The 144,179-nt window shown below is 39.1% G+C and overlaps 2 protein-coding genes across 2 annotated transcripts; both read right to left on the reverse strand.

Moving 5' to 3' along the window:
• Window positions 1-43,093: 43,093 nt before the first annotated feature.
• LOC126470393 (uncharacterized) lies at window positions 43,094-118,382 on the reverse strand. Its single transcript, XM_050098236.1, has 5 exons — window positions 118,364-118,382; window positions 91,780-91,865; window positions 64,150-64,357; window positions 58,488-58,610; window positions 43,094-43,186 (listed from the first exon to the last, which is right to left on the reverse strand). The coding sequence occupies exons 1-5, from the start codon at window positions 118,380-118,382 to the stop codon at window positions 43,161-43,163; spliced, it is 462 nt and encodes a 153-aa protein (XP_049954193.1). The 3' UTR covers window positions 43,094-43,160.
• Window positions 118,383-121,322: 2,940 nt separating this feature from the next.
• Window positions 121,323-122,511, reverse strand: LOC126470964 (tigger transposable element-derived protein 6-like). Its single transcript, XM_050099014.1, has 3 exons — window positions 122,482-122,511; window positions 121,850-122,101; window positions 121,323-121,808 (listed from the first exon to the last, which is right to left on the reverse strand). Exons 1-3 carry the CDS (start codon window positions 122,509-122,511, stop codon window positions 121,323-121,325), a joined length of 768 nt encoding a protein of 255 aa, XP_049954971.1.
• Between the last annotated feature and the right edge of the window lie 21,668 nt (window positions 122,512-144,179).

Here is a 144,179-nt window from a genome sequence, read left to right on the forward strand (position 1 = left end):
ATGAACGGAAATGTCCCAGCTTCCCAATTCACAATATAGTCCTTAAGTGTGCTGTGCGGAATTTTGAGACCGTCGTTTCCGCGTTAATAGTGTGTCTCCTATCAGAATTCTGTGCCGATAAACGTAGAACAACTAATCCAAACGACAGATATCTCGCCAGACAGGCAAACAGATAATTTACGTGTGGGAGTAAAGCACTTTCATGTCCATATTTCTAGTTGCTTTTTTCTGCCCTTTCTACTTTGTTTATGTAACACCTACGGCGTAATACTGTTTGTGATCCGGTTGTACTTGTAAGACCTAATCCAGACACTATCTAATCAAGAAACGGAAAACGGTGCCTATTGTTCGAACAAATTATTCCAACCATAAATGAATTACATTCTCTAGAAGCACACCATTGTTAAACAAATTCAGCAACACCGTCTCTCTAACACCTTTCAAAGACATGACGAATTAGATGTCGTACACAGTGGCTCCAACACCGAATGTCAGACACAGTAGCTAGAGGTCATCCAAAAACAGCAAAAGACAGATTGGTCACAGTACATCCAGTCTCCTTCGTCAGTTTTTGGTGGGAGTAGGGAGGCTGTGTTAGAATCTGTTTTAACTATCGTGGGCACGATGGACACCGCGATGCCCTCTGTACTTGGAGACTTGGGCAGTTGTTGCTATTGAAAAGACGTGAATGCGTATGGCTGAGCTACATCTGCATTGAAAAGAAAGTGGCAGGTACTGTACACTCATTCCTCAGCTATTCATGTTGTTGTTGTGGTCTTCAGTACTGAGACTGGTTTGATGCAGCTCTCCATGCTACTCTATCCTGTGCAAGCTTCTTCATCTCCCAGTACCTACTGCAACCTACATCCTTCTGAATCTGCTTAGTGTATTCAACTCTTGGTCTCCCTCTACGACTTTTACCCTCCACGCTGCCCTCCAATACTAAATTGGTGATCCCTTGATGCCTCAGAACATGTCCTACCAACCGATCCCTTCTTCCAGTCATATTCGGCCACAAACTCCTGTTCTCCCCAATTCTATTCAATACCTCCTCATTGGTTATGTGATCTGCCCATATAATCTTCAGCATTCTTCTGTAGCACCACATTTTGAAATCTTCTGTTCTCTTCTTGTCCAAACTATTTATGGTCCATGTTTCACCTCCATACGTGGCCACACTCCAAAAAAATACTTTCAGAAACGACTTCCTGACACTTAAATCTATACTCGATGTTAACAAATTTCTCTTCTTCAGAAACGCTTTCCTTGCCACTGCCAGTCTACATTTTATATCCTCTCTACTGCTACCATCATCAGTTATTTTGCTCCCCAAATAGCAAAACTCCTTTACTACTTTATGTGTCTCATTTCCTAATCTAATTCCTTCAGCATCACCCGATTTAATTCGACTACATTCCATTATCCTCGTTTTGCTTTTGCTGATGTTCGTCTTATATCTTCCTTTCAAGACACTGTCCATTCCGTTCAACTGCTCTTCCAAGTAACTGCCATCTCGTTTCTGTACAAATTGTAAATAGCCTTTCGCTCCCTGTATTTTACTCCTGTCATCTTCAGAATTTGAAAGAGAGTATTCCAGTCAACATTATCAAAAGCTTTCTCAAAGTCTACAAATGATAGAAACGTAGGTTTGCCTTTCCTGAATCTATCTTCTGAGATATGTCTTAGGGCCAGTATTGCCTCACGTGTTCCAATACTTCTACGGAATCCGAACTCATCTTCCTCGAAGTCGGTTTCTACCAGTTTTTCCATTCGTCTGTAAAGAATTCGCGTTAGTATTTTGCAGCCGTGACTTATTAAACTGATAGTTCGGTAATTTTCACGTCTGTCAGCACATGCTTTCTTTGAGATCGGAATTATTATATTCTTCTTGAAGTCTGAGGGTATTTCGCCTGTCTCATACATTTTGCTCACCAGATGGTAGAGTTTTGTCAGGACTGACTCTCCCAAGGATGTCAATAGTTCTAATGGAATGTTGTCTACTCCCGGGGACTTGTTTCGACTCAGGTCTTTCAGTGCTCTGTCAAACTCTTCACGCAGTATCATTTCTCCCATTTCATCTTCATCTACATCCTCTTCCATTTCCATAATATTGCCCTCAAGTACCTAGCCCTTGTATAGACCCTCTATATACTCCTTCCATCTTTCTCCTTTCCCTTCTTTGCTTAGAAATAGGTTTCCATCTGAGCTGTTGAAATTCATACAAGTGGTTCTCTTTCTCCAAAGGTATCTTCAATTTTCGTGTAGGCAGTATCTATCTTACCCCTAGTGAGATAAGCCTCTAAATCCGTACATTTGTCATCTAGCTATGCCTGCTTAGCCATTTTGCACTTCCTGTCGATCTCATTTTTGAGACGTTTGTATTCCTCTTTGCCTGCTCCATTTACTACATTTTATTATAATCCTCCTTTCATCAATTAAATTCAGTATTTCTTCTGTCACCCAAGGATTTCTACTAGCCCTCGTCTTTTTACCTACTTGATCCTCTGCTGCCTTCACTACTTTCCTCAAAGCTACCCATTCTTCTTCTACTGTATTTCTTTCCCCCATTATTGTCCATTGTTCCCCTATGCTCTCCCTGAAACTCGGTACAAACTCTGGTTTAGTCAGTTTTTCCAGGTCCCATCTCCTTAAATTCCCACCTTTTTGCAGTTTCTTTAGTTTTAATCTACAGTTCATAACCAATAGATTGTGGCCAGAGTCCACATTTGCCCTTGGAAATGTCTTACAATTTAAAACCTGGTTCCTAAATCTCTGTCTTACCATTATATAATCTATCTGAAACCTGTCAGTATCTCCAGGCTTCTTCCATGTGTACAAACTTCTTTTATGATTCTTGAACCAAGTGTTAGCTATGATTAAGTTATGCTCTGTGCAAAATTCTACCAGGCGGCTTCCTCTTTCATTTCTTACCCCCAATCCGTATTCACCTACTATGTTTTCTTCTCTTCCTTTTCCTACTGTCGAATTCCAGTCACCCATGACTATTAAATTTTCGTCTCCCTTCACTATCTGAATAATTTCTTTTATCTCATCATACATTTCTTCAATTTCTTCGTCATCTGCAGAGCTAGTTGGCATATAAGCTTGTACTACTGTAGTAGGCGTGGGCTTCGTGTCTAGCTTGGCCACAATAATGCGTTCACTATGCTGTTTGTAGTAGCTTACCCGCACTCCTATTTTTTTATTCATTACTAAACCTACTCCTGCATACCCCTATTTGATTTTGTATTTATAGCCCTGTATTCACCTGACCAAAAATCTTGTTACTGCTGCCACAGGACTTCACTAATTCCCACTATATCTAACTTTAGCCTATCCATTTCCCTTTTTAAATTTTCTAACCTACCTGCCCGATTAAGGGATCTGACATTCCACACTCCGATCCGTAGAACGTCAGTTTTCTTTCTCCTGATAACGACGTCCTCGAGTAGTTCCCGCCCGGAGATACGAATGGGGGACTAGTTTATCTCCGGAATGTTTTACCCAAGAGAATGCCATCATCATTTAACTATCAGTAAAGCTGCATGCCCTTGGGAAAAATTACGACTTGTGTTTCCCCTTGCCTTCAGCCGTTCGCAGTATCAGCACAATAAGGCCGTTTTGGTTAGTGTTACAAGGCCAGATCAGTCCATCATCCAGACTGTTGCCCCTGCAACTACTGAAAAGGCTGCTGCCCCTATCTGTATCGCTGAGGCACACAAGCCTCCCCACCAGCTGCAAGGTCCATGGTTCATGGGGGAGTATTCATAAACAACACAAATTTTACGAATATACATGAGATGAAGAGAGAAACGTTCTGAAGATTACAAACAGTCTACACGACTTCATATAAATTCAGCAACAGACGTATGTCAATTAACCTTCAATGATTGTCATTCAGAAAGGCAAGTAAGGCAAACAAATTTTATAATAACATACTCTGAAAGCAGGTGTTGACAGATGTGAAAATTACCGAACTATCAGTTTAATAAGTCACAGCTGCAAAATACTAACACGAATTCTTTACAGACGAATGGAAAAACTAGTAGAAGCCAACCTCGGGGAAGATCAGTTTGGCTTCCGTAGAAACACTGGAACACGTGAGGCAATACTGACCTTACGACTTATCTTAGAAGAAAGATTAAGGAAAGGCAAACCTACGTTTCTAGCATTTGTAGACTTAGAGAAAGCTTTTGACAATGTTGACTGGAATACTCTCTTTCAAATTCTAAAGGTGGCAGGGGTAAAATACAGGGAGCGAAAGGCTGTTTACAATTTGTACAGAAACCAGATAGCAGTTATAAGAGTCGAGGGACATGAAAGGGATGCAGTGGTTGGGAAGGGAGTAAGACAGGGTTGTAGCCTCTCCCCGATGTTGTTCAATCTGTATATTGAGCAAGCAGTAAAGGAAACAAAAGAAAAATTCGGAGTAGGTATTAAAATTCATGGAGAACAAATAAAAACTTTGAGGTTCGCCGATGACATTGTAATTCTGTCAGAGACAGCAAAGGACTTGGAAGAGCAGTTGAATGGAATGGACAGTGTCTTGAAAGGAGGATATAAGATGAACATCAACAAAAGCAAAACAAGGATAATGGAATGTAGTCTAATTAAGTCGGGTGATGCTGAGGGAATTAGATTAGGAAATGAGGCACTTAAAGTAGTAAAGGAGTTTTGCTATTTGGGGAGCAAAATAACTGATGATGGTCGAAGTAGAGAGGATATAAAATGTAGGCTGGCAATGGCAAGGAAAGCATTTCTGAAGAAGAGAAATTTGTTAACATCCAGTATTGATTTAAGTGTCAGGAAGTCATTTCTGAAAGTATTCGTATGGAGTGTAGCCATGTATGGAAGTGAAACATGGACAATAAATAGTTTGGACAAAAAGAGAATAGAAGCTTTCGAAATGTGGTGCTACAGAAGAATGCAGAAGATTAGATGGGTAGATCACATAACTAATGAGGAAGTATTGAATAGGATTGGGGAGAAGAGAAGTTTGTGGCACAACTTGACCAGAAGAAGGGATCGGTTGGTAGGACATCTTCTGAGGCATCAAGGGATCACCAATTTAGTATTCGAGGGCAGCGTGGAGGGTAAAAATCGTAGAGGGAGACCAAGAGATGAATACACTAAGCAGATTCAGAAGGATGTAGGTTGCAGTAGGTACTGGGAGATGAAAAAGCTTGCACAGGATAGAGTAGCATGGAGAGCTGCATCAAACCAGTCTCAGGACTGAAGACCACAACAACAACAACATACTCTGAACACATAATGTACCGAAAAATGGAATCACGTGCGGTACAATTCCTTTGCAAACCACCTCATATAACGGAATCACCACCCAACCGGCATAAAAAAACGCCAATAAATAATAATGTGTAGACAGCTAATGCTCACCTGCTTGAACCCAAAAAAAGAATCCACCACAGTGACTTTAAGCATAAGATACGTTCCCCTTCTCACTTCAACAAATTCTTTTGAGGTTATAACTTGCACCTAAAATTTCCGATAAAAATTTTGCCTACTTGTGGTCTCCAATAAAGCTGAAGTGTCAGTCCATATATTCTGAAGTACATGTCGATTAGGAAATTTTTCATCATCAGGATGCAACAGACTCCTTTCTTGAACTAAACTTATCAGCTTTTCACAGTCCACGTTCCATGTGTGATAACATCGGCTGATTTGACCGAAAATAGCAAACTAAACCGAACTTGTCCAAAGTCTGTATGTTCGGGTGATGAGATCGGATGGTTTTAAAACATCAGCCGTCCTCGGTCGATGTCAGAATCTCCCGATATCGGTGCCATAGCGATCGCAGCCTTACAAAACTTCGCTTCTTTTTTTTTTTTTTAGTCGGTGTGAAAAACAGAATTTATTGCGACAGTTGTATAAAATCTGGGGAGCTCTCATGGCTTCTTGCCTATGACACAGCGTACTTAAGGTCTACAGTGCTAATGTCGGTATGAAAGTAACGCTTCACACCCTATCTTCTAAAAAGCCAACTTCTTAACAAGGGGTTCCATTGGCTGAACTTCTGTTGTCACTTTTGTGCTGGGAGGGAAAGTTCCAGGTGACTCGAATTGCTAGCAGATGGTGCTTTCCCTGTATGCGGTGTAAATCTGTGATACAGTGGCTGATGCGTATCACCTGCTGTGCGCAGTCTCGGACTGTGACGTTTCTCAGGTCTGAGACAATGTAGTGATCTTGGTGTGTGCACATATAGTGATTTTTCTGCAAGCAGAATGTCGCGCAGCAGAGCCTCTGATCTGCAGCCGCAGTGCACCGCGGCCAACGGCCGTGTCGTTAATTAACAAATATATGATGTCATTTAATTAACAACCCATAACGATCTAATATAGAGGAGAAGAAGGAAGTTCATTTTCCGAATTATGAGTATACATCAGTTCACATATTAAATAATTGGAGTTTTTCAACATACAGAGAGCCTCACATGGGTCCTTCGCTGCAAGTAGCCATCGACCACTGTCACTTCCGAGGCCATATAGACAAAGTCTCTAAAATTATATCTCCAATTGTTCATGAGCAGCATAGGCGGCATATGTTGCGTACTTATGTGAAGCCTGCAAGGGGGATTATGGAAGAGTGTGATGTGAATAAATAAATGCAAAGCTGTTTTTCAAAAAATAGTTTTTATTGATAATTTAACTTAAAAGCACGTGTACATTTTCTAAAGCACACATACAACTACTCTCGCTGTTGTCACCATACATTTTGTGAGGTAACGGGCGAGTTGTGGCGCCCTGGAAATATTCTAAGTTCAGAGTTGGCAGCCACTGCTTGGGCCGCAGGGCAAGACGCGGCTCGTTAGCAACCGCGGTATACCGCACAACGGCCGGACCACGTGGTCCATCGGCCGCGTGGCTGGGAATTCCATAGTGACGCTGTGTCGGTGAAGGAGACGCGCTGGGAGTGCCAAAAATGGCGGACTTTGTAGAATCATCAAGGCAGACATCTCACAGTTCGTATAGAAGTTAATAGTAGCCAGATGAATCTTGGCACCTCAAAAAGAAACTTGTACATTACTATTATTCGCACGACGATTCTGATGGTGTAATCAGATTTTCAATATCTTTATTAGTTTAAAGTTTAGTATCTGACAGGTAAATTATACAAGTAACACCCAGCAGCGAATTTCCAAAATATAAACGCTTCATCCGATTTTTTTGATCGCCGTGTCTTTAGAAAACCATTATTGTAAACCTAAATTGATATGAATTACAGGCATGTAACTTGAATAGTACCTGACTTATTGGAGGTCAAAGTGGCCGATTACTATCGATCGCGGCCATAAGTACTCCACACATACACGAAAAAACGATAGAAGCATGCTTTTAAATATATTCATTCGTCTATGTCTTTGTTTATATCCGATATTTACTATTCATGAATAAATTGGTTAAATATTTACTGTGTGTTAGGAAGCACAGAGACATTAGGCTCCTGGCCTCCCTTTTGCTTCTTTTCGTTTGATATATGTTTATTTAATTGTTTATGTATTTAATAATGTGTGTTACAGCGTGTTTATGGTCTAGCCGTAGGAATATTTATTTAATTTCATGTTATTTAAATGTAAATCCCGTATTTCGAATGTGTTTCAATACGCTTGTGAGTGTGCATTTGCTTGGAGACATGGAGGGAGCGCTCTAGCCAATCACAGCGCTCGTTACTAAGGGAGGCAACTACCGAAGTGAATGGAGGGAGTACGGGACAGGACACAGAGTGCTGGACGTGACGGAGCGGCGGACGCACAGTCGCGGGAGAGACTTGGAGTGTGGAGCGGTTTGCTCGTGGTCGCGAGAGATAGAGATGCTTCCGAGTGCCGACTTGTGCAATAGTGAGATTTCCGTGGCTTCTACAGTGAAGACGCAGTGTGCGTTTAGAAGTGAATATCTCGCGAGCTATGTTGTTGTTTATAACTAATTACGTGCAGTAAGAATCTATTGTTTACCTGTTATTCAACTTATATTTTATTTAATTGCTGACCATTGTCACCAATAAGTTTTTTTTACAGAAATATACCACATTCTCAAAAGTACTTCCACTGTGGTACTCATCATTTAAAGTCGTTAAGGTAGTACCTGCAGATTTTATGTTATTGGAATCTTTCATTTATAGATTTATATGTTACATTCATAATTCGCAATTCCCGAGTGATAAGAACCTTCGACCATTCGATTCATGTGTGTATTCATATTGTATACTGTAGACTCAGCAGTATTTGGCCTGTAATGAGGCAACTACGAATTCCAGCCCCTAGACAACGAAACCAGCCAAAACTTTTAGTATTTCAACTCTGAGTCGGAGGGTGCGTAGTTATTTGAAAGCCCGCAATTTGCTTGAGTCTCCAAATTGCTGGACTCCCATATTCCTCGAGATTATGTTTTGATGTGCCTTTAACGTAAACTATGCTGTCATTATAACCCTAGGTTTGGAGTGATGTCACCATATTCTTATTTTATGCTCCACCAGCATCGCACAGCTGGCAAGTCGGCCAAGTGATGATTCAACGAATCTTAGCACACTGTACTGTACTAAATGGGTTAGGCGAGCCAACGTTTGTGGAATAATTCGTTATTACAGGGTATCCATACACAATAAAAGTTCCAGTTTCAAAACGCTGTAGAAACAGAACCACTACTCAGAATGGCATCCAGTCATATTACCAACGCCGGGAAAAACTTCCTTGAAAAAAAAAGACGAAAGTCTTACCAATAGACGATGCTTTAAGGGTCTTTCTTTTTTTAGTTGTGCTGACGAGCTGCTACTATTTGTAATGACTGGACTTCGGGAATGTGAGGCACTGCGACGATTTTCTCTTTATTTTCGCTTTATCAGAATCTTGGGCTCGTTGGTCCTTGGGTCCTGCTGAGGTGTTTGTGCTAATTTGTTTCATTGTTGGGGAATTTATCCAGTATTGCGCAGTCTACTCGTACACCGTGCAAATGGGCAGGTGCAACAAAGTTGGTGTTTTCCAGCTGATGTGTTGTGGCATAGAGGAGGTCGATCTCATCTAGGAGTTTCCTTGTTGAGATGACAATGTTTTCTGTGATAGTAGATATGTTGAGTTCATGAAGGAGGTCTCCAGTCCTCACCCACCTCCGAGTCCTCCAGATCAGACGGAGGCAACGTATTTGGACTCTCTGAAAAGGTCTTAGGTTAAAATTGCAGATCGTTCCCCACACTGAGCAGCTGTAGAATAGTGCTGGGAGGATCGTCGTTCGATATAGCCTCATTGTAGTAGTAAAGCTGAGGTAACGGCCCACCAGTAGTGGGTCGAGTTGATGAAGAAGGTGTAACAATTCGATTCTCGCTGTCTGGTTCTCTGCTTTGAATAATAGCTTGCTGTCAAGCACCAGTCCCGGGCATTTGACTTGAGTGTCAAGGCATAAAACCAGTTCGCCACGGAGGTTGGGATGACACTGTGTGAACATTGTGGCTCTTGTCTTCTCTGCATCTAGCCAGATGTGATTGCCTGCTGCCCAATGTTTGGCGATGGCAAGTTGGCGTTGTAGTCTTCTGATGGTCTCAGTGAACTGACGGCTGTTGGTGAGCAGTGCGAATCATCTGCAAACTTGGCCAGCGACTCTTGAGGGAGCAGTGGTATGTCGTTGATGTGGATTACAAAAAGCGTTGGTGATAGAACAGATCCTTGAGGTATGGCAGCTCTAAGAAGTTTCACAGTGCAGTAGCTTTTGCCATGCTGCGGTGGTGAGTGAGGAAACTGTCGATACTCCAAAGAAAGTATTTAGGGATGCTGTGGAGATATGTAAGCATCATAATGTAAATGGGGTTGGTTACTAGTGACAGATGAATCACAGTGTGATTTCTACGTTTTTAGTAGCACTTTACATCATCTGTACTGTATAATGCACGTGACTGTACAAGTTCGGCACTGAACAGTTGTTGCACTGTAATGTAGGTAACCCCATCCACCATGGCACAGTCTTACCATATCAGATGGGAAAAAGGGGTAGAACGTGTAGACAACCTCCCAGATGGTGTGACCTGGGCAACGCTGTAACATGGGACAGCGGCAAAAGGTCTACACAACTACGGCAGCCAGCCCATCCCACACAAAGGCAAATGGAGCATGCAAGGAATTTTACATTAAGAAACTGAATGTATGTCATTTCAACATAAAAGGCTACACAAGGACTATGAGAGAAATCCTTGAAAAAATCTTAACGAAAGAACGAGTGACTGTCGCACTTCTAAAAGAGACCCACCTCACAGATGAAACTGTCATCCGACTCAAAATATCAGGTTTCACTAATGTGAGCTACATTGGCCACGACAAGCATGGTATGGCCACCCTAGCGAAGAATAATATCTTAAGGAATGTAGACACAATAATGGCACCAGTAGAACACGTGATAGGTATAAAACTGGGAGAACTGACACTGTGTAGAGTCTATAAATCTTCATCACATAAATGGTCCATGGGTGTCTTGCCCAAGGTATGGGACTAAATGACTGGGCAGACAACCAGGACCTACACCTCCTGTTCGACCCTAAGAACAAAGCGACCTTCAAACCAAAGGTTTGGTGCACAAAATTCACAACTGACCTGACCTTCGTCACACGTGGCGCAACAGGCATACCCGAGCAAGAAAAGAGGGGGCTTGTTGAGGCTTTTCCGCGGAGCCACCACAACCCAGTAATAGTAGAGATCGGACTGTCAATCCCAGTTATAATACGCCCTCCAATCTCACGCTGGAACCTCAGGAAAGCTGACTGGAATAAATACCGGTCCTATGTCGACAAGACGATAATTATGATACCGCCGAAACCTGAGAACTACAAAATATATCACAAACCTGGTACACAAAGCAGCCTTAAATGCTATTCCACGAGGGTCAAGGAAGGAATAAACCCCCTGCTGGACGAATGAGTGTGAAACACTAATAGAGGAATTTGAGAAGAGTGGGGACACCGAGACTGCGAAACAACTGATAAACGCTATGAATAAGGAACAAAGGAGCAGATGGAAAGAGGCAATGGAAAATCTAAATATCACCCATTCCAGCAGAAAAAGCTGGGGGGCTATTGAAGAAACTAGGCGGTGCTACAGTACCTCAGAGACCGTCTCTTGGCACAAGTGCTTCTGAGATTTCAGCTGTCCTGAAACACACCTCCAGAACCCAACTAAGGGATTGCGAAAAGGTGAGGTTTCCAGAAACCTGAACAATTTATTAGTCAATAATCCAACAAACATGGACATTGTGAAAGAAGTGGAGACAGAAGAGATTACCCAGACTCTGAATCTAATGAAGAAAGGAAAATCAGCCGGAACTGACGAGATCCTATCAGATTTATTGAAGGAACTGGGAACTCTAGGAAGAAGGTGGCTCTCCAAACTCTGCACAGAATGTATCAGTACGGATCCTCTCCCCAAGATGTGGAATGAAGAAAAAGTCATCGCTGTGCAGAAACCCGGAAAGACTGGATATAGCCCAAAGAACTACAGACCAATACTCCTGCTATATAAGTCTTATAAATTATTCTAGAGAATATTACTGACTAGATTATCTTTGTACATTGATACCACCCTTCCAGCATACCAAGCCGGTTTTCGAGCAAGCAGAAACTGTTGCCGTCAAGTGCTGTCCCTTATAATCTACATAGAGAAAGGCTTCCAAAACAAGTTGAAAACTGGATTGGTTCTCATAGATCTTACATCAGCTTACGATACAGTGTGGATCGAAGGGCTGTTGTTAAAGCTAACTAGAATCACAAAATGTAAACAGACCTACACACTACTCAAGAACATGTTAACAGGCAAGGAAATCAGTCTCACTTCATGGCACGAACAACAAGAGGTGTTTCTGAATAATGGTCTGCCACAGGGCTCGGCACTAACACCCGTTCTCTTCAACCTGTATATAGATGACATGCCAGAAACCAAATTGCTTAAATTTATACACGCTGACGACCTGGTCATGGCATATCAAAGTAAAAATTTCAACAATCTCGTCGAAACAATGAATGCAGACCTGGAAGTCCTAATCACATATTACTCCAAGTGGCACCTACACCCAAACCCCAACAAAACATCCAGCATAATAATGCACCTTAACACAGAGAAACTCAGAAAATTACAGCCTTCTATGAGTGGACAGCAGATCAGACACGAGAATAAGCCTAAATACTTGGGTGTGAAACTAGATCACACTCTAACATACAACGCACAACTAGAAGACACAAAACAGTAACTGAAATCCCGAAACGCTATCATTTCGAAACTGGCTGGAACGACATGGGGATGTGGGACGAGCACTTTGAGGACATCAGCACTAGCTCTTGTCAACAGCGTAGCTGAATACTGCTCACCAGTCTGGATGAGAAGTGCACACGTAGCTAAAGTGGACGTCCAGCTGACGGAGACAATGTGAATAATCTCGGGAACACTCAGGGCCACCTCCTGTGCCTGGCTCCCTATCGTAGCCAACATAGAGCCCCCTGAAATTAGGCAATCACAGCTAGCCCTAAGAACCTACCAAAAAATCCTAGACAACCCGGACCTCTCTATCCACAAAGATCTAACAGCTACAAACAGGCTTAAATCCAGGAGAGCTTTCTGGAAATTCGGCGAAGAGCTTCGAGGCTTTAACTCAAAAACAACCTGGAAGGAATTATGGACTGAAATTTGGTGGACGCCCCAACAAGAAGATTGACGGACTCAACCTCCCAAGTAAACTAAGGACAACTTTGCACCGCCTAAGAAGAGGTGTCGGCAGATGCAAGCCACTAATGAAGAAATGGGTCCTGTCAGACAGCCTTGAATGTGAGTGTGGTGAAATCCAGACAATCGAACATTTACTCGTGTGTGAAGTGTATGGATATGAAGCCGACCGATGTGACCGAGCGGTTCTAGGCGCTTCAGTCTGGGACCGGGCGATCACTAAGGTCGCAGGTTCGAATCCTGCCCCGGGCATGGATGTGTGATGTCCCTAGGTTGGTTAGGTTTAAGTAGTTCTAAGTTCTAGGGGACTGATGACCTCAGATGTTAAGTCTCATAGTGCTCAGAGCCGTTTGAATCATTTTTATGGATATGAAGGTGATTTGAAAGACATACATAGACTCAGCGATTCGGATTTAAAGTGGCTCGAGAGAATTTGAAATGTTGTATAGTATTATAAGTGCACCGGTAAAGAGTATTGTTACCACAATTGTATAAGTATAATGTAATTAATGTAAGGATGATTGTCTTTGTATATACCGAACGAGTAAATGAAATGGGAGAAATCTGTTCTGAGTTGTCATGAAGCCTAAAATCCACGCGAAAAGCAAAATTACATTGGTTTTCAATTGCCTTTGAGCCAAAAACTGTATAAAAACGAAGAGGAAACCGGGTTTTAACATCGGATTTGGGGTAGGGGACCAAACAGTGAGGTCATTGGTGGAGGATGAGAAAGGAAGTCGACCATGCCTTTTCAAAGGCACCATCCTGGTATTTGCCTGAAGTGATTTAGTGAAAGCACGGAAAACACTCTGTCCTGGGGCTGATACCACATAAAAAGCAAACTGACATTAGTTTCTAGTTGTCATGAGACTGGCTAAAAACATGTTCCACATTTTTCTGTCACAACTTGATATCGAGAAACAACATGTTCTGCAACAGACTGGAGTGTCTTGGGGGTTCCGTTCAGAATGTGATGCTCAATATATACCTTCAGTTCAGCTACATTCATAACTGGAGCTCTGAACACAACATCTTTCAGCTAACTCCACAGCCAGATGTCACATGGATTAAGATCAGGTGATCTGGATGGCCACACTGTAGGGAAATGACAACTGATAACTCTAGTATTCCCGAAATGCCTCTGCAACAGTAGCTTCACTGGCTGTGTAATGTGCGGGGAGCGCCATCTCACATAAAAATGATCACACCCACACATGCCCCCTATTGAAGTGTCGGAATGACATTGGTACTCAAAAGACTCTCACAGCTTTTACCAATGACCGTACAGGTAACAAGACCCACAGGACTCATCTCCTCGAAACAATGCGGCCCTACGACAAATGTTGCCGTCAACCTGCACGACACTGTCACCTTTGCAGAATAAACTGGTACTGGTTGACGTGCGTGCGGATTTTCTGTTGCCCATATTCTGCAATTCTGAGTATGGACGCAATCTTGGAGATGGAAATGGACTTTGTACGTCCACAAAATATGGCCGTTCATTGTCCGCTTCCATGTGAGCAAGAAATGCCGGAGTGAACTTTTGTCTTGCTGGTAGGCCAGCAGGAAACAACTCATGAACATGGATGATTTTTGTATGGATAGCAATGCAGGATGTTTCGTAGGCTTTTATGCACGAGACATGTCCAGCGTTCGGGCAATTCCCCGTGCACTGCATGTTCGTACACCACCGCTTGACCCCTCCCGCAGTGCTGTTCCACAATTTCGACAGATGTCAGATCAACTGCTTTCCTCCCTCTGCAACGTTCCACTTCAAAAGAACCTCTCTTTTCGAATTTCATAATCGTTTTCTCCATACCTTTACCAGACATCACACAAATGCCTTTCTCCATACCCTTGAATGTCCAGAACTTTTGCAGGGGTGCTGGTGCACGGTTACCGTTCTTGTAAAAGAGCTTCATCAGCCAGAAGCGTGTGATCCTTCATGGAGACGGTCATGTTGGGCGTCTTGAACACAAACTGACGGGCAGTTGTGTGCCGCATATCTTTTAGTGTGCATATATTGACTCTTACGTTGCCATCCACTGGTGAAATTTTCGCTAGTTTTTTTTTTTTTTTTTCTTCCACGATGTTTCTCCATGTGTCAACAACATGCTGTTCGTTCAGAATGGTTCAAATGGCTCTGAGCACTATGGGACTTAACTTCTGAGGTCATCAGTCCCCTAGAACTTAGAACTAATTAAACCGAACTAACCTAAGGACATCACACACATCCATGCCCGAGGCAGGATTCGAACCTGCGACCGTAGCGGTCCCGCGGTTCCAGACTGTAGCGCCTAGAACCGTGCTCAGCCACACCGGCCGGCCATGCTGTTCGTGTTTGACGTCACTCTGAGCAGTTGTTCCCTTTCTACAGCGTTTTCAGATTGGAATTTTAATTGTGAACACCGTATATTTAACCAGTGTTGGAGAATGCAGGGAATGGAACATCTTTAAGCATAAAATGTCCACAACCATAGTAAAACCTCTGTATACACAAAACTATACTTGCACTCAAAGACTTCGTTATGAGATATGATGAATGTGGTGCAATACCTCTACATCTGTACCACACATTAACAACTCCAGTGAGAGGTGAGTAGTTTATGAGGCGATCATGTAGCAGTAACGCATATGCTTCTGTGCCTGAAGGGAAGTTTTGTGATGATTCAAATTCAATACGTACGCCTGCAGTTTCACATTTCATTATCTCCTTTTGCTTTGATCAATCAATCACAACTATGGGTGACAACTCCTTAAACATCTTAGGAACGAGCGTTTAACTAAATCCATCACCTTCATACTAAAAGGAGCGAAACATTGCATTCATATTATAAAGTAGACCACCCTTGTTCTTGCTCCAGTCAGACTGTAAATTATCATATGGAAAATACTCTAAATTTAGGTACACTTCAGCGTGAGTAAGTTAACCGTTGTCAAGTTAAATCGAATACTTTTTCAGATTCCCTCTCCTGTCTGTTTGCAGAACTAGAATAATAAATCGAGGCGTTTCTAGTTGAACAAATGACTTAATCGTCCATGTTTGTCTCGATGTCTCTGAGAGGACTGAATACTCATAAAGTTACCTTTAACAGAAAGTTAATGGCAGATGGCCATTTGCATTCAACATACTCAAAAGTTTCAGATACTCTTAGTCTGCTACTGATAAAAGGACTACTTTCCAGAACAATTTGTCGAACACAATTTTACCCTACTCTTCTGGCCCTCCTTGAACGTATGAATTATTATCTGTAGCACATCGGACTAGAATCAGCTCCAGCTCAACATTCATAATAATACTTTTGCTTCTTCAAAGAAGACCATTAACGTTTCAAGTGGGATGCAGGCGCGAAAGCAACCTTCTATCGATTAATCTATGAACTATCCACACTTTCTAATGCATTCAGGTCCAAAGTTAACGCCAAGATGTATGTTTTGAGGGTTGATGTGATTCGAACATTTCTTTAGCTGTAGAGCGCAATACAATGAAGTACATGTCTCATTTCTTGAAACCGAAAGGCAAATGCGTGACATGTAATCTGCGATGTTGCTGATGGTGCACACCTTCCATCTTTCTCCATGGTCACAAATAATCCTTCCAAATACAGGAAACTGTTGCTTGGAAGTGTTAAGTCATCTTGAGTTTGAATAAGAATTCTATTGTTGTTGTTAAAGGTCGTCATAGCTAATAATTTGTGAGGCAAATACTCCTGCTGAATGCTTTGACCGTCATGCTGAACTGGAGTTGTTGTATCGAGCTCTGTCATTTGGAGGTTTCACCCCTTCCATTTAAGAGACTCATATTCCTCTCGTGCTTCTGTGTTCCCCTTCTACCACTGAATAGTGGTGTTCTGATGATTGTGTGTGTCATATTTAGATTTAATATTCATGATGATGCTTCACATGAAGATGTATTATAGTTTCATCACCATTAAAATCGATTAGATTCATGTTCTGGTGTATAATATTCACCTGAAAATGGTCTATGCCTCAAGTGTCACTGGAGGTATGATAAGTTACTGGGGGCTTCCACAATTTTGTAGCCTAGTTCCACTGTATGAAAAAATCTATAGATAGTGTGAATTAATATTTCAATAAGGTATGAATTCTCTGTCACATTACACTCAACCAGTATTGTGCCAACAGGATGAGCATCCACTTGTTGTTTCAACTCATAAACTTTGTCAGTATTCCCCTCCAACACCTGTCTTCTCAAAAAACCTAGCAGCGACCCAACTAAATTTTCATATGTAAAGTCTATTCTCTTGTGTGTCGCTTTTATCTTTGCTTTAAACATTTTAATCGTTGCGTGTAACTTCAAGCCTTGTACAAAACATTTCTTATACACATTCAAATCATCACTGTCATATTAGCCACGATGTATTACCACACCATGGCGCTCAGGGCCACAGCACAAAGTGTAAGTGTCCTGGTGTTCACTGGATAATTCTTTACCAAGGCAATCGTCCGTAGTATTGTCTGGTGTCACTTTGCCATCGACTTAGGTTTTACCACACCTAGCCTGAGCGCTGTTTTCTGAAATGTTATATAGAACTTCTTTTTTACTTTTTTATGTGTACTACAGGGTGTAAAAACTATTATTAGCTCCAGTCTCCGGTTTATTTTCGGTATAAGAACCCGGTCCTGTTTTAACTACCGAAAAATAAAAAGAACCTTACAACTGACGCGCTGTTGTCAACTTCTGATATAATGCTCAGTTGTGGATGTTACTCCAGCAAGATTGTTTGTAGTAAAATACAACGCATGCCAATTGGAACATATTACCAATTTCTGTCTGACATCAGCAGCCATTAGTTTTAATAAAACGCATCTAGCATGTAACGCCATTCCCAGTTTTATCAGAAAACTGTTCAATAGAATTACTGGTAGCTCAGCATGTTACATTTAGCAACACATGAAAATTGAAATTATTAAAGAAATTAGACGTTTATATTTAAGAAAAGATTATTTAAATAAGAAAACCTATGTAACTCAGCTTGAATTTTTGAAGTAACTGGCCCATTTTATTTTTGACGCCGCATGTGTGCATATTACATATCTCATTGATTGTCTCAAGGATAATGTTACAAGCTTTTATGTCAAGAAACTGGAAAGATTAGGTGTGAAGGTTGACTCTGTTTTAGAAGCTGTCCCTATGTGTGATATTAGATGGTTGAGAACCAAACTAGCATCGTTTTTAACTGCGAAGAAATGCGCTTTTTAAATAAACGGCTATCTCACAATATTGACTCCCAATTTAATCATAACACGGCCTCTTCGTTGGTGGCCCATACTATCGTCGCCCTGGGGCAGGCTAAATCTGATAACCCCACAAAAAAAGTAAAGCCATTGCACTAGAACTTAGCACGGAAAAACATCAAAATAAGAAATAGTACAATTCCTGCAAGAAGTATGTCCATGAGTGAGACCAATCCATTCTGTGTAACATTAATAGGAAGCTTCAGGGAAACCAAGCCCTCGTTGTGCGAGCGGACGAAGGCCGCATATCAATAGTTTTATATGAGGCCGACTACGTACCGAAAGCACAGGACTCCATTAACAGAACTATTTTTTATAACATACTTATTTAACCCCACAGCTAAGTTCATTGCTGATAAAGATCACTCTTAAAAAACAGATGCTTTATTTGCACTGTTTAAAAAAAAAAAAAAAACGCTTTGATGCTGATGAGTCCGAGAACGCCCACTTTCAGAGGTGTGGTGAAGCTCCATAAGCCACATACTCCTTTAAGGCCAGCTATCAACGCTATTAATGCCCCAGATTACTTATTGGCCAAGGAATTTCGAAGTTTTCTCAGTAATCATTATTTTTGCTTTGATGACCATTCCATTAAGATTAGAGAGGAGCTAATTACACACCTCGAACGTGTGACTCAAACCAGTGACAGGAATTTATCAAGTCTGGTCATCGTAAGCATGTATACGAATATACCCGGTAAAGAGGTGATTCCTATTATTGAATCCAACTTACAGCTGCACTCTCGTCTACATTCACAAAAAAGTAATGAATTCCTTAGTTCACATGATTACTTTGCCTTGAAAGATACCATGTATGGACTAACTGATGGGTTAGCCATGGGATCCTCCATTGCCAGGATAATAGCTAAAATTTACGTCAATCACATTGAACATCAGTTTTTTTCCACCCACCCACAGCACTTTCAGATAGTAGTATGTTCCAAACATACGTCGATGACATCATACTTTTGTATAACGGGACCGAAGCCCAGCAGCAACTTTATCAACATGATTTTTAAAAAAAATGCACACCAGGAGACAGTATACGACAGAAGACCACTCTGGCTCTACAGTCACATTTTTTTATTTGCAAACTACGTTATAGGACAGTAAAGTTCACTTTAATGTATTCAGGAAACCAACCACAACTAGTTCTATTATTCACTGACATGGAGACGGTCATGTTGGGGGGGGGGGCAGTTAAAAATGTCACCAGAAAGTTAAAAAACACAGTTGGCGATTCTTAAAACACAGAGAAGACACTGAATGCACATGCACAGATTAAAAGTGGGCCACAGTATTAAAAACACTCTGAAACAACACACTTAAAACCCACTTGGAACACACATGACGAAGAATAAAACTGCCAGGTGGGACCTGCTGAAGGAAAGGTCAGAGAAGATGGAAAAGGAGGGGAGAGCAAGGGGCAACAGGGGAAGCGGCAGGATGAAGAGAGTAGGGGCATCAGCAGGTACACTAAGAGACAGGAGACACGTGGGGCAGGACATGAAGAGGGAAGACAAGAGACACTGAAAGAGGCACAAGAGAGGGAAGGGGACTAGGAGGGGGAAGCCGCTCAGGAGGAGGGAGGGTCAGGAGAGGGAGCCCTGAGGAGGAGGCAGGAAGTTGGGATTTGAGTTGGTAGGAAGGGTAGGTGTCAGGGCGAAGCTCATCGTCCGGGAGGGGTAGATGGTGGAAGTTGCGTTGGGAAAGGAGATGGAGGGTGTGAGGATGGAGAGAGGGTAGGACACAACGGTAAAGACACGGCAACTGGTTGGGGGTGGAGAGGAAGGGAGACACCAGGGGGTGAGGGGGATCAAGGCGGCGGACAATATATAGTGTGCGGATGTGTCCAAGGAAAAGGAGAAGGTTGGGGAAGGGGATGAGGTCATAGAGGATACGCGTGGGGGACGGAAGGCGGATGCGAAAGGCGAGGCAGAGCGCATGGCGTTCGTGGATTTGGAGGGCTTTATAGAACTGGGGAGGGGCGGAAATCCAAGCTACAATGGCATAACAGAGGATGGGGCGAATCAAGGATTTGTAGGTGTGAAGGATGGTGGAAGGATGCAGACCCCACTTCCGGACGGACAGGAGTTTCAGGAGGCGGAGGCGGTTGTGAGCTTTATTTTGGATGGTAAGGAGATGGGGAGTCCAGGTGAGGTGGCAGTCGACTGTGAGGCCAAGGTATTTGAGGGTAGGAGTGAGGTGGATAGGATGGCCATAAATGGTGAGGTAGAAATCATGGAGGCAGAAGAAGTGGGTGGTGCGGCCTATGATGATCACCTGGATCTTGGAGGGATTGATATGGAGGAACCACTAGCTGCACCAAGTGGTGAATTGGTCAAGGTGGGTTTGGAGGGTACGTTGGGACTGTTGAAGGGTAGGATAAAGGGCTAGGAAGGCAGAGTCATCAGCAAACTGGAGAAGTTGAACAGGTGGGGGAGGTTTGGGCATATCAGCAGTGTACACGAGATAGAGGAGAGGGGAAAGGACAGAACCTTGGGGCATGCCGGCAGAGGGATAGAAAGTACGGAAGTTGGAATTGTGGATAGTCACATAGGAGGGACGATGGGACAGGAAGGAAGCAACAAGACGGACAAAGTTGATGGGGAGAGCGTAGGTCTGGAGTTTGAAGAGGAGCCCGGGATGCCATACACGGTCATAGGCGTTCTGGAGATCAAGGGAAACAAAAATAGCAGAGCAACTGGAGTTAAGTTGGAGGGAAAGAAGATTGGTAAGGTTAAGGAGCTGGTTGTTGGCAGAGAAGGAAGGCCGGAAGCCACATTGCGTAAGGGGAAGGAGGTGGTGCTGGTTAAGGTCGCGGTGAATATGGTGAGATGGCATGGCCTCGAAGACCTTACTGAACACGGAGGTGAGGCAGATGGGACGATAGGAAGAGGTATCAGAGGGGGTTTGTTAGGTTTAGGGAACAGCAGGACATGGGAAGTCTTCCACAGGTCGGGGTAAAATCCAGTGAAGAGGAGGACATTGTACAGGGTAGCAAGGACAAACAAGAAGGATGGGGGGGATTTCTTGAGGTGGAGGTAGGTGACACCATCATGACCAGGGGCGGTGTTGCGTTTGGAGCGGAGGACGAGTGTGAGGTCTTGTGCGGTGATGGGAGTGTTGATGTCTGAGGGGGGTAAACGATCCAAGTACTGGAAGCTAGGGGTGAGTGGGGGGACAGAGGTGTCAGTGCGGTCAAGGATGGTGAGGAAGAGGGAGTAATCAAAATGTGGATCGTCAGGAATGGAGAAGATCTCGGATAGGTGGGAAGCAAAATGGTTAGCCTTACTGAGGTTGTCAGGAAAGGGACGATCGTCATGGAGGATGGGGTAACGCAGGCTGGGATGACTACCAGTAAGGTGGTGGAAGGCTGACCAGTACTTGAAGGAGTTGACAGGGAGGGTGGAGTTGAGGCGTGTGCATGTCTGGCGCCAGTCCCGGCGTTTCTTTCCTGTTAGGAGGTTCCAGATGTGTCGCTGTAATTACTGGTGGCGGGTGAGAGTATCCCGGTCACGGGTGCAGAAGAAGGAGCGGTAGAGCCCTTGGGATTCAGGCAGAAGAAGGACGGCCTGTGGAGAAAGCGTAGGATGGTGAGGGTGAGTGAGGGTGAGTGAGTTTGGTGGGGACATCAGCCTCCACAGCATCAGTGATAGTCTTCTGAAGGAAGGAAGAGGCATGGGTGATGTCAGCAGGGTGGTGAAAGGTGAGGGGGTGGCTTTCGACCTGTCAGGCAATGGATTCCCGGTAGGCATCCCAATTGGCACAGCAGTAGTCATAAACAGACTTTGGAGGGGCAGCTGGACAGGTGGCTGCATGGGTGGGACGGGGGGAGGAGATGGTGAGAAGGACAGGGAGATGGTCACTACCAATGGGATCGAGGACATCAATGGCGATGCGGCCAAGGAGGTCAGGGGAAGCGAGGGTAACATCAGGGGTGGAGTTACTTTCAGGACGGATGTGCTGTGGATGAGGAACAAGGACACCATGGAGGATGGCAAAGAACTGATGCCACCGCCAAAGGGTGGCAGGGTCATGGCTGTGGATGTTGAGGTCAGTGGCGATCACATAGGTGGAGAAGGTACAGTCAACATGGGAAACGAAGTCAAAGGGGAGAGAACCTGCGGGGCAGATATAGATAGTGGCACAGGTGATGGTGAGGGAGGGAAAAAAGAGGCTGAGGAGAAGGTGTTCGGTGGGGTCATTGAGGAGGGGTGTGGCCGGACAGGGAGGTGCTTGAGGTGGGCTATAGCGACCCCACCTCGGGCTAGGGGGAGGGGATTGTCAGTGTGGTGGAGGAGATAGGGGGAGGTGCAGACAACATGGTGAGGTTGGGGGAAGGTTTCATTAAGGATGAAGTAGTCAACCTGGTGCTGGGAGAGGGTATGCATGAAGAGTTATTTGTTTGCAGGGAGGGAGCGAATGTTGAGGTAGAGAAGAAGATACTGTTGACGTGCCAGGAGGTTGGAGGTGGGAATGATGCGGGAAGGGGAGAGAGGGCCTTAAACGAGGGTTTCGAAGCGGGTGAAGGTAAAGTGAGCCTGGTTATGGGAGTAGGTGGCGTAGGTGTTTAAGTGGAAAAAAGAGCGGGCGGCAAGGGAAATCTGCTGGAGTATGTGGGGGTGCTGGAAGGGGTGGATGTTCTGCAGGACGATGGTGAGGAACTGGATGATGTCTTCTGCTGTAGGGGGAGGGCGGAGGGAATTGTTAGGGTGGATGGGTGGGTCAATGGGGCAAACGGGAACAGTAAGTTCAGGGTTGGTGGTAGGGGATTTGGCTTTGCATTTGGAGGAATAGGTGGGGTGAGGTTCATTGCAAGTGTTGCAGGAAGGGGGGGAGGCGAGGTTGGGACACTGTTTAAGGAAGTGGGAGGCTTTACAATTGGGGCAGGTGGGGGGTTCTTGCAGTTTTGTGTGAGGTGGTTGTTGTACAGGAGACAGCGCTGTCAGTGGTAGGATTGAGGAGGGGAATGGGACGGGTCAACAGGCTGGCAGCGATTGAAAATCAGGGCTCCTTGCATGAGGAGGTTGTCGATGGAGGAGGCGGACTCTGTAAATATACGCATGAGGAACGTATGGCCAGAGGAGTTGTAAATACGGTGGGCCGAGCGGACTTCCAGGGCGGTGTGGGCATTCAGTTCCGCCACCACCTCAGCCTCCGTGACCACAGGGCTGAGTTTTGTGATGACTGCGGTGAGGGTCGATGGACGACAAGGGGGTTAGACTGACGAGGAGAGGAGGATGTAAGGAATGGTGTGAGGGATGCATGGAGCCCAAATGTGCTGTGGGGAAGGCAATGGAGGAGATCAGTATGGAAAGAGGGAGAGGGAGACTTGATGAGAACAGAGTGTCTGTGAGAGATAAGTTGGGTGATGGGTGCATTGGGGATGCACTTCCGGATTTCAAGGGTGAGGGTGTGGGCATCCAGGAATTAGGGATCAGGGTTGGCTAGGACCAAGGTATACAGGGAGGGGGCTGGAGAGGAGTGAGGTGGGGTGGTGTCCATGGCGGGGTCAGCGGGAGGTGGGGTGGGCAGGGGCTTTTCGGATGAGGGAGTAGAGGAGAGGTCACCACTGGGCCGTGAGGAAGATTTTTTTGTAGGTGTTGCCTGGGAGGAGGGATGAGGGACTGGATGGATGGGGAGGTGGTGGGAGGCAGGGCCCTCCTGTGAGGCAGTAGCACCGGGTGAGAGGGTAGGGCGCTCTGTGGCGGCGACTGTGGCGTGGCAGGCAGTGACTCAGGCAGGGGAAGCAGGGGTAGTTGCACGGGGGAGGGGGGGAAGTCGTCTGGGTGGGCGAAAGGAGTGGGAGGGGGGTGGAAGCAGAGCAGGAGCAGGAGCAGCGGCAGGGGCTGGGGAAGGAGTGACATACAGGTGGGGATACAGTGATGGGGAGGTGATAGATGGGGAGGAGACCGTGAGTAGGGGAGATGGATGAGACGGGTTAATCCCAGAGTAAGCACTCCATGATGTTACAGTGGCGCAGGTGAAGGGGATGTGTAGATGATGGTGGTAGTTGGGGTTGTCCATGATTGCAGGCAGTGCCCATGAGCGACAGGAGTGGCCGAAGTACAAAAGGAACCAAAATGGGGGGCGGCGACGAGCACTGGGCGGCGGCGAGCACAGGGAGATGGTGGCGGCGGCGGCGGTAGCAGTAGTAGCAGCGAGCACCGAGAGGCGGCGACCAGGCGTCGTCGTCGTCGTCGGCTGCGGCAGCGAGCACCGAGAAGTGGCGACCAGGCGGCGGTGGCGGCGGCGGCGAGGACCAGACGGCAGGCAGCAGTGACGGAGTGCAGACGGGCAACAACACGACAGGCACGGTTGGGGCTCTTCCACGTCGAAGATACGCCCTGAGTGTAGCCCAGGCAGTGTGAGTCCTCGAATAGGAAGTGAGGGAATCCAACCCTCGAATGTGGCGTGTTGCTCTATGTCGCCATATATATCTCCACCAAATTAAGAACTTGCCTGCCACTCGTGAAAAGGGAAAACTTTTCATTGAGTTTTAAGGTTGATGCATAAACTTTATGTCGCCAGCTTCAGTTAGTCTTACTACAGTTCTGTACTGTCCCGGTTCAATATGTTCCTTTGCTTTTCAAGTGATTTTCAATGTAACGGTTTTTTCTATTTTGAATGTGAATCACTAATTCAGATTATGAACTGCCGAGCTAGTTGACCCCACGTTGTTTTCCCCATCAACACATGGCAGAAGTTTTGGCCCTCTGGTTAACCATTTTGCCTCTCGGTTATAAAATCGCGTCCCGTACTCGTCCACCGCAGTGCTCGGGGTCACAGCACAAAGTGTAAGTGTCCTGGTGTTCGTTGCATATTTCTTTATACAGGCAATCGTCCATAATATTGTCTGGTGTCAATTCGCCATTGACTTAGGTTTTACCACACCTAGCCCGACGGCTGTTTTCTAAAATGTTTATCGAACTTCTTTTTTACTTTTTTATGTGTGCTACTGCGTCTAAAAGCTATTATTAGTTCCCGTCTCTTGTTTGTTTTCCGTATAAGACCTGATGATGGGCATGTAAGAGCCCGAAAACGGTCGTGTTTTAACTACTGAAAAATAGAAAAAGTCTTATAACTGCAATAGTGCTTTTAACCTCTCCTATAATGCCTAGTTGCGACTGTCCCTCCAGCAGGAATGTCTGCTATGAGAATGCGTTTATAGCACCCCACTAAGATTTGTAAACAGCTTGCACATGACGTCAGGCATTCTTTTGACATGGGATACACATGTAACCAAAAAGTTTACAGTCTTTCCTTATGTTAAGCCACACAAACCTGTCCATCACTAGTCGAGTGTCGAGGTGTGCTAAATCATGGAGCTGGTCAAAATGACACGAGGTATGAAGGGGTGCTTCTGATTTTATGGGGTCGCCTCCATCATAGGGTGAGATTCAATCCTTAGGTTCTTCGACAGGTATTTGTTGTCTGCTAGGGAGGTGAGTATTATTATATCACTTATTATGTACGCATGTTCCCCTAAGTGGTTTAATAAAGTGTAATTTTAGTGCCATAATTGATTCACTTGATGCGAAGCTGTTGTCCACAGTGACAAACCACAAAGTAGATTGGTCTGGCTAGAAAGGCTGCGGTTTGAGGTGTGTCCTGTGGCCAGAAGATTGGAAGGGCAATGTTCGTAGCAGTAGACCAGCCGAGCAAGTATTGTCCATACAGGTATAACACGATGCATGGGAGGCATGCATCTGGCTTCATGGCTTGCAGAGTGATTTTGTTTGCACACAGTGTTGTTGTCTCTTCAATATTGATAAATCATCAATCCAACTGGTTTGCTGTGGCTTGGGCATAACCCGATTTGCAAACTGAACAGGGTCCTGTGCAGATCAAGAATTACGTAGTGTGTTATCTTCCATTATTTGGCAGTGTTACACATTAACCCTTTGAGTACTGCAGACGTAATATGCTGCGGCGCTCCACCTTGCCGCGGGGCCTGCGGACGTTGTTTGCCGCTGAAGTGGGCTTTCCCGTTGGTCCTGCAGACGGCATTCACCGCGCGGCCCGGCCGGTACTTGAGTCCTAATGACAGTTTATACCGCAGCCGGTTCCACTGCTTGTGGACGTCAATAGCCGCTCAAGGCTGCATGCCGGCACGTCGCAAGTTCTTTTATCACGTGCACTCCCTGGGATGGATGTACCCTATTTATTGTTCTGTGCCGCTGTCCCTGCTATCTGGGAAACACTCTGCTACGGATTTCGCAGCTGTTGTTCGACATTAGTTGTAGGTGGTTCATGTGATCTGCATTCTGCTTCTGTGGTGTCGTTTAGCTATCTGCCGTTTCATCAGGATTTTTAGAGTGCTGTCACTTTTGAGCTCCACAGACAAATGGCACATCGGCGTCGTTGCAGTGACGAAGAGATACTGGAGACACTGACAAGGAGTGACAGCGAGTGTGGCATCTTCAATTAATGTAGTGACGATGAAGATTCATCGGAAGAATCTCGTAGCAATACACCTCCACGTACTTTACCTAGTAGAGCTCGCCAGGACAGTTCTTCTTCAGATTCTGAAAGTGAAGACGAATCGATCCGTAAAAGGCCACGCCATAGTGAGAATGAGAAATTTGGTTGGCAAAAGCGTGATTTCAGTACAGCACTTCATGCATTTGATGACTGATCTTCAGGACATAATTGTTAACTAGCGCCTGATTCAAGTGTTCTGTCCTTTTTCATGCTATTTCTGTCAGAAGATCTGTTGAAATTTATAGCATTTGAAACGAACTGGGTTTTCACTTTCACCATGGAAAATACGTCGGAATCAGTTATTCTCGACTATACACCTGGAAAGATACAGGTTTTGAGGAAATTTATAGCTTCGTTGCTATTTGGCTTCTCATGGCTCGTGTTAAAAAGTTGAGAATAAAGGAATATTGGTCCAGAGATATACTTCTGAGTACTCCAATTTTTGACGAAGTTATGTCCCGTGACCATTTTATGTTACTTTTGAGACTGTTGCATTTTAGTGACAACTCGGCCAATCGTGTAGGTGACAGTTTGTTTGAAATTAGGGAAATAATTGACGCTGTTCGTGTGGCGTTCCGCAGTGCATTTAATCCACACAGAAAACTCTGTGTCGATGAAAATCTATTATTGTTCAAAGGTCGCTTATCTTTTAAGCAATACATTCCTTCGAAAGGAAGTAGATTTGGAATCAAAACATTCTTTTTGTGCGACTATAAAACTGGATATGTCTTGGATTTCGTTGTATACACAGGCACAACAACAGCAATTGTTGTCAATAATTTGCGGAAATCTGGTGATATTGTGGCAACACTAATGAGGTCATACCTTGAACGTGGACATACCCTGTATGTCGACAATTGGTATACAAGTCCAGCCTTGTTCCTCTGGCTTCACAACCAGAGAACAGCTGCATGTGGCGCTGCACGTAGGAACAGGCGCAACTTTCCAAAGCTACAAAAGAAACTGGAACAAGGAGAAGCTGAGTTTATGTCAACTGACGCAATGCATGCCATCAAGTGGTGCGACGAGAGAGAAGTGTTCATGCTGACTACCTGCAACACTACAGAAATGCGTGACACGGGAAAGAGAAACAGGACGACTGGCGAAAAAGTAATGATGCTGCAATGTGTTGTTAATTACAATGCAAAAATTGGAGCAGTAGACCACTCCGATATGCTAGTAAGCTCTGTTGTACCTGTGCGTAAATCTGTTAAATGCTACAAGAGGTTTTTTTTTAAATGTTGTGGACCTTTGTGTTTTGAATGCTCGCGCTCTTCACAGATCGGTGACAGGGAGCAAAATATCATTAGGAGATTTTCATTTATGTCTGGTACGAGAACTTGTGGAAAAATTTGCTACAGAACGGAGAAGAGATAGGAAAGGAAGACATTCTGATGGCGAGAATCCTCTTCGCTTTACTGGGAGGCCCTTTCCACGTGTCATTCCAAGTGACCAGACCAAGAAACGCGGACTATGGCTTAGATGTGCAGTCTGTTCGAAACAGAATTTGCATCGAGAAACGAAATATGAAAGCAAAACATGTAATGTACCTTTGAGCATTGAGCCATGTTTTGAAACATATCACACAAAGAAAAACTTTTAGCCAAATTGCTACAGCTGTAACATGAAATGAAGCCCTTATTTCTGAAAAAAAAAAAACTCAAAAATTTAAAAAAATAAAAATAATTACAAAAATTAAATAAAAAAATTATTTTCAACTTCGCCATTGCCGGTCCAAAGCCCGGATGAGAAAGAAGAATGGGAAATATAACAGTGGGAAAAAAAATTATCACCGAATTATCTGAGCTTGAAGGGCCTCTCCAGATGAATTACTTTGCTGACAAACACGTTATGTACGAACATTTGAGACATCCAGTCTGTGCTGACAAACACAGACTGGATGCTTCAAATGTTCCTACAGAAGGTGCAAAAATAAAAACTTAGTATAAATTTATGGATTCTTCCATAACTTCTTTCCCATGTCCGGCCATCCTGATTTAGGTTTTCGGTGATTTACCTAAATCGCTCCAGCAAATGCCGGGATGGTTCCTTTGAAAGGGCACGGCCGACTTCCTTCCCAGTCCTTCCCTAATCCAATGAGACCGATGACCTAGCTGTTTGGTGTCTTCCCCCAAACAACCCATAACTTCTTGGTAGAAGTGAAACCTTAAACTTAGTGCAAATATCATTAATTAAACAAAAAGTTGTAGCATTATTATTGCTACAAAATTGTAGCCTGGGTTACAGTAAAAGATATTTATTAAAGCAGTGACTAGTTTCGGTCGAATCTCATTTTCAAACCACCATGTAAAACAAAGACTGTGACAACCACATTATAGCTCTTAATAAAACCATAGAAGATGGTCAGCTATAGATATTCCATGATTTTATTAACAGCTATAATGTGTTTGTCACATTCATTTTTGACATGGTTGTCTGAAAATGGGCTTCGCCCAAAACTAGTCGCCGCTTCAAGAAATATCTTTTACCGCAACCTAGGCTATAATTTTCTAGTAATATTCAGTAACGTATTGCTGTCCTATTGTTATAGGACACTGGACTTGTGAAAAAATTCTAGGCCTACACTTGGAAAGGGCGTCTCGGCACACGTTGGTCAGTTGCGCACACTCGCCCGTTTCTGAATCATAGAAGTTCATTAGAAATTAAAGGTGACATTTAATTAGGTAGTTTAAAAACTTGAGTAATTCCTTATCTAATTCTTAAACAAAAGTTATAAATCATTGTTTATTTTTACTGTACAATAGGAAATGCTTCCCATATAAAAAGAATTCAGAAATGTTGAATTTTTGATTCTGAAGTTTCCTTAGGGATAATTTATTGCGTTAATGCTCTCAAAATATAGTGATTAGCTTCAAAAGTATGTTTCGGCATCCAGACGCTTTCCTCGAAGGTTGTTTGCGGGCGAATTATTGCGCTAGTACAGAAGAACGTCAACGTTTGGTCATTACAGGTTCTACAGCGTTTATATTAAGTTGAGTACAAAAATCTGATAATTAAGTATCAGTATGCCAAATAAAACACAGATGTATACTGAGACCTTATGAGGATTCTCAAGAACTAATTGCAAATGAAAGAAAGCCTTTGATGAGGAGTTACATGTTAGCAGCGTAAGCAGTTTCAGTGTACATTAGGCCTGTCGAACAATTCATCTCCATATTCAAAGCTTATATAAGTATCCAGATATCCTGCGTTTATTTGTAACGTCGCCAATCACACTAACTGCGAGACTGTCACGACTGCCGTGGTTCCAGCAATACTCAGGACAGGGCGAGGACGGCTGAGCGGAAAGCTCAGGCACACACAATAGTCCGCAGAAGTGGCTGGCAGCTCAGGTATACGGATTCGGCGGCCCCAAGGGCACGCTTGACACGGCCAGTCACACGCGCCGGTGTAGCACTCAAAGGGTTGAAGTAGCTCTTTCCAGGACCATCTTGCTTTCGCTTTTCTGCATGTTGAATATTATTCATAATAGCTGATGTTGTGGCCTGAGAAATGTTGTCCACAAGTGGAAGTTATGTGGCACAATGTGGGCATGCCGGCAACACTGTTGTTGTGCAGTGGTCTGGAAGGTTAAATTTTGCATGAGATCATGATCATTGAGTCGTCAACGTAGATCACAGGTCGTAGGAGATAATCACCCTCAATCCATATACTGTGAATAACAATTTTATTGGCAGTACGAATATACACTGGAAAAGCAATCAAACGTGATTAAACCATGAGACTGACTGCTGCTCAAAGAGTTTCTTGGGTGGGACCTAGGTCGACAGCCAGCGATGTTACTTCACACATTCGTCAGGAGAAACGCTAGATAGAAATGATCACAGAGATGTGAATCGAAGAATGGGTAGCTTCACAAACTGTAGAACACGTGGTTCTTACAGGTAAAGTGTCGGTACAATTCTTCAGGTTGTTTCAAATCACCATACAAGTCAACGTAGTAGATGGAATTTCATTTTCTTTAACATATGCAACCCAGTGAGTGCCATGTCCTCCAGCAACGTCTAAATTAACAGTCCCACGCTCCTTATATTTCCACATCATCTCTGTCACTGTGTTGGTCTTAAACACCCCACACAGTCTTGGGATTTTGAGTTTCCTGAAGAATTTTAGCAGATCTGTATTGGGAAGCAGTGTATCCAGTGGTATAGTTATGAGGCTATTTTTTAATATACAGTCCAAGTCCTTTCCCATGTGGTTTTAAATATAGTCCCTTACCTACAGCCGAAGCCTGAACTGCCCTGTTATGCCTTTTAGCTTCTTGTAGTTGCTTCTGTGCGTTTTGTGCATTCTTCACTGTTTGAGCTATGGCGGCAGCTCTCCCAGCCAAAGAACCTAATGCTGATAGCCCTGTGGTGCTTTGTCTCGACTTCTTCCCCCTTTCTGCTTCAAGACACCTTTAGCTCCTACCACCATTGAATGAGTGTTTTTATTTCAATGCCCTACAAGTTCCTTCTTCACTATATGATGAGCCACACTCACAATTTGCTGGAAATTTATTCCAGCGCCTAATTTAAGTTTGGCATGCATTGTTTTATCAACTACAGACATAGCAATACGTTGGTTTATACCTATGTTCTTTCTTCCACGTATTTGCCTGGCTTTATCAACTAATATTTGATTTCTAATGTCACTATCTTCATTTATAGCATACCAGTTGGCAATATCATGCTACTTGCTGGTGTTGTCAAGTATATTAATTCCCTTATCACCAAGAACTAGATATGTTTCCAGCCTCCTTCAAGGTCCACAGTAGATGTACCCTGGTAAAATTCAATTCAAATGGTAAATTCTCAAGAATACCAAGAATACCTCTGATGTGCTCTGTAACACCCATGTCACAGTACTGTATGGTCTGAGCTTTGTGTCCATTTATACATATCAAATCGTGGATGTTCACCAAACTGTTGTGCTTTGATGGGAAACCAGGCCACTTAATTAAAGCCTTGTTCCCTCAACATCACTTAACATGCTCTATGAGAGAAGCGGGTGGTTCAGAGCTTCACGGTAATTCTTCTCTATTGAAACTTCTGCCAATTTCTTCACCTTCACTATCCTTTAAGGTTTAAGTTCTCAGGTTAGTCTGTTGTGCTTTGAACATTGTGAATATCTCTATTGACCAGTTTGGTATGTAAGAATTCTGAAATGAAGTTTAGTATTTCAAAATATGTACCAGATCACCCATATAGAGTTTTTGCTTGCATGCATATGCCAACTTCATATGACTGTAGAAGCCCATTATCAAGTACATCAATAGACATCGTTTTAGTTATACTGTCTAACTCAATTATACTGCTCAATTATTTGTGGGTGAATGTCTAAGCATGTGTATGACCCCTGAAGCTTAAATCTCATCCATATGCAGTTTTTCATAGTCCTGTTAAAACATTTCACAATATTCATTTTCATCTGGGGGAATGTTTATTTGTGGTTTATTCCATATTGTTTCATTACTGACTTGAAATATTTGTTGTAAAATACACATCCATTATCAATTTGTCCCAGTCTGTGGTAACTGTTCAAAATCCTGCTCAACCTTCTTCCCTACCCTTGTCCTCAAAAAGACAGGGCCCAGGGGAATTTCGAATATCTACCAACAACAATTAAAATATATTTGAAACCTTTATTCCATCGTGAATATTGATTCATACCAATGAGATCAGCTTGCCATAACTCATCTAAACCCCGTATTATGATGTGTCTGTGGGCAAATGTAACAGTAATTCTATGTTCTCCTGTGTTTCACAAAAGTGTTAAATATTAACCAGAGCGAGAGACTGCACTAACATAGCACATGTAAAATGTCATGTGATTGTTCAAGCAACGTCAGTACTGTATTGAGCACTTCAGCATATCAGGAAACCTGAAACCTGTTTCAACACAAGTATCCTTTACCCCACCTACTCATGTAAATTTTTCAAAATAAATCTGCACCTGACCCCAGTAGCCAAAGCTTCATCAGTAAATGCCTGTATCAATCTATTAAATAACAAAAATGTTGACTTCAGCAACAATGGTTTAATATGTGAATACAATATGACCTCCATAGTATTTGAATGAGGAATTATGGAAGAAACTTCATCTTACAATAGATTAAATATGACATGTATTCAAATTTGTCTGAACTCTCAACTTGTCTTTTAATATTTTGAAATAATCAGAATATTTTTTTTTCTTTTTTTAATCAGAATGGATCCTTTCCACACGGTCTTTCATTTTCACTGGCCTCATAGCATCATTGCAGAAAGTTTTTTTGGCATGTAAGCACACAGGAATAGTTTCATTAGCAAACAGTGGCACAAAACCATATTTCAAATACTCCTATGAATGTTTTCTGCATTTCTTCTTAGCATTGGTAGCTGTCCTTGTAGGAGTTAAAATCAAATTTTAATATGAAAAACAAAATATGTTTGCTGCACAACAAAACAGCAGCAGTAAGAGGCACAATTTACTCCTGCATGAGCTATAAAGAATTGGCTGTTCTTTCTCAGAGTGCAGTGTTGTCACCTTTTGCTGATAACAGATATTTAGAATTGAAAGGGATTATAATCATATCATTTATTTGGTACCACGAATTGGAAAAAGATAATGAAAAAGTACTTGTAATTAATAATTTTATATATATTTTGGTATTTTATTGAAATATTCTGTTTTGATCCTAGACAATTTAATTGGTCCTCTTTTGTATTAACTGACCCCCTTTCAACTCTCATGTATTAACCAATTCCAAGACAGTTCTAATCATCCCCTAGGAGTCAGAATTGACCACTTTGGGACCCCTGGATTACATTGAGTTTTTCTTCTGCATTGATAAATTCACACATGGTTGTCTTCCTTTTGGAAGCTCTGGTGCTGCCCACGCTAAAAAGCATTTAAAATGAGTTAACAGACATCCTGTAGTGTTCAAAATAGTTGTCTGTATTTGCCTTCACTTTACTATGTAAGGGTAGAAAATGTCCCTTTGCTGAGATCTCGCCTTAATGTCAGATGAATCCAACATTCTTTTCTTGTACCATCATGGGCAACAACTATGGAGAACTATCACTGCACATAATGCAAGTATTACATATTTATTTAGTGAAATTCCACTCATAGCTGGTACTCACTGTGCACTGTAATTGTTGCTGCAGCTTTCACTCATTTACAATTGGATTTTCTTGGGCTTCATGCTGCACAAGAAGTATTCCCATGTGGTCAGCACTATTATTGCCATGTATGCTGTGTGAAAAGGAGGCCAGTCACTGAAGAAAAACATGCTCGTGCTTGTATGGGATCCAATTTTTAATTAGTGGCTTATGTAATCAATCTCAGTAATAATGTTTTTCCCTTTTTCCTACATCTTCATGATGAATATGCTGTGGACACTCCTATCTTCCAGGAATACAACAGTCATATTCACAGTGCTGCACATAGAAGATCAATTCATGAGGAGCTAAAAGTCTAACTCACCTAATCTTAATTCCATAAGAAATGTGTTTTTGGTTTGATGTCACATGTGCTGGACTGCTGTTGAAATTGCTTGTCAATATTTTATAAAGTTTTAGTCTTCAGTTACTTATTTTAAATTTTATTTGTGTTAATATTTGCTGTAAAAGTAACTTATTAGTTGATTTTCATTAATCTTAGTCTTTCTTCCTGTGTTATTGACTTGAGTGGTCTGTTATTCATGAGTGTGCTAATGTCGTTCGTCCAAACCTCATGCCTCAGTAGTGTGTTTACATTTTGCGGTGAGCAGTTGCTGCAGTAGTGGTTATAAAGCTAATTACTGACATAGTTATTTGTGCTCTGTCATGCAGTTATTAGAGTTAACTGTTTTCAGCAGTGTTTTGTGCTGTTTGTGGCAAAATAACGATTTAATAAACTTCTGGAAACCTTTGCTCACTGTGCGTTTTAGAGTTTGCTGTGCATTGAAGTCATTTAGTAAATTTCAAGCTTTAGTTTTCAGCTGACATTTGTTATTGTTCCTAGTGAAACATTTCAGAAAAATTTTCATCCAGTATTTTAACTTAGTTGAGTGTTATAGTGGCCGGTTGAACTTTTGACTTTATCTAACAATTTTGTGAAGTTTTGCTGGTATTGGTATTAGCTGTGGTGTAGTTGTATTAATACAAGTAGTTGCTTTCTTAGTAGACAGAGAATTTTGAGACTGCTATTGTTAATTCTATATATAGTTCTACTGGTGTAACTGAACTTAGGTAACATAGGCGTATAGTTTTTTTTTTTTTTTTTCAGTAACAGTAAAATTTTACCATGAGTGAGAAGTGTGGGCTCGGTCATAGGTTTGTGAGTAGTGGGTTACAGTGTCAGATGTGTTCAAAATATTTTCATTGGGGAAGACAGTAGGCATTCTAGCGAGTTCCTGTCCTGGGAATGCAGAATCCGTAGTAGACGTAAAATGGTAGATCAGCAGGAGCATAAGATGTGTGCCCTTCAGGTGCAGATACAACACCCAAAGGAGGAACTAGATAGGCTGAGGAGGGTGAAAGGTGGTGGGGAATGGGAACTGGCAGTTGGGAAGAAGGCAGCTAGAAGGAGGAAGTATTCAGACAGTTATACTTTGTGTACATGCAATAGATTTGACCAACCGTCAGAGTTGATTGGAGGGGAGCCTCTAGTAGCTGTAGATGTAGGGAACATGTAGCAGTTCTCAGCAGTTAGGAGGCCTACGTCAGCTGCAAAGTCCAACAGAAAGAAGAAGGTCCTGCTGCTAGGTAGTTTGCACAGTAGTGGTGTGCCCCAGCAGTTGCAGGAAGTGTTGCAGAGTGAGTACCAGGTCAAAAAAAAATGGCTCTGAGCACTATGGGACTTAACTGCTGAGGTCATCAGTCCTCTAGAACTTAGAACTACTTAAACCTAACTAACCTGAGGACATCACACACATCCATACCTAAGGCAGGATTCGAACCTGCGACCATAGTGGTCGCGCGGTTCCAGACTGTAGTGCCTAGAACCGCTCAGTCACACTGGCATGCAGTACCAGGTCAACAGCATTGGGAAGCCTAGTGCAGTTTTGGCTCAGGTGAGTGACAGCATAGGGGGAGTTATGTAGGAATTTTACAAAGGAGGATCAGATAGTGATAGTGGGTGGAGCAGGGAACAGTCTTGATAGGGTTGGGGAATATGATGTAGGTGGCACTAATGTGCATTTTGTGTAGCTGTTTCAATATCATAATCGGCATGTCAACATGAGGCTGGAGAGGGCGCTGATTGTAGGGGGAATGGGCCACATTTCAGTGGTGCCAGTTGGGTCTATCAGTAGGTCGGATTTCACTGGGCATGGCCTGCACCTCAATTCATAGGGTAAAGGGGAGCTGGCAAAGCTTATTGGTGACAGTGCAGTGGATGGTGGTGGGATCTCACATGGAAAAATTCCTGTAGTAGTTGGTGTTAGAACTGCACCATCTTCAGCTCGAAGTCGGTTGATAGGTATACCTTAAAGGAAGTCCCTCTAACAAAGGGCTCACCTTCAGAGAACTTCATGTTTCCCAGTAGAGAAGGAATTATCATATTTCATCAAAATATAAGAGGTATTAAGGATAAAGTTAGTGAACTGCTTACAGATGTTGACTCTGAAATTATTGGTATATTGGAGCACAACTTAAATAATTTGACAATACGGAGGCTTTCTTTAACAGGATACAGATTAGCTGGCTGTTTTTCAACGAGTTCCTTGTGGGGTGGGGGAGTGGCTATGTATGTAAAAAACAGTATTCCGTTTGAGTCCACAGACGTATCACAGCACTGCACTGAAAAGATATTTGAATGTTGTGCTGGGACAGTTGAATTCAGTGAAACTGAACTTCTAGTTGTTGTTGTTTATAGGTCCCCTAACTCGACTTCAGAGCATTTTTGCTCAAGTTAGAGGGGGTTCTTGATTCACTTTGTAGGAGGTACCATAAAATTAGTTATATGTGATGACTTCAATATAAATTTTCTGCGTGGTGGTGCAGGAAAAAGGATGTTAGTAAATCTCCTAAATTCATTTGATCTGATACAGAGTGTGTTTTTCCCAACTAATGTGCAGGGGAACAGTAGGATAGCCATAGACAATATTTCTATTCATTCTTCATTACTAGATGGGCATTCTGTTAGTAAAAGGGTGAATGGTCTTTGAGACCAAGATGCACAAATTTTAACACTAAAAGGCTTTTGTACTCAAACAAATGTCACATATAATTACAAACTATGTAGGAAAGGTAATCCAATAGCAATAGAGAGTTTTTAAGCCTTGTCAAGGAACAAGAGTGGCAGGATGTTTATACTGCCGATAACATACATGATAAATATAATGCTTTACTTCACACATTTCTGATGTTCTTTGAGAGTTCCTTTCCATTAGAATGTTCTAAATGGGATACTAGCAGTAATAGGCAGCCCAGGTGGCTGACTAGTGGGATAAGGATATCATGTAGAACAAAGTGGGAATTAAATCAAAATGTTAGAAGTAGTCACAATCAAGCTACCGTATCCCATTATAAACAGTATTGTAAGGTGCTTAAAAATGTTATTGCGAAGGCAAAGAGTATGTGGTATGCAAATAGAATAGCTTACTCACACGATAAAATCAAATGGTTCAAATGGCCCTGAGCACTATGGAACTTAACTTCTTAGGTCATCAGTCCCCAAGAACTTAGAACTACTTAAAACTAACAAACCTAAGGACATCACACACACCCATGCCCGAGGCAGGATTCGAACCTGCAACCGTAGCGCTCGCGCGGCCCCAGACTGTAGCGCCTAGAACCGCTCAGCCATTCCTGCCGGCGATAAAATTAAAACCATATCATCAGTTGTGAAGAAGTGTCTGGTCAGCAGCAAAAGTTCAATGAAATAAAGTCAGTTCGTAGTAAAAATATTTCTATTACTGATAAATCAGATATATGTACAGTATTTAACAACCATTTTCTGAGCATTGCTGGTAAATGAGGGTGTACACGGAGACAAGGAAAAAAAAAATTCCGGATTTTTCCCAGATATCTAGTTTAAAATATGTGATTTTTCCCAGGCAAAAATACTCCTTATTTATATAAATGATATCAAGTATTACGGGTAACTCTAAAATATTTCTGTTTGCTGATGACACTAGCTTGGTCGTAAGGAATGTTGTGTGCAGAATTGACTTGGTTTCAAATAGTGCAGTTCATGGCCCTAAGTTCATGGCTTGTAGAAAATAAACTAATGCCAAATCACAGTAAGACTCAGTTTTTACAGTTTTTAACATACAGTTCAACAAAACCTGATGTTTTAATTTCACAGAATGGGCATATGATCAGTGAAACTGAACAGTTCACATTTGTTGGTGTTCAGATAGATAGTAAACTGCCATGGAAAGCCCAGGTTCAGGACCTTGTTCAGAGACTTACTGCTGACATTTTTACCATTCAAACAGTATCAGAAGTGAGTGACCATTTGACATGAAAATTAGTCTACTTTGCTTATTTTCATTCGCTTATGTCATATGGTATTATATTTTGGGGTAACTCTTCCCATTCTAAAAGGATATTTCTGGGTCAGAAATGGGTGGTTCGGGCATAAGTGGTGTAAGTTTGAAATGCCCCCTTAGAAAAATTTGCAAATGACAGTGCTGGTAAACCTCTTATGTTATTTGATTTTGAAACAGCTAAGCAGAACTGAACGTACTCAGACATTTCTCTCTTTACTTATTCTGATCAACACTAAACTGACACACAATATTTTTAGCGCAACGCAGTCTGACTTTTAATAATGCCTACAAAAGAATGGCCATGACTAACAATAACCTATACCATTCATGAATCATTCACCTCACAATAATCTTCGTTACTCAAACTACTGCAATACAGCGAGCGCCAATACTGCCGGCTAAATAAAAGATTCTAGCTACTGAAGGCACTAACTACTGATAGGCATAGTTAGCAAATGAATGATTTTGATAGAGAACAAACAATGTATTTACCTTAATAATATTCGGAAGTCATCATATATATATATATATATATATATATATATATATATATATATATATATATATATATATATATATATATATATATATATATATCAGTTCATGATATACAGTATTACAAATTTACTCTTTCTGATGGACACACGTCCACATTGTCCACTCTCAAAATTATGCCATATCTCTCCCCACATCCACCACTGCTGGCAGCTCACCTCCAACTGCACAACACTACGCGCTGTTCACATCCAACTGCCCAACACTACAATAGCAAATATTCCAACAATGCAAAACAGCCACAGACTTCACACAGCACAGTCAGTGATTTTCACATAGAGCACCACATGGTGTTACCAACATAAAAACCTAAACAGCCTACTTACAAGTTTACAAACCACTTGTCAACCTCTGTTCACTAATCTGGGTATTTTGACATTGGTCTCTCAATATATATATTCCTTGCTGTCATTTCGTGTTAACGGTATTAGCTTATTACCAAGAATAAGCAGCTTCACTCAGTTAATACTCAGCAAAAATCAAACCTGCATTTGGATCGCACTTCCTTAACTCTTGTGCATAAAGGTATGCACACGCTTTCAAATTGAAACTGAAGAGTTTCCTCATGGGTCACTCCTTCTATTCTGTACAGGAGTCCCTTGAAAAATAAAGCTGATTCTTGTTGTATTGTTGATTGCATTTACTTAAACTTATGGCTTGACATTTTTCAGATTCATAAACATTTTATTTTTATCTGTTATTACTTTTATGTTGTAATTTAGTGTACTGACACATTCCATGACCTTGATGATTTGCTCCTCAATTTGGTCATATGGAACTTCTGACGTGTAAATAAATAAGTAAATTAAAATGTTAGGGCTTTTTGGAACAGCAGGTGAAATGTATGAGGTCTGTTAGAAAAGTATCTGATCTTTGGACGAGGGGGAAAAACTGGCTTATCTGGAGCACTGGACACCTAATCACCCTCAAAATAGTTCTTTGAGACACCACGCATTTCTCCCAGTGCTTCCGCCATTGTTAGAAGCATTCCAAAAAAGCCTCTTTCAGAATGGGGTTTAGCTTATCTGTCATTGCTGTCTCAATGTCCTCTATTTTCTCAAATCTGCTTCCTTTCAATGACCTCTCAAGTTTGGGGAACAGTCAGAAGTCATAGGGGGCCATATCAGGAGAGTAAGGAGCCTGTTGAAGCACAGGAATCTGGTTTTTCACAAAAACATTGGAATCAAGGAATACGCTGGAGCATTGTGATCAAAGCATCAGCTTCCTGTTGATCACATGTCCAATCTTTTGCACTACACAGCATCACATAGGCAATGGTGGACATCCCTGTACCAATATTTTGCAATTATATGATCCTATGCTGTGTACTTGTGGTGTACAACACTTCAGGAGTCAAAGAAAGCAGTCGGCATCACTTTGACATTGGTGATGAGGAATGCTTCCACTGTGATGACATTAATTTGGTTTCTGGGTCGTATCCATACACCTGGGACTCGTCATTAGTGATTATGTTGTTCACGAAGTTGAAGTCACTATTTGTGGAGTGCAGCATGTCCTGTGACACACCAACACAAAGTTCCTTTTGCTCCACCGTCAACAGCTTCGACACAAATTTTGCCAACTCTCTCTTCATGGCCAAATCTTCAGTCACCATGGAATGTGGTGAAAAAGTGCTCATTCCCACCTATTCCACAGTTTCTCTGACAGTCATATGATATTTTTGCATCACTGAAGCATTCAATTGGGCAATGATGGTCATTTTGGCATGTTGATGGATGGCCGGAGTGTGGCTTGCTCTCCACTAATGTGTAACTGTCCTTAAATCATTGTACCAATCCTTAATCTTTGTGATTCCCATAGCACTGACACCAAAAGCCATCTGAATCTTCCGAATGGTTTCCACCGGGCTATCACCCAGTTACTGGCAAAATTTGATGCAGTGGTGCTGCTCCAGTTGTTCCATCATTTCCCTTGCAATGAGAAAGCAATGTGAGCACTACAAACTATTTCACTCAGCTGCTGCTTGGCAGCAACTGACGCTATAGATAGGCAGGAAAAGATTCATGCAAGCACACAAAGGTTCAAAGTTGGCTCATGCAAGTGCACTAGATTCAAATCCATCAGTTGTTTGAGGGAAAAAAGGGTGTTTTTCTAACTGACCTTGTAGGAGGCATCATTCTAGTAACTTGGTAGCTATATGGGAAGTAATTTTTGATTGGCATCTTCAGGTTTTTATGATGTACCTGACAAAACTTGTGGACCCTCTTTCTCACTAAACTGAAGATACTGTCAAGGTTAGAGGTGGTATTACTCAACATTAGTGTGCTGTCTATTGGTGTGAATAATTTGTTGTCTGGCGTTCTTAATCTCACTTGTCTTTTCAAATTTCACACCAGTATACATGGTGATTCCATAAATGATGTTACAGATTTCAGGAATGATGCAGAAGGGTAAATGTATCAATCTTTAGTAAAGGACCCTGGTCTTGAAACAACTGAGTCGAAAAATATAGGCAAAATTTATTCTGATAATTCTGACAGCAAACCTCTCAAATGTTGGCTCTTTGCTTTCCATATTTTGAGAGGTGGTAATATGGACTGAAATAGAAAAAAATGGCCAGTAAACATGGACCCCAAAGTGCAGACCTTAAGAGATATGAGCAGCTGTTCATCTTTGCTGCTGTGAAACACATCTCTTCTACTCAACAAGTGCTCTTAGCTCGTGAGGTATACATTTTAGAACCCACGTTTACTGTACATTTTTTTCTTGCTTCGGTCTATACTACCTCTTCCAAAAAGATGGAAAGCAAAGAGCATGCAGGAGAAGAAGTCCACTGTCAGAGGTATCAGACAGATTTCGCTTCTAACTTTCAACTGTCTTTTCCGACCAGTGTACCATATGTCAAACTGATACATTTACCCTCCTCCATCATCCATGAATGTTTATAACATCATCACAAGGGACTCTATATTTTCCATGGAGTACCTCTTTCCATCTTACAGAATAGGATTTTCAGTGTCAGCTTTTACATTAATATAAGAAATTCTGTTGTTTTGCAGAACAGAAAAATAGAGAATAAGAGTAGGCTAAAAGTGATACCAAAATATAATGTAAAATATGAATTTTTTAATTTTTATTGTCTTGATAATTACATTTCTAAATTTCACAAAGTATAAAACAAAATATCATTAATGAAATTACAAAACTAGAAACTAATATCAGAAAAATGAATTTGCAAATTCGTGATCACAGCATGACACACAGAAAAAATAATCACGTTATTAGTACAAAACTGTTGGCAGCAACAGCCCTTACATCAAGGAGCATTGTTTTACAATTTTCTGTCAAATGAATTTTAACCAATCAAAAGAGCAAATTGTAAAAAAGTAGCAAATATGGTGGTTTGCAGAGCGAATCAATCAATCAATGTCCTTATAAGGTGAAAATAACACTAATTTCAATTTCAGTCATCATATTAACACGGGGCTCTGTTCAACCACATATAATATTTTTACTGCATGCACATAATGTGTATGTCTGCATACTGGTACGTCTCACTTACTCAATAATATATTAAAAAGTGTAAATAATAAGCAAATAACATATTGTCTTTGAAAGCTAAATAAAATTTTTGAACAAAAAACTATAATACTAGGTCAAAGCTACTCTTTCATCACAATTTTTTTCCAACTATTTTGGTCATTTGTGTTTCTTGTGGAAAGACGTCCCAAAAGTGAAACTGAATGTATTAAATAATTTATTTTGATAGTGCTTTCAATGAAAAAAGGTCACCATGTATTTTTTCACTGAGCCATATCTCTACCTCATGTCATGTCCAGGCAATTTTTAGTTTTTGTCACCAAAAAACATGTGTGAAGTGCCCCAACATGCCTGAAAACATCACCCCTCCATCTCACACTTCGTCCACTTCTGGCCAGATGTGTTGGTTTTCTTGTAGGTTACTTCATGATGCTCCACAGCAACAACAGAGTCACTTCACTTCAGCATTGTTACTGGCATGTGTGTGTAGGCCATTCATGAAGAGTGGCACATTCTGAGTCATCAAACTTTTCATGTATAAGGTAAGTTGAATGTAATTGTTAATATCATTGATTATTTCAATGTCAGTGTTCATACAGTGTCTTTACGTTACATCGCAATGTCCTTCACACATTTGCGCATGTCTGAAAGAGCATACACTTCTTTCATTATAACAGCTGTTGTAACTGTTACAAAATATCATATGTTACAGTGTACAAGGAAAAAATGGACATTTCTGCTATAAAGAAAGTTCATACTGAATCCCTTTTCTCAATGAAAAGTATTCCTGCATTACATAAGCCCATTTATGATTCTATAATTATGTGATAACCTCTCACATTCAATGAGAACAGAACTACATGTCCATGTTACTTTTGTGTAGACTGTGATGGAATTTACTGGCATTTTTCAGTTGTGTCATTGTTCTTTACAAGGTGCGATATGTCTTTGGTTAACATATTTCCACTGATTACATTAAGAACATCACTTTCACAAAACTTTATCAACAACATAAATCATACTCCTCATGGCTGCCTTTTCATCCTAGGCATACACATAATTATATCTCAAGTATCTTATAACTAAGGAAAATCACAGTTTTTACTTCAGGTACATTTTGTTCATTCAGGTCATCTAGTTGAAAGTGATAAATTTAAAAATGAAGATACTTCATCGGTAAGTTGCCATTTACTTAATTCTTGCTTCCCAAATTTGAATCTGAAACAAAGGAAAGTTTCTATGTAGAATTTTGAAACTGTAGAGGTAACATGTAGCAAAACTGGTTAAACAATAAGGTATCTCTAGTACTGCTGTATACTGAATATGACAACTATAATGCCAAAGTAAAGGTTGAGAGAACATCCAACATCAGATATCCCTGAAGGATGCTTAACAAATATTGAAATAAATCAACATCAAATACAGAAAGAGCATGAATAGAAATGCATAATGAACTGAAAAAAATTGAATTATGGAGTCTGTCACACAAGAAAGAACAACAATTCAAAGTAGATATACATTTTCTATTATGGACTAGTTTAGACCCTGTGAGAGCATCCAAAAAAGTTTGACAAGGTTCTGTTGAACAATCTACTTGAAAGACAGATCACTGAGAGACCTACTCCATAAACTTCAGGAAGAGACTTTGCAAGACTTGGAAAAGACTGTGGCATTTCCTCCCACATATGAAGGTATTTTGATAAGTCTCATGAAAAACAGAGAAAAAATGTGTGTTTCATAAACAACTCTCCTTACTTTTTGACATAGTCTTCTTTGAGGGATATATACTTGGATCAGTGATCTCCCGCTTTTTCATTCCAATGGAAATTTAGGTTCTGTCAAACTTTGTGAAATACTCATTGACTGCAACCATCAAATCCTTATTTGAAGAGTATTTCTTCCCAGCAAGCCAAAGTTTCAAATCAGGGAACAGGAAAAAGCACTTGGGGCTCTGGTAATAGCATGGATGACCAACTAATTCAGAGCCCAATTCATGCACTTTTGCCACTGTTATTGCTGATGTGTGGAATGGTAAATTATCCTGGTAAAAGAGCACTATTTTGTGTGACAACCTTGACCTTTCTTCTAAGCAAGGCAAGTCTCAAATGATCCAACAATGAAGCATAATAGAGTCTAGTTATGGTATAATAAGGTCTAGTTATGGTTCTGCCCCTTTCCAAGTAATCTATGAGGATTATTCTTTGGGAATATCAAAAAACAGTGGCCATCATTTACCTACTGACAAAATATTCCTTTCCTTCCTCAGTCCACTTTCACCAGCCTTTGCCCATTATTCTGACTGCCATTTTGACTCTGATGTGTAATGATGGCTACAGTTTTCATCAACAGTCACAAATTGGTGCAGAAAGTCTTGCAGATATTGATTAAACATTGCCAGACAATGTGCTGGAATGTTTTGCCAATGCACTCTTGGGTGAATGTGAGCAATTACAGCACCTACCTTGCACGTAGCTTCTTTGTAGCCAATTCTCCTTGCAGGATATTATGCACTCCTCAGCTGTCTACAGTCTGAGTAATCTCAGGAATTTTTATTTGGTTGTCTTGCATTACCATGTCTAGGATTTTGTCTATGGTTCCCTATGTGGTGACCTCAATTGGAAGACAGAGCACACTTCATCTATTGTGCTTGTCTGACCTTGTTTCAATGCATTAATCCAAAGGTAAATAGTCTTCAATGATGTTGCAGAGTCCAGATGGACTTCATCTAATTCTGTTTTGATTTCTGTGGCTGTTCAGCTCTTGAAATGATGAATGTATAATAACAGTACAAAACTCGGTTTCCTTTACTGTGAGTCGCAGTCGGCACACTGACCAATTCAGATGTCAATCCTTGGAATTGTAGCCACTACGTAGCTCCATACTATTAATGATAGACTTGATCGTATTATTAATGTTCAACTTTATTGGGAAACCATGAGCCAGACATTAACATAGATCATCAAAGACAAAAACAAACACAAAGCAAAGAGTAAATGATTATGTGCACACTACAGTCTTTGCTGCTGCCCCTGTGCTGTGCACACGCAACTATTCATCTGCGTGCTCCCACACGGCCCCCTCCCTTGAAGAGGGGAGCTCCAGGAATGTGTGGAAATTTGTACTGGACCCTTCGCCTGGCTCTTGCGCGAATTTCCAGCTGTACTTCCTCTATCGTCGTGTCCTCTCGTGGCTTCATCCGGCTTGCTGTCCTACCATCTGTTGCACCCTCCAGGCGCCCCTCATCTTGCTGTAGGCCCACCTCCTCTTCTTGTCTTACATCTTCTAGCAGTAAGTGAGCCAGCTTCACCCAGTCTATTGACACAGTAACACTCTTATCACGAACTAGGATAGTCATGGCCTGGTCCATATGGTGTAGTACTTTATAAGGTCCCATATATGGTGGCTGCAATGGAGTTCTGACTGCGTCGGTTAGCAACATTACATGCGAGCAGTTGCTCAATTCTTGATGTATGAACGATGGCCTAATGCCATGCTGTCATTGGTTGTGGCCTAAGCTGAGCCCATTGAGCCCTTACTTTCATTAACAAGTATGGTAGTGGTTTGTGATCTGTAAACAATGTAAATGGTCTGGCTTCCACATGAGGCCAGGAATACCTTATGGCTTTGTAAGCAGCCAGCAGCTCTCTATCATATGCACTCCAATTCTGCTGTGGGTCTGTGAGTTTCTTGGAGAAGAATCCTAAAGGCTGCCAGTGACCAGCAGTCCACTGATGCAATGCTGCCCCAATCGCCACCTGACTTGCATCAAAAACAATAGCTAGCTTTGCATTTTTCTCTGGGTGAGCTAGTAAAACCGCTTGCTTTAGGCTTTCCTTGATCCTCTTGAATGCGCGCTGCTTGCTTGATGTCCATTGTAGCTTCTGATTTTTCCTGGTTTTTGTGCCCGCCAAAGCCTCCATGAGTGGTGCTTGTAAAGCCACAGCTCCTGCCAGATGTCTGTGGTAAAAATTTAAAACACCTAGGAACTGTTGCAAATCTAATAGGCAAGGCATCTGCTGTATAACCTCGACCCTCTCCTCCAAAGGACGGATGCCAGCTGCTGAGACTGTGTGACCTAGGTCACCACTACACCATAAGTACATAGCATCTTGAAAACTGTCCGGAGGTGCTCTTCGTGGAGGGCTGCTGTCGCTGAGAACACCAGTATACCGTCTAAATAGGTGACAGCAACATCTAGCCCTTGCAGCACCTCATCGATGAAATGTTGCATGTCTGTGCAGCGTTTTTTAAACCAAATGGCATGCATAAAAACTCGAAAAGACCAAAAGGTTTAGTGACTGCTGTCTTTGGTATGTCACTGTCAGCCACCAGTATTTGGTGGTATGCTTTTTTACAGTTGACTACACTGAAAGATTCAGCTCCAGCCAATTTATTTGTAAAGTCACAAATGTTGGGAACCAGATACCGATCAGGTATCATATGAGCATTCAACAACCTATAATCACCACAAGGTCTCCAACTTCCATCTTTCTTCTGCGCTAAATGTAAAGGCAAGGCCCATCACTATCAGATCTTTGTATCATTCCCATTTCCAACATCTCTTCGAACTCAGCTTTTGTGTCTGCAAAACTGTCTGGGGCCAACCTTCTTGGTCTGGGGGAGACCGGAGGCCCAGGCACGGTGTTTGTGGTGAACTGTATGATGGGCCACCATGGATATCGGCTGCGCTGACAGTTCTCTAAGTCAGCATACTTCTGTCACTCCAACTGAACCGTGTACCTTCTCTGTTATTATTCCTATATGACCCTGCACCACCTCTAAGCTGCAATAATTGAATGTCCACCACAATACTGAATGCATATAGAAAATCTGCTCCTAATATGCACTCTGCCACATCTGCAATGACAAAAGTTGAATGACAACTAATACTGGGTCCTAAATTCATTTCTTTGACACAACTGTCATACGTCATTATGGGCTGTTTATTTGCAGCCTTGAGGCAAAACGATGTGCTGTCACTGAGGGAAGTACATTTCCCCTTTGGCCACGTGCTGACATCACACCCCGTGTCTATCAAATAATAACACGAAGCCGTCACATCCCGAACATAAAGTCGCCGAGATACCATTAATAAGGAAACATCTCTACTTATAGTCTCCATGTTATTTACGCGGCAAGCGTGACTGCACAGTAGAATGCACTTTGAGGTTCGCTCCCCAAATCGTCGATGATACCAACACTACTACTCCTTCCCGGCCTCTCCACTGTCCTTATGTGTTGACAGGACCTCCGAACCGGTAGCTCTCAACGCCTCCATCTGCCTATGCAGCCCGTCTAGCTGCTCCTTGAGTTTTGGAAGTTGTGTGCCAGTAACAGCGCGCCACTGCTTATTAATCACTGCCGCTTCGTATTCTTTCATCATCGCCTCCACCTTTGCTATACTGAGAGAATTTGTTGGTACACCCAACACATGAACCCTGTCAGAGAGTTGGAGTAGTGCTACGATATCGTATCCATCATTCACTGCCACAGCTGCTATTACTGCAGACGAGAGCTGTGCTGCCCAAACAGAATGAAGTGTAGTGTTAAAAAATTCATTTTCCATCACGATTCCAGGCAAATGCCTCCAATATTCAGAAGGAATTTTGTCACCTCTACGTTCACCTCACAACATCTGGCAGATTCTTTGATCTAGCAGTTTAGTAAGCCAGTTTATTAAAAAGCCCTTCTATGTTGTATATTGCTTCGTTTCTGGTGGCTGCTCAATTATATCTTCAACCAATATCACTGCCCTGGCATCCAGACTGTTTGCCACTATCATGAACTTTTTCCGGTCATCAGTTACCCGATTAGGCATGAATGCCAGTTCTAACGGGGAGAACCAAAGTTTCAGTTTAACGCCAGGAACGGCAGCGGACGTACTTTCATGCATTCTCCCAGCAAATCTTCCTCTTGTATATGTGTTCCAGCCGCATATTTAGTTCTAGTAATCACTGTCCTGCTCCACTGAATCCATTCCGTGGTGTCGAACATCGTTCCATAATTCCCGAACCTGACCACGCAGCGTACCCTGCCGGTGTACTGATCATGCTGTAGAGCTTCTGCTGTTTGGTGTATGTTGTAGTGTACCTTCGTTGTCATTCTCCTCTGCCTCTTGCCGTATGTGTTCTTTGACTTTGGGGTCACCACTTTGTAGTCACTATGTAGCTCCATTCTATTAATGATAGACTTGTTCGTATTCTTAATGTTCAACTTTATTGTGAAGCCATGAGCCAGACATTAACATAGAACATCTAAGACAAAAACAAACACAAAGCAAAGAGTAAATGATTATGTGCACACTAGAGTCTTTGCTGTTGCCCCTGTACTGTGCACACGCAACTATTTGTCTGCATGCTCCCACAGAATAATCAAGCTTACCAGCCCTAGAAGCATAATGCATATGTCTCATTCTTTCATAAAATTTTCCAGACTTGTACATCTTTCAAAATGACCATGGGGGTTAATTTTGAGAAAATTTCAGATTGATATGGAGGCATTCCTAGAGTTATTCTTCCAGACTGAGTTGCAGTTGTTTGGAGATACTTAGATCCATTCTAGTGACAGTCTTCTTGTTGGGGCTCATGAGCTGCTACTTGTTACTGTATGTGAACATTGTTAATGATTTGACCGATGTGGGCTAGTTAATTCATCATGCTCTGCCACTCCCCAGATGCTGTAGATGCATTTAAGCACATCCTCCGGGTTTTCCTTAAATGCTTTAGATGTTTTAAGCATCCTATTTTCTCCTTTGTCAACTGCAGGTGAGAGGTGAGTTAAAGCACACTGAGCCACAGGTAACTGTATGCTCTAATCATGTAGACATGCAGAGCTGAATTCATGCACTGTTCTTGCAGAAATTTTGAGAATTCCAGCTGCATAGTTTGAGTGAGCATCTATGTTTGCTGTCATGCAGTCTCTCATTGTACATTTTGACTTTGCTTTGCCTGTTTTTGTCGGTATTAATATTGGTTCTATGAGAAAAATATGATACCCTCATTTTCTTAAATGGAAATAATGATAAAACCAATTAAATTAATTTCACTAACAAATGAATATAATGCATTATTGCATCCAATTTTCTATTAAATATGGAACAGACAAGAGCATGGACTTCTCTGACACAAAATTAGCAAATGATTACGGTGTTGACAAATTTGACACATTCTGTAAGAGAGCCCCAAGTGACTGTGTAAATACATAATTCATCATGAAAGAGTTCCCATTACTATAGAAAACATGAGGGCAGAAACAATTAACAATGAAACTGCAAATAATGGCTACAATTCTAATATAGTCAATAAGATATACAGAAAGGAAATTAGTATAAAATTTCTTACCAAAAATGATGAAAAAACATTGGCCAAAGTAAAAAGAGAGAAGAAAGAAAAATTTATAATACTGCCATATATGGAAAACATTTCTCAAAAAGTAAGTAACATATTCCATAATACTAATGATAAAATTAGCATTTTCACAGAGAGTAAGCTAGTAATGAACATAGTACGCACAACAGATAAAGATAAAAAATATGACCAATCACAAATACATAAAAATAAATTCTGTGACTGTGACATGCTCTACATATGATGAACAGGACCAAAATTCACTAGAAGGTGCAATGAATATATCAAAAATTAAAACATGGTTTTGCCTTTTAATACGTATCTTAAAAAAAATTGATACTCTACAGCAGATGCAAGAACTAATCTGTCCAATGTTCATTGAGCCAAGAAAAGAAAATACATGAACAACTTAGAGGAAACTGAAATCTATATTATGAATGATAACCAGAACTTTGATATAAAAATATATATTGAGAACTTTCACAGATCTGTTATCAGGACAGATAAATCAGAACAAAAGACATTTCTATAATTTACAATATGAAATGATTAACATGGAAGATAAAAATTAAATAACAAACCATACAATCATAGTTACTCACTGAGAACCCCAGAAGCTAAGATGCCTGAGTCAGAGCCTGGCAGACTGCCCAGCCAGGGGAAAATGCTGACCAGGTTGAGGGGAATGTGGAAGCAGTTCAGACGTGCAGGACAGCTTAGAGCCTAAGTCAATAAACAAAGCACAGTAACATCACACCACAAGAAATATGCAGCCATATGGTGACCAAGTGGTGTGTTGCAAGAAGGCCTAGATACAACAAAACAGTAACTATTCAGACCGTGACGTAGCAGAAAAGAGTGTCTGAAAGACGAAATTATGAAAGCCTGAAGCCACCAGGAAGGATGTTCAAATGGGAACATTAGTACACATGATGTCATTGCTAGCCCCACCACAGTAGAGTGCACAGGATGTGCCAGCATAAATACCATGCCTTTCTCAATCAATGAGCTCAGTTCCAGTTATCCTGTGGAGGTGGAAGTGTATGTCAGTGGATTGAGGGCACTAAATGGCTGTAATGTAATGGCTATTATACAAGCCAACCCCTATGCAGCAGTACTGTCAGGCAGATGTGGGCATGACAGTGCTGATGGGGTTCACACACCAATGGCCCAGCTGAGCTGCCAGTACTCTGGGAAGATGATTTTGAATTTATGAACGATAAATGTGTCACTGTGAATAATGTTTTATTGGTGCCCTTGAGCATAAGCAGATCTTCTTCTCTGCACCCTGCTTGGCACAATCCTGAAGACTATAGGGGTCTTGGACCAGACCTTTACATCTGATGCTAGCAAGTGGCTACCCCTAGAAGAGGCATCTATGCCTGGTGCCACAACCACATATCAATAGCAGCAGCAGCCCATATTGTTTGTGCAGCTCTGCTATAATGTCAATGGCCGTGTATTGCAGTTCACTACATTGCAGTGTGGTGAATGACTGATATTTGTAGGCCTTCATCTTGTATTTTGTATTCATCATTTTGACCCATGAGGACCTCAATAGTATGTTAAACATTTACATGATTAGGCCTCCAGAAATTGTGGACTTACTTTCGTTTTGTGGAAATAATAGGGAGATTTACCTGCAGCCATTGGTATATCAATATTGTGATCTATCCAGGCATGACTTGCCATGCATTCAGGCTATGTGAGCTACATGTAGAGCATGTAGAAGGTTTGGTTATGAAGCACAGCAGTGCACAACGTCCTACTGGGCTGTGATACAGTGCAAAGATTAAGTGCAGTGTTGTTCCTATTTGTGTACTGGGACACTACTTCCTTGTTTTTCTTGTATAATGACAGATAGAGCTTACACAAGTGCCAGATGTATGGACAGTGACTTCGGAAAAAAAAAAAACCATCATGGAAACTCAGAAGGGCAAATAGCTGTGTTGTTGGAGACTGCAGCCAACGATAAGTAGGACATTGAGGCATTGTGAAGGAGAGTACATGGATTGGAAATTGCTGGTGGGCAGGTACATTCTGATCAGGTATACCAAAACAATCTCGAGTGTACCCGTCCCTTCTACGCTTTATAGCGCCATTTATGGGAAAAGAACTGAGGATGTTGTTGTTGTTGTTGTTGTGGTCTTCAGTCCTGATACTGGTTTGATGCAGCTCTCCATGCTACTCTATCCTGTGCAAGCTTCTTCATCTCCCAGTACCTACTGCAACCTACATCCTTCTGAATCTGCTTAGTGTATTCATCTCTTGGTCTCCCTCTACAATTTTTACCCTCCACGCTGCCCTTCAATACTAAATTGGTGATCCCTTGATGCCTCAGAACATGTCCTACCAACCGATCCCTTCTTCTAGTCAAGTTGTGCCACAAACTTCTCTTCTCCCCAATCCTATTCAATACCTCCTCATTAGTTATATGATCTACCCATATAATCTTCAGCATTCTTCTGTAGCACCACATTTCGAAAGATTCTATTGTATTCTTGTCCAAACTAGTTATTGTCCATTTTTCACTTCCATACATGGTTACACTCCATACAAATACTTTCAGAAACGACTTCCTGACACTTAAATCTATACTAGATGTTAACAAATTTCTCTTCTTCAGAAATGCTTTCGTTGCCATTGCCAGTCTACATTTTATATCTTCTCTACTTTGAACATCATCAGTTATTTTGCTCCCCAAATAGCAAAACTGCTTTACTACTTTAAGTGTCTCATTTCCTAATCTAATTCCCTCAGCATCACCCGACTTAATTCGACTACATTCCATTATCCTCGTTTTGCTTTTGTTGATGTTCATCTTAATCCTCCTTTCAGGACACTATCCATTCTGTTCAACTGCTCTTCTAAGTCCTTTGCTGTCTCTGTCAGAATTACAATGTCATTGGCAAACCTCAAATTTTTTATTTCTTCTCCATGGATTTTAATACCTACTCCGAATTTTTCTTTTGTTTCCTTCAATGCTTGCTCAATATACAGATTGAATAACATCGGGGGAGGCTACAGCCCTGTCTCACTCCCTTCCCAACCATTGCTTCCCTTTCATGTCCACCACTCTTATAACTGCCATCTGGTTTCTGTACAAATTGTAAATAGCCTTTCACTCCCTGTATTTTACCCCTACCACCTTCAGTATTTGAAAGAGAGTATTCCAGTCAACATTGTCAAAAGCTTTCTCTAAGTCTAAAAATGCTAGAAACATAGGTTTGCCTTTCCTTAATCTAGCTTCTAAGATAATTCGTAGGGTCAGTATTGCTTCATGTGTTCCTATATTTCTACGGAATCCAAACTGATTTTCCTCAAGGTCAGCTTCTACCAGTTTTTCCATTTGTCTGTAAAGAATTCGCATTAGTATTTTGCATTCGTGACTTATTAAACTGATTTCTTTGGGATTGGAATTATTATATTCTTCATGAAGTCTGAGGGTATTTCGCCTGTCTCATACATCTTGTTCAACAAATGGTAGAGTTTTGTCAGGACTGGCTCTCCCAAGGCCGTCAGTAGTTCTAATGGAATGTTGTCTACTCCCGGGGCCTTGTTTCGACTCAGGTCTCTCAGTGCTCTGTCAAACTCTTCATGCAGTATCGTATCTCCCATTTCATCTTCATCTACATCCTCTTCCATTTCCATAATATTGTCCTCAAGTACATCACCCTTGTGTAGACCCTCAATATATTCCTTCCACCTTTCTGCTTTCCCTTCTTTGCTTAGAACTGGGTTTCCACCTGAGCTCTTGATATTCATACAAGTGGTTCTCTTTTCTCCAAAGGTCTCTTTAATTTTCCTGTAGGCAGCATCTATCTTAACCCTAGTGAGATAAGCCTCTACATCCTTACGTTTGTCCTCTAGGCATCCCTGCTTAGCCATTTTGCACTTCCTGTTGATCTCATTTTTGAAACATTTGTATTCCTTTTTGCCTGCTTTATGTACTGCATTTTTATATTTTCTCCTTTCATCAATTAACTTCAATATTTCTTCTGTTACCCAAGGATTTCTACTAGCCCTCGTCTTTTTACCTATTTGATCCTCTGCTGCCTTCACTACTTCATCTCTCAAAGCTACCCATTTTTCTTCTACTGTATTTCTTTCCTCCATTCATCTCAATTGTTCCCTTATGCTCTCCCTGAAACTCTGTACAACCTCTGCTTTAGTCAGTTTATGCAGGTCCCATCTCCTTAAATTCTCACCTTTTTGCAGTTTCTTCAGTTTTAATCTACAGTTCATAACCAATAGATTGTGGTCAGAGTCCACATCTGCCCCTGGAAATGTCTTACAATTTAAAACCTGGTTCCTAAATCTCTGTCTTACAATTATATAATCTATCTGAAACCTGTCAGTATCTCCAGGCTTCTTCCATGTATACAACCTTCTTTTATGATTCTTGAACCAAGTGTTAGCTATGATTAAGTTGCGCTCTGTGCAAAATTCTACCAAGCGGCTTCCTCTGTTATTTCTTAGCCCCAATGCATATTAACCTACTACATTTCCTTCTCTCCCTTTTCCTACTACCAAATTCCAGTCACCCATGACTATTAAATTTTCGTCTCCCTTCAATATCTGAATAATTTCTTTCATTTCATCATACATTTCTTCAATTTCTTCGTCATCTGCAGAGCTAGTTGGCATATAAACTTGTACTACTGTAGTAGGCATGGGCTTCGTGTCTAGCTTGGCCACAATAATGTGTTCACTATGCTGTTTTTTAGTAGCTTACCCGCACTCCTATTTTTTTCTTTCATTATTAAACCGACTCCTGCATTACCCTTTTTTGATTTTGTATTTATAATCCTGTATTTGCCTGACCCAAAGTCTTGTCCTCCTGCCAGGGAACTTCACTAATTCCTACTATATCTACCTTTAACCTATCCATATCCCTTTTTAAATTTTCTAACCTACCTGCTCGAATAAGGTATCTGACACTCCACTCTCCGATCTGTAGAACGCCAGTTTTCTTTCTCCTGATAATGACGTCCTCCTGAGTAGTCCCTGCCCGGAGATCCAATTGGGGGACTATTTTACCTCCGGAATATTTTACCCAAGAGGACCCCATCATCATTAAACCATACAGTAAAGCTGCATGCCCTCGGGAAAAATTACGGCTGTCGTTTTCCCTTGCTTTGAGCCGTTTGCAGTACCAGCACAGCAAGGCCATTTTGGTCAGTGTTACAAAGCCAGATCAGGCAATCCAGACTGTTGCCCCTGCAACTACTGAAAACGATGTTGACCCTCTTCAGGAACCACACATTTGTCTGGCCTCTCAACAGATACCCCTCCGTTGTGGTTGCACCTATGGTACGGCTATATGTATCGCTGAGGCACACAAGCCTCCCCACCAACGACAAGGTCCATGGTTCTTGGGGGGAACTGAGGATGTATCTTCTTTTATTTATGATGTGAAGTCTGCAGCTGATTTGGGAAAATGGTGGGCTGAAACAGCCGTGAATATGGCTAAATTGTTGTTAGTAGTTGACATAAAACCATACGTTATGTACCACAAGACTGTTAGTAAGACCTCAAAATTAGAGGAGCTGGATAATGGTCTCATCCAGTACCACTACATACACAGAATAGCACAAGATTTTTTAGTGAGAAAGTCAGTGAACTGTAGTAGAAATGCAGCAATTCAGTAGTCTCTTTCTCTGAGAGAATTAGGAAGGTGAATGTGCAAACGTATCAGCTAAAATGCGATTTGGAGGCTGGCAGAATCATCCTTCATGATGTGTTTGTGATGGGTATATCTACTGATATGTCAAGGACATTCAGATGGAGAATCTAAGTGATTTATCTGCGGCCATTGTAACTGTCACACAACTAGAGGAAATCAACATTGCTACATGGAGGAGAGACCCTGGTGTTTTCTTCTCTGAGGTGAAGTATTATAGAGGTGAGCATACATACAGGCCACATCAGGAAGCAATGTTATCAGCTGGTATGTTATGAATGTGGGGAGATGGGCATTAAGGTAAGTGATTCCTGGAAGAAAGCATATGGCAGGAATTGCCCAATAATTAGCCTCATTGATTGGATGGCATTCCCAGTAGAACACAACACTGCCAAAACATATTCAGAGAGGATTGTAAGGAACATAAATTTATTATGTTTGCTGGGGCTCATGTGCTTATAGTCAGTCTGTATCTCTTGGGCATGGCATGGGTTGTGTGGAGTGGGGGAAATGTCGTGAGGTAATTCAGAACAAAATACACAGTTTTAGCTTAAGAACTAAATGTTCTTGGGAGCATATGAAAGTGTTGACACATGTTGGGGAAGGGTTCTGCGATTCAGTTGTACTGTTAAACATCACCCAAAAATGGATCTTTTGTAATGTACAACTGAACTTGACAGGACATTGATTCCTCTAGGTAAAACAGCTGCAAGTGTTAAAATGTCACAAGGTTCACCAATCATGAAGGTGGTACTAAATAAACTGGAGACACAGGCATGAAAGACCAATTCACATGATACAATACCTCAAGATACAGGGAATTTTATTTGGTTTAGCACAGGTACACGCTTATCCAAGGGTTTATTATGAATTTTAGAGCCATAGAAAATTAACAAAGAATTGGGTGTCACACTGTTTTGAACACAAGTATAGTACACATCAATCATGTGGTTAGAGATTTTATCGACCCAGTCAGTCTAGGTAATTTTAGTATGAATGAAGTGAGGTATATCAAAGAGTTTCTTGCTTGCTAATTTGAAGGTTTTGGAGGAAGATCACATAGCTAGATCAAGTGAGGACCTTTTCTGTAAGCAAACCATCACTAGCCAGCGTTATGTGAAAGAGTAAAACACATACAAACAAACAATAGGAAAGTGACAGAAACCTTCTTCCTAAGATTAATGGAGTTATTTACCACCAACACAAGTCATGCAGCACAGGATAACAACAGGGAATAATGCTGCAGTGTGTAAGAAACTGTATAGAATTCTTAAATGTATGCAACTGATAGTGGAAGAACTTTTCGACAAACAGCTAGCAGACAGTATTATTGAATATAGTGAGAGTCATAGGAGCACCCTTTTTTTTAGCCTCAAAGAAGTTACCAAATGGCACTAAAAATACAAATTTAGCTTTGACTCTGAATATCTTAATCATCATTGATACATATCCCATACCAAACATAGCGCAACTCTGGGTCAGTAAATAATTCCCCACCATGGATTTGAAGAGCAGATATCACCAGCTGATGACAGCACTGTAATATTGGCTTAATAAAGCTTTTACTGTCCTCTGATGCCATTTCCAGCACCATCGAATCACAAATGGTTTCAAGAATCCAACTGCAGTTTTTCAAAGATTACTGGATAGGATACTTAGAGGACTGAAATGGAGAAAATTTTTGGTTCATTTTGATGACATCATAGTGTTCTGAAAATACTTGTAAGTGACATCTGGAGGAAGTGCTCAAAAGACTGACGACAGCACAGCTAACACTAAGCCTTGATAAATGTCATTTTGCAGCAATGGAGCTGAATTATATTGTGCACATGATTAGTCAGGAAGGTGTGAGAATAGGTATGTGCTTAATCTCAGCAATTCAGAACTTTCTCACCACCACAGACATCTAAACAACTGCAAACCTTTTTGGTTCCCTATAATTACTATCATAAATTTGTAAAGAACTTCACTGAAATTGGCAAACATTGGAACCATTTGTTGTACAAAGGAATAAAATTTGAATGGTCTGCCAAATGTCAAAGAGCATTTGACCACCTTGAAACAAGCACTGAAAGCTGGTCCATTTTTGATACTTCCAAACTCAGCTTCACCGCTGAATGAAACACTCATTGACTGGTTTGCAAACAAAGCTAAAGAACAGTAGGACATTAACTGGTAACTATTAGATGAACTTGTAAATATATGGAAAATTTGTATTAGCAAGAAAGAAACAGCTTTAATAAAATTGAATATGATGAACTTCATGTCTTGGACATAGAATATAATGCTTTAAAAGGAGGAGGTAATCCAAGAAATCATGTAAGTCAGCAGTATAGGTAGGGAAGCATAATTAAAATGAATAATATATAAATAGTAATGTAAAATGTGGATAATGAGGTTGTTACACAAATATTCCATCCTAAAAAATTCAAGGCATGTTACTGAAGGAAAGACAAGATTTTGTTCCCCAGAATAGTATCACAGGAAAACACTAAAAGTTTGTTAAAGTTCTTCACTGGCAACACCAGAAGCCTGATCTGGCAGACTGCCAGCTAGGAGAAAATACAAAGGTTGAGGTGAATGTGAAACTGACTGCAAAAAATGAGGCCAGCAGAGTACCCAAGTCCATGAATGAAGCATAATCCCATCATGGAACAGAAACCTGCCATCATATTGGTGAAAAGCAGTGTGTCACAAGAATGCCCACATACACAATATTAAGTATTCAGCAACAGAAAAAAAACATGAAAAATGAAGTTACAAAAATATAAACCAACCAGGAGAGCCAACCAAACTGTAAAACTAGTACACATGATGTCATTGGTATTCCCACTGCAGCAGAGCACATGATAAAGTGTCTGATGAATGCTACACCTTTTTTAATCAATAACCAAAGTTGCACCTGTTCTATGGAGGGGTGAAGCTACATCAGTTGACCTCTGTGTATCTAAACATCTCCTGTTCTCCCCTAGGTTCATGTCTTCAACATCAACAAGAGCATTTAATAGATCAGCTTGCAGATCTGTTGTCCATTATTATATAGTATTAACCACGGTGGCTGACACTGGGGCAGGGGCACCAATCAGCTGTGGCATAATGGCTTTCACATGAGATATCCACTATGCAGCAGTACCATCAGACAGACACGTGGCTGCCTCTGCTCACAAGGTCCGCAAACTACTGGCCTGACAGAGCTGTCACCTCTCTGGGAAAATAATTCTGTATTTCTGGACAACTGTGACTAATGTTTTCTTGGCACTGTCAAGTGTAAGCAGATCCTTATCACTGCACCCTGCTCAGCACATTCCACATGACTATAAGGATCTTGAACCAGACCACTATTGTACATATATTTACTTCCACTAGAGAATGAGACATTTCTTGAACCTGGTAGGAGTAAAAAAAGAGGAACACCAGGTATGTTGGATTATTATTCCATACAACCTCTTATCATTCATTACTCAATAAGTTTTGAAGACTCATCACATACCTTCATTGCTGGTTAAGTGTTCCTCACTATCCAGGAATTTTCCAAATGTACTGGTCATCCACATTGTTACATCATTAACCATTGATTGATAGTATGATGCATTACTTTGACTTGATCCCACTGCTGCAACATAACAATGATGATTTGGTAATGTTAAAAATTGTATCAAGTTCCTTATGAGAGTTAATGCTATGAATACGCACACTTTAATGCATCATCCTTTAGTCTTCACTAGGTTATCAATATTCACAAATTGTAAACCAGGAAATCTAACTTTGGAGGCTATACCAGAGTACTTTCTTTTTTGCTTCATCTGTGGGCATCATTACAACTTTCTGCAGGAACTAAACAATATGTCAGACTGGTATGTGACCTGGACCCTTGGCAATTGAGTGAAACGGTATAACTGTCTCAGATATTTTGGCAAAAGTGATGAAATCTTTGTGTGTTTTTAATTATGTTAGTACAAGGCTCCTGAGTGCCGTGCCCACCCACACACACACACACACACACACACACACACACACACACACACACACACACACCAAAGAAACTGGTATAGGCACGTGTATTCAAATACAGGGATATGTAAACAGGCAGAATAAGGTGCTGCAGTTGGAAAAGCCGAAATAAGACAACAAATGTATGGCGCAGTTGTTAGATCAGTTACTGCTGCTTCAATGGCAGGTTATCAAGATTTAAGTGAGTTTGAATGTGGTGTTATAGTCAACACATGAGCAATGAGAGACAGCATTTCTGAGGCAGCAACGAAGTGGCTATTTTCCCATCCAAACATTTCAAGAGTGTACCATGAATATCAGGAATACCATAAAACAACAAATCTCCAACATTGCTGTGGCCAGAAAAAGATCCTACAAGAACAAGACCAATGATGAGTGAAGAGATTCATTCAATGTGACAGAAGTGCAACCCGTTTGTAAATTGCTGCAGATTTCAATGCTGGGTGATCAACAATTGTCACTGTGTGAAACATTCAACAGAACGTCATTGATATGGGCTTTCAGAGCTGAAGATCCACTAGTGTACCTTTGATGTCTTCATGACACAAAGTTTCATGCTTTGCCTGGGCCCTTCAATACCGATATTGGACTGTTGACAACTGGAAACATGTTGCCTGTTTGGATGAGTCTCTCAAATTGTTTCAAGCAGATGGATGTGAATGTGTATGGGTATGGAGACAACCTCATGAATTCATGGACCCTGCATGTTAGCAGGGAACTGTTCAAGCTGATGGACTCTCAGTAATGGTTTGGGGCATGTGCAGTAGAAGTGATATGGGACCCCGGATATGTCAAGACATGACTTTGACAGGTGACATTAGTAAGCATCCTGTCTAATCACCTGCATCCATTCATGCCCATTGTGCATTCTGATGGACTTGGACAATTCCAGCAGGATACTGTGACACTCCACATGTCCAGATTTGCTACAGAGTGGCTCCAGAAACACTATTCTGAGTGTAAACCCTTCTGCTGGCCACCAAACTCTCCAGACATGAACATTATTGATCATGTCTGGGATGCCTTGCAACATGCTGTTCAGAAGAGACCTCCACTTCCTCATGCTCTTACGGATTTATGGACAGCCCTGCAGGATTCATGGTGTAAATTCCCTCCAACACTACTTCATATATTAATCAAGTCAATGCCACGTCATGTTGCAGGGCATCTGTGTCCCAGTGGGGCCTCTACAGGATATTAGGCAAGGATACCAGTTTGTACAGCTCTTCAGTGTGTGTGTGTGTGTGTGTGTGTGTGTGTGTGTGTGTGTGTGTGTGTGTGTGTGTGTGTGTGTGTGTGGCTGTGGGTGTGGGTGTGTTATATATATAACCAATGAAAACAATCAATTATTGATAAAATTATTTAAGTGGATGGATAAAAAAATCTGCTCACCAAGTGGCAGCAGAGCACATATATAAGACTGATGTGATTGGCAAACTTTTGGAGCCAGTGTCTCCTTCTTCAGGCAGAAGGGTTGAAGAGAAATGAAGAAGGGTGGAGGAAAAGGACTGGAGAGGTCTAGGTAAGTCTCCCACGACCTGTGGTTCTGGGTGATTTTCCTGAAATCTACCCCTTTTCCTAGATCTCTCCAGTCCTTTTCCTTCACCATTCTTCATTCCCCTTCAACCCTTCTGCCTGAAGAAGGAGCCACCGGCTCCAAAAGCTTGCATTGTTGGGGAGTAGATTTTTTATCTGTCTAATTAAATAATTTTATATAGGCCTATTCTATCTGTCCTGAAGTTTTGTAACTGCTGTATTGTAACATGTATATCAGTCAGGGTGGAAAATATATGAAAGGAGACTAGATAAAGGCTTAGGTACCAAAAGGTCTTTCATCAAGGATGAAAAAGATTGAAAAAATGAGTTATATCGAAATGTATGAAATAAGGTCTGAATCTAACATCTTTCAGTTTTTGACCATTATTCTTTTGCTGCTCATATACCTGCTAGAGCTGGAACCTTTCTAAAATTACTAACTTCACAAAATAAAAGTAAATACTGATCTAAGTTCAGTACAGATTAATCATGAAAAAGAGACCATACTGTTACGTCCTGTAAGGGATACTTTAATTTTTTGCTAAATCTTCTACTAATCTAAGTAAGCAAATCAGTATATTTGCCAAATGATGGATAGTTTTTGAGTTGATGCCACATCAGCATCATACATCTGTGTATCTTTAGTCAAACACTCCCTCACTTGTCCTTAAGAGGCTTAGTGGAGTATGTTCCACATCTTTCAGTCACAGCACAATCCATGATGATCAGAAAAGAATGTGATGTAAAACCAGTCTACTAAATAAATGAGACACTCATTCATCATTTATATCTGTCTTCATATTATGACTGCGCAGTCAATATTATATGCTCAAGCTGGTCAACATTATTAAATTAGATTTTTTACATGCTTAATAAAGCAGGAAAAATTGAGTTATCATAAAATGTTCATAATTCACTGCTTGATGAATTGTTGCTAAGGAAACAATAGAAATCAGCCAAAGTCAAATGAAGAGGAGCGTGACTACCTAACTCAGTAATCTCAAAGGCTCACCTAGCATGGTGGGAAGAAGGATAATGGAATAAAATCTAGGACATTTAGAGAGTTTTCATTTGCATCTGAAGAGGCATGCTGTAATAAACAGTAACAGTTGAAACATCATGGAAACAGGAAAGTAGACTTGGGCTTAATATCATATCAGTAAGACCACTGGCAGAAAAAGATATTAAAGGGAAATCATGTAATAATTATTTTCTTAGAATCAACCTGATTGTGAAAAAGATAATCAGGAGCTGATCTATACGGCAAATGTGTCATGAGACATATAATTAAGATGTTATATTGTAGCAGAAGACAGGAGGAGGAAATATCAAGATATACTACCAACACCAGACATTTAGCCCAAATTCATGTTCATGGATACTGTAATCAGAAGAGGATCTGAATGTCAGCCTACTGACACCACAAATATCATAGACCAAAATACCATGTCGAAGACAAACGTGTTAAAGAAACACAAAGCTAAATGCATTCCAGAGTTAGATGAAAATATCTATTAAAAAGGGTCACAGAAACAAAAATTTTGTTGCCTAACAAGTTATTGACCATAAAGAAGTGCAATTCTTTGTAGCATCCTACACTTAGTTACAAAATAAAAATATAATATGCATTTACTGTTGATGTAATGAAATATTAAGGCTCAAATGGCAGGTGTGAACAATGTCTTTATGAAGCAAGTAAGAGAATGATCACATATAATGGTAGTTATGCTTATGAATATTTAACAGATACAATTTGATAATCAGAATGGCGTGATGACATGAGCATGTATTATGTAATACACGCTCATCAACTGCTAATATATGTGAAGACAAAGGACATTCACAGACACATAGTACATTTTTTAACCATTTTGTGAAGCCTTCAGCTAACATTTTCTCATTTGATATATGTACATTCATATACCAAATAAAGAAAATGTTAACTGAATGCATCACAAAATCATTTTAAAAAATTCACCACAGATACAGATACTGTTGCAATGAAGATTATACATTCGCAGCTATGTTTTGTTTTGTTTTTTTATATTAACATAGGTATACTGTCTTTTGTTGTTTTTTTATCTCATAACCATTGTCATTTTTGGAAACATATATGTGCAAAATTCTGATGAATATTTTCATTTATTAGCTGCTTGTGGTACTTCATTGTTGTAACTACCAAATATCTTTTGCCTTGGTAAATGCTGTGTATTTATAAATTTGTTTTTTATTTAGTATTTATTGTTTTGTTGTCACAAACTCCATATTTTTGTGAAAATGCAATGTAATATTTATAAGCTTAGATAAATCAAATCAAGTATATCATTATTTGATCCTTATATAAAATTGAATGTACTATAATGGAGCAGTGACAACTGAGTGAGTAATGGAGAGGATTGTACTAACAGTGACAGTCTGTAGTAAACTTTAATGGTTGTAATGTATGTATGATCTAACTCGCAGGTGTGCACCTGACTTCTGGTATTTCCTTTGTGTGTTTGAGAAAGATCACCTGTGTCATCTAAATTCACTTTAAAACTCTAGAGTCTAACATTTTAAGTAAAATTTAAATATTCTTTTTGTGTTAACTGTATGACTAATCTTTCATATACTCTGTACATTTGAATGTTTAGTGCTACAAAAATTATATAACACTTTATCAATAGTTGTAATCTACATTTGTGGTTTATAAGGTTTTGGCAGTAGTATCCTCATCTAGGTAATAATCCCCTGAATTTCAATGTCATCTACATGAATAAAATATACATTTCGGAATTTTTGGAAGTTTGTGGGTGTTGTGCATAACATAGTTCATAGCACATGTTCATGTTCCTAAGTTGCAGGGGCCCATTCTGATAATTCCAGGAGCAAAGTCAGAGTTGAAAAATTTGATTTGAAAAATCAATGTATAAAACAAAATGTTTATTCATTGATGTCCTCCTGGTAGGTACTCTGAGGTAACTCACATAGAGAAATAGTATTTATTGCCAAATCAGTTGGAAGTATTACCTATAGGCTCATTTTATTTTCATTTGCTGATATGATTTGTTGCCAAAAATTTACTGATACAATACTGAAGAAAATGTAAGCTTTAGTCTGTATTCACAGTTTATTTATTTTTCCTGCTGGCTATGTTTTGATGTACAGTATCATCCTCAGGCCAACTGCTGGCATGCAGACGTCATGTTCACTTCCCAAGCAGGTGTGCCACATACCCCCATATACCTACTTGGGAAGTGAAAGTGACAACTGTTTGCCAGGCTATGGCCTGAGGAGTGTACTGTGTGCTGAAACCAGAAGCCTGAAGGCGAAATAAATAAATTCCAACTACAGACTAAAACCATTTTTTTATACAGAAGGGTATGACTCATAAGTTATGAAGCCCAGTGGTCACCTTCACAACAAAATAAAATGACAGCTGCACAGTTTTTAAGTGAAACTCCAGTTATACAATTCAGGCATTCCTGAACAGAAAAGAGTAGTCTATTACATGTGCATAAATAACCACCACAGAGATATGCAGCTGTTGTTCATTTTACAAATAATGCTTCACAGTGTTTATTAGTGATACGACTCATAATAATGTGATGAATTAATTGACATACCCGTATCTTCACCACCTGCAAATACAGGTGCAGCTACTACAGGAGCTGACACATGCTGTTCTGGTTCCTTCATCTCACATGAAACACAACTGCTTGTGTTTCCACTTTCCATTTGCAGAGTGTGGAACAATTTCCCTGTAGCTGTGTTTGAACTTCCCATTTCTAAATGGTTGTAAATTCCTTCTTGATGTTGTAATTTATCTGAGACCTGTAAAATAATTGTTTACTTAGCAAGAACTGAGACATTCTCACAAGAAAATTTCTGCAATTATAAGTCTATTAATTATTTTATTATGTTCACCAAAGTTAACAATGAGTCATTACCAAGAAGGGAAGTGTCAAAATGAGATGAGTTTGAGAAAATTTCACAAGCAATTTTGATAAATGTAAAGTGACAATACAAAATTTCTGGCCACTGGAGAAATGTCAGTACTGCCAACAGACACATACAAAACTACATGCAATATCTTAGTTTTTGGAACTAACATTCCTTCTTTGGTGAGGAGAGAAGGACTGACAGTGAAAGGGTAAAAAGGAAGGTTGGGTCACTCAGACCACACAATTTTACTGTGTGTGTGGGTGTGTGTGTGTGTGTGTGTGTGTGTGTGTGTGAGAGAGAGAGAGAGAGAGAGAGAGAGAGAGAGAGAGAGAGAGAGAGAGAGAGTGAGAGAGTGAGAGAGATGAGGTGAAATATAAAAATATTGGTATGGGAGAGCAGGCATCACGCATGGTTTCCATGCTGGGGAAGGCTGCAACAGTTGCCGATCTGAACTAACCTAGACATCAGGCTACACTACAATGCAATATGTAACCACATCCAAGCTTCCAGAGGGGGGGCGGTCAGTGTCACATTCAAGCCAAAAGTTGACGTTCTGTGCCTCCTTTCTGTACCATAATAAATTATTAAATAACAACAAATACTAACTCCATGATAAAATCTATAGGTAGCACCTATTTTTTGACATCATATTCCTACATTTTACTTGACAGTTCAACTAAAAGATTCATTTTCGAGAGAGAGCTTAAATGCAGTTTATGTTTTCTGTGGAGCATGCTTAATGTTTGTCATGTTTTCAAATGTAAACTTGAGACATTTTACGTTTTGTGTACCATATGTTCAATCCGCAGTATTTATGAGTTTGTGAAACAAAACTGTACATTTTCCATGATTTCATGGGTTTTGTGCTGCAACTGGCTGACAGAAGCAAATGAAGCAGCTGCCATGTTAATTTTTTGTGAAGCCAACACACTTTATTTGTCTGTTTTCATATTTATACTTGTGTATTGCAACCATACTGAAGGTATCCCCAAAACGCCTCATTTTTGGTATGATCTCTTGTGCTAAAGTATCTGAAAATGGGATGTTGGTGTGAAAGTTTGTTACCAATCATTTTTAACCACTTAATTTAGTATATTATGTAGACAATTACAATAAATTAACTTTTTATCTTTTATTAAGTTTTGCTTATCTTCATTTATGTTTGCAGATGTAATCAGCTCATCTGTCCTTCTGTCCTGCAAGATGGTCTATGACCCTTTCATTAAAATATGGACATTTCAATAGTTATTTTTCAAGATCATGTTCCAGATTTTTGCATAATATATTGCACACAGAATTCATGTTGTGATAGTTTCTAACTCACAGTATGCTGCAATTATTCACAAGCAAATAAAACTCACTAAACTTCAGGTACAATAAACATACAGAAAGAAATTTGCTAATAATGTTTAATGACCAATACCTGAAGGATTGACAGAAAAAAAGAAGAATAATCTAATTATTAATATTAGTCACAAGCCTTGTAATGTAGATAAAGATGGCACTTTTGTCACTTCCTTAACAGGTCATATGGGTACGCATTAGGCCCTCCAACATCAAGCAAAGCAGAGGTCAAGACAGAGGATAGCTCCAACTGGAAGCCTCAGATGACCAAAGGTGTGCAGGGGATGCTATCTGAGTGAGCATTATACTCAAAGAAACTTGTGCATTAAGAAGGACTTGCAAAGCTTACCTGTATGTACCCCTGGACAAGGATTATTTGTTTCCAGCATACATTTATCTACATTTACCTATATCTATATGTCGCTCTTATTGTGACAAGTACTTGAACCTAAGGGGCCCATTAATGGAATAGATTCTGTCACTTCCATGGTTTGTTGTGCATGGTACCATCCATTACTGTATACCCGAATCCAAATTAAGTTATAGGTTGAGGTGGACATTTGTTCTGATAATTCATTGAAGAATCTAACAAGCCTCATATACTTTTTGCATTTGTTGAAGTTGTAAACTAGTGTCTGTGCTCTTCTGCATGTTCACTGTAAACACATGAATAAGCAATAAGAATCAGACTAGCAAGCCAAACCAGAACCTCATTTCCCTATCATCGCCATATCTACCTCCTTAACCTAATATACCAAAAGATGGATGCCTCAAATCCTGTGTCACCTCTGATCTGAGTGTGAGCATCTGAGAAACTATGTTGGAACCCACGTCGGATCATGACAAATGGAAAGACAACTTTTTGCACACATTTACTCTATTTATTCATGAAACTCTCACTAGGTGGTGACTCTAATGTTACCGTAGTCTACATCTCACTAGTGAGACCTTTGCAAAATTATTCCTGCAGCAAATGGGACAGTGAGAGACAGAAACAAAAAAAAAAAGTCTGAAACACTATCAAAACATTAATACTAAGCATCAATTATGCATAAGGCTATTTTTAAACTATTATTAGAAGAAAATGCTACTTGATAGTCATATATGTTTTGAAGGAGACTGAATCTTGTAAGATATAGGTCCCAAAACTGGTATACAGGGTGTTCAGGAACTCCAATTACAAACTTCTAGTACTTGTAGAGGGAAGTCAGTACACAATATTTTGATTTGGAGTCCATGTCTGGAAATGTACCAATTCTGTGCTACAAATGTACAAAAACATGTTTGCCAGGTAGGTATGCAGCAGTGTAGTATGCAGTTGGCTGATGTCATCTGACATCTGTCCTGCCTGGTTCAAGCCTCTTTCAAGTATCTGTGAGTGTTAGAACAACATTGCTCAGCACATGTTTGCAGAATACATTGATATGATCCTTCTCAATGCCAAACCTTATGACAGTGGAAGAGGTGCTCATTGTCTTTATCAAAATTGTTATCCACAACGTCCAGGTGTATAGCATATCTTTCTCACCACAATTATGCAATGGTTTTGAGAAAGAGGTGCCTTCACCAACAGCATGCACGACAATGGTGCTCCAAGGAGATGCTGTACATCTGCACTTAAAGAGGCCATACTGCTTCATGTTGAAGATACGGTTGCTTATGTACCTTGCTGTCAGTGAAACACCTGATGCAGTCACACACCAGAAGACCACTAATGTGTGACTCTGCCTCATGGCAGTCATGTGTCATCAACATGCCACCTTGTATAATGTAGCATCTGAGACCCACTGAACCATTATCACTGGCATCTGTACATGTTTTTGCTAGATAAAGTATGATGCAAATTTGCATGGATTTCATTCCATTACTGCCAAGGAACAAGTCCCTTACAATCAATAGCCTGCTCACCACCCTGAGTCAGCATCCTGGCATTCAACTGTGTCAATGACTACTGGCCCATTCTGGCAGCATAAAAGATGCAATACCAATAATACCTGTTAAAAAGAGGATCACTTAAAATGCTACTATACTCTTGTCGGAAATCATCTAATAGAACATTACCAACTCTGTACCAAAAATAAATAAGTACCACAACAAAACTGGAAGACACCCCAAAAAGCTCCATATATGTAGATTGTCAAGGATTTTATGCCTCCAATTTTTATTGTACGACTTCTCAAGGTCAAAAAAGATATATTCTGGAGGGAGTCTGCACAGGAAAGTCAGTTGTATATCACCTCTAGAAATGTCACTTATCAATTATAGAGTAATATCTCCTGGACACCCAATGAAATGGACTAAGCACTTGTTTCTATGCCAAGATCCAGAAAAGGTTGAGGTTAGTCATGCACTGCATGGTATTTCCCATACAGCTGGTGAGGACAACTGGTAAGGGTGTACTTAGGCATTTATAAATAGTAATCAAACAGTTTCCATATAAAGGCTGTAGAGCCCAGAATTGGTACGACAGTCAGGCAAAATCACCATGATCATTGAGGCAATCATTGCACTGATACACCAAGTTTAAGATAGTCATTAGGTAAAACACCATGTCATGCTGCACAAGGAAGACCATACTTGCCTGTAGTGCATCCTCAAGTACCAGGACTCATTGACCTTTAAAGGCCTTTTTGAAGGCACAAAACATATGATAATCACATGGGGAGAGATCAGGACTACAGGGCAGCTGCTCAAATGTCTTCCAGTTGAGTTGGCATAACTTATTCATTACAAAATTTGCAGGAAGAGAACATGTGTCACCATAAAGCAGCAGCACCCCTTGTTGCCATTTACCACAGTGGTGGTTTGTGACAGATATGCTTTCTAATACACACTCTTCATTCTCTGATGGATGTCTACCAGTGTTTGTCCTTCAGCAGCAAAGAAAAGAATAACAGCATCTGGGTACTGTTCGGATGCATTTGGTAATAATGTTGTCACAGTTCATGTTTTCATATGTACCATACATATGTTGGAAAGACACGAATGGTGCACTAAACCCCTTCCCACACATTGGTGCTTATAAACCTGCACCACAGTCATGCTACGTTGCATATACATTGCAGCAATGCCCTCAATTGGAAACTTTTTGATCACCTCTGATACAACCATTCCCAAGTTTGAGAAGAGAAATTAAAGTAGCTGGCCTCCTCGAGCTGACCAATTGTCCTGTTTCAGTAATGAAATACTATTACACTGGAGAACAGCTATGTAGTTTTGATGGTAGGAGAGGAGGCAATGAAGCTGTGAAGATAAGTCATAAGTAATGCTTGGATAGCTCAGTCAGTAGATCACTTGCCTGAAAAAGGCAGAATCACAGTTTTAGTCCTGGTCTGGAACACAGTTTTAATCTGGGAAGAAGTTTCTGATCAGTTACATTCTGATACAGAGTCAATGATCATTCTGGATTTCAAAATGTGTTTCTTGTAAATAAAAGCACAAGATCAGTCTTGTACTGGGAGTCCGATTTCGTCTGCATGCCATTTCAAGACACTGTGAACTGGGTGCCAGCAGGAAAGGATAGCATAAACTGGCTGGTCTAATACCAGGAAATTTAAGAGGGGGAGGCACTGCCATGAGTGGTAAAAAATCAGTGGTTACAGATGTTGGAGCAGCGCCTTATTTGGTATAGGTATGACAGAAACAAGTCAAGTCATAAGAGAGGTCAGGATTGAAACAAACATTCAGACTCAGAAAGAAACTAAACAGCAGAAATCTGGCACATTGGATCAGCAAACACAGCTGTTGATTAAAAATTTTCACCACTCAACAGAAATTTTAATTCCACCCAGTTTTATCTCAGTCAATGTGAAATTCCGACTGTCTTTAGTGCATCAAAATATTTGAGGGCTAAGATGTAAAATTAATGAACTATTTATCTGCATTGATGAATTAAAGTCATCTAACCCAGCTGATGTAACCTGCCTCTCTGAACATCATGTGGCCACTGGTACCGTTGTGTTACAGGGTTTAGGTTAGCATCTCACTTTTGTAGGGCAGAAATGGAGGATGGAAGAGTTGCCAAAAATTTAATAACATAGACATTCATAAATTTTGCACAGAGCAGCTTATGGAAACATGTGTAACAGAAGAAAAATTTTATAACAAATCATTCATAATACTAAGTATTTACTGAGGTAATGCAGATAATTTAAGCTGTTCATAAATCACTTTGAAGCCCTATTGGACTATTTGACAACAAAAAATAAAGAATTAGTGGTTATTGCTGTTTTTAATGTAGATTTTTTTGAAAACTCTGCCAGTAGTAACTTATTGCAGTCAGTAGCATTGTCATTCAACTAAATTCATATTGTTAACTTTCGAACTAGAATAGCTAAGGACTCAAACATAGCCATTGATAATATGTTTACAGAACTGTCTAATGAACAAAATTGCATTATAAGACAAAATAAGTAGCTTTGCATACCATGACATCCTTTTTCTAAATGTTAATACTAATGAGGATATAAAGTAGACTAAATCTGAGTTCAAGTGGATAGTCAGTTAGGTTGCTTTAGGAAACTCCTCAAAGACATGAACTGGAGTGAGTGTGTTCAATGCTCGTAGAATGAATGAAAAATAAAACACTTTTATTAATAATATCATTAACCTATTTTAAAACATTTCTCCCCAAAATTAACCTAGATTAGACCAAAGTCTATAAAAAAAATCCATGGATTACTGAAGGAATAAAGGTACCCTGTAAGATAAAAAGGAAACTATACCTATGAGTCAGAAATAGTTCTGTGCAAAATACTGAAGTTAGTCATATTGATATCAAGGAAAATTCATTATCAGAAAATGATAGTAAAATCAGATAACAAAATAAAGACATATACGATATAGTGAAGGAAGAGGCTGGTTGAACCAGAGATGAAGACGAGCATGTAGCATTAAGAGTAAATGACACACAGGCAACAGATGTGTGCAGTGTTGCTGAACTTTTGAATAAGCTGAATACGCTGAAGTTTGTATCAGAAAGGAGATAAAAAAATGCCACCCCACTTCCATTTCACTTTTGCCCACATTATCAAAAATTTTAGAAAAGATAATATGAAGGGCTTATTTCAGTAGTGGTACAAATTGATTTTTGTTCATTCTGAGATACAGAGTCCTAATGTTAAATGAGCGCTGAAAAATCTGCCGTTGAGATACCAGAAATACTCAAGTATATACATTTGAATATTTCTGGTATCTCAATTGCAGATTTTTCAGTGCTCATTTAACTTTATGACTCAGTACCTCAGAATGAACAAAAATGGACCAATACCACTATTGAAATAAGCCCTTCATATATAGTTGTCTTCTTAACTATCTGACCACAAATAAAATATTATCCAAGTCACAATTCAGATTTCTAAAGGGTTCTGTTATTGAAAAGACTATCTACACATATAGTGAGAGTGTACTTAATTCATTAAATGGTAAATCACAGGCTATTGGTATATTTTGTGATCTGACAAACGCAACAAGATCACAATATCATTTTAAGCAAACAAGAATATTGCAGTGTAACAGGAAATGCTTAAAAAAATGGTTCAACTCCTATATCTCTGACAGAAAACAAAGGGTCTCAATAGAAAAGAGACATGCATTAAGCTACCAGGCATCATTCAGCTGGGAACTAATAATATCTCGTGTCCCACAAGGTTCCATATTAGTTTGTTTTGTTTGCAGGTGATACAAACATTGCAGTAAATCAAGTGCAGCCATCGAAAGGTCAGCCACTGAAACTTTCATGGACATTAACAAGTGATTCCTAGCCAATTCTCTGTCACTGAAGCTTGAAAAAATGTACAATATGCAGAATAGAAGTTGTAAAAGGTTTTCTGGCAGTGTATGCCTTCAATATGATGGCAAGCAGACAGAATAAATTGGCAGAGCTAAATTCTGGGGATTACAGCTCAATAATAAGTTTAACTGAGGGAAGCATACCACAGAACTGTTAAAGTGCCTGCAGAAGGATGTTTAAGGATCTGGGGATACTAACAAATGCCTCCCAATATATTTATTTCTTAATGAAATTTGTTATTAAAAAAATTTTTTTTTTCTCAAACCAACAGGTCAGTTAATGGAATCAATACTAGAAATAAGAATAACTTTCACAAAGATTTGAAGTCACTTACTTGGGTTCACAAACGTGTCCACTACCCAATAATACACATTTTTAATTTCAGGCCAGCAGCCATAAAAAGTTTAACTTTTAATAAGGTTCAGTTTGAGAAGATTCTAAAGGATTTATTGGTGGCCATCACCTATTCCATTGATCAAGTTCTCAGCTGAACAGATTGATGCATGTGTATGATACTAATAATAGCACATATATTTTTTTAATGTATTTTTTTTTTTACCTTGGGCAGTTTCATATGGGATCTGTGGTAAGTACATTAGCATATCTGTTTTTATTTTGGTAAATATTTATTGTGTATTCTTGCTTTCTGTGTTCCACATCCCAGAGGATCTCTTCACAATGGATCATTTGGAACAAAAAGTACATCTAATCTAATTTAATTTAAGCTTGCAATTGAAAGGGATTTCTTGCGAAGTCTTTTTGATTCCTTCAGATGGATTTTAGATTTCAATGACAAAATCAGTAGTTTTATATTTACCACATTCACCACAGAAGAAGAGAGACGAGTGCAGCACTGTCTGTTTGCTTTGGGTGATGTTGCTTCATTCTCAACTTCCATCTCCCTTGATGTATTGGATGATGACTTCATCATTGTGGACACATTGCTCAACTTTGGTTCATTTTCCTTTAGGTATAAACCTCCAATTTGAGGAGTGCATTTGTCTATGTGGTTTGGATGTTGTGTGGTGGCGATTAGTGTTTTCACAGCAGCTCCACTACTACAAGAGAAGTTGTATGAGCAAGTATTTGTTGCTGCTTCTGCTGGTAAAGTCAGCACTGCAGATTGCTCATTCTGAATTAAATTTTCCCTTATGCCAAGAATACATGAACACAAAATGAAAGAGCTGATTATTTTCAATAAGTTTCATGTTTATTGCATGCCAGGGTGGTGTGCCCATAGTACTGACACAGGAAAGTGCACTTTGGATTGTCAGTACATGATCAAGTTTTCAGGCATATTAGGCTTGCTGCAAAGTGCTCAGGAAATGTTGGAAAAATGGAGGTCAGAAAAAAAAGTAGCAGTCTTCTCTAGTTTACTGTTCACTCACTTTGGTTCTTACATTGAGTACAATAATACATGTCATTAACACTTAGTTCACCAAAATGCTTTTTTGGGAGATTCACTACTGCACTGTGACATATACAATTTGAAAAAGGTCAACATATGGCTGAAATTGGTTATGAATGTTATCACATCAAGTGATCATGTCTAAAATAACAAGATGTGCTTAATGTGTTAATCAATCCTCCTCAATGACAGATTGTCATTTTGTTTCCAAAAGCTTCATGATGTTTTTGACTTGTGTCATGCAAATGTAATCCAGCACTCCCTTAAATGCCTGCATATCTATATTCATTAGATGTCTACATCTACATCTACATCTACATTTATACTCCGCAAGCCACCCAACGGTGTGTGGCGGAGGGCATTTTAGGTGCCACTGTCATTACCTCCCTTTCCTGTTCCAGTCGCGTATGGTTCGCGGGAAGAACGACTGTCTGAAAGCCTCCGTGTGCGCTCTAATCTCTCTAATTTTACATTTGTGATCTCCTCGGGAGGTATAAGTAGGGGGAAGCAATATATTCGATACCTCATCCAGAAACACACCCTGTCGAAACCTGGCGAGCAATCTAAACCGCAATGCAGAGCGCCTCTCTTGCAGAGTCTGCCACTTGAGTTTACTAAACATCTCCATAACGCTATCACGGTTACCAAATAACCCTGTGACGAAACACGCCGCTCTTATTTGGATCTTCTCTATCTCCTACGTCAAACCGATCTGGTACGGATCCCACACTGATGAGCAATACTGAAGTATAGGTCGAACAAGTGTTTTGTAAGCCACCTCCTTTGTTGATGGACTACATTTTCTAAGCACTCTCCCAATGAATCTCAACCTGGTACCCGCCTTACCAACAATTAATTTTATATGATCATTCCACTTCAAATCGTTCCGCACGCATACTCCCAGATATTTTACAAAAGTAACTGCTACCAGTGTTTGTTCTGCTATCATATAATCATAAAATAAAGGATCTTTCTTTCTATGTATTCGCAATACATTACATTTGTCTATGTTAAGGGACAGTTGCCACTCCCTGCACCAAGTGCCTATCAGCTGCAGATCTTCCTGCATTTTGCTACAATTTTCTAATGCTGCAACTTCTCTGTATACTACAGCATCATCCGCGAAAAGCTGCATGGAACTTCCGACACTATCTACTAGGTCATTTATATACATTGTGAAAAGCAATGGTCCCATAACACTCCCCTGTGGCACGCCAGAGGTTACTTTTTATGTCTGTAGACGTCTCTTCATTGATAACAACATGCTGTGTTCCGTTTGCTAAAAACTCTTCAATCCAGCCACACAGCTGGTCTGATATTCCGTAGGCTCTTACTTTGTTTATCAGGCGACAGTGCGGAACTGTATCGAACGCCTTCCGGAAGTCAAGAAAAACAGCATCTACCTGGGAGCCTGTATCTAATATTTTCTGGGTCTCATGAACAAATAAAGCGAGTTGGGTCTCACACGATCGCTGTTTCCGGAATCCATGTTGATTCCTACATAGTAGATTCTGGGTTTCCAGAAATGATATGATACTCGAGCAAAAAACATGTTCTAAAATTCTACAACAGATCGACGTCAGAGATATAGGTCTATAGTTTTGTGCATCTGCTCGACGACCCTTCTTGAAGACTGGGACTACCTGTGCTCTTTCCCAATCATTTGGAACCCTCCGTTCCTCTAGAGACTTGCGGTACACGGCTGTTAGAAGGGGGGCAAGTTCTTTCGCGTACTCTGTGTAGAATCGAATTGGTATCCCGTCAGGTCCAGTGGACTTTCCTCTATTGAGTGATTCCAGTTGCTTTTCTATTCCTTGGACACTTATTTCGATGTCAGCCATTTTTTCGTTTGTGCGAGGATTTAGAGAAGGAACTGCACTGCGGTCTTCCTCTGTGAAACAGCTTTGGAAAAAGGTGTTTAGTATTTCAGCTTTATGCATGTCATCCTCTGTTTCAATGTCATCATCATCCCGGAGTGTCTGGATATGCTGTTTCGAGCCACTTACTGATTTAATGTAAGACCAGAACTTCCTAGGATTTTCTGTCAAGTCGGTACATAGAATTTTACTTTCGAATTCACTGAACGCTTCACGCATAGCCCTCCTTACGCTAACTTTGACATCGTTTAGTTTCTGTTTGTCTGAGAGGTTTTGGCTGCGTTTAAACTTGGAGTGAAGCTCTCTTTGCTTTCGCAGTAGTTTCCTAACTTTGTTGTTGAACCACGGTGGGTTTTTCCCATCCCTCACAGTTTTACTCGGCACGTACCTGTCTAAAACGCATTTTACGATTGCCTTGAACTTTTTCCATAAACACTCAACATTGTCAGTGTCAGAATAGAAATTTTCGTTTTGATCTGTTAGGTAGTCTGAAATCTGCCTTCTATTACTCTCGCTAAACAGATAAACCTTCCTCCCTTTTTTTATATTCCTATTAACTTCCATATTCAGGGATGCTGTAACGGCCTTATGATCACTGATTCCCTGTTCTGCACTTAAAGAGTCGAAAAGTTCGGGTCTGTTTGTTATCAGTAGGTCCAAGATGTTATCTCCACGAGTCGGTTCTCTGTTTAATTGCTTGAGGTAATTTTCGGATAATGCACTCAGTATAATGTCACTTGATGCTCTGTCCCTACCACCCGTCCTAAACATCTGAGTGTCCCGGTCTATATCTGGTAAATTGAAATCTCCACCTAAGACTATAACATGCTGAGAAAATTTATGTGAAATGTATTCCAAATTTTCTCTCAGTTGTTCTGCCACTAATGCTGCTGAGTCGGGAGGTCGGTAAAAGGAGCCAATTATTAACCTAGCTCGGTTGTTGAGTGTAACCTCCACCCATAATAATTCACAGGAACTATCCACTTCTACTTCACTACAGGATAAACTACTACTAACAGCGACGAACACTCCACCACCGGTTGCATGCAATCGATCCTTTCTAAACAACGTCTGTACCTTTGTAAAAATTTCGGCAGAATTTATCTCTGGCTAAGCCAGCTTTCTGTACCTATAATCATTTCAGCTTCGGTGCTTTCTATCAGCGCTTGAAGTTCTGGTACTTTACCAACGCAGCTTCGACAGTTGACAATTACAATACCGCTTGCTGCTTGGTCCCCTCATGTCCTGACTTTGCCCCGCACCCGTTGAGGCTGTTGCCCTTTCTGTACTTGCCCAAGGCCATCTAACCTGAAAAACTGCCCAGCCCACGCCACACAACCCCTGCTACCCGTGTAGCCGCTTGTTGCGTGTAGTGGACTCCTGACCTATCCAGCGGAACCTGATACCCCACCACCCTATGGCGCAAGTCGAGGAATCTGCAGCCCACAACGGTCGCAGAACTGTCTCAGCCTCTGATTCAGACCCTCCACTCGGCTCTGTACCAAAGGTCTGCAGTCAGTCCTGTCGACGATGCTGCAGATGGTGAGCTCTGCTTTCATCCCGCTAGCGAGACTGGCAGTCTTCACCAAATCAGATAGCCGCCGGAAGCCAGAGAGGATTTCCTTCGATCCATAGCGACACACATCATTGGTGCCAACATGAGCGACCACCTGCAGATGGTGCACCCTGTACCTTTCATGGCATCCGGAAGGACCCTTTCCACATCTGGAATGACTCCCCCCGGTATGCACACGGAGTGCACATTGGATTTCTTCCCCTCTCTTGCTACCATTTCCCTAAGGGGCCCCATTACGCGCCTGATGTTGGAGCTCCCAACTACCAGTAAGCCCACCCTCTGCGACCGCCCGGATCTTGCAGACTGCGGGGCAACCTCTGGAACAGGACAAGCAGCCCTGTCAGGCCGAAGATCAGTATCAGCCTGAGACAGAGCCTGAAACCGGTTCGTCAGACAAACTGGAGAGGCCTTCCGTTCAGCCCTCCGGAATGTCTTTTGCCCCCTGCCACACCTTGAGACGACCTCCCACTCTACCACAGGTGAGTGATCAGCCTCAATGTGGGCAGTATCCCGGGCAACCACAGTCGTAGTCCGATCGGGGGATGCGTGGGACGAGCTGGCCGTCCCCGACAAACCCCCATCCGGACCCCCACAGTGATGCCCATTGGCAACAGCCTCAAGCTGTGTGACCGAAGCCAACACTGCCTGAAGCTGGGAGCGAAGGGATGCCAACTCAGCCTGCATCCGAACACAGCAGTTGCAGTCCCTATCCATGCTAAAAACTGTTTTGCAAAGAACGTCTGAACTAATCTACAGAGAGCGCAAACAAATCGACAAAATTTAAACGGTTATTAAAATACAAGATTGCCTAGTAAATGCAGTAATGCTGCTACTTGCGCACTGCTGACACTGCTCGGCAGCGGAAGGAGACTGCGCGAATTTACACTATTCAGGTACTAAAACGCGATGCTACAACTCTCAAATACTATAATATGCCCGAAATTTATGAATTAAACAATGCAAGTACCAAAAACACGCAAAGAAATTAAGAATTAAACTATGTAACAAATGAGTGAGCTAGGATTATACGACTTGCTGCTGCAGCTGCTTATCCAACGGCAGCAGGGAGCACACTGACTGTGACCAACTGACACTGGCCGTTCAAAACAAAAACAGAAGACAAACGACTACGCGAATTTACACTATTCAGGTACTAAAACGCGATGCTACAACCCTCAAATACTATAAAACGCCCGAAATTTATGAAGTAGTGTAGTGTCATAGGTTAGTTTATATGAAGTAGCACGTCACACTTAAGGTTTAACTTACTTGACAAAATATGTCAGAAAATTTCTTAATGCATAACTTATGCAAAGAGACTGGACAGCTCACTGTGTGGGAAATGATGGAAATTCTGTGCAGAGACAGAATAATACAGGAATGCTGTATGTCTGTGTGCCAGTACAGGTGTTAAAACATCAACACCTGCTCCGATGTAGGGCCACTTACACTGTGCGGGTGCCAGGCCAGAGATGTACTTGGCCCATGTTGTAGTGCCACGGATCACAATGTATGACCAGCTTCTTCTCTGTGCAGAGCTATCAAAACATGTTGATCTGGACATTGGATGATGATAAGTCACATATAGAACATTGTCTGCTCTGGCAGTTGTGATATTAATCTCATGTTCTGCAAGATATTAATGTGAAATATTGTTTATGATGTTGAAGAATATGTAAGTAAAACTGATGTCTGAGAATTTCTTGGTTTGATGATGGTACTTGGAAAACAGTCTCTCTTACAGCTCCATTCATAACTGCCAGATGAAGAAGAATGACAAGCATGGTACACCAGAACTGAGTACCACTACTGCAAACAATGACTGAACTATTGAAGGAAATCATGAGTATTCAGAACACAAGACAAGACAGTGTATGCCGTTTCACATACTACATATGAAATGTACAACCTTGAATCCATCCACTGCAGCACCACATTTGGAGCCCTCTGACAGACACAAATAACAGTGGAGCAGTGAAAAGAAAGCCGTAATAACAAAATAAGAAAAATTTGGAAAGCTTATGGAGATTTTGTTAAGAAGTTAGGCTGGTTGCCCCAGACAATGGATGTCAACAACATTACGTTCAAAAAAATTTTCTGCATTGGCACAACAAATTCAAGACTAATTATTTATAAGTAATCAGAAGAAAGCAAAAGCCTTTGCCTGTTTGTACAAACGAGAGACTGAAGAGAAAAGTGAAAAACAATGTGATTTAGTGAGCAATGAGATATGGTACCAGTTCTAGAATTTAACAGCACTTTGTAACAAATGAGTGAGAACAATTATGACCAATTCCAGAACATACATGTCCAGATGAAAGACACTCAAAAATTGCTAGAGACTTTAGAGATTGTTGTGGAAAATCAGACTGGAGAGAAAAGTAAAATCTATAGTTGATCAGAGGTATCATCAACGAGATTTTTACATTCACAAACACCTCTCATTAGGAGGAAGATGCTGTGTAGTGAAATAGAGAAAACAAAGGCATGGGTAGAGAAGCAAGTAGGGCAGAACAACATTGAGATACTGAATGAAGTGTTAGAGCTTCAATCAGGGAATTGCATGGATTTAACAAAACAGTTCCCTAAATTTAAACCAAATGGAGATGTACACACTACATATTTTTATGAGTATTCTCATGAGCCTTGCCTCAGTCCTGGGAGGATTCCAAAAAGATATATTTTGCATTGAGTTGCCATGTGGGGTGTGTGGCTGAATGGGATACTGCACATTTACAAGAATTCAAATCATGGGTTGATTGCACAGAAGAAACTAACTTTGAAACTACTAGACCCTAAATATGATAACAATTCTTTTGGGACTTACAAGAAATACATAGAGTGGAATCTGAGTAGGATGATGTATTTAGACAACCCACTGGAGGAAACATATTTATGAAAAGTACTAGTGGGGAGACTTACTTGCTAAGCTAGGAAAGAAATGCCATACGGAGGTTGGTTAACAGTAAGTGATTGTTTATCTTTTTTTTAGGTTTTACTATGTTAAATATGGAAAGAGGGGAACTCATATCATAAGACAATAGCTCCCAACAGGCACAGGAGAACAATCAACACTCAAACAGATTTCCCGACAGAAAACAAATTAATTTTATGCAGAGTCAATAATGCTGCATGGTGAAGGCATAATAAAAAGAAGTGGAAACAACAAAATATGACACACATGTCAGTACCCAGTCAGGCTGGAAATATACAGGATGTAAGATTCTTCATTTCATAAGTGATTCTGCTCAGTTTTTTTTATTTGCGGGATTTAAATAAATTAATAGAAGTAAAACAAAATTTCAATTGTTTTAAACTAAACATGAACTTGTTAAACATCATAGTACAGTTATTACTAGTTATGCAACCTGAAATGAAATTCCACCATTATCATTCTTTGTTTGACAATGTATGAAATTGTATTGAAAATGTTTAACTTACACTAGCTGCAGTACCCAGCATTGCTCGGGAGCCTAAGTTCCATGGAGTTTGTAAAGTACCATAAGACTTCCTGAAAGTATTATAGCACTGTCAGGTACTACATACATGACAAGAAATCCCCGTGCCCCTAGTTCTTTTCACATCATGTCAGCACAATATGGAACATTTCTTGTCCATTGTCTTGTGTTTTCAAGTGATGTTGAAGTAGACAATCTCATAATAGTGAAATTACTTTGTAGTAACTTCTTTTCTACTGATTTTATTGTGTTACAACAGTCTTAGTTTAATTTTAGAGTCTGTATGACAAATAAGCGCACGTTTTGAAGACCAAAGATCCACAAAGCCCTATCATGAACACTTTTTACTACCACAGCTGTTGATTACTACAAGGCTTGTGCTACCATAAGTTGGCACTACATAAGTAAACATCCTTCTTCACATATCCCTTTGCCCACAGCAGCTTATCAGCCTGAGGGGATTTTTCCTTGAGTGGCAACTGTAATCTACCTTGAGCTCAGGTACCGAAGTACCATCAGAAGTTGCCACAGTACCTCATGTCTTTTCTCACTGCTGCCAGTCCTTGTGGTCAACATTGTTTGGTACAAAGCACAGTACCTGAGCTATGTGGTATGAAAATTAAATTGTCAGTACTACACGATGTGCTACCCCAAAGCCCACCACACACTGCTGCCTGGTCTGCAGATACTCCCCTCCCCCACAAAACACTCACAAACAAAAATAATTTTGGACACACAATTAACAGGTTCCATGTGCAGCAGATAGTTAGATTACACAAGAATAAACATGGCCAGCAGTAAATTGAGTACTGCCTGTCAAGTCCATAAATCAATTCCAGCACCGAGTTCCATCCTATAGAAGTTGCTGTACTTCATGTCATGTCTCACTGCAACCAATTCTTGTAAAGGTACAAAGTATCATATGTGAGGAGAGAGTGTTGCAGTTGTAGTAGTAGTAGTTGTTGTTGTTGTTGCTGCTGCTGCCATATGGCACCACATTTGAATAAGTGTCTACGAAATGTGCTTTCATTAAAACTTGTGCTTGTTCTGTTTGATATTTCTACCATACCAGATGGTCAGCAGTAAAACTAAGTTTCCAGTGTTCATGAGCTGCTGCTCCGCTCACCACAAATCATCCCAGGAAAGTCATCTTGCCGTCTCCCATCTCCCTGCAAGTCCCAGTGATTAAAGTTCATTATAGAGTAGACATGCTACATTATATTTTGTGTATGAGAGATGTCCCTGTGTGGTTGCATCTGATGCAAAGAATAACTTGCATAAAAGCGTCACAGCGAAATGTATCCAAATTAAAATATATTATTTAAGATGAATTCATTAAATGCAAAACAGAACCTGGACAAATTCACTGTACATTCCTTCAAAATTCTGTACTGAAAGTGATATCCCAAAATATAATACAGAGGATTGTCCAAAACATTTTTTCTGTAAATTTAAATCTTAAGGCAAAACCACATATTTTGGGAGGATCTATGAAAATATACTATTACTGAATCAATTTCATAAAAAAATGAATAATTTCTGAGCCTATTGGAGCCTTACTTACTTAAACACTGTTTTCCTTGTCAAATTTTAATTTACTGATTAACAAATACTCTTTGGGACTTCATAATGTACCATAAGCATACCTGATTTTTCATAAGACACTTGGAAGAATGTACTGACATCCATAGGTAAGATATTATTTAGAGATTGCAGAAACGGGTCCAAGGTGACAACCCCTCCCCACCTTCCACCATCCCCCCATCCCACACACACACAAAATTAATAAATAAGTGATTTTTTTGAGTTAATGTTACAAGGCTCATGGTTTTTTTGGACTTTCATAGATGGTGTGACCTTTTGCAGATCAATACTAATTTCAATGCCAAATTTTGTGGCAATCTGATGACTTGTTAGGCATTTACCCCCGACAAACATACCTACCCATGTAGTTATTGCTTTATATGGTAGATTGGGTGTAATGGGCGTTGCTTAATTAAGACTAAATTTTTTATCTTATAATATATAGAGCTAAAATGATGTGGGTATGTATATTTGTCCATGGATAACACTTGTACCAATCACCTGATTGCCACAATATTTGGCACTGAAATTGGTATTGACCTGAACAAGATCACTACTTATATGAAAATCAGAAACATTATGGAACTTGCAACCATTGTTAACTCAAAAGATCACTCATTTCAGGGTGAGAGGGGTGGAGCAGGGATGTATCTTCAGACTGGTTTTTGCCTACTTTTGGTAATATCTTAACCACAAATATTTCACAAACATTAATTAGAAAATTCCACATTGCCCAGAGAAGCCTTAAAGGCACTGAAAACCTCCATCTGCCCCATAGAAAGATTGTCTTAAGGTAGCCAACTGCCTTATCTAAATTCTCTCAGTAATAACATAGCCAGTAGTAGTTTTAAACTAGATTCTGCACTGTCCAGAGGAAGTTTAAAGCAATTTAAATCCTCGCTATAAGCAGTAGAAAGACTCCCCTAAGATGACCTACTGCCTCATCTGAATTTTCTCACATTAATGTCTTCTAGGTTCCGTAGAAGAAGTTTAACACCACTGATATCCTTTGACCAGTAGAATGGCTGTCTTAAGGTGGCCAACTGCATCATCTAAATTTTCTCACAGTTATGCTATAGCCAGTAATGTTATTCAATCAAATTCCATGTTGTCCAGGGAAACATAAAAAATATTCACTATGAATTCATAATAATCAAGACAAAAGACAAATGATGTTTTTATTGATCCATAGACTACTTGTTGAAATCAGACACTCAAGGTATTTTGTTATCTTATTTGTAGACACTTTTTCAGGGATTATAACAAGTTTCAGAAGAACCATATTAAAACACTTCTTCAAAGACATCAAAAATGACCCTTGAAGTGACACAAATGAATCTGAAATTCCCAAAAAGTGTTAGAAAACATTAATAGGAAGTTTTAATGCTACAGCTAACTTTTTTGAACCATTTAAAGGTACACAAGAAGGGATACCTAATTTGTTTTGCTTTCTAGTAGGATCTCATAATTAAGTTCCCAATAATAAAACAAGATCCTACTTACTGGTAATAATAATTACAACCAGTCTGTGCTTATGGTAATAAACTATTAATTTTACTTTTGCAGGAAGATGACATGCTGACCTATTAAGTGAAGATAAGAAAATCAAAACTGAAAATACAAAGAAGTTTAAGTACATTGGTGATGCTGGTGAAAGGCTAATTTAATCTAAAATAAAGATAATGAAACAAAAAACACTTCCTGACATCTTACAGAAGTCAGATAATTCTGAAAAGTTGCTTGTGAATTTCTTAGGGTATACCTTGTCACCTACATGAACTGCAGAAAATAAATCCTGTAATGCTCTTATTGAAGGTGCACCAGTTATATGTCCCAGCAAAAATTACACGCTCAGAAACAGGTAATAAAAGAATTGCAGAACAATACACAAAATACATAGAGAATTCAAAAGGAGCTTTGAAAAAGACTGATTTTTTATGCACCACTGCTGGTATCTGGTTATCATCCATGAGCCACTCCCTGGGTGTAACAACTCACTGAATTGATTGTGAAACATCTGCATGAAAAAGCACAGCTCTGGCTTGCATGAGGCTTAAGAGAACGTACAGTTACAACAAAGTGGCTGAACAGATTGTGGACATTCATTTTAAATTTGATTTAAAGCTGACAGAAATCATGGACATTATTACCTACAGTGCATCAAATGTGCTCAAACCTTTAAAACTGCATCGAAAACATTTAGACACAGGAACAAGTGAATGATGTTCAGATCAAAATACTGATGTTCTGTATGATAATGTTGTTGTTGATGAATGTGATGATGATATAACATCAAGTGAATTTCCAGAGCCACCTGAATATTTTGAAGAATTACAACTGCCTAATCACGAGAGTTGTGCCACACAGATTTTACACTTAAAATCATCAAGAGATATGGATAAGGCCAGATCTAAAAGTAAGTCACACAAAGAAAACCTTATGCAGCAGCCATCTCAAACTGTCAAGCATTTTGAAATCTGTGTTTAAGGTCTCCTAAAGCTTGTGAAACCGATTTCCAAGTGGAAAAGTCTCTGTACTGTAAATAAAACTTCCAGAAAACTTAGATTTGTAGTTTTTAAAGACACTTAAATACAGTTTCTTAAAGAATACACAAGCTGTTCAAAATCTATTGCTCATGGCACAAGAAGTTCAGAAGGGGATGAACTGATGTACTATGGATATCTTCTACCACAACTAATGAGAATGCAAAGAATGCTAAGCAGCTTCTACCTTCAAAATGAAATGGGTACCAAAGGACAGCAGATAGTACATAAAGAACTGTTTATTTCAGAAGTGCAGATGTTGAAACATGAAGAAGAAGATGGGAAGAACTTACAACATTCTAATAGAAAAAGAAAAGGTTGAATCTTATTAGCTTTTTGAGGAGTTTGATTATTCTGTAGTCAGTGATAGTGTCAACACTAAATTGATCTGAAAACACTACAATATTTTATAGATAATGAAAATAGTTTAGGTTCCTTGAACACATATCCAACTGCAGGAAACCGTTTCCTTAGATATAATGCCTGTTTACCAAGTTCTGCCGCTGTTGAATGACCACTTTCCTTTGTGGAATGATAATGAGGCCACACAGGCAGTACAACAAGATGAAATATTTTAGCAATTATAGGTATTAAAATCAGTGAAATAAATGGTATGAAAACTGTTAACTAACTAGAGGTATTTTACTTGAATAAAGGTGTTTTGAAAATACATACTTAGCATTTTCTACTGTATTAAAATATTTTTCTTTAAAACCATTTTGTACTCAAATCTGAAATAGAATAAATAACCAAGTATTTGCATTTGGAATTTAAATACTTTGAATAATTTATTTTGTGCACCTTTGACAATTATCAGTATATATGGCATTAATTGAAAAATAATGATATGGAATACATGGAACAAATAAGAGAGAAAGCTCTGGAGTGGAAAGCATTAAATGATGCATAGAAACAAAAGTTATTCCAGATTCTGTCCAAGTATCAAGATTATTGTTTCAGAAAAACCATGAGTTCTTAGTGATTATGCATGTAAGGTAAAGAGCAACAGCAGGTATATTGTTGGTTTTAGATATGAAAGTGTTGAATAAACAAATTGAAACAGAACATGACCATCCAGTGTATATTCAGGAATTATAGTTGAAGTTTGAAAATGCACAACATTTCACTTCAATGGATCTCACTGTGGCTGTTGGCAGGTGAGACTACATGAAGATTCCCCACTGTTTGAAGTAAAATCGTACCAGTTTAAAGTATTATCATTTGGTTTAAATATTACAGTATCAGTGTTCATAAGAGCACTCGATGAAGCCCTAGGTAATGAGTCATTGCAAGATCTCATAATTTATGATGAATATGCTCTATTAATGTCAAAAATGTGCATTGAACATTGTAATCTACTTAGTACTAAGTAAGCTCTACAAAAAGGGTATTACTATTAAGCTATATAAATCACATGAATGTAAATTTTTAGGACACATAATTGGAGCTGAAGGTATACAATCTGACCCCCATTAGGATAAAAGCAATAAAGGAGTGTCCAGAAACTTTAAATGTGAAACAGTTACACTCATTTCTAGGGTTAACCAGATTCTAATCATGTTTCACAGAAGGACACTCAATGAAGAGTCTGAGACTTCTGACTTTATTAAAACAGAGAGCGGTTTGGAAATGGTATGAAGGAACTTTGGAAGCTTTCAATAATATTAAGCAAGCATTAGTTGAAGCCCCTAAACTCAAACATCCAAAAATGAATGTACCTTTCAAGTTTTTTGCAGGACTGTTATTGCTTTAATTTTATAAACTTTTCCTATTTTAAGAACTTGAGCAGGAAGATGGCGAATATAGTTATACCTTGTAGAACTTGCCAGAAAATAAACAAAAATAATTCTGGTAAAAAATTCACGTGGATTCCAATAACACATATGTCATCATATGATCTGATGATAGCCAGTTTCTTTGGACCTCTTACAAAAGGAAGAGGGGGTGTTAATATATTTTTGCATTGGTGAAGTGCTGGTCAAAATATGTAAACTGCATCCTATTAAGCTAACCAATACTAACACTTAACTATGCAGTTTACAAGAATACTTCATAGACATTGGAAATCTGCATCAATTACTAATGGACAATAGATTTCAGTTTGCAAGTATTAACTTTAAAAAAGTGTAATCTGTCCTGCTAAGTCTCAATAGCGAAAGACTGAAAGGGATTAAATTAAACAAGAAGCATTACAAGCTGAATGTAAATGAATGATTCTGACATGTTTCGCTTATATACCAGGATATGTAGTGTCACAGTCTGTTCAGCAGGAAACAACATGTCACACATAAGATTTAACTTAGACAATGAAATATGTTGGAAGATTTCTCAATGTGCAAGTTAGGCAAAAAGACCAGACAGCCCGATGTGTAGGAAATGTGCAAAATTATGTGTAGAGGTGGAGTAAACCAGTGACATCACATATATGTGAAGTGGTACATTTCTTAAAACATCAGCAGCTGCTGTGCTGTGCTGTGTAAAATGTTGTTTATGATGTTGAAGAACATATAAGTAATACTGATGTTCAAGAATTTGGTGATGTTTGTTGGAAAACTGCCTCTCTTACAGCTCCATTCATAAATGCCAGATGAAGAATGGTAGACCAGAACTGAGTAGCAGATCCAGTCCACTACTGCAAATGGTGATTGAATTATTTAAGGAAATCGTGAGTATTCAGAAAAACGGACTTGAGAGTGTACACACATGCATGTGCTATATATGTACGTAGGAGCAGCAACCAAGTCACTGTAACACTGCATTACTAATTTTCATCACTTTGCTGTGTGTCTCAGTGTTCCCAAATATACCTTCACTTTGTGCTTTTGGAAGAGAGGTTTCTATGTAGTCCATTTGAATGCTATTACAAAACAGGTTGAGATGTTTCTCCTTTGGTTCTTTCCCTTACCTTCCATTTTCCTTCCTACATTGTTTCAACCAAACAACACTGTGATGTTTTTATCATTGTTAAACAATTCAATAAGACTTAAATTTTGTCATATACTCTCTCTCTTTCCTTATCATTGTCATAGAAAAGAATAGAATAGAATCTTTACTGTCACATTACATATACAGTCATTTGATTGAAACATTGGTGACTCATCAATGAATAATTCTATGCCTACCTAAGTATACCTAAAACAAAACACATTAAAATAATGCATATGGATGGTCCCAGAAGAATATTACAGCATAAAAAGATAATTACATGTTAGATTTCTTCCTTTTTCTTAAAATTTCAACAGTGGTTTGAAATCATTCTTTTAAAGTATTTTTCATGTTTATTTCTGTAGTTTATAAATATGGACATACTTCAAAGACCACATACTTTCATAAAAGTAGTATATATGTTTACATCTAGATATTTAGATACATGTATCACATGATACATAGTTTATAAGTATGGACACATATAAAAAGAACATATACCTCTTATTAAATGGGAACATAAGTATACACATAGAACATAATGTAGAAAAAACAGGAAAACAAAACAGATGTAATATCTCCTACCTGTCTTCCTTATTTATAAAATCATCCTCACTGTAGTAGCATTTGCTTTTTAAATATTTTTCAATGTTTTACAGGTGGATTCTAGCTTGCAGCCCTTCAGCTTTGAACGGATTTTATTTCTAAGCTTCAAAGCCATGTAATATGGAGTATTTTCAAATAATGTTAGTCTGTGGCAAGGTAACATAATCTTGTTTGTGCCTTGTTTCATAAGTATGTGTAAATGAATTTTCCTCAAGAAGATTTGGGTTCTTTAAGCCAAAGAGAAGTGTTTCATATATAAACGTGGAAGGAATTGTCAGTAAGTCAAGGCTTGCAAATAAAGATTTGCATGATTGTCTATTGTTTGTTCCAGTCATACCTCTGATAATTTTTTTCTGTAGCTTGAACATTCGAAGGAGGCTTCCTTTTTCAACCCCCAAAAAATTATGCCATATGTTACAACTTGCCATATGTTACAACTGATATAAAATATGCATGATACACAATTTTCCTAACAGGTAAGTCAATTACTTTATTCAGAACCCTCAATGTGTAAACAAAACTATTTAACTACTTCAGTAAGCAATCCACATGATCAGTCCGTGACAAGTTTCTGTTTATTGTCAATCCCAGAAATTTGACAGATTCTGCAGTTAGCAGTTCTCTGCCTTCATAACTTAAGTGTGTTACATATTCAACAGTTTGTTTGGTCTTGAAGTGCACGATTTGTATTTTTTGTTAAGTTTAGTTTCATAGCATTATTATTTATCCAGTTTTCTAGTTCTTGAAGAGTATGTTTTATTTTCTGTGCTAATTCTGCAGTGTTTGTACAGCAGACTACTGCTGTTGAGTCATCTGCATACAGATCTGTATCAGAAGTTACCTTACTTGGAATGTCATTTACATAATATAGAAATAGTAATGGGCCTAGTATGGATCCCTGGGATACACCTGCTTGTATTTCCTTCCAACCAGAGCAAACTTTCTCACCCTTATGTTGTATAACTACCCTCTGTTTCTTATTTTTGAGATACAACTTGAACCAATTCAAAGATTTTTCATGGAAGCCATAACAAGCTAATTTGAGGAGCAGCTGCTTATGGTTCACCATATGAAATGCCTTACTGAGGTCACAGAAGATAACGGATATGCTATTCTTGTTATCAAGGCATTTGCTTATTTAAGTGATTAGTTCATTAATAGCATGCACAGTGGTTTGACCCTTCCTAAATCCATACTGATTATTAAGAATAATGTTATGTTTTTTGTTATATTTTTCTAGTTGGTTACACACTACTCACTCAAATATTTTAGAAATAATTAGTTGTATTGATACTGGGTGAAAGTTTCCTATTTCTTCTTGTCTGCCCTTTCTGTGGGTGGGTCGAACTTCCCCATACTTCAGCCTATCCGGAAAGCAGCCCTCATCAAACGATTGATTTATTATGTGACTGTGTTGGGGTGCAACATCATCACATCCTGCTTCTCTTATTTTGTTGGGACTACATCTCAGCCCACAGATTTGAGATTTTGTAGAGATTTTATAATGTTAGCCACCTCATAGCAGGATACATGAGTGAATTTGAATTCTACTGATCTGTGTTGCATTATATTGGGACTTACATGTGGAGGAGGGAGTTTGTCAATTTTGTTCGAATTTATGGAAAACCGGTTGAATTCTTCACAAATATGTCCGAAGTTTGTAATCATTTCCCCATCTATTTCTAATTTATGATTAAAACATCTTGCTTTTTCTCCACCTATTTCACTCCTGACAATTTGCCACACAGCTTTTGATTTATTTGTGTCATCTGATGTCTATTTACTGTTTGCCATTTGTTTTGCCTTTTTAACTACTCTACCAAATATTCTTCTGTATTTGTTTACATAGCTGACAAACTTTGCACCATGGTTGTTCTTTGCTTGCATGTGGAATATCCTCTTTCTAATACTAGAGATCCTGTTGCCTTCAGTTATCCAAGAGGTCTTTTTACAGTTTTTGTCATGTGCTGTTATGAAGGGGAAGCATTCACTGAAAACACTCATGATACGAAAGCATTGTAGTTTGTGTTTACTGAGTACCAATTGCTGAAAGACCAGGATGTTTTATTTAGTCTTGAGACAAATGTATTCACATTGTGTTGGCTGTTGTTCCTGACTCGTTTCATTGTTACAGTTTTATCTAAATTTGGCAATGAGATAAAAAGGGCTGAATGGTCAGATATACCTAATTCTATGATGAACTTTTCTGAAACACCATAATTGATGCTGCTCACTATATTATCTATACATGTTGCAGAAGATGCTGTTATTCTAGTGTATTCCCTAAAGTTTTGGTGTTAAGCCATTTGTAGATAACATGTCCTGCAGAGAAATGGCAAACCTGTCATCAGCTCTTACGTTTATGTTAAAGTCAGCTCAAATTATGACCTTTTTACATAACTTTTCTACCTGCAATCTATACAACAAGGTTTCAAGTTTGTCTAAAAATGCAGATGTAGCAGAATAGTCAGGAATATATATATATACTAATAATTAATATGTCGTATTCCAAAAGTTCAATGCAGCAGCTTTCAAATAGTAGTTCCTCATTCAAGCAATTAAAGTCTGCCTGACTTCAAAGCTTAGTGGTTCTTCTACTAGAATGCACGATCCTCCAAAACCATTTTTCTATGAAAACTCACTGCTAAATTGTAACCTGAAAGAGAGTTTATCAAGTTTATATTTTCACTTTTAAGCCAGATATTTTACTGATCTTGAGTTCTCCAGAAATACTTCTAGTTCATACAATTTGTTCATCATTCCTACTGATAGACCACCTATGTTAAGATGCATTACAAAATTATTAAATTTCAAATCACACAGAGAATCATTTAATTGGTCATCAAATGTGGCATAGGCACAGATAGCCGTACAGTGAGTGTTGGCATTGACTTTATTTCAGTGCACAAACAGTTATTTGGCTACTCTGTTACAAACTTACTGTTCATACCAATGCTAACACCTGTTATGCCATTAATTAATCCTGTTGCTATTGCCCTGGATTTCCATTGGCTAAACTCTACTGGATCTAATATCAGCATAACATCTCTCCCTTCAGATCACTGAATTTCCCAACAACACTTGAACTTCTAATGCTTCATGCTCTAATTTATTGGACAGTAATCTTATTTATGATTCTCCTTATAATTCCCTCCTTAGCAATGCTTAGAGTTGACTCGAGAGTAATTTATTGCCAGGACTTCTTGGGAAGATGTTTTCATTGACAAAATACTTTAAATGGATGTATGTCATTTAGGCCCTAAATAAATTACTTATATATTTAGTTTCTATTGCTTTCTAGCATTCTTCAGTACTGTAAAATTAATCTTTACATAAACCTTCATTCAGATAGTCATCACAACCCATCATAGAAAAATGGTCTAATGATTATGGTATATTACACGTCTGTCATTTCCGAAGTGGAAAACATAAAGGTCAAACGAAAATACTTGAAAAATTGTGTCAAATGCCCATGCCCAGTCTAACACCATCATTGGAACTGCAACCAGATTCTTCAGACAGAACAAGCAAACAAGCCAATACACCATTCACGTAGAATGAGGTGCCACCAAGTTTTGCAGATGATTGAGAATAAGTCACTGGAGACCAATTTATGAACCATCATCTGTCTGCAGGACAGGGGTGCTCTTCCCTATGTTCAAGAGACATCAAGCTTCCAAAATAAGAGTCTAACAGCTCTACTTTTAGGGCAGGTGGTAGTAGAACTACCGAGCACATTGTATTAATGAAATCCCCATACTGATAAAACTGCTGGGGGGGTTACTTGATGAGATCACTGAGACCATTTTGGGCAACTGTATTATGAGTACAGATAGAGGAAGCATTTAATTATTCTGTGATCCATTTAATTATTCTGTGATTCACTTGTACTGATACAGCCACTGATGATTAGGACAAATGATGGGAAATGCTATTCATTATCTGCAAACATGGTAAAACATCTTTTAGATCCATCCAAACTGAGGTAATATTTTCTATGAGGGTAAAATGCAATTAGTATAGGGCGTCAGATACTTTTAAGTGTAAACATAAGCACAAGGATACAACCAGAACTAAAACACTCATCATGCATATTTTTCTGTTAATGACATTAAACATATTATGCCAAACCCATGCTAAAATTATTAGTAATAATTATTAGTAATTACTCTGCTGTAAGTTAATACACATTAACTGACCACATGATTTTTTGTTGCTACAGCCTCAGCTTCCTGTCCATCATTCTGAATGGGCGTCAGAGATCCTTGTTGTAGCAGCTCTGAATCTGCAACGTACACCATTTTTTGTTCAGTTATTGCAATTTACAACTTAGCACAACAGTTCAACTGTTCTATTGCTTTAAATGGAATGGTTGTCTGGGTTAGTCTATGGTATAGTGGTAAAGATTTAAGGATCCCAAATATTTCTGTAATATAAGTGTAACTTATACTATTCCTAATACAAGTGTGTTGATAATTTAATGGTGTCATATCTGTTGTGGATCATTTTGTACTTGAGTGCTGCAATGTCATAAAGGTGACTGAAAAACTTTGCAACCAGCTATAAATATTCGTGGTAAAATGTAGGCAAGTTCTCAAATGAGACCTAGTACAATGTCATTGGAGTAGTGGGCTCAGGGATGTTTTTCATGGGGTGCACAAGTCTACCTGTGTGAGAGAAAGCGAAAATTGTATGCAGACATCTTTCTCAGGAAGACATGTATGGTGTGAGAGTGGATACAGAAGGTGTTTCAAGTCATACAATGTCACTGTAACATACAGATTCTCAACTCTCGATATAGTATTTCATTAACAGCCCCCTCCCCCCAATTAATACATTTACATCAAAACACATATTGATGACATATTAGACATTATACACTTGACTCTGAATGGAATTCTCTTTATAATGTGAATGTTTTCCTAAAAACTGTAATTTGAAAATAAGAATTTCAGTTTTTCTAAGGGATTTAAATAGTGTCGTCATGTCAGTTTTGTCACTACTATTCACTTCTGAGCAAAGATAGAAAAAAAATACAAAGCAGTATAGGCAAACTGATGTAGACAAGACACTGCTATATATGTTAAAGAATAGGAAGACCGTAGATAACAGATGCAAGTAAATTTATGCTTTTTAACTGAATTGATGATACTAAAATATCTGTTGTTAATAAAATATTTATGGAGTAAAAATAAAATCACTCATGTAAGTTGGATAAGAAATGAAATGACTACATAACAAGAAATATTAAACAGTGGAAAGTCCGGGTTGGAATATCAACAATATTCAGAGGCCAGGTCACCCATCAAAGCAGCCATGTCAAATACCAGCTCTGCTGCAATCACTGTACAGCTTTCTATATTGATACGATTACCAAACAGCTGTCCACAAGGACGAATGGACACCGCCAACTTTGACCAAGAGCAAAATGGATCACCCTGTGCCACAACATGCAGCTGAACATAGTGTGCTTCATTATAGTGGCTACTTGACTACCCTGGCCATCTGGATGATAACCTCTACCACCAGCTTTTCTGAATTGTGCTAATGGGAGTTCTCTTTACTACACATTCTTCTCTCCCTAAATCATCCTGGCCTTGACAAACAGTAACCTACTTTCCCCACACCCTCCACCCCACAGTTTCTGGCCCCTCTGTCCTATCACTTCCTCCAAATTCACATACCCTCACCCTCACTGTGCACTGCTCTCAGCCAATGTACCCACTGGTGTTTCCCCCTTCCCTACTCCTCTCCTTTTCCACTCCCTGTCCCCCCTGCCCCACAGCCAACCAATTCCACACCTGGTAGCCTTGTCTTGCTGCCATCTAGTCGCTGTATGCTTCTCTGCCAGGGAACATTCACTCCCATCCCCCAACCCCAATTCCCTGCCACCCTTCCTTCTCCACCACCCCACTCCAGATTGCTGCTTCCAGTTGCATTATGGCCAGATTACTTGGAGATAGCAGTCATGTGTGCATGAGGTGTTCTTGCTTGTGTGAATGTGTGTGTGTGTGTGTGTGTGTGTGTGTGTGTGTGTGTGTGTGTGCGTGTGTGTGTATGTGTGTTTTCTTTCTGAAGAAGGGTTTGGCCAAAAGCTCATTGTATAATAGTCTTTTCATTTTGCTTGTCTGCAACTCTACAAGTCACCTTCATGACAAGAAATATTTTGTGGAAAGAAATAAAACCTCTTATAGATATGTGGTCAAAAGTATTGAAACATAGTCCAATCTACGTATTTAAGGATGCAGATCAAGGGGAAAAAGCTCCTTGTATACTTAGATTTGTGCCTTGATCCCCTTTCCTCACGGTAATAAGAACATAAGAGGAAATAATATTAACTGAGAATACAACAAGGTCAAGCTACTTGCACAACTGTCTATCACATGCAAAATGGATAAGCTCTATCTAATTTCTCAGTTATAACAACAAAAACAATCAATTACTGACAAATTTATTTAATTGGATAGGTAAAAAATCTACTCACCAAGTGGCGGCATAGCACACACATCCAAGACAGATGTAATTTGCAAGCTTTCAGAGCCAATGGCACCTGCTTCAGGCAGAAGGGTTGAAGGGGAAGGAGGGGGGGGGGGGGGGTGAAGGAGACTTACAGTTTGGTAAGTATCCCCTGACCAGTGGATCTAGGTGGCTTTCCTTAAATCTACCCCTTTTCCTAGACCTCTCCAGTCCTTTTCCATCACCCTTATTCCTACTCCGTCAACCCTTCTGCCTGAGGAAGGAGCCACTGGCTAAACCTCACCAATTACAACCATCTTTTATGTGTTTGTTCTGCTGCCACTTGGTGAGTAGATTTTCTATCTATCCACTTACATAATTTCTTAGTTATCTACATTCACAGTATGACTTTCTGAGAATAAAGACAAAGAGTAATAAATAGTTACTGTAAAGCCTGTAATGGGAAGACAAAGTGTAGTAAATTTTACACACTCATTACAACTTGCTTGTTCTTTATGTAACTGTTTGAAACACTTAGTCAAAAGGAAAGTGTCTTACTTTCTGTATTTTAAATATTGCTACTAAATGAATTACATGGTTGTATTGACCATCATTAAAATATCATTTAAATTTAATAGATACAGACAGTGTACCTTCTCCATGGCTATGACTACCATACTAATTTAAGTGAAAATAACATGTAGCAATTGCCGTACAGAAAACATTTATGTCATAGTCATAATGAACTGAACAATCAAAGGTAAATAATAATAATAGTAATAGTAATAGTAATAATAAAACACAGGCTATCTGTAGATATTATTCGGGATTGTCATGGGGACTTATTGACTGAATGGTCGAATCAGTGTGACAACAGGCACAATATTTTGGAAGCAATTAAATTGTTATCATGCGGAGCACTGATGGACTGATTATAATTATATACGAGAAAGATGCAGCCACCAAGAAGTCATCATTTCTTGTAGCAAAACTTGTCAAGTTCCTTCATGCTGCAGTGCATCTCCTCCTCGCAGAGTTTGCTTATCTGATTCTTCACTTTTTCCATACATACTATGAATGAGAAATTCTTTGACATTTGAGTGGATCGTCAGAGCATACATGTGTATTATTTTGATGAAAGCTGAGGTGTCATCCTCACACCAATGGATTGATTATTCTCAGTGATCTGTCTATCAGCACATCTGCTGATGACCTCTCAGTCTGATGTTAAAATGTTGTCCATGTTTGCAAAGAGAACGTGCCTATTAATTCAGAAGTTTTCATTCCTAATATATTTAGGGAAGAACTGAAAAACTGTTTTCTGATGTTAGTACTTGAAAAGCTACAAGTTACTGTAAAATCTATAATAACAATGGTAAGATGTACATATGGTGCTACAGCATTAATTTTTTGTGGCTAATGGGTACAAAAAGCTGCTGGAAACCTCTTCATTCAAGAATTTAACTTACGCTCCACAGAAAAATTCCCAACAGAGGTTACGCCTCTTGTAACACTGCCACAGATAGTCTTTTTTTCATACCAATTTTTTAGGTTACAAATAGCCTTTCTGATCATGACAGTCAAATTGTAGTTTCATAAACTGTTAATCAGGTATTAGTAATTCACTGTTTTCAAGTTTGTTATCCAAGAAATGACAAAGGATAGCACATCCAAATAAATAGAAATACCCTACAACTGGAACAATATTATATAATTGATGATAGTTTGAAGATAAAGCTGATAATCTCTTGAATATATTTTCCTAAAAGTTTGATGTCAGCTTTACCATTAGGGATGGTGAAAAAAAGGTCTACCACAAATTATATTAAAGAATGAATGTTCTATGATGTGCCACAAATGTACTAACTAAACTCAGGTATATTAATTAAACTGCAAGAGAGATTTTAAAATTTCATGATGTGTCATTAAATTGTCAAAACATGTACTGTGAATAAAAATATGACATGAAAAACAGTTAGTGAAAAATGTATTGAACATGAAATAATTGGAAATTTGTAGTAAGGTCTTATGGGACCAAACTGCTGAGGTCATTGGTCCCTAACCTAACACACTACTTAACCTGACTTAAACTAACTTATGCTAAGCATAACACACATACTCATGCCCAAGGGAGGACTCGGACCTCTGACGGGGGGAGCCGCGCGGACCGTGAAAGGGGCCTCAGACCACTCAGCTATTGAACATGATCCGTGACTTCAAAGTACATACAAAAAAGATGAATAGGGACAAAACTGGTAAAATTTCCTCTCATTCAGAGTTAGCAATTGGTTAAACACACATAACCTGTGTGTGAGACCAACTGTGGAAGGATGAGGGCTGTTGAAAAAGTATCTGACCTTATATTTTATTGTTGAAACCAGCAATGGCATTGGGACAAGCATGATTTCTATGTTTTTAGGCATACATAATGCACATACCTAACTTTTTCATGACTGCAGAAACAACCAGTCACTGACTAGCTGTTGAAAAGTGAACATGTGTGAGTTTTAGTCTAAAGATTTTGTGCTGTGGACAAAATGAAAGAAAACGTGGAACAAAATTATTGCATCAAATTTTGTTTTAACGCTTGGCAATTCTCAAGTTGAAACAATCTGCAAGATTTGATAAGTGTTTGGGAATAAAGCAATGGGTACTACAGAAACAAAGGTGTGGTACAACCACTTCAAATATGGGTACTTAGTAAAAAGTGAAGCACATTCAGGTAGGCCTTCAGCATCCCCAAATGATATTGTTATTGATCATTTAAGGACCCTGGTGATGCAGAACAGAGAACTCACTATTAGAGAACTTGCAGGCAAGGTTAAAATTACTATTGGATCCATTAACTCCATTTTAACAGAAAATTTGCACCTAAGGAAGATTTGAGCAAAATTTGTGCCAAAGATGCTAACAACTCAGCAGAAGCAACTTTGTTCTGGGCTCACACAGAATATGCTACATACTGTGAGCAGTAAGCCCAACTTTCTTAATGCAATGATCACTGGCGATGAGTCCGGGGTTTATAGGTATGGCTTAGAAATGAAGTTCCAGTTATTTCAATGGAAGAACCACCTGTGCATTGCTCACATAGAAATTGTGATGGCAGATTAGATTAATTACAGCATGCACAGAGACATTTAAACAATTGTTCTTCCTGTGCTCCATAGATGAATGGAATGGGAAGAAGTCCTAAGAACTGGTAAAATGTAATGCACCCTCTGCCAAGCATTTCACAGTGGTTTTCAGAGTGTAGCTGTAGCTATAAGATGCACCAGCCCACAGAAGGGCCAGCAATAAATGCCTGTTATTCAAACACAAAAGCCTTGTCTACACTGAGATCATCTGCACCAGCCACAGCCACACCACTGATATCGGGAACAGCACTCATGTCTGAAATTTTACCATATCAGCAAACTGACAATACTCAGATAATATAATGTCTGCAAGTCCCTTCTCAACAATCTGTCAGCATTGTCAAAGACATTTCCCCAAAAACGACCTACCGGCACCATCTCACCCACCCCAGAACACACACACATACAGATACACGCACACAACTAACAACATTGCTAATCAACGAACTCCATCCCAGCCACATCTCACACTCCTTTTGCAACACATCCCTTTCTCTTACCTTGATGTAAAATTGCATTTAGCTTGAAAATTATTTAGTTGGAAATCAAATTGTATCTTCCTAATTTAAACATAAGACAACTTACAGCCTGATCAAATCATGACTTTGAATTCCTCTAGTTGCCCAAACCCCTCACCATAATCTCTTATTATCCTGCTTCCATGTCTCTGACAACTCAAACCCTATTGTCACTTACCAAAAATGCCTGCCGTGATGCCAAAAGTACTAAGTGCTGGCAGCACTGTGATGGAGCTTAAGTGAGAGCTAAGCAATGCAACTCTGAGGTAGAGAATGCAATGTCTCTCGGCATCAGCAACAACTCAGGCCCTAAAATCTTTGTCTGCAATTTTTCTGGAGACTAATCACCATCAGATCAACTTGTTGCCAATAGAATCTTCAACTACCACTATAGACATTGTATTGAACTCTGCTAGTCACAAATCTACGCATAGTACTGGCAGGAATGTGTTACATGCTGGGCCAGTATATGGCTACTGCACGAATTGCTGCCACCAAGCTTGAGGGGGCCCTCCAATGATCCCTGTCAAAATCTGTCCTTACTTATCAAACAGCCTGGTTTTCTGCTAAAAGAAAAGAAATTTTGAATGTTAATAGGTTGCATTAATCCTAGTCCCACTGTCCAGAGCTCGTTCATTTTTTATTCTACTTTTTCTTAAACCAGACAGCTTTGATGAATACTGCAGCAATCATTATCCACATAAACTGATAACAATATAGATTTCCATTTGTCTCTTGGCTTGTCCAGAAAAGCAATAATTGTTTAATGTCACTGGCTGGCATGGTATGCCTTTTTACCTACAATGCTAGACAAATTGCAGGGTGTAGGTTAAGATGTACCTTCTCCCAGAGTGACAGCACTCAACCCTTGCCACTGTGTAGAATTTCCAATGCTAATCTGTGGGTTGGGCACATTTGAGTAAAGTGCTGTAATGTTTTTGGTGTCTTGGTTCAGCAATCCAGTAAGGCATCTAGTACAAACAGACTGTGCGCCTATGTCTGGTCCTGTCAGAGCCTGTGACTTGATTTATGCAAGAGTGTAGAATGGTTCGTAAATAATTTCAGGTACCATAAAAAGAAAACATTGGTGTATCATGCTAAAAGATCAGATGCAATAAATGAGTTCATTAAATACATTTTGAAACTGATCTGACAGTGTTTCTGTGAATATTCAGTGTCATGTGAAATAATTTAGTGTTACTAAAGCTTCATCAACTGATAATGCTGAAGAATCATATGTTTCATGCAAGCAAGAACTAGCGGTTGATGAAACTGTGGCATATAACTTGGGACAGTATTACTGCAGAAGAAGCTACAGCAGGCCAACATCACCTTGAAGAAAGAAAAGCAGCAAAGTGAAGTAACAGCCTTCAAGTTGTCAATGATCTTAGTGATCCAGGAACCTGGGTGGATAATGCAAATCGTAATTTTAGTATAGGAACTACTAAGGAAGGTTTGCAAACACATTAGTGAGAACAATATAAAACTTCCTGTTGATAGCAAGACGAGAAGATATTCCACTGTTTATCATTGCTTCCATTATCTTTCAAATGATGGAAAAGTTGAGGAAGCACAGCTTGTATATTCTTGAACAAAAAATTCTGTGTTTTGATTCTGTTGCCAGTTGTTCAGTTCTAGTGCTGCTTCTCTTGTAACAAATGGTTTAGCAGATTGGCAAAGCTCTCCAACCATGAACTGCCATGCAACCATAGTATTGGTAAGTGAACATGGAAAGAAGTTTCTCAGAGAATTAAAAATACAAAATTAATGGATGTGGCAACCCAAGATCAAACTGATCAGGAAGAAAAGAGGCGCAGATCAGTTTTGTTAAGGTTAATTTCCCAAAGTATGTTTCCTTGCCAAAAAGACATGTTCCTTTATGAAGTGACCATGAAACATAGTTTTTTATTTTATTTTATTCATTTATTTTCAGGCAAATGACACTACTGGAAATGATCTCACAGAATTGTTTCCTTGGATACTGCATAACCTTTGGATAATATTTGTGCATTGTTGAGGACAATCTTATGCCAATGGAAAAAATATGAAGGACAAGAAGAGTGGTACTCAAGCTCTTATCATCAAAGATAATCCGTGAGCTCATTATATCTCCTATCGTGCTCGTTGCTTGAACTTCACTGTCAGTGGTGAAGTTAAGCCATCTGCAATTGCACAACATTCTTTTAGTGTAGTTTAAAGATTGTTCTCATTATTTTCAGCCTCTGTGAAGCACTGGCACATGCGCAAGGTGGGAGGCTACAATTGAAAGTGTTCTTCTTGTGAGAGCTGAGCTTAATAATGTAAGACTTGCATTAGCAGAATTAGGGAACACTTGCAAAAATTATCCGACGGGTTTCAGTAAGGAGTGTAGTCTCTTTAAAGGAATCACAAAATTTAGGATTTCTCTGTGTGGTGTGATATGGCATAGTGTCATTTGCTATGTCAACAGAGTCAATAAAGTAGTTCTACAAGGAAGTATGCTATTAGACGCTACAGTCACATTAATAAAATCATCACTTAATGTTACTGATGAATTACAGTCAATGATTTTGAAAGAGGTTAACAAAGGAGTGGAAGAATTGGTAACAGCTTTAGGAAATGTTCCTGAGTTCATAGAATCCAGATCTGCAACTGTTAAAAGGCAATTTTCTAAGAAAATATGGAAGAATTCATTCCAATGGAGAGAACTACTTAATGACAAAATTCTTGTATGTTCTACATTTACTTCTACATAACACTTCGCAAGCCACCTAATGGTGTGTGGTCGAGGGTACTTTCGGTACCACTATCTGATCCCTCCAACCCATTTCCATTCGCCAATAGTGTGTGGGAAGAATGATTGTCCGTAAGCCTCTTTATTGGCTCTAATTTCTTGAATTTTCTCCTCATGGTCAATATACGAGATGTATGTGGGGAGAAGTAACACGTTGTTTGACTCCTCCTGAAAAGTACTGTCCCAAAATTTCAGTAGTAAATCTCTCCGTTAGTGCACAACGTCCCTCTTGTAATGTCTTCCAGTGGAGTTTGTTTAGCATCTCCATAATGCCCTCTCGCTAGCTAAACGATCCTGTGACAAAACACACTGCTCTTCATTGGATCTTCTCTATCTCCTCTATCAGTCCTACCTGATAGGGATCCAAGATAGATGAACAATACTCAAGAATGGGGCGAACAAGCGCCTTATAAGCCACTTCCTTCGTGGGTGAGTTACATTTCCTTAAGATTCTTCCTATGAATCTGAGTCTTGTGTCTGCTTTTCCCACTATCTGTTTTATATGGTCATTCCACTTACTGTTGCTCTGGATAGTTACTCCAAGATATTTTACAGCAGACACTGTCTCCAGCTGTTTGTCATCAATAGTGTAGCTGTACACTAGTGGATTACTTTTCCTATGTATGCACAATATGTTACATTTATTTACATTCAGGATCAACTGTCAGAATCTGCACCATTTATCAATTCTCTGCAGGTCGTTCTGAAAAATCTTACTATCTTCTGGCATTGCTGCTATGGTATAAACGACTGCATCATCTGTGAATAGCCGTAAAGAGCATCCAACACTTTCTACTAGATCATTTATATATATTATGAACAGCAACGGTCCTATGATACTTCCCTGTGGTACTCCAGATATTACCTTTACATCTGTTGATATAGTTGTGTTAAGAGTGATGTGTTGAGTTCTATCTGCAAGATAGTCTTGAATCCAATTGCAGGTCTGCTCTGATACTCCGTAAGCTTGTATTTTTTTCATTAAACAGCAATGCAGGATGGTGTGAAATGCCTTTCTGAAATCAAGGTACATGGCATCAACCTGAGCACCACTGTCCACTGTGCTGTGGATCTCATGGAGGAACAGAATCAGCTGAGTTTTGCAGGATCTCTTTTTTCGGAATTCATGTTGATTTTTATGCAGGAGCTGTTCATTTTCCAAGAATGTCATGATTCTTGAGCATAAAACATGTTGCATAATTCTACAATAGATGACGTCAGTGATATAGGTCTATAATTGTGTGGATCTGTCTTACAGCCTTTCTTAAAAATGGGTATGACCTGCCCATTTTTCCAGTTATTAGGTACCTTTTGTTGCTCAAGCAATCTACGATAAGTTACTGCTAGAAGGGGAGCAAGTTCTTTTGCATAATCTTGATAGAACCATATAGGTAACTCATCTGGTCCTGAAGCCTTTCCACTACTAAGCAATTGTAGCTGCTTCCAAATTCCACGTTATCTCAATATCTGCCATTTCGACGTTCACACAACGATTCAAAAGAGGGACAGTGTTATGATCTTCCACAGTGAAACAACTTCGACAGACCGAATTCAGTATTTCAGCCTTCTCTCTGTTATCAATGGTCCAGTGCTGGCATGGTCACTAAGAGAAAGAACAGATGATTTTGTCTCACTTACTGATTTTACACATGACCAAAATCTCTTACAGTTTTTAATTAGGTCGGTTGATAACGTCTTACTTTTGAAATCATTGAATGCTTCTCTCATTGCTCTCTTTATGCTCATTTTAGCTTTGTTCAGCTTCTGTTTGTCAGCTATATTTTTACTTCTCTTGAATCTGATATGAAGTGCTCTTTGTTTACGTAGTGCTTTTCTAAGATGGCTATTAAACCATGGTGGATCTTTCCCATCCCTTAAAACCTTATTCGGAACATACTTGTCTAGGGCATATTGAACAAAGAATTTGAATTTTTTCCATTTGTCCTCCACATCTTCATCCTCATCACCGAATATTTTATGCTGACTGCTAAGATATTCAGATATTCAGAAATTTGTATCTTGTCACCGTTGCTGAGCAAATATATCTTCCTACCTTTCTTAACATTCCTTGGAGGACCCGCCACCATAGATGCTGTCACAACCTTATGAACTCTGATACCTTCCTCTACATTAATTGATTTGACAAATTCAGGTGTGTTTGTTGCCAGCAGGTCTAAGACGTTACCATCACGAGTTGGTTCTCTAACTATCTGCTTAAGGTAATTTTCGGACAAGACATCCAGAAGAATTCCACCTGATTCCCTGTCTCAGGCACCAGTTTTGATGGCATAACACTCCCAATCTATACCTGCTGAGTTGAAGTCACCCTCTATTACAATAGTGTGATCAGGAAAATTAGCCATGCGGGATTAGTCGAGCGGTCTAAGGCGCTGTAGTCATGGACTGTGCCGCTGGTCCCAGCGGAGGTTCGAGTCCTCCTGCAGGCACGGGTGTGTGTGTTTGTCCTTTGGATAATTTAGGTTAAGTAGTGTGTAAGCTTAGGGACCGATGACCTTAGCAGTTAAGTCCCATAAGATTTCACACACACACACACACACACACACACACATGAAAATTACTAATGATATTCTACAAAGCTCTATCTGAAGTGCTCCACAACTACAGATCCTGACCAAGGTGGTCTAAAAAAAGCATCCAATTACTGTTTTTGACTGTTCTTTAATACTCAGTTTCACCCAGATTAACTCACATTCGGAATCCGTGATAACCTTGCTGGATTTTATCAAAATTTTTACTGCAATAAACATACTGTCAACATTGGTGACTAACCTATCCTTACAATAAATATTCCAGTCTTAAATTAGGATTTCGTTGTCACTGACATCTGGCTTCAACCAGCTTTCTGTTCCCAATACTATCTGTGCATTATAATCTTCAATAAGCAATACTAATTCTGGGACCTTTCCTTGGCTGCTCCTGTGGTTTACTAAAATCATATTAATCTTTTCTATCTCTAATATGTGAGGATCAAGATTCTCTGAGGTAGACACCATAATTATGTCTTTGAAGTAAGGATTTCAGCACCTCAGTAACTGCTGTGACATGTTCAGTGTCATTTGTGACATTAACAACTTTGCAACAAGGAAATACAAAAATACAGTAAGGTAGGAGATGAGGTACTGACAGAATTGAAACTATGTGGAAGTATCATCACTCGTGCTTGGGTAGCTCAGTTGTAGAGCAACTGCCCGTGAAAGGCAAAGGTCCCGAGTTTGAGTCTCGGTCTGGGGCACATTTTTAATCTGCCAGGAAATTTCAAGGAAATACAATCTCAACACAGGATGCAAAAATGTTGCAGATGCTTTGAGAAATTAGTTCATAGTCATTATTATTTACTCACATTGTATAAATAGAAACTCAAATAATTTTAATACTAATTTTCATATTAAAATTGTTATTTCTTAGATAAATATGATGCAAAAAAGTTACTTTATGTGTTAAATCCTGTTCCAATGTAGGAGATGGTCTGATGGCCCTAATGACATCAGGTTAAATAAATGAATAAAATGCAGAGAGGTGATATAAGTTAGCAGTATCTTGTATATGAATTGGAAATATTGTCCCATATGCTTTCACAAACTGACAGTATGTGTTCACATGTACTTCAGTACATCTTCAAAAAGAACTTGCAAGACATTTTTACCAAGTGGAACAAACGTGTTACAAATATTTTTGTGCATGCCAGTGTCTGTAGCCTGTACAGACCATAGTTTTTCCAAGTTAAAGATCATTAAAAACTATTTGAGATCTTCAATGAGCAATGAGTGGAAGGAGTCTTGCTTTAACACCAGTGGAAATACTGATTATGTGAGGCTTGAAATGGAGAAGTATTTATTGTTCAACAAGCAAGAAAAGTGAAGATTTAGGTGAGCAAATTTTAAAATTATGTTTGCAAAATTTAGTAGGATTTTCTGCATTTTATTTATTGTTAGGCAAACTATTAAGTTACATGCCTGCATGGTTACCGTGGTGCATGTAAAGTTATTATTAGTACCTGGTCAGCCAAGCTTCACTTGGAACCAATGTGAACTTTTATTAAAACTTGGTCAACAGTGATAAAAACAAACAAACAAGCACCATCTGAACAGCTTAAAAACCCAATGATACCGACTGACCACTGTGTAACTCTCAGCCTTTAGGAATCACTAGATGTACATACAGAACAATGGTGATAAAGGATCATAAAAAAATTAAGAATGCATTTAAATCAAGTATATTTCTATGACAACTCTCACCAGGTGCTTGTTTTGGTTGTGAAAACAGTTCAGTGTGTCACATAATGAGGAAATGGCCCTGAACCAGCCACTTTTTGCTTCTTAAAAAATAAATATTACAATGGAATGATCAATCATTACAGCCATTGCTATATCCGTAGTAATCTGTGCTTCCCTCAGTGTGTATAAAATATTATAAGCAAATTGTTTTAGTACATTATAAAATTAGCATATGCATTTTGTCTATAAAATTTGAGAATTAAAGAAAAACAATATATCAGACATTATGATTCTGGATGTACCACCAAGATAAGCGACATTAAATGTCTAACTGTACTCCACCTAAATATTCAGTGTGTAAAAAACAAAGTGCAACAGCTGGAAGTCGAGTTACAATTCTTAGACAGCTCTGTTATCTACGTCACAGAGCACTTATATACTACTTTACCCTCATATATACAACCATGTTCTTATTGTAGAAACACAATGAAAGGTGGAGGATCATGTATTTATGTTTAGAAGACATTAAATTTAAAGTCAGAAATGATATTATCTTGCTAAGTGTAGACAAAGACTTTGAAGTGTCAGCAATAGAGATAGCTGCTATAGATATGCCCAAGAAACTAACTATACTATGTGTATACCATTCTTCCAGTGGCAAATTAGAGATATTCATTTCAAAACTTATATAAAGCATAGAACTAGCATTGACTCTGAAACATATTATTTTGTGTGGGGACTTAAACATAAATACAGCTGAAACAGATGATACAGTAACACATTTCTGAATATCATATGTAGTTTTGTAATGTCATCACTAGTCAGTTGTGCAACAAGAATAACCACACATTCTTCATTTACCAGTGACCATGTAGCTACAGATGTAGGCAGAAAAAACTGTGATGTACTTGTTAAAAATCTGAGACTATCAGACCATCTATGTCAGATTATAAAAGTAAAAGCTTGTATAGAAAAGATATTCAAGCTGCATGTATATGAAAGATTCTGCACTCCATCAGCTTTCAAGAACATTCCTTAAAGTTAACACATGAAAGTTGGGAAGGAGTTTATACAGAAACTGAAGTGAAGAGGAAATTCTCCAATTTCATGTCTGATTTTAATCTACAATTTGGAGAAACATTTTCCAAAGTATCAATTCCTATAGGAATGCCCACCAAAATAGATGGATTACTAAAGGAATCAGAAAACCTGCTCAAACCTTTAGATACCTAAACTCAATTAAAAAGGACAATAGAAATCCAGATTTTTTGCACTACTACAAAAACTACAAAAGGATCTAGATGGATAAATTTAATCAATAATAAAAGTAAAGTGAAACAAGAAACAGGAAGCAGGCACTGTGAAACAGAGGTGTACAAAGACACAAATCAAGAACAAGGAAAATGTAGCAGCTAACCTGAATGAATTAGCAAATTATGTGAACACCTATTTTGGCAACATGGCAACAAAGTTAGAAAAAATTTTCCAAAAAGTGTTAATAAAGCAACACAGCAGTATTTAGCTAACTCAATGATATTGCTTCCAGCTACTGAGGATGAAGTATGGAATGTTGTAAGGCAATGAAAGAACAAAAACTCGGCAGGTTTAGATGAAATCCCAGAAATGCATAAATGGTATCAAAGCTCAATTGACAGAACTCATAAATGGCTCCTTCAAAACTAGTTGCTTCTCTGACTATGTGAAGCATGCAAAAATTTTACCAGTTCACAAGAAATGTGATGTAGAAAACATTGAGAACTACAGACCAATAGCTGTATTGTCATCCTTTTCCAAAGTGATAGCAATAACAATGAAAACAGGCTTATGAGCTATCTAAGCAAAGTCAACCTCCTCTGCAATGACCAATATGGTTTCAGCCTGGCAGAGGCACAGAATCCACAATAGCACAATTCACAAAAACAGTTTTAGAAGCACTATATGAGAACAGCTATGTAACCAGCCTTTTCCTAGACCCGTCTAAAGCTTTTTATACAGTTAACCACCAGAAACTGTTGTGTAAGTCAGATGCACTAGGAGTAATGGGAGTGGTTAACAAATGTTTTTGTTATATCTAGAAAACAGAATACATTTAGTAGAGATCCTACATGTCTCCAGTGGATCAATGTACATTCAGAAACATATGCTGGATCCATAATATATCGAGATGATTCAAGGAAGTGTACTGGGCCCAGTATTATTTCTCGTGTATATAAATGATTTCCCACAACAAATCAGCCATGGAGAGAAAATATTGTTTGCTCATGACAGCAACATATTAATCAGCACTAAGACACTAGCACAAATGCTGAAAAATTCTACTGAAGTGTTGGGGATGTCTACAAATGGTCACAGGGAGACAAAGTAACCCTCAACATAAAGAAGGCAAATACAATATGCTTTAGAATGACTAGGAAACAGAGCTCGTTAAATTTAAAGCTAGATAATATCTCCATAGGTGATGTACCTACAACAGAATTTTACGGCTGCACATTGACAGCCAAATGAAGTTGAATGAGCATGCTATGAAACTCTGAAGAATGGTGGGTAGATCACGTAACTAATGTGGAGGTATTGAATAGGATTGGGGAGAAGAGAAGTTTGTGGCACAACTTGACTAGAAGAAGGGATCGGTTGGTAGGACATGTTTTGAGGCATCAAGGGATCACAAATTTAGCATTGGAGGGCAGCGTGGAGGGTAAAAATCATAGAGGGAGACCAAGAGATGAATACACTAAGCAGATTCAGAAGGATGTAGGTTGCAGTAGGAACTGGGAGATGAAGAAGCTTGCACAGGATAGAGTAGCATGGAGAGCTGCATCAAACCAGTCTCAGGACTGAAGATCACAACAACAACAACATGAAACTCTCAAAAAAGGTACCCACAAAACATTATGCACTTAATGAGTCCTAGGATCTGCATGCAGTGATGAATGTCTGAGAACTGTATACTTTAGTTATGTTCATTCAGTAATAATTTTTTGGAGAAACAGTGCTCAGAATTTACAAACAGTATTTAAAATGCAAAAGAGAGCAGTAACAATTATAACAAAAAGCAGTAAGTGGGCCCACTGCAGAGAACTTCTCAAAATGTTAGAAATTCTAACTGTTCCTTATGAATTTATACTCCAAACCATAGAATATACCAAGAAAAATGCAGAAAATTATTGTACAAATAGCAGTTTTCATAACTGTAGTACAACAACAAGTCACTGTCTTCACCTAGACAGGAAAAATAAACATAAGACTCAAAATACTTTTTTGTATCTAGGTGTGAAACTGCATAGAAAACTGCTGTAGAAAATAAAAGAAAGAAATAACATGTACTGCCTTAGGAAAAATTTTAAGCTGTATTTGCAGGATCACTGTTTTTACACTGTAAGTGAATTCCTTAGTAAAAATGATTGTAAATAACTTCTGTCTCACAATGTTTAACTATATGTAATGTTTTGATAAGGAGCAAAAATTAATGGTAAATAATTTATGTCTCACAATGTTTAGGTACATGTACCAAAAAACTGTATAAATATGCAAATGTATTCAAACTGACAACATCAAAACATTTTAAAATGTCTGCAGATACCTAAATAAATAAATAAACTTTCTGAGGATTATTTTGCATGTGGCATTGCAACAATGGAGTTCTAATTCTTAATTAATGTGACACAGAGAGGACTTTGCCAAATTAGAAAACTATTTGTACAACAACTGTAAGGAAGGCCTTTCGGAAGGACATGGAAAAATATTTAGTAATTTAATATAGCAGATGCAACTAAAATAAATTCAAAACTGATTTAGTATTACTGTAATGTTAGAAATACTTAATCAATTGTCAGTTCCTATTTTCTCTTTCATACTTTGTGTTAGCTTTAGGTACAGATTCATTCATTTTATGTGCATATTTCTGTATTTCTGGTGCATATTTTCCTCGTTTTAGTGTATATTTCTATTATCTTTGGGCATATTTTAAGACATAAATGCTAACATTGAACACATCAAAGCCAACTGGTGGTATAGGCAGAACAGCAGCACCATTCTGTTTACATTTGGAGGGTGGGTGGGTTAAAGAGGTGTGGGAGAGAATGACAAGAGTCATTGCTCGATTTGTAAAAAATATATATTCTGGTACTGTGATCTTCTGGGGGGAGGGGCGTGTGTGTTTTTGAAATTTAGACATCTTAAGACATTGCTTTTATTACTTTTCTACACATTTAAAAAGTGTGGATACAACATTTTTACTGGTGAAAAATAAAGTTCTATAATTCCACATCTCAAAATCTGTGGTTCTGACTTTTTTTCATCAGGGTTACTGATACAGAGTATCACTGCGTACTGCCACAAATCAAGCACCAACCAAAGATAATATGAAAGCTACATAACCCCATATTCCTACAACTCAAGCTTAAAATGTTATTCTCCATATAAAAAAAATTGGTGAATTAAAATGTGTTTTTACCAACAGGTTCTAATAGCACTTAATAAACTGCTGGCCCGTTTGTACATAAATTCAGAAAAACCTCAATCCATCATTTCCATCAAAGGTGTTTGAGCTACACACACACACACACACACACACACACACACACACACACACACACACACATCATAGAAAATGTAAACAAAATTACATTCTAGGAAAAAAGTTACTTGGCTGTAAAATCAGACTTTGCAGGGGTTCTGAAACTCCTTAAACCAACGCTGGGTGTAAGTCTTGAGTATTCAACCCACGACAGTCAAAATCATCCCATTGCAAATCCAGTCACACCCCAAAACAAGCTCCCACTGGCATTTATAACTTAGCTTATCCAACTTACAAGTACAAATGTAAGGAAACAACTCTCTCCTGCAAACCAGCTGTTTCTTACTACCCCATCAAAATATCAGTGCAGCTTAAAGACTATGTCCCAAACTCACAAGTGAAGACATTACTTGGTTTTTTACCACTAGGCCCAAAACATCCATCCCTTCTAGTATCCCCATTTCTACCAACATATGACCTTGCTCTTGAAATTGAAAATCTATCTAAATGCTACTATTGATACTCCCAAAGCCACTACCATTTATTTCCTGCTACACCACATATGATTGTCTAATTCGTTTTCCATTCTCTTACATAATTTTAGTATGTGTTCAATAGCTTGTCATACAATAATCTCATGAGTGAAGAACACCCATATCATTGTTCCCCTCTGGCTCCCTATTGGGGGCAGGGTGCAAGATAACTAAAGTGGAGGCAATCATGTAAATAATTCTGATTTCATATCTCTCTTGTTCCAGCACTTCTCTTTTTCATGTTTTATTGAGTATCTGAGTTGAACAGTAGTGACAGAACTATTATGTCTTCACATTAGATGATTTTACAGGGTCTTAACATCCCAGCTGTTGAAAGGATTCATTGTAAAAAAGAAGACACATTATGTTCACAAATGAAGCTGCCCATAAAATAAACTATATTAGGCAACTATATGTTACGTACTGTAATGTTGTGAAAACTATATTTTTTACTGTTATAAGTGCAGCTTCTAAAGTGCCACTTCCAGGATGGGGAGATGCACCAGCCCCAGATACATTCTGCTGGGCAAGTTAATTGGGGGGGGGGGGGATCAATGAGCTGGCCAGCCTGGATATGATATATGATTTTTGGGCAATTTCCCATGCCCCACTAGGAGAAGTCCCACCTCAGTTACACAATTTGCAAACATTTCAAAAAGTTTTCTTCACTTTCAGTAGATGCAGACAATTGGCATATACAATTCAAGAGGGTAACAAAACGGCAACCCCAAAAAAGTCAATCCATAAGTTTCAATTAAATGCACTCAACAATACAACAAGAATCAGCTTAATTTTTCAAGGAACACCTTGACAGAATAGAAGGAGTGCCACATGAGGAAACCCTTCAGTTTTGATTTGAAAGTGCATGAATTATTACTAAGAATTTGAATTTGAGTGGTAGCTTACTGAAAATGGGTGCAGCAGTATACTGCACACCTTCCTGCGCAAGAGATAAGGAAGTCTAATCCAAATGCAGGTTTGATTTCTGCCAAGTATTAACTGAGTGAAAACTGATTATTCTTGGGAATAAGCTAATATTGTCAACAAGAAATAACAGTAAGGATTATATATATTGAGAGGCCACTGTCAAAATACCAAGACTCGTGAACAGGGGTCAACAATAGGTTCATGAACTTACACCACTTATTGCCCAATCCGCTAGTTTCTGAGCCAAAAATATCCTTTTAGAATGGGAAGAGTTACTCCAAACTATAATACCATTTGACATAAGCAAATTAGTCTAATTTTTGTGTCAAATGATCAATCACTTAAGATACCATTCGAATAATAAAACTGACAGCATTACATCTTTGAACAAGGCCCTGAACATGGGCTTTCCACCTAGAAATCTGAACTGTTCAGTTTCACTAATTGTACGTCCATTCTGTGAAATTAAAATGTTGGGTTTTGTTGAATTGTGTATTAGAAATGGTAAAAACTGAGTCTTCCTGTGATTTAGCATTAATTTAGCCATGAACTTATGTCATGAACTACACTGTTTGAAACTGAGCCAATGTTGCACACAACATCCTTTACTACCAAACAGCCTTTTCAATAACTTTAGCAGACCATGATGGCATAGAATCAGGTCTAAAATTATATACATTATCCCTTTCTCCCTTTTTATAAAGTGACTTTACTACTGACTACTTTAATCTTTCAGGGAACTGACCATTCCTAAAGGAAAAATTCCAAATATGTCTCAATACAGGGCTAACATGTGCAGCACAGTACCTTATTATTCCACTAGGCACTCCATCATAACCAAGAGAGTCCGTAGTCTTCACTGATTTAATTATTGACTCAATCTTCCCCTTGTCTGCATCACAGAAGAGTATTTCAGGCATCAATCTTGGAAAGGCATTTCCCAAGAAAGTTATATCAGACCCTCTAGAAACTAAATTTTTATTTAATTTGGCAGCAATGCTCAGAAAATGACTGTTAAATACTGTTCCTATATCTGACTTATCAGTAACAGAAATATTTTTACTACTAACTGACTTTATATCATCGACCTTGCACTGCTGACCAGACACTTCCTTCAAAACTGACCGTAATGTTTTAATTTTATCCTGTGAATTAGCTATTCTATTTGCATACCACATACTCATTGCCTTCCTAATGACATTTTTAAGCACCTTACAATACTGTTTATAATGGGCTACTGTAGCTTGATTGTGACCACTTCTAACATTTTGATAGAATTCCTGCTTTGTTCTACATGATATCCTTTTTCCACTAGTCAGCCACCCGGGCTGCGTATTATTGCTAGTACCCTGTTTAGAATGTTCTAATGGAAAGCAGCTCTCAAAGAGCATGAGAAATGTGTTTAGGGAAGTGTTGTATTTATCATCCATGTTATCGGCACTATAAACATCCTACCACTCTTGTTCCTTGACAAGGTTTAAAAAACTCTCTATTGCTCTTGGATTAACTTTCCTACACAGTTTGTAATTATATGTGACATTTGTTTGAGTACAAAAGCCTTTTAGTGTTAAAATTTGTGCAGCATGTTCTGAAAGGCCATTCACCTTTTTACTAACAGAATGCCCATCTAGTAATGAAGAATGAATAAAAATATTGTCTATTGCTGTGGTACTGTTCCCTTGCATTGTAGTTGGAAAAAACACAGTCTGCATCAGATCATATGAATTTAGGAGAACTGTTAACATCCTTTTTTCTGCACCATTATATACAAAATTCATATTGAAGTCACCACATACACTACTGGCCATTAAAATTGCTACACCACGAAGTTGACGTGCTACAGACGCAAAATTTAACTGACAGGAATAAGATACTGTGATATGCAAAAGATTAGCTTTTCGGAGCATTCACACAAGGTTGGCGCTGGTGGCGACACCTACAATGTGCTGACATGATGAAAGTTTCCAACCGATTTATCATACACAAACAGCAGTTGACCAGCTTTGCCTGGTGAAATGTTGTTGTGATGCCTCATGTAAGGAGGAGAAATGTGTACCATCACGTTTCCGACTTTGATAAAGGTCAGATTGTAGCCTATTGCAATTGCAGTTTATTGTATCATGACACTGCTGCTCGCGTTGGGTGAGATCCAATGACTGTTAGCGGAATATGAAATTGGTTGGTTCAGGAGGGTAATACGGAATGCCGTGCTGGAACCCAATGGCCTCATATCACTAGCAGTCAAGATGACAGGCATCTTATCCGCATGGCTGTAACAGATCGTGCAGCCACATCTCGATCACTGAGTCAACAGATGGGGACGTTTGCAAGACAACAACCATTTGCACGAACGGTTCGACGGCGTTTGCAGCAGCATGGACTATCAGCTCTGAGACTATGGCTGTGGTTACCCTTGACACTACATCACAGACAGGAGTGCCTGCGATGGTGTACTCAATGACGAACCTGGGTGCACGAATGGCAAAACGTCATTTTTTCGCATGAATCCAGGTTCTGTTCACAGCATCATGATGGTCACATCCGTGTTTGGCGACATAGTGGTGAACACACATTGGAAGCATGTATTTGTCATCGCCATACTGGCGTATCACATGGTGTGATGGTATGGGGTGCCATTGGTTACACGTCTCGGTCACCTCTTGTTCGCATTGACAGCACTTTGAACAGTGGACATTACATTTCGGATGTGTTACGACCCATGGCCCTAACCTTCATTCAATCCCTGCGAAACCCTACATTTCAGCAGGATAATGCATGACCGCATGTTGGAGGCCCTGCACGGGTCTTTCTGGATACAGAAAATGTTTGACTGCTGCCCTATCCAGCACATTCTCCAGATCTGTCACCAACTGAAAACGTCTGGTCAATGGTGGTCGAGCAACTGGCTCATCACAACACGCCAGTCACTACTCTTGATGAACTGTGGTATCGTGTTGAAGCTGCATGGGCAGCTTTACCTGTACACGCCATCCAAGCTCTGTTTGACTCAATGCCCAGGTGTATCAATTCCGTTATTACGGCCCGAGGTGGTTGTTCTGGGTACTGAATTCTCAGGATCTATGCACCCAGATTGTGTTAAAATGTAATCACATCTCAGTTCTAGTATAATATATTTGTCCAATGAATACCCATTTATCATCTGGATTTCTTCTTGATGCAGCAATTTTAATGGCCAGTAGTGCATAACTAATTTCTGGTACTTCCTACAAAGTGAATCAAGAACCCATTCTAGCTTGAGCATAAATGCTCTGAAGCCAGAGTTAGGTGACCTATAAACAACAACAATTAGAATTTTAGTTTCACTTAATTCAGCTGCCCCTACATAACATTCAAATATCTTTTCAGTACAGTGTGTGTTATGTCTACGGACTCAAATGGAATACTGTTTTTTACATACATAGCCACTCCCCCACCCCACAAGAGACTCCTTGAAAAACAGCCAGCTAATCTATATCCTTTTAAAGGAAGTGTCTGTATTGTCAAATTATTTAATGTCATGCTATGACATACCAATAATTTCAGAGTCAACATCTATAAGCAGTTTACTAACATTTTTTTCTCTTATATTTTGATGAAATGTGCTAATTCCTTCTCCACTTGGAAACATGACATCCTCTGAAGGCGAGAGCTTTGTTAGAGGGACTTCCTTTAAGCAGGTATACCTATCAGCTGGCTTTAATCTGAAAAAAGGGCAGCTCTAATATTAACTACTGCAGGAATTTTTCCTTGTGTGGTCCCACCACCACCCACTACACTGTCACCTATAAGCTTTGCCAGTCTCTCCTTCTGTTATCTATTGAGGTGCAGGTCATGCCTAGGAAAACCTGATGTACCGATAGACCCAACTGCTGCCACTGTAATGTGACCCATGCCCTCTGCCATCATTGCCCTCCCGAGCCCCATGTTAACACAGCTAACAGCTGCATTAAGAAGAGGCCAATCATGATACTCAAACAGTTGCACAAAATGCACATTATTGCCCCTGGTTTGAGTAGCTATCATTACCAGGTCACCATCTACATCATATTCCATGTCTGTATCAAGACTGTTCCCTGCTCCACCCACTATCACTACCTGCACCTTCTTTGTGAAATTCCTACAAAACTCCCCTATGCTGTCAGTCACCTCATCCAACACTGCACTCGGCTTCACGATGCTGGTGACCTGGTACTGACTCCCCAACACTTCTTGCAACTGCTGGTCCACACCTCTACCATGCAAACTCCCTAACAGTGAAGCTGCTTCTTTCTGTTAGACTTTGCAACTGACCTAGGCCTCCTAACTGCTAAGGACTGCTGCATGTTCCCTACATCTACAGCTACAAGAGACTCCTCTCCACTCAGCTCTGACAGTTGGTCAAATCTATTGCACATGTGCAAAGTATAACTGTCTGAATACCTTCTCCTCCTAGCTGCCTTCTTGCCAATTGCCAGTTCCCATTTGCCCTCCTCAGCCTGTCTACTTCCTCCTTTGTGCATTGTAACTGCACCTGAAGGGCACAGATCTTATGCTCCTGCTCCTCTATCAACTTATTTCTCCTATATATTCTACATTCCCAGGAGATGATCTTGCTAGAATGTCCTCTGGCTTCCTCACTACACCCCCCCCTCCCCCCCCCCCCCTCCCCCAATGAGAATACTTTGAACAAATCCCACACTGTAACCCACTACTCACAAACCTATGACAGAGCCCCACACTTCTCACTCATGGTAAAATTTTACAGTTACTGAAAAAAAATAAAGGAAAAGTATATGTGTACATTATCTAAGTTCAATTACACCAGTAGAACTATTTATAGAACTAACAATTGCAGTCTTGAAATTCTCTGTCTACTAAGAAAGCAACTACTTGTATTAATACTACCACACCAGAGCTAATACCAATACCAACACAACTTCATAAAATTGTTAGCTAAAACCAAAAATTCAAGTGGCCGCTGGAACTCTCAATGAAGTTAAAACACTGAATGAAAATTTTACTGAAATATTACTCTAAGAAACAATAGGAAATGTCAGCTGAAAACAATAGCACGAAATTTACTAAATGACTTCAACACACAGGAAACTCTAAAATCACAGCAAGTGAATGTGTCCAGAAGTTTATTAAATCGTTATTTTTCCACAAACAGTATGAAACATGGCTAAAAACTATTAAATTTAATGACTGTATAACACTGCACAAATAACTTTATCAGTACTTAGCTTTATAACCACTACAGCTGCAACTTTGTGCCGCAAAATATAAACATACTCCTGAGGCATGAGGCTTGGACAAACAATGTAAGCACACTCATGAATAACAGACCACTTGAGTCAGTAACGCAAGAAGAAAGACTGAGATTAATGAAAATCCCCCATTAAGTTACTTTTACAACAAATATTAACACAAATAAAGTTTAAAATAAGTAACTGTAGCCTAAAGCTTTATAAAATATTGACGAGCAATTTCAACAGCAGTCCAGCACATGTGACGTCATGCCCAAGGCTCTATATGTTTCCAAAACCAACACTGCTCCTACAAAACACAACGCATTACCTTCCTGAATGTTCATATTGCTCACACCTCCAGCATTGGCTTCTCTGAAATGTACTAGTAGGGGAATTTCATACTTGCTGCACTTTCTGTTCTTACACTTCCCATAGCCTAAAGCCTTGCTCACATGAATCATGAAAGTATTCATGGATGATAAGCTGGTTGAGTTTTGTGATGTCATGACAGGGAATTTCATGTTCCACAAGATTCAGAAATGTGAAAAACTAAATAAGGCAAGTAAGATTTTTGCTTCATGCAGAGAAACATTGTAATTGACATGAAAGACTTGTGAGATGCCGAATATAACATTTACAGTTTAAGTCCATATTTAGTGGGTTTTATGTTATAGCTTACATCCTATGAATATATGCTTATCCGAAAGACTAGCTCATTCATCATTACTGGACCAATTTGTCACTGTAAAATGATGGGAAATGTCATATTTGTGGTTAAGGAATTTTTATATTTACAGCAATAATGGAAATTCCTGGATGGAACAATATATAAAATATGAAAGGCATCCACTGACCTGCAACAGAATGAGGTGTGGTATATAGACACACATAACAGAAAACAGTGTTCACTAGCTCTTTTTATAGGAGAAAGGACACACTTTCACATACACAACCACATGGATACCCAAACGCATTCTACCCTGGCTGTGAAAACACTCATCGTCACCATGATAGGTGTGTGTTTGGGGACCTATTTTGTTATGTGTATGAATGTGAGTACATTCTACTAAAAAAGGTGGCAGGACTCAGAAGCTAGACAATACTTATTTCTGTTAAATCTGTCTATACACCACACATCAATCTACAATAAGTGAGTGGTTGCCTCTAATTATTTTATACATAATTGTCATATTTATTTCTTCTGGTGTTATAACTTGTGTGTTGTGGAAGTATGACATTTCAAGGTAATGGAGTGCTAAAAGTTTATCAAATTGCATCATTTCTGATACAATTTGTTATAATAACATATTAGTTAATGACCTAACATTGGTTAAAACCTTCAGGACATCATGATATTAAAAACCTAATCTTACTTAGAACTAATTTGCTGTAGAGTATTGTATAGCTGAGTGAAGTTGTAAATTCATCTGTCGTTGGTTCATGTCCTGGTTTCATTAATTGTTTTTTCCTTGCCTTTATGATTTCTAAAAGATTCTTGGACATTCTTATTAATTTAGTAGAAGAATGTTTTATAATATTCAATGCTATGTATCCATAATAGTGTTCTCTCTCGGGAGTGAGTTTGTTCAACTTTGTGAGAACTTCAGGGAATAATGGCCAATGAATGATAAGGTTGCCTTCTATGCACTTCCAGGTTCAATGTAATTCAGTATTTATTTATTTATTCATCCAAAATTTTTTCCAGCTCATAGGATACATAATTCCTTTATAAATATGATTTATGACTTTGAACATGTATGCACACACACACACACACACACACACACACACACACACACACACACACACACACACACAAACATATGAAGTACATAAAATGTAATAACAATATTATGGGAAGCAAAGTTGCTACTCTCCATATAGCAGAGATGCTTTGTCCTAGATAGGATGACAAAAAGAGTGTGGTTTCAGTTGCCTGAGACTGCAGTCATGTGTGTGTGAGTTGCATTTGCGTGAGTGTGTGAGTGTGCATATGTGTGTCTATTGTTGACGAAGGCCTTTGGCCGAAAGCTTTAAGTGTGAAAATCTTTTTGTTGTGCCTATCTGCAACTCAGCATCTCCACTATATGGTGAGTAGCTAGTTTCCGTCTCATAATATTGTTACATTCCATCCTGGATTTTCTATTGTTTGATAAAATTTGATAATATTATTGCAGGAAGTAAAGGTTTTTATGTTGTGCTTATCTACAGAAGAGCTTTCACTACTTATAGTACGTATTCTGCACTTTTTTCTTTCAAATTCTGTATTTCATGTGGTCTAAAAATTCTGCTACAGAATAGAAGCAGTGATCTAATAAGAATGACATTAGGGTCTTAATGAAAAGTTATTACAGTGAAATTATTTTTATCTTATCAGTATCTCCTCAAATGTTCCACTCCCTCAGTATTACGACTGTTTTGTCATTAACTTTTTTCAGTGTCAATGAGAGCTAAAGCACTCACCCTTTCTTCCTTCCAACATAAGCCTCCCTTGCTACATACATTTTACCCACTTCTGGATGCCACACTCCTTTTCCTTACTCCTACACTCACACCTAGTCAAATGTTGATAAGCAGTCAATATTGTTTCAGCTGGAGGTGTGTGTGGTGTGGCGTGTGTATGTGTGTGTGTGTGTGTGTGTGTGTGTGTGTGTGTGCGCGCGCGCGTGCGCACAGTATTTCATTTCTATACTGTTAACTGTTTATATCCATCCACTGTGCAGCGTATTTATGTAGATGTAGACATTTCACCAACCCATTTTGAGCTCTGAGATTTAACCTCAAGATCTTATGCAAAGCCTCAAGTCACACCATGAGAAATTTCATTCTTTAAAATGTTCATCAATTTTCTCCAGAATCTGAATTTGCACAACAAATCTTCTGTACAATTTCCTCTTATTTAAATAATCAGAAACCACTGTTATGTAAAATTTCAACATTTCTTTCCACCCTAAAATCACAGATATTTGATAGTGTTCTAGAAATTTGCATTAGCTGCAGTGTTCTTGTGAATCTAAATTATTTTACATTAACCACTTCATTCTACAACAGTGAGCAAAGAGGGTCCTGTGAAAAGCTATGTAAATTACAGTTCATTACATGTTAGTGTCATTACAGTAATAACACTAATGGCAAGTAGTACTACTCATCATAGAACAAGATCAGAGTATCCTACTTGTACTTTTACCACTCCTGTCCTCACTATCTTTCCTGATATGTTTTCATTAGTAGTACATAAACAACTCAAGGCATAGCTGTGCATATTATAGCACCTGCTTCCGCTTATTGGGAGGTGCACGAGAACCAGTTCGAATGCACCCTTTGGAATGACAATTAGGGCATGTGTGCCGGCCAGCCTGCATGTGGTATTTAGATAGTTTCCCACATCCTACTAGGTGATTACCAAGCTGGCACCTACATCCCACCTCAGATACTTGCTATGAATACATTTAAAAAACTGTCTCACTCTTGCACATGAATTTCCTCTAGACAGAGAAGGTTCTGGAACACTCTCTATCTCCATGAGGAGATAGGACACTAATGGCCTAAGATGTTTAGTTGCATTAAACCCATAGTCAGCAGCAGCAGTAAATTTACAACAGTTACACATAATAGCATATTTCTTATTCATGTTTCATTTCACTAAAATCTCTTACTAAAAGATGGTTTTCAGACAACTGGTTATAGTAGTACACTTATTTCTTATGAATTCATTTTCTTTAAAGAAATATTAATGATTAATTATACAGGAAATGCATTATTGAACATAAATGCAGATGCTAGCCAAGCCTGCAGGTTGTGCTATTGTGTTTGATGATGAGCAGCACTTGTGCAATGTCCTCACCATGTTGGAAGTTTTGGCATGATCAGGACAATGTTCTTTTTAGTTGTGAGTGCATTATGCCAGAGCTAATTGAACTCAAATGTAAGCAAATTGTTGGCATCCATATGACTGATGCTTCCATCACCAAGGTAGCTGAAGTGTTTCATTTTTCAAGAGGCACAATATACAGGGAAAGTGGGAAACCTTTATCACTGCGGAACTGAGAGTCTCACTTGCGAAGCCTGTCAACAGCAAAACAATACAAAGACAGCTCCATAAGCTGGGAATTACAAGGTGAGCTGGAATTCCAAGACCACTAATCAGTGATGTTAATAACCGTAACAGGAAGATATAGCGGCAAAGCAATAAAACCAGGACTACAGACCAATGGAAGAAAGTCACTTGGTTGGATGAGTGCTGTTGTACACTGTTTACAATTTCTGGCCAAGTTAACATTCCAAGAGTAAAACAAGATAGGTGATTTGTTGATGAAAATGGCTCTGAGCACTATGCGACTCAACTGCTGAGGTCATCAGTCGCCTAGAACTTAGAACTAATTAAACCTAACTAACCTAAGGACAGCACACAACACCCAGCCATCACGAGGCAGAGAAAATCCCTGACCCCGCCGGGAATCGAACCCGGGAACCCGGGCGTGGGAAGCGAGAACGCTACCGCACGACCACGAGATGCGGGCATTTGTTGATGATTTGGACAGCCATATCATAGTATTCCATGGGTCCCATGATACTCTGTAAGGCTGCATTGTTGCCTAGGATTATGTGACCATTAGCATTGATCACATCAATCCTATGGTACAATGTTTACCCCTCAATGGTGATGCCATGTTCCACTATGAATAGTGCCCCTGTTCACACAGCTCACATAATCCAGAACTGGTTATGTGAGCATGATGATGAACTGTCACATCTACCCTGGTCAACATAGCCACCAGATAGCAATATTATTCAGTCTTTGTGGTCTACTTTTGACAAAATCTTGCATGATCACTATCAACCTCCATCATCACTGCCTGGACTTGCCACTACTTTTTGGAAAGAATGGTATAAAATTCACTTTAAAATAATGCAGTACCAGCATTTATCCATTCTAAGATGACTGGAAACTGTCTTGAATGCCAGCAGCTTTCCTACATGATAGTAAGCACACTGATATGTTCTATTTTTGGTGTTCCCATATTTTTGTCCACTCCCTGCACATGCAAATCACATGACGGTGAAATTTTCTGTGGGAAAATAACTGTTTATTTCTACATTAGTATAGCTCATTTGAAAATGCTCATTCTCCCCTTTTCAACAAATGCATTACTTTTTCCAAAAACTTGATATAGTCAAACCTCAATATAATGAATTGCATCGGACCATGCAAATGAAACTGTTGTACCACTTTATTGTTATAATGAGGTTTTGTTATTGTGACTCAGAACAAGGAGCCATGTTTTTGTGGGTGAGAAGTACATTACTGTAGTACTTTGCTGATGAAAATTAACATTTAAAGGTAAATAATGAAACACATTTTGTTCACTTCAGTTATTAATACTATACCTGCAGAATATCTTACTTTTGTGTGCAGAAAAATTCACTTATTTTCCTTTGTTTCTTTTTTATTAAAGATTCTCTTGTGAATATTGTTTATCTCCTCTAACACAATCAATTGCTGTGCTGAAACACTGGGGATTGAAGATGCTACTTGCTGAATGGTTTCCAACTGACTTATTAGCTCCATCAGAGGAGGGAGATTCACACTTATTGCATCACTGTCATCATCAGAATCTTCAACAGATGAATTACCCTTTAACTCCTTGTTGATAGATTCATTGGTATATTCTTCAAACACCAATGCCTCATCATCCACTGACAAGTATTCAACTACTGAAGCATTTATGGCTTTATCAGGAACTGCTGAGTAAATCTCCAGATCACTTTGAATATCATCCTGCATTATTTCATCCACCACAACATTCTCATCAACATCTTCACTTTCAGGAATTCTTACATTTTTCCAGCAGTTCACAATCACATTTGTCTGTATACTGTTCCAGGAACAGCCTGCTTCACATTGAAACTGCAGGGATTGCTCACATTTCTTTCAATGTTTGTGGTCACGTGTTGAACTAAACATGAATGGTATTTTGTCTTAAGGTTCTTAATTATCCCCATATCTAGTGGCCAAACAATTGAATTACAGTTTGCAGAGAAGAAGCATAGTTCAACATTCTTCAATGCTGGCATCTTGTCATGCACACTACAATTACCCAACTGCAATGCAATTTTCTTATTCTTTATCGAAATCTCTTTATCCAGCAAAAGCAACCACTCACTAAAGAGACTAGACGTTATCCATGCTTTTTGATTTGTCTTTTAATTGACTGCAATAAAAGAAATCACATTTACAATATGACTGTAGCAAAATATTACAGCTGAAGCTATACGGTACTGTATTAACTTATAAATTAAAGAAAGGTAAAATAAAATGTATGTACCCTCTTATCTGCCAAGCTTCTTACATTTCTGAAGCACCATGGGTTTTGCTGATTGTTTGATCACAAGTGGTGTCAATTTATTTGTCCACAACATGTTGCTGCAGAGAAGAACAGTTAGGCATACTTTAAACTGCTTCCCTCTTTAATGCTTTTCTCCTTTAAAGGCCACTGTCTTCTCTGGAATCAGTTGATAAAACAGTCTTGTCTCATCTGTGTTGGACAAGTTTTCAGGACAGTATTTTTCTAACATTTTACACATGTTGTTTTTCCTCCAAAATTCTGCATCATCTACAGGTGCTGATTTTTCTTCTCCTGAAATCCCTTAAAAAATTATCTCATGCCTGTCCTTAAATCTTTGCAACTGTTCATTACTCAAATGAAAATTAGATTCACCAAGCAACTTAGCAAAGTCTAAGGCTTTTTGATGTATCAACGGATAATTAATTGGTAGATTCTGCAAATGCATCTCATTAAACCACCACAATGTAGCACTGTCCACATTGTCAGCAGCAGCCGTCTTCATTCTTTTTCTTGAAGGGCTAAATTTGCCACCTATGAAACTTTCTTCAATTTGTTTTTGTATTTTAAGGAAAGTAGCTAACATTGATTGCCCAAGCCCGTACTCCATCACCACATCTACTTGTTTCATTCCATTATCAATGTGTTTGACAATCTCCATTTTATCTTGAACCTTATTTCTTTATGAGTTCCAGCCATTGTCCAAATCTTAGTGAAGTCCAAAGCATTTACATCAACTAAAAACATCCACAGATTGCAAAAATAATGGAGATAAGCTGCGTATGAATCCAACCCAACACTTCTGTCTGCTACTGAAGCTCAACAATGGACAAACTAAACACTCATTCAAACAAAGGAGCTCTTTGACATTTGCCACTCAGCACTTGCCAGTGGCTGTATGATAGTCTCTTTACCATTAGAACAAATACAGTACTGTAGTATGTAGTGAAGCTTGTGGAAATAAACCACCAAAAGTCTAGTAGCTAAATAAACAATACTTCTAGTCAGCTTCTTAGAAGTAGGAAATAGTAAATTCCTGGAAATTTTGTCATCGTTATAACAGGGTGTTGCTAAATTTACTTCATCATTGTAATGAGGGGTAATTAACATAGTAAATATAGGAAATCAGCCAGGGTCATATAGAATTATCACTGTACCCGGGTTTATCATTGTATTGGTAATCGTTATATGGAGGTTTGACTGTATTTGAAGAGTTATTTGTATTCATACTTTTCATGTTCTGGAATGCTCCAATGTTAAATTGTGATTATTAACAAGATTCAGTGGCACAGTTCTGTGTGCCTGATTTTTTAATTCCAAAAATGTCTACTTCCTCTATAATGACTTGTTAGTTTGTTAATTATTCAGTTTAGAAAATTTGAATTTCTCAAGGCTTTATTAGTGAACTTTGGGAATCTATTTTTCTTTAATATTAATCTCCCACCAAATAGGACCTCTACTTAGGCACTTTTCATAATTATATAGCTATTAGCTAAACAAACTATCTTAGTTTATTGTCTGTTGCGTCTATCTCTTTCAATTTCACTGTTGTTAAGTCATTATTCAACATGTAATAAATTTGTATTTTACCATATTGTGATTCATGTATTAACACACATCTATAAACAGGTGTGGTGTACGAAGCCTTAGGCAGTCTCTGTTTAGCTACCAAAAATAACAATCCATGTAACAATATGTTCTCAGACAGAGCAAAATAGTCAAATTGTAACTGACTGTATGAGTCTGGGCCCAGCAGTAAACTCACAAATAACCAGTGTTTGGAAATCATAATGTAGAGTTATGGTGGTGTTCAGTAGATGAAATGATGACAACTATATTAAATCAAGCTTAAACATCATGTAGTTCTTAGTCAATCAACAATACTCTGTCCAAACAGGCCTCAAAAGACCCAACGGTACTGACCAACCACAGTGTAATCCTTTGCTAACCGGCAACATTGGCTTTGGAGATGGAGGTGCATGTGGTCTTTGTCAGTTTTCCTGACCAGAGCCACTACTTACCAGTGAAGTAGCTCCTCAATTGGCCACACAAGGGCTGTGCCAACATTCCTTGGGAGACCCAGATGGTCACCCATCCAAGTGTTGGCCAAATCTGACACCTCTTAACTTGGTGATCTGACAGGAACTGCTGTTATCACTGTGGCAAGGGTGTTGGCCTTAAGCAGCAATAGGTTGTTTAAAATGTGAATCCGCTATCAGAGTTGTGAAAAATTAAGATTTTAGTTTCCCACTAGTGATCTGTGTGACCGTTTGTTAGTTAATGTAACTTACAGAGCCATGTTTAATATTGATGCTCCTACATATTTCAAAATGATCATCAAACAAGAAATTGTGTATTAATATATATGATGAGATTGACAATCATGTGCTGCTCTGTTGTGTATTTTCTGTCACAAATGTCACTCAAGCCCATTACCATAAGGAGTATGATTGAAGAAAACAGGTTATGATACTATCAATTGCAAAGAACCAGACCAATAAGCTTACAGTATGCTATAAAAGGAAAAAAAAACATTGCAAAGGAATGTCAACTTTACCGAAGATGCATTAATTTGTTCCAGCACCAAATGTTGAAAATGGTTTCATAGTGGAGTAAGTATCACAAAATGAGAAAATCACAGCTTCACAACAAGTTAAAGATGATCTGTAGGAACAACTGAGTTAAAACAAAATATAAGTTAGTATGTTGCAAGTGAGCCAATGGCCTTTCCTCAATGGAAACACCAGTTTTCGTCAGGCCACTGAAGTTAAGTGCTGTCAGGCTGGACTAGCACTTGAATGGCTGACCATCTGGTCTGGGTGCACTCAGCCCTTGTTAGGCAAACTGAGGAGGTATCTGATTGAGAAGTAGCTTCTCTGGTCTTGTAAACTGACATATGGCCAGGAGAGTGACATGCTGACCACATGCCCCTCCATATTCACATCCAGTGAGGCCTGTGGGCTGGGATGAGATGGCGGCCAGTCAGTACCATTGGGCCTTCATGACCTGTTTGGATAGAGTTTAGTTGAGTTTATGTTGCAAGCGAACTCCTAAAAGCAGAAAAATGATTGGCTGGTTTTGATGCTAGGCAGAACATTGAAAATACTTCTTCTGAAACTACATTTTAAAAACTGAAAATAAATGGAGTGTCACCAAATGTCACAAGCAGTTTGGCAAAAAAGGAATCCTCATGTAAAACAGACAAATAGTGGATCTGGTGACAGGAAAATGAGGGTACTGTGACAACCTTAATTACTACTAGTTGGGAAATATGTAGAATTACAAAGTAATTATGTGCAAAGTTAAAATCAAAAAATTTTGTGGGAGAGGTGAAAGCCACAGTCATGAATTAGGATATAAGTGAAGAAAAAATGCACATAAAAGGCATATGGCATTGTAGAGACAGGAACTGAGGTATATGAAAGCTACTGAAGTAATAACAATGAAACATTATGATTTTATAATGCTCAGATTATTTTATGATGATTTAGAAGCAACATTTAGGGTGAAACATAGAAGGCTATCATATAAACTTAAAAAATTGTTTACCAGTTGATTCACATAAATGTGCATGTTGTGAACATGTTGCATGGTTTAAACTGAAAATTACAGAAATAAAAGTAGGTGAGAATTTCAAACTGTGTCACAAAAACAAACTGCACCAAGGGAAATTACTAAGTGGTTTAAACTGAAAAAAAAAAAACTGAGACTACAGAATGGCACTTAAACCTTAAAAAGTCAGCTCATCAGGCAATCACAATTTACACGCTGGTGGCAACTAAAAATAAGGCAAATAAACACCCCCAATGCAACCAGTTCAGAGTGAAGAATCAAAAAGTTATTTTTACTTGTATATCTGCATAACATCATATGGACTACCCTTTATGTTGTATCCCAGGGTTCTGAAACAGTGCATCAAAGTAAGTGCCCTAAGTTGAGAAGAGCCACAGTTTAGACTGACAATCTTTGTCATATTATACACTCCTGGAAATGGAAAAAAGAACGCATTGACACCGGTGTGTCAGACCCACCATACTTGCTCCGGACACTGCGAGAGGGCTGTACAAGCAATGATCACACGCACGGCACAGCGGACACACGAGGAACCGCGGTGTTGGTCGTCGAATGGCGCTAGCTGCGCAGCATTTGTGCACCGCCGCCGTCAGTGTCAGCCAGTTTGCCGTGGCATACGGAGCTCCATCGCAGTCTTTAACACTGGTAGCATGCCGCGACAGTGTGGACGTGAACCGTATGTGCAGTTGACGGTCTTTGAGCGAGGGCGTATAGTGGGCATGCGGGAGGCCGGGTGGACGTACCACCGAATTGCTCAACACTTGGGGAGTGAGGTCTCCACAGTACATCGATGTTGTCGCCAGTGGTCGGCGGAAGGTGCACGTGCCCGTCGACCTGGGACCGGACCGCAGCGACGCACGGATGCACGCCAAGACCGTAGGATCCTACGCAGTGCCGTAGGGGACCGCACCGCCACTTCCCAGCAAATTAGGCACACTGTTGCTCCTGGGGTATCGGCGAGGACCATTCGCAACCGTCTCCATGAAGCTGGGCTACGGTCCCGCACACCGTTAGGCCGTCTTCCGCTCACGCCCCAACATCGTGCAGCCCGCCTCCAGTGGTGTCGCGACAGGCGTGAATGGAGGGACGAATGGAGACATGTCGTCTTCAGCGATGAGAGTCGCTTCTGCCTTGGTGCCAATGATGGTCGTATGCGTGTTTGGCGCCGTGCAGGTGAGCGCCACAATCAGGACTGCATACAACCGAGGCACACAGGGCCAACACCCGGCATCATGGTGTGGGGAGCGATCTCCTACACTGGCCGTACACCACTGGTGATCGTCGAGGGGACACTGAATAGTGCACGGTACATCCAAACCGTCATCGAACCCATCGTTCTACCATTCCTAGACCGGCAAGGGAACTTGCTGTTCCAACAGGACAATGCACGTCCGCATGTATCCCGTGCCACCCAACGTGCTCTAGAAGGTGTAAGTCAACTACCCTGGCCAGCAAGATCTCTGGATCTGTCCCCCATTGAGCATGTTTGGGACTGGATGAAGCGTCGTCTCACGCGGTCTGCACGTCCAGCACGAACGCTGGTCCAACTGAGGCGCCAGGTGGAAATGGCATGGCAAGCAGTTCCACAGGACTACATCCAGCATCTCTACGATCGTCTCCATGGGAGAATAGCAGCCTGCATTGCTGCGAAAGGTGGATATACACTGTACTAGTGCCGACATTGTGCATGCTCTGTTGCCTGTGTCTATGTGCCTGTGGTTCTGTCAGTGTGATCATGTGATGTATCTGACCCCAGGAATGTGTCAATAAAGTTTCCCCTTCCTGGGACAATGAATTCACGGTGTTCTTATTTCAATTTCCAGGAGTGTATGAACAAAATGAAAGTGAAGGCTGGGGTCACTTTGAAAGTATAGGCAAACAGAAAAGTAATAACCATTTATACAGCTCTTGCCTCAGTTACCTACAGCTAGAGTTAAAGCAGTTCCAGTTTACTCGAGATTGTGATGCTAGCAAATAACTTCAAGAATACAAGAGATTCCAGCAGTAAAAAACTGCATGAATGTCATCAAAGTTCAATAAAACTTTACAATCAATTTACAGATTCTGAATCTTAACATATGAGACAAGAGACCTTATAAGTTATGTTGTTATATCATGTTTCACTGAGCTCCATATGTGGTCTGAAACTGAAACACTACAAATTGATTATGACTACACACTTGCAGTAAGTTATTGTAGAACTAGTGTAGAGAAAGGTGGAACTGTAACGTTTAAAGATGCTTAGACCTAAGTCATTTATGTGCATATCTCTGCAATTTGAAGCCAATGGAACTGAAATTATCATAAATAATATTTAAGTTCTAGTATTTGCAGTACACATGGCTTCTGCAGGGAGGAGGTGTGTTTGCTAAGCCTTGAGAAACATTTTTCTCCAATGTATGTTCTGAAACCCCGGACTTAAATCACCATGAATGACTATTATCAATTTCTTAACTAATAATAACAAAGGGACAGAAGTAGAGAGCAAGATACAATGATTATACCTAATTGCTTATTTAACTTCTCCTCTAGAGAAACATACAGTTGTGAGAATTTTATAGACAACTCATTCACTGACACATGTAGCAATGTTACCACTTTATGTCAAATCCTAAACAGACTATCTGATCATGATGGACAACTTTTTTCATTAAATGACCTTAGTCCTTGTGACAAATTAACACCAGCTTTTAAGTTTTTCTGGTCTCTTAATGATGGTAAAGCTATCAGCCTTCACTTGCAGTCGATCAACTACATATGAGGTGTATTAAAAAAATATAAGGAATGATTTTTTATAGTTAAAGATTGGCAGCTCAATACCAAATCACATAAATAAGCACCATCTATAATTATTTGCAAATATACAGAAGTCATTGTTTAAATTCATTATTCATTTAGCTGTCAGTGAAACCAAACAACAATTGCTTCAAAACTGTTCTGTCATTTGGAAAAAGCATGATATAATGCAGCTTAAATAAATGTGAAACTGTGCCTAGTTTAGCACCTACAGTAATGGGTGAAGAGAAGGTTAGAAGACTATGATATTAATACATTAAAAACTGTCACACAAATTTGCATGATGAAGAGAGGTATGTGTGGCCCAGTGTGAAACCATAGAAGTGCACCTACAGTAGTGCTCTACTTGTCATTGATGGTTGATCCCTGAGCTGAATGAATTTTATCATACTGGATGCACTGACCAACACAAAGAAAAAAAAGTTTCAAGTGGATGATCATTTTGAATGGTTACCGATAACACAGAGATGATTTGTTATACCACTGTGTTATGGGTAACAAGCTGTGGACATCCTATGTAAATGCAGAGTCAAAACAAGGCAGTGGTACCATTCAGCTTTACTAAACCAAAAAATTCTAACAATTTACTTACTTGAGTCAAAAAACAATGGCTAAAGTTTTCTAGCTTGCAATGTTTAATGCCCTAGTGATAACAGTATTATTAAACTGTTTTTCTAATGTAAAAGCACTAATTTCTTGATTTCATAGTACACTGGTCAAGAATTACAGCTGATGCATACTAAAAAACTTACGCCAAACTGAGATGCAACTTCCAACATAAAAGGAAACATTCTCCTCCATCACAGGAACATGTGTCCACATCCACTATCTGTATCATAAAAATGATTCAGCACTTTCATTTCGAATGTTCTGCCCATTCATCCTATAGTCTAAATGTAAACACCCAGCAAGTATTACTTCTAAGTGCACTTGAAACAAAGGTTTTGTGTACAATGATTATACAGGGTGTATATGTGGATAAGGAAAAAAAAATCTCAGATTTTTCATGGATTTTTGAGTTAAAAATCTCTCTTTTTTGGATAAAAATACACCTTTACCATGTTAAGTGACAGTATACCTTCTCTTGGTACTGTAAAACTTATCAAGCTCTGGTTAAAGATCTACTCATCTTATACACCACCGTAGAGCTTTCTTGCACTTTATGAAAATAGACTTAGTGGGGAAAAATAAATAAATAAGAAGAAGCATTTTGGAAAGGCCATTGATGCACAGCAACTTGTATGCCACATATTTTCATATTACGAAAGTATAAATTCAAATGTCACCAAACACAGCACATTAGTTTTTGAAGCACTGAAATCAAGATTGTGATGCACTTTTGCAAGCCAATCATAGCTCATGTCACATGATCTCACCAGTCAATCACAGTAGATATCCAGATCATAGAAAATGTGATGTAGTTAGCCAAAAGCCAATTAATGGTTTAAATTAATGTATATATGTTAAGGCTAGGCTCTCACATATAATATTGGACTTTTTTTGGATGTGTTTCCCTTGAATATAGTTTACACATATGTGCCAGTAAAATCTTAAATAATGACATAATTGGTTGTTTTTCTTTTCCTGAAAGTGGTAAGTTTTAAATGAGAGTCAAACGCTCTTTGATTTAAGGAATTCGTTGCACATTCTCACACATAATATAATTCATCCTGAAAAAAATAAAAATTTACCTGAAAAGTATCATGTTTCAATCCACCATTAACAATATTTTCCAGCTACCTGTTAGAAATAGGTTCATTTTTGAGAGGGTTCACCTCAAGGAAAACAACTTTTTTTTTTCTTTTTACTCCCCAGAGATGTTCCACTGAAGTTTCACCATCATCAGTAATTTTTTTGGATTCAGTTTAATTTAATACAGTTTTTTTGTTCCACAATTTGTCATTATTGCTGGTTTCCTCATTATCTTCACTGTGAAGGCCTGCACTAAGTAACTTTTTGTGTCACTGTTTACAAACACTGCAGGCTTTGGCCAAAAGCTAATGAGTAAAGGTGTTTTTGTTGCACCTGTCTGCCACTTAACATGTCATCTTCATGGTGAACAGCAGTCTATCTCTTCCTCATATTGTTACCTACAGTACCATATAATGGCAAGATGTTGTTTAATGTTGCTACCAAAAATCCTGAAAGTTCTTCAGCAGTTTACCTCAATTTTTTATGTGGTACTTTAACAAAGATTCAGCTGGACATAGGCTAATGTATATATAAAAGGAAAATCTCAAAAAGTTCTTGATTGATTTACTTAAAATTTCTACATAATAATCTAATAAACTTGCAGACAGACAGATGCTGTATTTGTTTAAACAATAAGGTACAGGTTTTCTGTTAAAAGAGAATGCAAGGAAAAAAATGCTGTGCTCTGCTGTGAAAATGTGTGGTTTCATTTTTCTTACTCACAGCAGTGTAAAGTATGATATCAGTACATTTAAACCATTTGACAAATTGTTTCTCTCATATATGTGGATTTTCCTTGTACATAATTTTAAACAAAACTTTTATACATAACTATATGGTGTTTTGATTTGTTCCTCAAATTCAGTTTTAACAGAAGGCAGCTAAGTTACAGTGTGGTTTATCAGCTTATGATTAGAATACTACTACAGAATGTGAATTGTCTGAAACTTTGTAATCCTACCCGATCACAGATTATAAAGCTATGTGAAATACTGTCACTAAAGCTACTATATATCCAGCAGCTGGAGAAGACTCTCTCATATCATGTATACCAATGATCTCAATGAATTTACTCATTGATTTTAAGCAATCTTGATTCACAATCAAGGATTCACGAGCAATACCATTAAATAAGGCTCAAGCTCAGAGAAAGGGGGAACTGGAGTTTGGAGTTGGACAGAGAGAGGGGTAGGGGGGAGGAAATGGGCATATCAAGAAAGAGAGAGAGAGAGAGAGAGGAGAGTGGAGAGAGGGCAGAGGAGGAGATGGACAGAGAGAGGAGGAAGGACGTGATGGACAGAAAGAGATGGTGGAGGAGTAGATGAGCAAAGAGAGTGAGGAGTGGCTGGCCCAGGAGTGGGAGGGGGGGGGGAGGGGATTAGGATCTGTATACAGTTCCCATACATATTCAGCAATTGTGAACCACTGCCAGGTTCACTAGTTGAGTACGAATGATGGAGCTTATTTGTACATAAAAATGCTACAAAAATACTTTTATAAACCTATGACGTTAATAATGAAAAATAAAAACATGACCTGAACTATTTTTCACACATTTGCTACATTTTTGTAATTAACATGTGAAGAATTTATGTGTTTTCCTGATTTATAAGAAAATATACACACTAATATGTAACCGTATAATGCACAATGTGAGCATGTGGTCTAGGGTATATCCATCATTAGACAGTGGTACCAACACTGCCAACATCAATATGTCTGAAGTTCTCATTGTACTGTAAATTCTGTGTTATTGTTAGACTGCACTACTTTCAAGAGACAAAACAAAACATGAAATAAGTACTTTGTAAGGAGATTTAAAAAGCAAGTTATCAGAAGAAATTACAAGAAGGAAAAGGGTATTTACATCTTAGACAGGAGCCAGATTTTAGTTCAAAGACACAAGAAATGACAGTGAAATATCAAGTGGAAAGTGGGTAGGAAATAGACACTTGCTCTGGAGGTCCCAGGTTCAGTGATAGGGATATTTCATTGTTGAGATCTCCTCAAGTGACCCCAAATCAACTCAGCCTGCTGCCAAATGAGTAACAGTGATCTTCCACATGGTTTTAAAGGCAGCCAGGCATATGGGCCAGTCACCCTCCCCCACCAGTGCTGTGGTGAAGAAAGCCTGTACTCTACTTACAGTCTACTACAAACATTAACTTTCTTGTAATGCAAATTTACTAAAGATAGTGATAATTTTGTGTGTATTTTCTATACTGTTCACTTAATTTACATGTTGACCTCTAAATATGTGTATGTCTTTACTTTCACAAACAATGTTCTCTTTCTTTTTAAAATTGTAGCCTTCATTCAGAACTACAATTGTAAGGTAGACTTAATGGAAACAGTGTGAACTCCTGGTCAGGAAGGAACAATTAATTAAATGATACACTTAAACAAATTAAAATAAAAGTCTCTTACACAGAATTATGAATATTATAATACACCTACCATATTGGGTTTTATATCCACCAGAAACGTTTCCCACGTCATAATACTGTCCATACTCGCTATAAGGTACTGGTACTAACTCTGTCCAACTGTGGTTTGTCTGGGGTTCTGCTTGGACTGTAAATTCTGTATTATTGTTACTTTGCATTGCCTGCAAGGGACAAAACAAAACATGAAATATATACATTCCAAAAGCATTTAAAAAACCAATTGTCAGAATAAATTACAAGGAGGGGAAGTTTATCTGCAACTTGTACAGAAACCAGACTGCAGGTCTGAGACTCAAAAACATCTCAGGGAACTACCATGTGGGAAATGATCATAATGGGCTGTAGTCTAAAGGAAACTAAAGAGAACTCTGAGAAATGAATTAAAGTTCAGGGAGAAGAAATAACAATTTTATGCTTATAACATTGTTATTGTGTCAGTGATTTTGAAGAACTCAGGGAATTGGTTGAACACAAAGAACAGCTAAAAGTAAAATGGTAGTAATGAAGTGTAGTCAAATTAAATCTGTTGATGCAAAGGATTAGATTAGTAAATGTACTGAAGTAATAGCTGAGTTTTGCTATTTAGGCAGAAAAATAGCTGACAATGGCAGACATGAAGTTGAAATAAATGTGGGCTTGAAACAGTAAGGTAAGCTCCCTGAAAGAGAGAAATATATGACAAATACGTTAAGAGCAGATATAGTAATGTAGACACTATTAGGTTTTTTAATGTCATTTTATAAAATGCAAACTGTGGCAGGGAAAGTAATAGTTCTGTAGAAGTAAAATCAAATACATTCTAGTTTGACCATGAATACTATTATGATATTTAATTTCATCTGAAAGGTCTTCTAATTAACAAAAAGAACTCAAATGCACAGGTAGTAAGTGGAATCAGAAAGTCATCACAAAGTCTTCGAAGTTTTACATAAATATGCAAAGCAAAATATTGCTTTAAATATATTGGTATAGCAAGTGTATTCAAATACAGAGATATGTAAACAAGCAGAAAATGGCACTGCAGTTGGCAACACCTATGTAAGACAACAAAAGTATGGCACAGTTGTTAAATCAGTTATTGCTGCTACAATGGCAGGTTATCAAGATTTAAGTGAGTTTGAACATGGTGTTAGTGTTTGATCAAGTGTGATGAGACACAGCACATCTGACATAGTGATGAAGTGGGGATTTTCCTGCACGACCATTTCATGAGTGTACAGTGAATATCAGGAATGCTATGAAACATCAAATCTCCGATATCACTGCAGCCAGGAAAGGATCCTGCAAGAATGGGACCAATGACGACTGAAGAGAATTGTTCATTGTGACAGAAGTACAATCCTTCCTCAAATTGTTCTCAGACCTGAAGGCCTAGTGTGCCCCTGATGACTGTACCACACAAAGCTTTATGCTTTGCCTGGGCCTGTCAACACTGACGTTGGACTGTTGATAACTGGAAATGTGTTGCCTGGTCAGACAAGTCTCATTTCAAATTGCATCAAGCGGATGGACATGTATGGGCATGGTGACAATCTCATGAGTCCATGGACCCTGCATGTCAGCAGGGGACCATTGAAGCTGTTGGACGCATGTGCAGTTGGAGTGATATGGGACCCCTGATATATCTATGTATGACTCTGAGAGGTGACACATATGTAAGCATCCTATCTGACCACCTGCACCCATTCATGTCCACTGTGCATTCCAATGGACTTGGACAATTCCAGTAGGACAATACAACACCCCACATGTCCAGAATTGTTACAGAGTGGCTTCAGGAATACTCTTCTTAGTTTCAACACTTTTCTGGCCACCAAACTGCCCAGACATGAAAATTATTGAGCATCTCTGGGATGCCTTGCAACATGCTGTTCAGAAGAGATCTCCAGTCACCCGTACTCTTACGGATTTATTGACAGCCCTGCAGGTTTCATGGTGTCAGTTCCCTCTAGCACTACTTCAGACATTAGTCAAGTTCATGCCATGTCATGTTGCAGCACTTCTGCATGCTCACAGGGGCCGTACATGATCTTAGGCAGGTGTACCTCTTCTCTTTCTTTGGTTGTTCAGTGTATAATCCAAACACCGAGACATAAATTCCAGTAAGTGAAAGCACAATGTATGAATATCCAGTAATCCCCAAAGAAATATAAAGGGCTACTGGTAAACTAAAGAGTAAAATGGTCTGTGGATTCATTGGTATCATAGACAAAATTATCACATATAGGACTGATAACATTGTCTCTCAATTTGCTGAAATAATCAGTGAGTCCTTTGCAAAATAGGTGTTTCTATGTAGACTTAAGCTATCAGCAGTAATACTTATTTGGAATAGTGTTGACAAATTTGACGTTAGAAACTACAGACCACTATCACTATTATTTGTATTTTCAAAAATAAAAGAAGAAATAATGTATGATAGATTACTTAGACTTTATAAATGAAAAAAAAATGTTTTTGTTAATGCACAGAATGGTTTCAAAATAGGGAAATTAATGGAATTACCTCTCTTCAGTTTCCTAAAACATATTTTCAAAGATATAGAGGGTAATGAACTAAATTGTGGTTTGTTTTTGAGTTTTCTAAAACTTTTAACCTTATAGATCATGACACCACCTTTAAAAATATGTAATTAAGGTACTTGTGATGTTTCCAGTTAGTATTTTAAGTCATGTTTGCCCAGAAGTAAAGAGTGGGAATTTGTTAGAAGGGTGAAATGTACCATCCTGAAAATGAAAGGATTAATTATGGGATGACCTATGGTTCAGTATGGGGACAATTGTTGGTCTTCATTTTTATCAGTGACCTACACAAAACTTCTTTGTCAATGATACTAGTTTCATCATGAAAGTAAACACTGGTTATATGTAGCAACAGAAAAACAACAAAACAGTAGAAGTAAAAGCAAATTGGTTTTAAGATAACTGTCTAATTGTTAATGATAATAAAACTGTAAAAATGAACTACAATCATATAAGAAATAAAAGTAGAGTCAATGTAAAAGTTACATTGGGGAACAGCAAACTTCAGTAAAAGAATGACATTATTCTCAAGATTAAGTGTGGATGAACCTTTAAGGCGGGAAGAGTATGTAGAAATGTTTAACAAAAAGTGAAGCAAGTGCTGTTACATGTCATGAATGTTCAAAGACTGTTGTAATTCCAAAACCATGATAAGTAACAAATAACATTATGACCAACATCATGCAGAGTCCACTAAGATATGGTATACTATTCTGGCGAAATACAGATTTTGCAAAACAGTCACTTAAAATTCAGAAGAAAACTGTAGATTAATAACTGATTTTTCTTACAGAGAGTTACGTAGAGGTATTTCTAAGGAATTAAAATAATGACCCTGCCATCTGTGTATGAATTTTATTAATACTCACTGACAATTTTTAACTTCAAAGAATGAGGACCACAATTATGAAACAAGAAACAGGGATAACTTTCACAGAAAATGCATACACAAAATCAATATATCATAACCATATACTATATTTACCTGAGTATATGATGACCCTGATTATAAGACATCCCTCTTTTTTTCAAGAAAATTTTATTTTTAACATATTCCGACTAATCAAAACTACAATTTGCTTTACTGACATAGATATTTGCCTAAAAAGATAACATTACACCTATCCTACATGTAAGCCATTTATTGATTTCTAGATGCCATTTATTGATTTCTAAATTTTGATAATACAAAGAGAAATAAAATAAATGAAAATATACAGTTACATTAATTTGCGGACTGCTTTCTTTTCTACTTTTTTGCTTACTAACACTGTTGTCCGTGGCATCACAATTTCCTAATAGCAGGTTGTGAAATTTATACTTTCATTGTCATAAATATTTTGCTGTTCCTTCCAAATATGTCATGATTTCTGAGGTTGGTTACCATGGAACCTGAGAACACATAGTTTATAGACTGGAAGTTCTGGCGCACTCCTGTAATCCAAGCTACTGGGAGGCCGTTGTGTAGGAGAGATCTGTAACAAGACTACAGATGCGGTCGTTACCAGAGGTCAGAAACATCCGCGGTGTCATCATCGAGTTCTGGAGAAGCACCAAGGCAACGCTGAGATTGTTGACAAATGTCGCTCCCCGAGTTTAGAGATGCCGAAAACCTCAAATCGTCGGGAAACCACAACAATGGATCACAAATCAGAATTCAGGCAACCGAAGCACTAAATAAACAAAACGTATTGACTACCTATTGTATACTGAGGTGAGAATGTTACAATGTCTCTTGCTTCCAAAAATATTGACTATCTGCTGATCTCACATTGGGTGCTATGACCAGCAGTTGACACAACCCCTTTCATTCATCACATTTTGGTAAGCGCCAACAACACTGCAGCACAAAACACAGAAATACACCACTGGTCCCTGTCCAGACTTTTACCATCCCCTGCACAAGTGAATACTACCAATGACTAAACAAAACGTATTGACTACCTATTGTATACTGAGGTGAGAATGTTACAATGTCTCTTGCTTCCAAAAATATTGACTATCTGCTGATCTCACATTGGGTGCTATGACCAGCAGTTGACACACCCCCTTTCATTCATCACATTTTGGTAAGCGCCAACAACACTGCAGCACAAAACACAGAAATACGCCACTGGTCCCTGTCCAGACTTTCACCGTCCCCTGCACAAGTGAATACTACCAATGACTATTCATCCAATTTTTTAGTAATTTCAATACCAACGACAAAACCGATTGAAGCGAACTGTAGTTTAAACATGGTAGATGTTGCTAAAAAGCCAAAATACACTGTTTAGTTTCCTGTGGGTGCCAATATGACGTAATTTGCTGCCTGCTGACAACTCTCCTCCCCACACTCATTTAATTCTCAGCCAAGCTGGTATCACTGTTCTCCCTCCAACCACTCTGTAGTGCTCTGCTTGATCAACTGTGAAATACATGCTGCAAAATCATTTAGCGTGCAAGTTATATGTAAAAACAGCAACTAATATGTAAATGGAAGATCACAGTCATAATTAAAACCACTTCTTGGACTTTGCTCATCCTGCCATCTACTGACATCTGTTGGTACTACCTCAATGACATATTTGTTACTGTAATCTATTCTTGTGACAATATTTTGTTTGTTTGACATTTCATTCTAGATTAATTTTCATGCCTGTTTCAGCTGAACACCACCATCATGTTCTAAATCAGATTAAACTCTGGTCTCATTCTATTCAGTATTGTAATATGTGAAGAGCAACTGAATTTCTCATTTGCAGCCCACTTAGTAAAGCATTACAGTCTCCCATAATAAAATAAAATATTGATATGGGTTCACAATCAAGTACTGTGTTTTGAAGGACAACCCTTCAGCTTTTGAATGTTACCTTTACTTAAGAAGCAGCATAAATGTTTGTACACATTATCCATACATGTATGAGAACTTTTATTGCAAATCTGTTAAAATACAATGAGAGTTTGTCAGATGATGTGAAACAAAAATTCTCTTCAATGCACTGTGAGATAAGATAAAAAAAACAAATTTTAATACATTTTAAAGAGAAATAAAAGAGCTAACAATCCACAGCTACTACTGAATTAATGAATATCTGGATTATTGTGCAAATCTGAAGTTTCTCCCTCATAATCTTTGTACTCAGAAGAATATAGAATTTCTAAATAAAACTGAACTTGTTTTACTAATGCACTCCTGTTAATTAATGTAGTGATATATCTTTTGTAACATATAAGCAGAAATGAAATACTTTTTTCTCATCCATATTTAACTAGAACATTTCTTACTTGAGTAAAATCAGTCAAGTTTTCACTAACTTTTCCGCTAGGGGTCTTTTGTTTCTACATGTATGTACATAAAATTCTGTACACTTATGCTGAACTGAGTAGGATACTGTTAATTTACAACAGTCACTCAAAGTGGGTTTAAAATAAACACATGTTGGTCAGTCTAGATGCAACATTACATCTTATATGAGACTATATTTCGTACATTAATATTGATATGTAACATTTATACTTTTTTGTATCTTGATAAGTCCTTTATCATGAATGTGTCAAAATGGGCACTAAATGAATAAACTGAAGTTAATGTCAAGTTGTGTACTCTTATCTCAGATTTTGTGTACAGATAACAGTTTGTAGTTGCAATCACCAATTGTTGCTAATTTCATAATAGAAATAGCAGAACTACACCCTATTGTGAATCCTTTATTAAAGCCATGACCACAATTGTAATTTAAATTACATCGTCAAGTGCATATCTGAACAAAAAGAAGAAAGAGACAATAAACAATGTTATGCAAAGATGAAATTCACAGCATGAGTACTTACACTATAGCAAGCAAGTCAGTATTAAAGTCCGAACCCAACCATTTCTTTAAAATTTTGGAAATTTCACAAAAATGATAGTCACGGATTAAAAACCAGCAAGGAAACTAAAACCTATGAACAAATGGGACAAGAGAAAAGATATAAAGTTAGGTTGTGGAGGCCTGTTCCGTAAACTGTTATATTGAAGATCCATGTCAAATAATGAAAGAGATAAACAACTCATAGTATAGCTGAGGTGGTGGGATGTCAGTTGGCACACAAACAAGACTTGAAATTTTTCCAAGTCTTTAGACAATGGCATTGTCATTTTTCAAAGTCAGCTACAGAAAACACACACAGACACACACTTAGCCAGCAGCTTCTCTCTCTCATTAAAATTCTTTATTTTTTAGCCCCTGGACGTGCCAAACCAATAAGTGCTGTTCTCCTCAACACCAGTCATAAACCAGAACAAAACACTTTGTAAATTTATCAACTTCTTGTTGTGTCAAATTTACTTTTTAATTGATGTGTCTGTGTAATTTTAAACATACGATGATCAGATTTTAAGTAGTAGTTTTGAGAGCTAATTGAGAGCTAATATTGCATGGGACAGCAACTTACAAACTCTACAAATGGCCCTACAAACATTTAAACTTTTACAAGGGACAACATAAGTAATTAATACAATGCCTGCTCAAACAGGATGACCAACAGAATCAATAAGCTATTTGACATAACAGCTGGACTTTCTGACTGACATGAAAGATTGCATGATGATTACTCATTACAGATTGGCACTAAATAACATACAGTTCAAAACTGATTGAAGGCTCAGACACAACTGACTGTTATGGAATTCCACATTTTGACTTTTGTATGTTGAGTAACCAGAAGGCAGTTATAAGATTCGAGGGTCATGAAAGGGAAGCAGTGATTGTGCCAACACCGTCCTGAACACTGTCCTAATTCTCTGCATCCAACACCATATGTGCCCTGTTCACAAGGGTTTTAAGTACACTCATGGCCTGGGATGGGTGATGGAAACTTGAAGAATGCAAGTACAAATCACTATTTTCAAATCTTGATGTATGATGTACTCAATCATTGCAAATGATATAAAAATTTAAAAAAATTTCAGTGCAATCAGCCGTAAACTTAGTACACTTCTAATGGAAGTTCTGACATCTATGCATGACTCTGCATACATTTCCATCAGTTAGAGAAATTTCAATATGTTTAACACCTTTTGCATTCAAGAACCGAATAAGTGCTCAAGTTCACAGCTGGGGATAGTGGCAAATGGAGACTTCATTACCAACAGCCGCCAAGGAAAACTGTCCCAGCAATATCAGTGATGTATGAGGGTTGCCCTGAAGGTAATGGACCACACTTTTTTCTCATCCAAAAACAATGTTACAAATGTGAAATGTTATGTATGTATTATTTGAAGTTTCCTGAGTGAGTGCACCAAGTTTCCATCACTTCCAACCTATAGCATAGCTGCAGGACAGTTTCAAATCGGCGTCTATAGTTGATGCATGTTACAAGCAACGTGAATTTCTCACTGCAGAGGAAGAAACTCAAGGTACACTTCTCATGACTTCAGCACCACAGCAACCCAGGATATATTTGGCTGAATCCTGATAATTCTCAGCCACACACAAGTCTGAGGACTGCTGAACACATCACAAAATAGGGTTGGACTGTGTTATCCAATCCACTCTACAGCCCTGAACTAGGCCTCTCAGACTTCCATTTGTTTAGGCCATTAAAAGATGCCACTGATTTGAGACATTTTGTGGATGATGAGGAGATGATTCACACAGTGATACACTGTCTCTGCCACTGTGACAAGGATTGGTACCAATAGAGCATACACTCCCTCGTTTCGCGCTGGAGGAAGGCCATAGAACGGGATGGAGATTACATGGAAAAATAGGGTGTGTAGATAAAACACTATTCTTTCCTGTGTGTAATGCCCATTATGTTCAATAAAGAATTGTTTAAAAAATCAATGCTGTGCATTACTTTCTGGGCTACCCTCATTTTTTTTCCAGATTGGGGGATCCAAGCACTGTCACCCATAATTCCATGAACAATTTCCTTAGTACCCCTTTGCCTTAGAGACCTTACTATCAGCAGTAAGACCATGTAACCCATATAACTCTATGACAGAATTAAACTTAGTCACTGCATGGAACAATATTTAGACAGCATTGTACACAACTGAACAATGATCTTGACCATCATGAGAAACAGTACATAAATGGAGAACTTCTTGATCTACTGATGTACTTTACTGGCTAGTGATGCAAAACTCTGGGGTTTGATTCTCAGTGATCACTTCAGACATTTTTTGAGATGGAAAAGAATTAAATAAGCTCTATGCAGTGGTGGGTCATTAGGGGTGGGGAGACTAGGTATTTAGCTTTGAAACTGACATGCAATCCAATGATGTTGTGACAAAGTGAAACTTTGTAAGAGAAGAAAGTGGTTCTGTATTAACAGTTAATCCAGGAGTGTGCTGCAATACAAGGATGTGTTGGAGAGCAAGTTCATATCTCTGGAGTGAAGGGAAACTAGTATTGAGTGGGAACATCCAAATAACTTTAAAAAAAATAGGAATTGTGTTAGAGAAGGATATTGCCAGAGAGATTAATTTGTGAATAATATCTGTGGGGTACTTGCAGGACAGATAAGCATAGCAGAAATTGTTGTTGTAGGAGTTAAGGATTTGGTGATCAATCAGATATGTTTGGTGTGAGTGCATAGGCCATAGGAAATGAGGCATTTAATGTAGAATGTGTATCAGCCATCAATATGTCAGTATTATTGCCCATGGGTTGGTTGTATGGGATATGTTTAGATGCAGACTTTGGTGGGGTGGAAGTAAATGTTAAGGAATGTGATTTTGGAATTTCAAAATGATCAAGTGAAGCTGAATTGGGAAAAGAAGTTAAGCTGTTGCAGGAAGTAGAGGAGTTGTTCTTAATAATTATTTCAGACTACAAAGATGTCACTAATTAGTCTGTACCAACCCAGAGACCCCAGTTTTTGATGTTGATGGATGCCTTTACCATGCGACCTATGATAAGGTTTGTATAGGATGGGGTTGTCCTTCCCAAAAAGGGTCCCTCTGATTCATTTATAGGTCTGGCCCAGAAAAGTGAAGCAGTTATAATAAGAATAAAAATGACTAGGGTTACAAGAAATAAACTTTGTGGTTGGCTTTCAAGTAACCCTCTGGTAATGAGTGTTCTAGGGTAACAGGCCATCTGTATGTGGTACATTTGTAAAAAGTGATGTCACATTGATGGCGACAAGGAGGCTTCTCAGTGAGACAGAGGTGGAAATGATTTTGAGATATACCAGGAGGTGGGTAGTATCTTCTATATAGGACTGGCTGTGTGCGTTGGATTGGAGGTGCTCCTTAAATGGAGCTGAGGTGCATTTGGTGAGGGCTTTTACGCTAGGTACTATGGGACAGCCAGGAAGGATGTAGATCTGTATATTTGGAAGTAGGCAGAAATGTGCATGGATCAGGAGGGTTAAGGAGTTCTATGGAAGCAGTTGTGAGGCCTTCTGTGGAGCACACTGTTTTCAGGATTTTCTGCAGCTCAATCTGGATGGAGGAATTAGGGTCATTAGGACTTTTATGTTGTGGCTCTCTGCAACATATGCCTTAATGGAAGTATTACGGTAATTGAGCCTTTGGTTACAGGCAGAATGATAATTAACTTTGGTTAGGGTTTGGGTGCTTAGGTGATATTTTTCAGAAAAGACTGAGACCTAATACAGGATGTGAGGAATTCATCGAATACCTAGAGAGGGTAGCTTTTGAGGTAAGGAGAATGATACTTTTGGGATTTGTGTTGAATACTTGCTTAGGTGGGTGTAAGTAGCAATTGGGTGGTGAGGGTATATTTCCTGTCATGATTATGGGTCAATAGAATGAGAATGTGGTTGAATTTGGTTGTGTGTCTGATGGTTAGGGCTTTGGAAAGAACGGGTGTCTCAGGATTGGAGAGGGATTTGGTTGAGATATGAAGGACTGAATGGGGGCCAAGCTTGTGTTATGATGGAGTTTGGTTAGCATTATAGTTTATTACAGTTGTGATTGGGTGGACGATGTGCTAGAATTTGATGATTAAGTTAGGAAGTTGGGTTGCGCTTGTTGGTTCAGGAAATCATCGTATGTTTGGTAACATTGCAAATTATAGTTGTGAGGGAGGGGATCATGGACAGCACTTCTAAGGTAGCTGACTAACAAACTGGACTGCTTCTTTCAGGTGAGGTTGAAATGTAGTGGGGTAGAATAGCTCCACTTGCTACAATTCAACACCCCAATTTTTTTTTCCAGTTTCCATTCTATGCATAATGGATATACTGTGAATAACTACAACTACAAAATTCTTATCCATGCTGTATTTTGATAAACTTTAGTGTTCAATGTACAGTATTCACAACACTGATAATACTAGTTTAAGTTTTTGAGGAATTTTTCCTCTGATGAAATATTCTAAATTTACAAGTCACTGAAACCATATGCACCATCCACAGGACTGAAATGATGGAAAACAGAGAGATTTTCACTAGATGTGTCCCATGAATGCTCACAGCAGAACACTAGTGACACTGTATTAATGCTTCTGGTGAATACTTTTGATTTATGTAGACAGTAAAGAAATTTGTTTTAGGATTAAAGTGTGATGAAACCTGGACATTCCATTTCACACCTAAAACTAAAATACAGTTATGTTACTGGTAGAATTTCTCTCTGCCACAGATGTGGAAATTCAGTCCAACACAGTCTGTCATCACCTGTGTCAAAAGCTTCACTGAATGACTCCTGAGATCAGAATAGATACTACAAGATATTGTGAGATTCAGGACCAAAGAAGAAGCATGAAAAAACGTGTGTATGCCTTCCCCAAAACACTCAACTCCACATCACTCATCACACCATTGGTAGTGTAAGGGGTCATTGTATCATTTACATGTTCCATAGATCATTTGAAAGATTCTTTTAACAAAATGATGTAGAGTGAGTCCATTTATGTGATATGTATGCGTTATTAGTGTTATCATTAATGAACATATTATTATTTTT

The sequence above is a fragment of the Schistocerca serialis genome, chromosome 3, assembly GCF_023864345.2.
Source record: "Schistocerca serialis cubense isolate TAMUIC-IGC-003099 chromosome 3, iqSchSeri2.2, whole genome shotgun sequence".
Classification (NCBI taxonomy): Eukaryota; Metazoa; Arthropoda; class Insecta; order Orthoptera; family Acrididae; genus Schistocerca; species Schistocerca serialis.

What these genes read in the sequence shown, in the direction of transcription:
- LOC126470393 (XM_050098236.1), bottom strand. An exon ending in TAGCAACAAAAAATCATGTG is followed by an intron (nt 64,358 to 91,779) that starts GTCAGTTAATGT and finishes ATTATTTTACAG; the next exon opens with GTCTCAGATAAATTACAACA. An exon ending in ACACTTAACCAGCAATGAAG is followed by an intron (nt 43,187 to 58,487) that starts GTATGTGATGAG and finishes CCTTTGTTTCAG; the next exon opens with ATTCAAATTTGGGAAGCAAG.
- LOC126470964 (XM_050099014.1), bottom strand. Translation starts at nt 122,511, where the DNA reads ATGCAGAATTTTGGAGGAAAAACAACATGT. An exon ending in TTGGAGGAAAAACAACATGT is followed by an intron (nt 122,102 to 122,481) that starts GTAAAATGTTAG and finishes GTCAATTAAAAG; the next exon opens with ACAAATCAAAAAGCATGGAT. An exon ending in ATTCATGTTTAGTTCAACAC is followed by an intron (nt 121,809 to 121,849) that starts GTGACCACAAAC and finishes CAATCCCTGCAG; the next exon opens with TTTCAATGTGAAGCAGGCTG.